General features: G+C 41.3%; 3 protein-coding genes across 4 annotated transcripts; 2 read left to right on the top strand and 1 right to left on the bottom strand.

Annotated features, from left to right (window-relative positions):
• Window positions 1–20,067: 20,067 nt before the first annotated feature.
• cyldl (cylindromatosis (turban tumor syndrome), like) lies at window positions 20,068–28,277 on the bottom strand. Of its 2 annotated transcripts, XM_038715039.1 has the most exons (16): window positions 27,971–28,277; window positions 27,282–27,749; window positions 25,912–26,190; window positions 25,229–25,307; window positions 24,969–25,138; window positions 24,590–24,755; window positions 24,256–24,309; window positions 23,974–24,115; window positions 23,572–23,682; window positions 23,361–23,452; window positions 23,209–23,272; window positions 22,982–23,114; window positions 21,996–22,104; window positions 21,791–21,909; window positions 21,125–21,338; window positions 20,068–21,045 (listed from the first exon to the last, which is right to left on the bottom strand). In XM_038715039.1, exons 2-16 carry the CDS (start codon window positions 27,717–27,719, stop codon window positions 20,861–20,863), a joined length of 2,355 nt encoding a protein of 784 aa, XP_038570967.1. In that variant the 5' UTR covers window positions 27,720–27,749; window positions 27,971–28,277; the 3' UTR covers window positions 20,068–20,860. The 2 variants fall into 2 exon arrangements, with proteins under 2 accessions (XP_038570967.1, XP_038570968.1); XM_038715040.1 differs by lacking the exon at window positions 24,256–24,309 and having other exon boundaries at window positions 27,971–28,276.
• Window positions 28,278–30,540: 2,263 nt separating this feature from the next.
• zc3h3 (zinc finger CCCH-type containing 3) lies at window positions 30,541–97,436 on the top strand. The gene is made up of 12 exons (XM_038715038.1): window positions 30,541–30,636; window positions 31,664–33,119; window positions 33,271–33,443; window positions 68,552–68,702; window positions 76,270–76,433; window positions 80,793–80,871; window positions 81,202–81,357; window positions 81,664–81,733; window positions 86,340–86,471; window positions 91,875–92,038; window positions 92,127–92,284; window positions 97,175–97,436. Exons 1-12 carry the CDS (start codon window positions 30,591–30,593, stop codon window positions 97,204–97,206), a joined length of 2,781 nt encoding a protein of 926 aa, XP_038570966.1. The 5' UTR covers window positions 30,541–30,590; the 3' UTR covers window positions 97,207–97,436.
• A 7,518-nt stretch (window positions 97,437–104,954) lies between these two features.
• Window positions 104,955–108,935, top strand: mafaa (v-maf avian musculoaponeurotic fibrosarcoma oncogene homolog Aa). The gene has a single exon (XM_038715037.1). It carries the CDS (start codon window positions 105,925–105,927, stop codon window positions 106,861–106,863), a length of 939 nt encoding a protein of 312 aa, XP_038570965.1. The 5' UTR covers window positions 104,955–105,924; the 3' UTR covers window positions 106,864–108,935.
• Window positions 108,936–112,660: the final 3,725 nt, after the last annotated feature.

Raw genomic sequence — 112,660 nt, 5'->3', positions numbered from 1 at the left:
ATGGAAATGAGAATTAGAGAGGTTAAAAGTTACAATGTGGAAGTTATCTATAATTTTAGTTTAGTTTAAAACCTAAAAAAATAACTAACACAATCAACAAAATGTAGAAGTAACAGTTCTGATGTCATGTCAAAGATGTATATGTAGTGTGTTGCAGATACATGCCATGCTGCCCGTCCTGTCTCGTAATACCACTTTTACCTCTATTGTTAGGAGTCTGGTTTTTGTGTTCATGTCTTTCCTGTTTAAGTCTGTTTTAGGGTCTGTGTTTCTCTGTGTATTCTTGTTCAGTTAGTTCCTAGTCCTGTACATTAGTTAATATCTTTTGTTTGTTTACTCCTGGTCTTGTGTTCCCGGTTTTGTCTTGTGTATTCCCTTGTTCTTTTCCTGGTTCTGTTTAGCTCTGTCGCATTCTTGGTTATTCACCCATGTCTGCTTGTCTAAGTGTTCTCTCTGTTACCCCCTGTTGTCTCTGCCTGCCTGCATCTCTGTTTTCCTGCTGTCTCTCTGCCTCCCTCGTTAGCCTCATGTCCGTCACCTGTGTTGCTCCCGCCCTGCTCGTTATCCCTGTGTGTGTGTGTGTGTGTGTGTGTGTGTGTATGTATTTATTTACCTGGTGTTTCTGTCTTGTCCTTGTCGGATCACTGTATGTTGTCACCCTGAGTTGCAGTGTGTGTTTCTTGTGTAGTCAGCCTCACTCGTCGTGTCTCCCTGTTTCCCTGCTCATTTTGGATTTCTGTTGGACAACCTTTGTTTTTTGGACTCTGTCTTCAGCCACTCAGTTTGTAAGTGTGCTCACCTTTTGTTTATATTAAAACCCCTTCACTGAACTGCACCTGCTAGCCTTCGTGTCCTGCGTTTGGGTCCTCCAACCTGCTCCACCACACCACTTACCGTGATATCTATAGCTCAGGTTTGCCCTCATACTTTCAGCTGGGATATGTGTGAGCAGCTATGTAACACAAGCTCTCTTAACTTTGTTTAGTCTAATAAATGAAAAAACTAAACTCACGAAAATGTCAAGAAAGCAAATATTCTTACATTTATTTTCCTTATCGGGCAGAAAAATTAAACCGTACACTTTCTGAATTCCAGTTTCTCTATTTCACTGAATTATTTGCCTTGTTAACTTATCGTAAAACACACTTCATTCAAACTGTCATTGTTAGTGTTTCCACTGGTCCAACAATCACCAACTCTGGTTCAGTGGAAATCAACCTTTAATTCACAGAGTTGGACGTGAAAGTATTCAGTCTCTACATGCTGTCGCTGCTCCCTCTTGCTCCTCTTCTCCTCCATCAGTCTTGGAGGCTGTGTTTGGTCCCGGTCCGACCGTGATCACTGGGAGGCTGCTGAGCCGGGTTCTGTTGCCCAGCTCTGGTTCTGGTGCCCATTCCGGTTAGCTACTAGGAACGCTAAGTTAGCTGCATGGCTAACTGAGCTAACAACAGTTAGATAAGTCTAAAGCTCACTGTAAGCATAAAGAAGTACAGTAACATAAAATTATCAGACGTGCCGTCCAGAGACATCTTTGACCTTTGACCTAAATCCCTGCTGCTGTAGTTGAACTACAGCTGACCTCTTCTCTATTTGTCCAAATCGGTTCCTTTGTGGATTGGTGCTGGCTTTAAAACTGCATTCCTCTGAACTGTGTGTGTGAGAGTGAGTTGTCATTGTTGGACACCTGCTGTTTGCAGCTGCATGTCCTCTGATGGCCCACAGAGACGCTGTGAGGCTCTGGACCCCGAACGGATATTGATGAAACAGAGTTGTCCAGATGTGTCACGTATCAGCTCCTCACCTCAGGACCTCGTCACTGATCTTATCTGAGGAAGAGATGTGTTGAGATCCATTAATCATTAGGTATAGATTTAACCTTGTGACAGCTCTCAGCTCATCACTATCCCTTACTGAATGTTAGGAGTGTGGTTTTGTGTTCACATCTTTCCCGTTTTAGTCTGTTTTTGGATTCTGTGTTTCTATAGCTTTATTTGATCTTGTCATGTGTAGGGTTTTGTAGCTAAGTCTAGTCCTTTGTTCATTCACATGTGAAACGGGCACCTTTTTTCCAGAAAAAAATGCCCAAAATTACATACCCAAAATGAATCAGGAATAACTCCAACCATTTGGCCTAGATGCAAAATTCTGGTCTCCTTTGAAAAGTCAGAAGCTAAGGAATATAAATCCATTGTATATTAATATTTATTTTACTTTTACAGACTATTTGGAGATGCCATTAAGGAAAAATCCGTTTTTTTGTCCTCGCCTGGTTTAAAAAAAAAAGCTATATTTTAATGCAATAAACCATCCTGAGGAAGCTTTTCATGCAACTGAATATCTTCTAATACACCTAGAGTGCAATTGTTTCAGTCCATACAACCAATTTCCAAATGACAAAACATTGAAATATTGATTTAAAAACAGGAGTATTCATCAACATTCCTGTCACCAAAAGCACTTGCTTTACAGGCCTGTAGATTGAGAACGGAACATCCCACAGTGATGGGGGTATCAATCGATGTCTATATATCTCCAACGGATCGGCCACAAAATGGCAAAACAGCATATGTTCTCAAGCGGCATGTTTCCTCTCCTTTCTCCTGACGTCTGGACTGTGTGACTGCAGACTGACGGACGTCTCACCGACACACGCGATAACCTTCAGACTCCCCACTGGAAATAATGAGGAGACATTTTATGAGAATGATTTAAATGATAATATGCAGAGTCATGATTCTGTAACATTTCATATTTTAAATTACTTCATATAATGACTTTACTGGCAGGCAATTCTCAATCTTAGCCTTTTTCTGATTTCATCCTTGTTGCGTTATGGCGCCCCCCAAGACCCTACACAGAAACGATTATAGATAATGTTTGTAAGCTAAAGGTGACATAAATAATCACATAAGCACAGCTTTTTGTCCTGTCTGTCAATTGCTGTTTGTCAAGTGCTTTTCTTCCCTGTTCCTGTGTACTGCAGAGGTTTTGTCCTAAAATAAAACTCAGAGAGTTTGGGCTGAATAGAGGGAAAACAGTCAACGTGAAGTCCATTCATGTCTAATTTATATTAATCTGCTGTGGGATTATGGAAATGTGAACAGTGTTTTACAAATGATTTTGAAGGTCACATTTAATTGTATCGCAGTAAAAGTGTCCAGCTGGGAGGAGCTTTTATATTTTCACATCCATCCCAGACAGTCAAAGATGTTGTGGACAGCACTGCTCGTAAAATGGTCACAAGGTTGTTTTACAGGAAGTGAGCAGCCAAAAATGTGCCCAACTGAGAAATAGCACATATTTTACCACCACGTCTAGGCATTTTTGTGAGTTAGACGAAATAGTAAATGAAATCATGATTAGTGAAATAAGTTAATCTGTATAATGTGATTACTTTTTGTTAAAGGGCTAATAAATAATAAAAAGACTCCCTCTGTACTGAGCTAAATGCTGACATAAGCATGCTAACACGTTAACCATGTTCATTAGCCCTATTTTAGCTTCATTACACTGGCTCCCAGTATGTTTTAGAATTGACTTTAAAATTCTATTGATCACTTTTAAAGCTCTTCATGGCCTCTCGCCTTGTTATATTTCTGTCTACATTTCTAGTCTTAGTTTCGCATGTTGGTATGCTAACATTTGCTAATTAACATTAAAAGCTAAAAACAACTGAGGTTGATGGGAGTCATTCATTTCGCAGGTATTTGTTCATAAACCATTGTGTCGGATGCTTAAAATCTTGACGTGCTGATGGTGCTAGCTTTTCAAACTGAGTTGAAGAGGGGCCATGGAGGAAGAGATGTGAGGCTTAGATACTGCTTGAGGTGAAACTGACAGGTGCATGGCAGTGTTTATCTTGAAAATTAAAGGTCAGGCTAAATCCCTCCTGTTTTAAAGTGAATACACATGTTGAATACGATCAGAATCCCTTTGCTCGGCTACGCTGAAAGGTTTGTATTTTTTATTGTGTATTATTAAATCCAAACTCAGTGCTGTACAGTATAATCAGTATCTGTCCTCAAAGCCCTAACCTTAACCACAATGGAGCTGCTCTCAGAACAACAGCATCATTAAAAAAGAAACACGATCAGCATTATCTTTACAAGGACCGACAACAACAGCAGAAGCAGGTCTGTCCCCACTGACTGAGAGGAATCCTTCAGAATGAAAAGTCTGTTTTCTTCCTTCTCATTAGTCCTGAGGTCACCGAGGTCAGGAGTCAGGACAAACACTGAAAGCTGACAAGCAGGTAAACAGAGTCAGCGAATCAAATTCCTGCTAGTTTAGAGAGTGGTCTATGCAGAAATCAAAGTGAAAGGCTTGTTCAGAGAGCAAACAGGGACTAGATAAATTAATTCAGTTCAATTCAATGTTTTGAATTTATGTATCTTGGCGACAGTCGCAAAGAAAAACTCCCTTATAAACAGGCAGAACCCTCGAGCAGCACCTAGACTCAGGGTGGGCGGCCAACTGCCTCGTTGGAATCTAAAAATGGTAATAATTGTGCCAGCGGGTGTTGAGCAGCTACCTTGAGGGCAGTAGGTGGCCTGCAATCATAGATCCAGACTCTACAGCTCAGCGGGCAGAAATACCTGCTGAAAGCAACAGGAGGAGAGAAAGCACTAAACTACAGGAGATGGAAGAAGAGAGAGCAGCTGCATCATGGGAGTCTGTGCATAAGTAATTGTGGTTCAGGGCTCTCCTGAGGCAGCCCTAACTATACACCATACGTTTGGCCCCTGAACCCAAACTGGGATCTGATTCCACAGCAGAGGAGCTTGATAGCTGAACGCTCTGGCTCCTAGTCTACTTTTGGAGACTCTAGGAACCACAAGTAACCCTGCATTCTGGGATCGCAGTGCTCTGGTGGCATAATAAGACACTATGAGCTCTTTAAGATAAGATGGTTCCTGACCATAAAGGGCTTTGTAGGGAAGCAGAAGGATTTTAAATTCTAATCTGGATTTTACAGGGAGCCAGTGCAGAGAAGCTAATATGTGACATACCATCTCTTTTCCTGTTTTTTTTTTTTTTTAGTACGTGTGCCGCAGCATTCTTGATCGAGTCTTAAGGTAATTAGTCCGCAGCCTGATAATGAGGAATTGCAATATTCCAGCCCAGAAGTGACAAATGCGTTTACACCTGGCATTAAAATGTGTTTTGGGTGAATGGATTGCAATCAGATAGAGCTTGACCACATGAAAGTAAAGTTGTAAATGCAGCCAAGATGCATTGAGGGCAAATTGTGATTTGATCGGCCAAACCAGCTCCGGAGGTGGTCAGGGATGCATTGTGTAAATGCGTTGTCAATCCACATTCAACAACTACGCGAGTGGGACTATATATCAGTCGCAGTCTTACAAATAAAGATGGATTAATTAATTAAATCTAAAGTTTGATGGCACATACAGTCAGTGCATCCATAATATTTTTCAATGTTCAGTATGGATGGAGAGGTGGAAATTCCAGATTCCAGCTGCATGATGCCAAAAGTAAACAAAAAGCAAGGCTGACCCTGATAAACTGATGTTTCTTTAAGTGTACACTCAGCAGTGTCCTTAATTAAAAAGACAAGTGACATGAATATACATTACTTGTAAATTGTATTCCCATCAGTAAACGTTGTACATTCCCCAATGTTTTCACATTTTGTCATTTTTAACATTTTCCTGTGAAAGGCTGTGGCGTTCCGTTGTTTGAGCTGAATCTCGTGGATCCTGGAGATTATACTTTTGTGAATCTAGTTTCCTAGTGTCCAAGTTCTTTTTTTTGATTTAGTGATCTCACATAATCACTGAATTTGTTGTTTATCCAAAAATTGTTTTCACAGATTCACAATTGCTTCCAGTAAAAAGGCCAACTGCTGTCTTCAACCTTTATGTGGTTTAGCTCGATTATTATTTATTTGACAGATGATGGTGCTTCAATCATACCAAGCTTTCTTTATCCTGTACAATTTACTTTTATTCAAAGTAAAACATTTAGGATAGTTCAATAGCTTTCCTTTTTGTTCTCCATATTCAAAGTAACTTCCAGATAAATTTTAAATTTTAAAATTATATATATATATATATATATATATTACCTTATTAAAAAAAAAACATTCCTGTTAACTTTAGCTCAAGTTATAGTACATTCTTTGATGCAACACTTCATGCATATTGTCTATGTAGCAGAGGGGAGTTACAAAACTCAATTTCACTCTGACTTGTCATATTGTGACAATAAACCTACCTACCTTATTTGTAAGGGTTAATGAACTGTATAAGCTCAGTGTACCAGACATTCTCTGGATCACAGTTTGTATTTTGTATCCCACTATAACTTTTGCTAAGAAACAACATTTCCATATTCACCCCTGTTATAAGTCCATGTGAAGTATATACAAAATTAAATACTTGATAGTAGGCCATCATCTGTGCATTATAAAGGGCAGATACATTTTATGGCAGGTTGAAAACCATCCAATACAGTCTTAAATAATATGTATCCCACTATAACTTTTGGTAGGAAAATAGAAACCTCTCCATATTCACCCCTGTTATTAGTAATGATGTGAAGTATACACAAACTTAAATACTTGATGGTAGGCCATCATCTGTGCATTATGGAGGGGGAAACATATTTTGGCAGACAGCATGTTAAGCCTGGCAGGACTACTGTTATCGCTTTTTGTGTATGAAAAGTGCTGTTTAAATGCATTGCATTATTAAATTGTTATGATTATAATTTACCCTTTAAGGAGGAGGACTCTCAGGGTGGCCGCATTCAGTTTAATTTACATTTCGAGTCAAGTAGATGTAACGTTGACGTGAACAATGTGTTAAACTGATTACAGTGATCTTGATTTTACAGTGTCGATGACGTAGATATTTGTAGGATCAGCTTACTTGAAAAAGGTGGCAGTCTGTCTGGATCTAGCTTCCAAACAGTAACATGGATGACTAAGTGATCAACTATGTGATCGTCAGGCTATCGCGAAATAAATGTTTGCTTTTTGTTTAGACATTCTCAATTCAGTGCAATGAATACGAAATTCAATAACACTTAACGTTAGCCTATAAAAGCGTTCTTATAAGCCATGTGCTAGCTTGTTCTGCAAAAACCTTGTTTTACTTTCATGAAAGTCCGCCTTTATCGTTGAATGCAAACGCCCTCCTGTGGCAGGGGGAACACTTTTTATCAGGAATAACCACCTTGGCACGACACCTGTTAGTGGCACTGAAATGTCCTAAAGGATTCGACTAGTTGAGACACGTGTTCCACCTTTCGCATAAACGTCGCAAGGAAGATATTACTATGATTATTGTGGACTTTTCGTCCAGAGGAGGGCCAAGGTCTGTGTTACAGGGGCACTGGCCCCCTGTTGGCTCCCTCCCAAAACCGCCACAGGTGTGGGCTACAGCTCAGTATGTTTCTACACTGGGGTTTTTGAGGATGTGCCCGACTAGCATTATGATGAGTGTTACAAAGTGACACAAATGGTTTATGGAGGTAAAGGCTGGAATAAGTTTTGTTTTCCCTAATACAGATGGGAACAAAATCATAGATATGAAATTGGCTTCGATGTTTCTCCTGCTGGAGAAAAGCAACACAAACTATTCCACATGTTCTGTATGCAGACAATCCAAATTAATTAAGTTTTTTCCCCATAAAGATAACTTTGTAAAAGGGACCATTTTATAATTTGACTACTTCTACTTTTGGTAATCAAGCACATTCTGCTGCTAGCTAAGCCTGTTTATCTCTGCACGAAGAGACAAAGTTGTTCATTTCAATATGAGGTCAAACGGGTGCGTTTAGGAACAGAATTCAACTGCAAATCCTTTCAGACTAATTCATCAAGAGTGGAAGAATCCATCAGGTGTGACTAAATGAGGGATGAACAGATGGATGGGATGAAGGGAAGAAGCAAAGGGTGATACAGCTCATGAGAGTGTTTGCCGTTACGAAGCTTTACAATTTTCCAATGTTACAAAAGGTACAGTAGGGGCAACCAGTGGATAAACATGGAATGTGCAGGTGTTAGATTTACACTTAGATTTGTTACAGTGCAGTACGTCTACAGCTTCTCTTTCTTCTGACTTTTTAAACCTGTAAGGTTTAAAGAGGATATCAGGTTGGAGACGGATAGCTGGCTCCTAATTATAGCCTCATCCAAAGCTTGCCTCTTGTGCCTTCTAGAGAAGCTCATTGATCTCTTCTGTTTACATGTTGTTTCTCTAAAGAATCAGGCTTTCTGTATTGTGACGGTTGCTATAGAGTTTCAGACGTCTCAGATTAATTAGATGAACAAACTAAACCATTTGCATTTCCTCCCTTTCTGATGATGTCCTCTAATTGGACACTCACAGCCTCGCATTAATCACCATTATCTCCAAAGTACATAAACACTGTTCACATTCTTTCTGCTGTTCATTAAGATTTGTGTTTAAGGTGCAGCATCAGATTAAAGACCATGTCACTACTGTATGTCAACATGTTGAACATCACAACACTACGTGTAATGCTTAATTTCAAGAAAGAAGAAAAAAAAAAGAGTTTAAAGCCCAATTCCCACCAACGGTCGGCGGGTAAAAAGACAACAAACCCCTTCAAATTTCTACCTGGATATCTTAGATCATGAGGCACTGTCAGGTTCATGTTGCCGTTTGTCTGGAGCGCATATACACAAACTGTAGAGGGCCACCCATATGAACATCTCCTAAGACAGCGGGCGTTAAATAATTTAATAAAGAAGGCATTTCATGGATGAAACTCTGCAACAGAGATCACACGATGTCGTCTTGTTTGAAAACAAAGTGGCACGACACCTGTTAGTGGCATTGAAATGTCCTAAAGGATCCGACTAGTTGAGACACGTGTTCCACCTTTCGCATAAACGTCGCAAGGAAGATATTACTATGATTATTGTGGACTTTTCGTCCAGAGGAGGGCCATAGGGGGGTCCAAGGTCTGTGTTACAGGGGCACTGGCACTGTAACCCTGTAGCCCTGTGAGTGGGCCACAGTTGCAAACTTGAAGAAAGGCATTTCATAAAAGCAGCTTATGTTTACAGAATCCATGTGTATCTCCATGAATGAATGAATGAATGAATGAATGCATGCATATATATCCCTACATGCTACATACATAAAAAGTGACCTTTCATCAAGAACATTACATATTATAACAATTAGCCCATTATTATTGTTGTAGTTTTCATACAGTATCCCTTATATATTTTGATTGTATTTTTTTTCTGTTTTTTTTCTCTCTATTCAAACTGAAAATCAGGATCAATTGAGCTTTTGCCCTTCTGCTCCATTGGAGGTTTCTGTCCTCCATGAGCTCGCCTTAGGACACCTGCGTTATTGTTTGACAGGTGTACCACCCCTACTTGGTAATAAAACATATTCTAATAAATATGAATTATTATAAATAACAACAATAGTATAATTAATGGCGCTGTAATATGAAATTCTTTTCATTGCTTTTTCAAATAACACACAACAGTATAGCTGTGATTAGTTTTTGGTGTTCAAACCAGAAATGAACAGCTCCATTGTCCACTGTTGTCAAGAGATCACTTGACAACAGTTTGTGTCCACCTCTTCAAGGATGGACCGGGGTGTGTGTGTGTGTGTGTGTGTGTTTATTATATACTGTAGATATTTCAGTCCGGACTAAAGTGGTTGCCATCCACAAAGTCACACCAGTATGTAACTAAAAACGTCGAAATTCTTTCTAGCACAATAACAACACATTTAAATTATTCCGCAGCCTTGTCAGAGGATTTTGCTCTCTGAGTTCTTTCTGAATGTGAAGTTTGCATGCAAGTCATGAGAGTCGTTTTCACACAGCACTGCATGGTAGAGATTTAAAGTGATGTTTGTGGTTGCTGTAGAGACATGAATGGAGCTTTAGGGAGGTGAATGCATCTCTATCAAAGTACCAATGTGAAGCATCCTCATGACACACAAAGTTGGAAATTAACAGAAGGCCACCAGCTGCATCAAGGACCTGCACCCTGTGGGGGATCGATCAGTGGCTTCTCACTAAAAGCCACATCTCATGGAACCATTATGGATAAACTCATCTCTGTTTATTGTGATGGATAAATCAGCTGCAGTCCCACGGGGAGCTTTTCTCTGAGCACGACAACATAGAGACTCACAATATGCTTTGTTGTTATTTATCATAATCAGCTTCATGTGGCCAACTTCTTATACCATGTTTTAATTTTTCAATTACGTGCTTCCATATTCACGTGTCAGCTTTATTTCTGTCACATGTCTTGGCTGAAGTATAAAGGAGGACATGGAAATCTAAACCGCTCTGGAAGAAATGATTTTGAAGCTCCAAACGAGACGGAGTTAACCTTTCTGGTGCTAAATTATGCAGATGTAACATTGGCCAACCGTCCCCTTTGTGAATACTTCCCACGACAGTCAGGGAGTAATATGCTCATCATGATGGATGTAGATCAGGGTCCCACAGGTGCTGATTATAAACAAATCTCAAATAATATCCAAAGATCACCGCATCCACACTGCTATGAATTAATTTCAGACTCTAGAGACAACAGCCACACAAACCATAGGCCAGCATGTGTGCTTTAATGACACACTTCTGAGTGCAAATGCTGATAAGAAATTGAAAGAACATATGGCTATGAAAGTCATAATTATTATAGGGTGGGGTAGGAGAGATGGGGGCAATAAAAGCCTCACGGGAGAAGAGGAACTTATTTATGAATATGAATTGATTAAAAGTATATAAGAAAATATAGAAGCTTCAATACATGTGAGACCTTTAAAGCAGAAGACAAAGAAAAAATGAGTTCCCATTCAGAAATAAAAGAAAATGGGTAGGAGTATGCAGAATTTAAAAAACAGTCCCAACTCAAGTCAGAATAAACTTGCAATTAAATAAAACCCTTAAATTAAAAAAATAAACCCTTTTACGCCATAAAATGGATGAAACAATGACAAAGGCCTCAACTTATCAAGCTTGTATCAACAAATTAAATGTTCACTGTCCACAGACACAGATGTTTAACTGAACAACAGAATGTTTCTTTCTGAACTCAAACTCAAACTCAGATCTGGATTGATTCATCAGAATCTGTGTTGACGAGGGGCTCAACAGAAAGACGTCATTGTGACTTCCAGTCCATCAAAATTAATCTCCTTCCTATTGGAAGCTTCCTGACTGCACACAGCGAGGATGAATGTGTTCAGATCTGAAAGGGATAACAAGGACACACAATGTATTGCAGACCCGGGACCTCATTACAGAAAAAATCCTAACTGCTTATCCTAGCTTAACTTAAGTTTCAAAGATCGGAAAAATCCTATCTTCCTGTTACAGAAGCCGCTCCTAAACCCATGGCCGTGTTCTATCTCAGACCTCTTATCTTAAGAAGAGCTAACTACAGCTAACTAGAGCTGTAAACTCAATTCTTCAATCAGCACTCTTCCTGTCATACGTGTATCTGTGTTAAGAACATACAAGAGACTGCCTGTATGAATGACAACGGCTGTCTCACAAAGTAGAATATTTTCCTAAATGCAGTTAGGAAACATGTCATCCTAAATAGAGATAAGATATTTGACTTTGGAAGTTTCTGTAATAATGAATGAATATTTTATCACGATATCTGAACAATCTTCAACAATCAAACAGTCTTTTATGAATGTACATGTTTATGATAATTGTGATGGTCTCCTCAGAATGAAACAAGAAGTAGTAATAAGTTTAAGAAACAAGTAAAGAAACACATCATGTCTGTTCATGACAATAGAGTGCCTTATATATTTCTTTTATTTTTGTATTTCTTTGTATTCTGCTGTTTTTTGTATTGATTGTGTTTCTTTAGAACCTGTTGTTTTGTGTGGAGGGGGCACAGTGGTGTACTCGCCTCTCATCCTGCTGAAAGACATTGTTGCAGCTGTCTCTGAAGCCTGGGGCGCTGTGCCCTGGGCCGTGAAACATTGGAGGGGTGTCTTTGAGAAGACGAGGGGACTGGGGGTCTCGGCGAGGCTCTCGCTGTGGAGAGCAAGCCCTTGAAGTGGGATGAAGTAATTTTTATCAACTGGTGTGTGTATATTGTGTTTGTTGTTTGTAATCATATTTTTATTCTTGCAATTTCATTCTCTTTTCTTTGTTTTAATGATACTTTTCTTATTGTTTTAAGTTGCCTTTTGCTGAGCACTTTGTAATGGCTGGTTTAAATTAGTGGGACATAAATACATTTATATTTTTCATTATTTAAGGGACAGCATAACTCCAGACTGTCTGGCTGCACACTCACTAAAAATTGTCTTTTTTTCCCCCACAGTAACGAGACTAGAAATGTCATGTTGACTTTGACGTGGAAAAGGTCCGCCGTTTCGGGCTCTGTGTGTTTTATTATGCAGACATAATCTTCTTTCAACAAAAGGAGTATTTCAACTATACTGCTCAGACAAGCACAACTCTCCCCTCTATGTAAACACACACATGCAGAATCTGTACTTTTTTTGCATAATGATGAATATGCTTGAAATTGCTGAGCAGGTTGGATTGAAGGGATGCTACTTTGTCGAGTTGCAGGGCCGTTTATTAAGACAAGGCCGCTCCGCTCGCTGTAGCCGACTGTGCCCTCGGGTATATAAAAGAACCCAACTCATCACAGAGAGCAGCACAGCACAGCACTCCTAACTAGTGTAGAGGTCATCCACAGAGCTGATCACAGCGAGAAGAGGGGGGAACACAGTGGACAGCAGGATCAAAAGCATCCGGAACGAAGACAAATATCTACTGAGGCATCGTTTGAAAAAAAGATGAGACAGAAAGAGTGAGAGCTGAGGAGACTCACACTTTAATGTAAAAAATCCTCGGTGTGTATTCACATCACGTGAAGATGTAGCGCATGCAATGTTGGACTGATCCTTGGTGTGACAACGAAGCACACTTCAAAGCCGACAAAGCAGCGTTTTGTTGTTCCCAAAGTGTAACAGACGTTTCAGATCCCATCAAGGTTATGAATCTCACTGTATGCCTTTGAAGTGGGCTAAACAGTTCATTTGCTGCATGTTTTATGTTTCACCGCTGTGTTTTCAAAAGGAAACACTAACAGCACAAACGTCTGAACCAATGGAGGCAAACCCACAGACTGCCATAATGTCAGTGTGTAGCTCTAGCTAAGGATTTAATGTGTTTCTGACACACACAGTAACAGACAAGTACTGACAAGTGTATTTTTAATTGACTGTGTGAAAGGAATTAAGAGAACACACACATTTCGCATTTCGGTCAAATTCTGAAATTTTTATCTGCCTAAAGTTTTGAGTTACAATTGCATGCACATTTGCCTGTACCAGCACAATTTGAGGCAAAGACGCACCTAAAGCTGCATTTCATGTGATGAGCCTACTAGGGGGAAATGAAAAGAGAAAGGAGGAAAATAACAAAGAGAGAGGAGAGATCTTTGTGGGTTATGAGTCTGAGCTGCCTCACAAACACACTCTGCACAAGGGGTCGATGCAAACGTTGCTAGATGGCTACAGCCTCTTTTTCTGCTCTTGTATGATTGTATTTTGATCACTTTGTCACTTCATTTAAAGCACATTGTGTTGCCCTGTGTATGAAATGTGCTAAAAAAAATAAATAAATAAGGTTTGACTTAGCTGCTCTCCTTCAGCTTCATCTGAAAGTCTCCTCCCCAATTTTGAGCTGCGCATTAAGCTGAACATTCTTCTCACCTGCCAGTGAAGAGTTATATTGAGAGGGCATCAGCATGTGAGGAGGTTCATGCTCCGTCACCCTAGTGATGCTAGTGTAGCAGTGTGATCCCTCACTGACTTCCCACCCACAAATATTGGGAAATGTAAATAGGAGGTACAGCTATTTAGGATTATTGACCCTTAGAAATGGGCATTTTGCTCATTCACAAGAGGAGAGCCTACTCCTACTTTGGCTGGCTAATAATGCATTTAAATGAAAATCTTGTGCTGTGTGGGGGGGGAATAGGCTAAAAGTTTTGGTTTCATTTTGCAACCAAGTAAGATGGACCCTTCACTCTGTGGTTTAAACCAACATGACGTTTTCCTGTCCAGCAAACTTCACACTCACATTGATCTTTCAACACCATGTGTTTCAACCTTTTTAAAATGATTGTGTTAAATGTTTTGATGTTTCATGTTCCCATCACTTTAGATATCCATTTCAGTGCTTTGATATGACCTTCTTTCCTATAAATATCCTTTTGAGACTATAACTATTTTAGACTTGATCTGATATCTGTGATATGTGTCATTGATTGGCTGAGACCATGAAAGATTTAATCACCAACTTTTATTTAACCCTTTGGACAAGCAGAAGGCTTGTTCCAGATGACATGGTCTGGCTTGTATCTGCACAGCCAGATAAACAGCGAGGTACAGTAGAGCAAGGCCACGTTAGGTTTTGTAAACAGCAAGTGAAGGAGGATTGGGAGGTTAATTTATGAACAATCTTTTATTACTTTTTAAGAAGACTTGTACTTAAGATATGTAAGTAATGAAAGTCAATGTTATTTATGCTGCCGATGACAAAGCTCTAGACATTAAAGTCACAAATACTAATAAAAAACAATGCTTTGTGACCTGTGTGGTACTTTCCAGAGTCAGAGATGCCAAATGATGACATATGTCCTAATACTGAGGCACCAATAAAAAAACTTTGTTTTGTCATTACTGAGCTGCAGGAAACGGTGAGACATCCAGTTTATTTATGTCTTTAATACAGTCAACTATTGATTTAACAGGGGACAGGAATGAATACAGCTGAGTGTCAGCAGCATATTTAATGGTAATAATGAGTCTGTGGGTACGAATTGATCCCTGGGGAAAACCACATTCCACAGTCAACCTTTATAAAACTGCACATGACTCGTGCAAATGAAGGACTTACTCACAAATACTTAACTTCAGTCCTCGGCCTTCATCAGAGCAAATTTTGTGAAAATGACAGAGAAGAGCATGCAATGTTGTAGGGAACTTTGTTGGAATATAATTGTATGTATATAATATGTTTGAAAGATGTTTAAGACAATTGGAATCGCATCTCAGCAAACCCTTTAAGGTGAGTTTCATTCCATTTGGTTCAGGTTAAAATGTAAATGAACATAACACTGACACAAAGATCCCATCCCAGTGTTACATGTTGTTCTACTCAATAATCAATAGGCAGAGTACCTCCAGCACTTGGAGAACTGAGACAGAATTTAGGCCTAGTGTAAGTGGCATGGCTGCAGCTGACAGATGCACGGAGACTTGCTGACAGTGAATGCCTAAATGAACAGTCTTTAACAATGTGTTGATTTGACGTGGTGTTATGAGTTGTATGTAAATATCAGCTTTATTCTTTCAGCTCGGCTGTGTCGGCGTTTCCACATTAAAAGACTCGTGCACAGAAGAGGTGGTCGTTCTTCCTCACTTTAAAAAAAAAACTTCTGGTTGCTTCATAAATGAGAAATTTATTTAACACACTCAAGTGTTCCAAACATTGTTACTTCATAGAGCAATGAAACAAAAAATCCATTCATGCCAAAAAATGTGCTCAAATAGTGGCTGAAACACTGAATGTCAACATTTACGCTACTGAAAACTCACCTCATTACCTGCTGCCTACATCGCAAAAGGTGGGGCGGAACATGACTAGTCTCTGTAGTAGGCCTACTAAATAGCCTACCATCATATTCAAATTTAGTATTTCAATATCCCTACCAAACTGCTCATATTATTCAGCCTCACATAAGAAATATGAAACCCATTTATTTTAACGGCTGCGACAGACTGGGAGAAATACAAAATATTAAACACATTTCAAAGCAGTAAGTAGGCTTACTGTAAAAACCTGTAGGCAACAATAGCTTAAGTCTTTTAATCAGTCTCCGTAGGATGATGTCGCTTTAGCCTACAAGAGTTACCTGGATAAGCTCAAATCCTGCTTCGTGGTACAGGCCCCTGAGGGCTGTTTCACAAAAGCAGAATTTAGAAATCCAGGATAAAGAGATAAAGCTAGGCTTGACCTAAAGTGGTCAGTGCTTCCTGGCTTTATCAGTTTCACAAAGGCCAAACCAGGCTCAGAAGGTGCGACTATGTCAAGCCAGGTGTAAGTAATTCTGATAAATGGGCATCAACAGCTTTCTTCAAGAGACCACACTGTCGATCAAAGATTCATTGATGTTGAAACCCATTAAAGACATGTGCCGCTTACTTTATTCGCTGTTACTATGTGTAAAAAAAGGCTTATGATGAAAAAATGCACATAATATTTAAAAAAAAAGCAACATGGCCGCAGTATTAAAAACTGCGAGAAAAAACGTGACCTAGAATAGAGGACAGACTTAAAAAGTAAGTAGCTAAAAGTATCACTGCTCCTAACTGAAACTGTGCTAATTACAATGTTACCATGAATGGTAATGTTATGTCAGACCTTAAAAGTGAGCAGTTGATGTTAATGTCACTCAGCAAATGTATTAATTACAACCACTAATCAACATACTATCTATTCAATAAAATTTTATTTATATAGCGGCAATTCACAACAACTATGAAAAAGTAACTTTGTGTTGCAAAGTGGTGGGGACATAAGAGCTCAGATTAGGGGTGTGACGATACACCTTTTAACCATTTAACCCAACTTTGAAGTAACATTCAATGCTGAGATACATGAGTGGGGAGTCTGAGGGTCCTCCCCCAGATGTTTTTGAACATTAAACACTTACTTTTCTGACTTCTGGAGAAATATTCTGCACCAATTTGTGGTGGAAATGTCTTTATTTTTATAAAAAGGAAACACAAAATTCAGCGGGCAGGAGACAATTCAAAATATAACAATATAATGCAGTAATCAGCAGCTTGTTCTTTTAGCTTAAGTTACTTTTTTTGGACAATGCACATGTTTCTTTATTTACATAGCATGTTTTCTTATTGTGCAAATAAACCTTTCTTAGCCTTTTTGGTTATTTACCTTTTTTTTATTGCAAGCAACATTTTTAACAAATATAGAGTAATAAATAGTGGTGTGTGTGTGTAGATAGGACAGGCTGGAGGTGTGTCAATTTTGTGTGAAAATGGTGTACTTGTTAAGTCAGTGATGTGGTGCTCATAGAAAATACTGTATGATATTTTTAACTAGACCCTGAGGCTGAAGTCCTACAGTCTGACAGCCAGTCTGGCAATGTAGTTTAAGTATAAGGACACCCACAGGTGAACAATTCCTGCTGCACACACTTGAAAAATTTACAAAATAAAAAACAGCACTTGGACCTAGATATGGAGATAAAAAGAAGCACTGAGGAAATTGGAAATCCAGCAACTACAAAGAGAGGTGATCATTGCGAAGCACACTGTAGCATAACTGTAGCACGATGTATTAATCATTGTTTTCTCTCCCAAGCTCCCAGCAGACGAGTGATCCCAGGGAGAAAAAAAAAGGTCTAAAAACATTGGGGTGTCCTTTCCGTGTTGTTTCATGAATAAACAGTGCACGATATAGTCTCCTTACTGAAGTGGAACTGTCATTTGGGAGTTTTATACAATTATGAAACCAAATGAAAATTATTTAGGCATATATATGTGTGTGTGCCATAAATTTCTTGAGTGACATAATGTCCGGTGCTCATTTTTAAGGCACGATATAACATTACAATTATGACAATGAGTTTCAGTTAAGAGCAGTGATATTTTTAGCTTCTCACACATTCAGCTGGTCCACTATTGGCTGTGCCCGAGTTAGCTTTTATTTTATTTATCATTTTTCTTTACATGTGCTTTCATTCCACGTAAACCTACTCACTGATGCTCAGTGTGTGCAAAGTATGGTGCTCGCGTCTTCTCCAATTATGAAACCTTAACCACAAACTGCTATTTTAATACAGGCTAATGAAAAATATGCAAAACAAATGCATAAGAACATGGAATAACTGGGGGAAAAAAAAACCCACTCTGATCGGCGTGACCGCTGACTGGACAGACAAGGGACCAGGATTAACTAAGACTGGCTATTAGCCTGGTCTGGAGCAGTGGCTAGCTGCACAGAATAAATCACCATGGTAACTTATGTGTTACTGCTTTCGTGAAACTGAGTCACCGCTTAATTCAGCCAGGATATCTGGAAAATCCCGGCTTAATCCGCTATCTTGGTTTTGTGAAACAGCCCTCACGTCAGTGTACTTCTGTATTTGTTGGTATTCTGGACTTGTATGTTTTGTTTAGTTTAATCTTAGTCTGTTCTTTGTTAGCTTGTAGTTTATTTATATTATTTAGTCTTCTGTCTGTGTTGGTTTGTGTTCTGTTGTTTAGTTTGCCTTTTTATGTTCAGTTTGTGTTGCTGCATTTTGGTCTGGTCCTGTCTGCTCCCCTCAATTGGTTTCACCTGCTTGCCTGTGTCTGTGTTCTGTCTAATTACCTCACGTCCTCCACCTGGTCTTGGTCTCGTCCTGCTCGTTCCCTGTTTAAGAAAGCAGGCTTAACAAACTCTGAGCTTATCCCTGAGCTCTGAGTTGATTGAGCCTGAGGTGGGAAATTCTGAATTTTCGGTTCCAGAACAGCTGATCAGAATCAGTTCAATCAGCCCTGAGTATGTTGAGCCTGACGGAAGCACATGCCATCATCAATGGAGCACCGATACTACGATTCACTCTGGCAACGGGTAAATAAAGACAGAGCCTCCATTTTAATGCGTGCCAATGCAGACTATGATGGGCTCTAAAACGCAGGAGTGGAAGAAGGATCAATGACTTAACATTATTAGGCTACTACACAGCGTTGCTCATTCATCATTTACCAGACTGGAATTTCCTTAATGAATGATAAAGTGCTACAGCCCATTACATTCGATTTTAAATTGGAAGGCTATATTTATTAAGCTGTAACCTGACGGGACTAAATGCCGGTAGTAATCGCTACCTAATTATGAAAATAGGTAGGCCTATAGATCAAATACAAGACACAGTTTCTTCGTGGACCTGTGATTGTAAAGTCATACTCATCAGGTTAGCCTATTAACTATTTTTTTGCAGTGGAAAATGTGTCTATAGATTAATGTTTGACGTCTATTTTACATTAATAAAATCTTACTCATTTCGTATTTTATTAATACTGTCAAAACACATAAAAAAAAAAACCACATTCAATCAGCAGCTAATAAAGAAACTCACTTTTAAACCTTATTTAGGCCTATTTGTTTCAGCTTCACGCATTATCCTCACTCAGAAAGTCTCATTATCTCCAGTTGATAACGACAATAGGAATGTTCCACTCTGTGCGACTAGCCTACAATATGAAAGATTACTGTTCATTGATCAGTTTGATAGGTTACATAATAAACGGTGATTACTGCAGTAATTTAGTGCACAGTGCTTTAGTGCAACTGTCCACAGAGTCACAGCGTTAAAGACAGACATAGATTTTATTCTGTGCTGAGGGTAAATCCACAATGTGCGGAGATCTGTCCATAAATGGATGACAGATTGATCATAAAGCGGTCATGTTCAAGATCATGTTGGGTGAAAAACTAATAGCCTAACTAACTGGGATTTTAAAGTTTTTAAAGTCGTAAATGCGTTCAGATATGTGCTTTGATATCGACAGAATGAATGAGGCAGCCGCCTCAGGCTCCGCGGGAGAGGAGGAGTTAAAAAGAAACTGATGGTTTTCCTACTTTTTCATCAGTTACTGATCTAGGAATTATCTGATCTCGCTCTCTGAAACGGAAAACTCAAGAGTTTCCCTCATCTCAGGCTTAACATACTCGAAATTTTCACTAATCCCGCTTTCTGAAACGCGGCCCTGTTCAGTCTTTGTGACGTCCCGGTCTAATGTTGAGTGCTCTCAAGTAAGCTTTTGTCAGTTTAGTTGTTGAGCTAATAAATATTTAGGAACTACAACCTCCTCACCTGTTGTCTGCGTTTGGGTCCACACCTAAGTCTGCACTCAGCCATCCCTCGACAGTTTTGTTTTTGCTTTTTTGTGGCGTTCCTACATGAACTGTCACTAAACGCAGTTATGCATCTACTCAAATGTATACTTTCAGTAAAAACACATGTAATGTGTATAGGATTTGGGATGTGTTTTATTACTTTATTTAAAAATTATATTCATTGCACTGTATATATTTTCCCAACTTAACAGTGTTGTTATCCCAAACATAAGTTAGGATGCTGATAGATGGAAAAAGAATTTTCATATCAAAAGCAATATATTATTTACTATTCCATCGGAACAAATTTTACCGAAATATAAAGTAATTGGTCCAGCCACAATCCTAAACCCCTTATTGGTCAGAAAACATTAAGATGCAATGGTGAGTTTTACTAAGCAATTAAACAGCATTGTATTTACATAAGTACTGTATATGGGGCATTTATTACAACAAGCCACTCTGAAATCATTAGTCTTTCTTTAGATGTCTTTGTCTGCAAAACTCTAAATATAAAAATTGTAAATATAATTATCAAACACCAAGAGTATACAGTAATCTACAAAACCCTATTATTACAGTGCAACCTGTCATTTATTTTTGCCAACACATGTCAGTGATGATCATTTTCTTGTTTTTATAGTGCAAAATCATTGAGCAAGCAATGTCAGGTTGTCCTTTTTTTTCTTCATACAATATTATAGAAACCGATGCTGTTATAAGTTATTCAACCCTGATAACACTTTACCAGCGACATAGGGCAGGCATATATGTATGTATACACACGTTTTTAGTTCGTGTGTGTACTTCTACACATTCATAAAAGAATAACAAACCAATCCAGCCAAAGGAAATTACATGAACAGCAGGGCAACTTTTTTTATGACATAGTGTGCAGTGAGTAAAGCTGTGGGGTCTTTTCCCCTCAGCGATACAGACACATGTTGGTGCTCCGATATAGGTACATGTAGGCGTCACAAAAGAGACGTTTAGCCACACCTTTCATGTCTCGAGGCACCTGATTGGCCAACTCCACTGGCGACATTTCCAGGTAGTCGCCGACCTCAGGGCAGGAGCGGACCTCGGGGATGTTGTAGCCGTCTCGCTCTCCTGAACACAACGCACAACTGAGCAAAAGAGTATGTGTATAAACGGTGCATATACTGAGACAATGAAACGGAGCACTCACCTTGTCTGTCTGCCATGCTGTCGAAGAAGATCCAGTCTTGGCTGTTTGGTCCGTATTTGATGAAGGACACGTAGTGGCTGGTTTCAATGCAGAGCACAGCGAACAGCTCCAGTTTGTCTCTGGTCAGAGGGTGAGTTATGTCGCAAGCCAAGTAAGCCTTAGGGATGTCCAGAGCAACTAGCTTATGGTCTCGGCGTTGAGGATGATTGTGTACCTAGGGGGAAAAAAACACATGCAGTTAGGGCTTCAATAAAATTTAGAATGTTTATATTTTTACTTCATTTTAATTTAATAAATTACCACATTTAATTATCAAAATGGTTGTTTATTATTTTTCTTTATTTGACAGGGTTTTAGCACTACACACACACACACACACGACACCCCGCAATCTATAAATGAAGGATATGCACAGGATGTCACTATGCTCGCTCCTAGGAATAGGTGCTATTTAAATTAAGTTTATTATGATTATGATCCATCCATCCATCGTCAACCGCTTATCCTGCGTACAGGGTCGCGGAGGGCTGGAGCCAATCCCAGCTGACATCGGGCGAAAGGCGGGGTACACCCTGGACAGGTCGCCATTATGATTATTTCGGTTGTATCACATGTCACTCCATACCTCTATATTCAACAAGCATTTAATTTAGCTAAAGACGGCACCTGAGATGAACACTTCTTGCAGAAGATTTTGAATCCCGTCTGGCTGAAAAGGGTGTCTTTGAAACAGTCGTTGCACTCTTCCTGTGCCAAGTTTCCACATATCATGCACTGCTGAGGACCTGAAACACACACCACATGTTGTATTCACTGTGTTCATTTGTGTTAAATCATGTTAGTCCGTGTGTGTGTGTGTGTGTGTCCTCACCTTCAGACAGGAGGTCTGTGACGTCCAGCTCCAGAGAGGGAATGATCTTGTCAAACATCTTAAATTTCTTCCCAAAGCGAGGCATCTGGAGGATGAGGCAGGATGGTACCTGCAATTATAAGACAATGAAATAAGAAGATCACACACTGCAGACAGAATACGCAAAAATGAGCTCATCCCAGGAGGTGAGAGGATCTGCTGAGAAAACTGTCCAACAGAGCCATCTACTGGATAACCTCTAAGAAGAAAAAGAAAGCCTCAGATAAATAGATCTCCTGACCAAACAGATGAAAACAAAATTGAATTAAGTTAAGTTGATATAGTAGCATACACACTAACAATTTGATACAACAATATTCATGGACCCTTTAACATCATGCTCTTAGGAGATCTGGGAACTGAGCCACCAACTCTATTCAATCTAGAAAGTATATCACCTGAACTGCTATTATTGTTGGACAAAAACACAAGAAACCCATATCGGAATATGTCCTACTTAATTGACAACATTAGCTGATTAACTGAACTAAATTTTTTAGTTAAGAAATTGCAATTCCTCGTGTTACTGAGCTGATTATATTGTATGTATTGCAGCTATGCCAGTAACGAATTAACGCATTAATTACATAAGTGCTGCATTTAAAAAACCCAGAGACATTCCTGAAGCATCCTGTGTTTCCTTACATTACAGCGGTTGCCTGTACAGAAGTCCTAGTTGATGTAAGCATGGACTCCCCTCTCTATTTGTAAAGCTACAACAGATTCAGCTCTTCTAGAATTGGTTTCAGTTTGTAATTATGAGCACTGAAGGCTGAAGGAGCCACAGGTAAGTACACTGGCTGAAAAGGGTGTCTTGGTGACCTGTAGCAGCCAGTACACATTATCCAGCTACTTATAGCAGGTTAGAAGCCAACACTACTGCTAATTGTTCCATCAAATAACATTAATTAGCATTGCAGTATATGAAGAGTGTAATGGGATCTCACCTCTGCCAGCTTGAGTCCTGCACTGTAGAATGAATGCTCCAGCAGCTGCTGGACTGTAGGCAGCACCAGGCTGTGGTTCTGGTCTAAGAAGATCTGATAGCAGTAACTCTCCTGCACTTTCCCACTAGCTGAGCTAAATGGCAGAGGGAGAGAAATGTGAAGCATAAATGTAGCTCAAAACTTTATTATAGTCAGGCTATTTATAAGGAAATAATAATTAGCTGTACAGTTTGAGTAGAGGATCCAGTGCAAGAATGTGGTGCATGATGACAGTAAGGAACTCCTCTGGATCTGAAAGACAATGTCCACATTAACAGTCACTTTAAACCTTCCAAACAAAAACACATCAGCTGTTTTAAAACTTCCAGATTAAACTGACCCTTCTCATCTGTGGTGAAGGAGTGACTGTAGCCATGTTTCTGCAGCTGCTGCCGGAGCTTCATGATGTGCCGCCCTTCCACAAAGCCCTTACTGCAAAGAACATAGAGAGAGCATGAAATATATTTTGTATTAATGAATTCAAATATTATTAAATATATAATAAAAATTTAAATAATTACATGTTTTGCAAAATACATAAAAGCACACACCTGCGGAGGGGATTAACAATGTCATGGAGCAGTGTTTTCTGAATGGGGGCATCTTGAGGTTCAGTTGATTTAAACAGCATGGAGTCCAACACAGAGGAGCAAGAAAACAAGCTGAGAGCACAGACAGAAACAAAACTTATGACACGGAAAACAACCACAGTACAATATGTTCTACAACAAAATGTAAGCATGTAAGTTTCTAATTTGGCTTTTTACATTGCAAGCAGCCAGTTTCGATTCCTTTCAGCTAAACGCTATAAAAAACATTAATCTGCAGAGATCTGAAACTAGCTAGTCAAGTACAGAAAAAATACAGTACGTGTGATTTGTATAATTAATGGGATAAAGTCAGCTGAACTTCCTCTGAAGATGTTAAAATGTATATAAATTATTGTCGCTGACCTGAAGAGGGCGGCATCCATGTAGCAGGAGTTGCAGTGGCCTTGGATCCCCTTCATTCGTCCAATCAAAATCTGTTTAACCTGCTCCGTGCTGATTGGAGGAACAGTTTCCAGCTTCCCTGTGCTGTGCTCTATCTCTCTCTCTAAAGTAACACAAAGAATTATGGTATGTACTCGCACAAAAACCAAGACACGTTACACAGCATGCATCCACTGCTTTTGAAATGACATGTTCAACTATTACCCGTGGGTGTAATGTGCAAATATGCAGGTATTCACGTACTTTTGGCCACATAGTGCATTTCCTTACAAATAATCTTTCTTTTCCCTTTACATTCTAAAATGGAAAAAAAAAAAAAAAAACAGGATCATTTTAATTGTTTTTCTGAGCTGGCATATTTTTCCAAAATTTTATAAATATAACCTAAAACCCAATTAAAATTGTCCAGTTAAGTGAGACTGAAAACAATACTATGTCCACAAGGGGGCACTGACTGCACACTCAAATAAAATTGTCCTCTATAAAAAACAATTAATTTTCAGCAAAGAACATTTTGTGGATTGTGGAAAAAAAAAAAAAAAAGAGTAAACAGAAATGAGATCACTCTTGTTCTGACCCATGTCGTCCTGTTTAAGCATCGTCTCGCTTTGATCGGCCGATGTGCTCTGAAATCTTGAGTCAGGACGGCAGGAGCCAAGCTTCACAAACAGACCTCTCTTGGGGGGACATTTGAAGACACGCTCACTTTTGAAGGTACCATCACTCACTCCTTTATCTTCCTCCTGGAGACATATACACAGGAAAATAATGCCAATACATCCAATATTAAATGAAAGTTAACAAAACAAATGTGCAATCGCTCAGAGCTACTATAAAGTGACCCAACAGTATTGTTTTATACTTTTTATATAAAATGATTTGTTCCTATAACTGTACATATTAGATATTTCAATTAGATTTTAATCTGCACAGTAACATGTCCGAATAAATTTTACCAGCTCGAGTCCAGCCATGATTTCCGGTCGACCAGGCAAATTGCCGATCCAGCGGATGATTCCATATAAATTGCCTGCACCCATGTTGACCTCTACCACAGAGTTCACACTCAGATCCATGTACAGATCAGTGTTTGGATCCACCAGGGTTGTATCAACGTCCATGCTGTCTGGCTCGACATGGAAGAACATATTTGAGTCAGACTTATTAAAATGTGATAACCAGCTATTCACATCATCATGTACAGAGTTGCTCAAACCTGCAGGCACCTCCCCCTTGGCAACCAACTGTAGTGGGACTTCAACTTCACCCCCTCTCTTTCCATTCTCATCTGTGTCCTGAAAACAGCAGCAAAGAAAAATTATAAATGTACTTTAAACTACTCACTTTGTGTACCAAAGGAGGTGAAAAAATTAATTTAAAATCTGAAGGTTTGGTTGTATCAGAGAACTCAAGCATTAGCAGGGGCTTACAAACTATGAGAGCATGGCGTTTGATGGCTTTGAGTTTAAAAATAAAGAAAATAGACAATGAATATAAATATATACAGAGCAGACACAGGTTGCCAGAACAGCTACTTAACAGGTACAGTGATCATGTGACCAACTAAGAAAAACAAAGTCTGTCACAACACAAAGTCACAGAAGAGGTTGTTTCAACTGCTTGTTGCTGCTTGACGTTTAAGACCTTTTAAAGTGATTTATGATTATAAAAATGATAAAATCATTGCAAACACAATGGGTCACATACTACATTTGTAACAGGGCAATAGAATTTGTTTGCATGACTAAATTAGGAGGGAAGACATTATTGCATTTTAAAACATAATTTAAAAGGAGCAAAACACCATATTTAACTTTACTGGAGCTGATTTGTGGCTGTATTTTTTTCCCCTTTTGGATTTTTTGGGTCATTTAAACAAAAAAATGAAATTTCACTTACCGTGGAGATACGAACAAAATGTTGTCCATCCTTTTCCTGCACATCCACCACCATTCCATGGCGACACTTTTCACCCGGGAAGTAAGTGACTCTGTCCCCTGGGATTAGCTTATCCATTTCTACATGTGGAGAGAGCTCAGGGATGGAGGGTGACAAGGAGCTGGGAAGTACAGGCCTGACTCTGGAGAACGGGGCAAAAATGCCACAATCTTTCGAACATGAGAAGAGGGTTTTATAATGGTAGGATCCATCAGTAGTCCCCTTCCCCTTGTCTGTATCCTGTGGGGACAGAAGCACAGCAGCATACCCCAGAATTAATCATTGTCAGTGTTAAAAAAGCATTTAACTAAAGGCTTAGTCTTTTCAAATTTAAGCACATGATATATGGTGCGTTCCAATTCAGATACTAACATACTATTTATTATGCCAGAAAAGGATTTAGTGTGTCCCATTACATAGTATGGCAAAAAAACCAGGGTGTCCTTCTGCCTTTGGTCGTATTTTGCAGTATGGGCATGCCAGCAGGCTTTTCTATATATTCTGACCCACAATTCTCTGCGCAGCATGAGTACGGTCTAGACCTGCTCTTTTATGAAAAGCGCTGTGAGGTAACTGTTGTTGTGATTTGGTGCTATATAAATAAAAGTTAATTGAATTGAATATGAGGGTCAAGTTCAGGGCTTAATGTTGTGACAAAGTAGTATGATCTAATTCTAGGCATACTACATGCAAAAGTACCTACTACTTTGTAAGGGCAGCTCCAGTATACACTAAAAGTATAAATATAAAGCTATAGTGTTATGGACAACTTATGTAATGAGTTGGACATTTTAAAGGTGACAAACTTTGCATTAAGTGTTTCTAAATTACCTCAAACATACTGTATCTTTCTTTGGTCTGTCCGTACTGCAGCTTATTGTTACTTATATTTCTGATAAGCTATTATTGACCCATATATCAGCCAGAACTGAGTTTCATTTCCTGACGACTTGAGATATCAGTTCAAAAATGCATTGCAATAAGAAAATATATCCAATGAAAACTGTTCGCAACACGCACGTAAGGATTATACACTACGAGTAATGCAGACAGTTTGCGTGCAAAAAATAGAATGCAAAAGAAATTGTTAATATACTGCATTAGGATAAAGTCGGAAGGACTAGATCTAAAATAATCACACGTAAATAAACACTTTTGAAACATAGTTAACGGCACTAAACACCTTTTTGTGTGTTCAGTTCTGGGAACACCACAAGTTCAATTTAGTCGCCTCCATTGTGTTGAGGTGGAGGCAGAAATATCAGAGGTGCGTATCTCAAAACCTGGACAAATGAAACCAAAAAGATACCAGAAGCATTTTAAAGTCCCACCTGCAGTTCAATGCCAAAGTACGTTCCTGATAAGGGACAGGGATACGAAGGGTCTGTTATTCTTCCAACGTAGCGAACGATGCCTCTAAGCTTCTCTCCTCCTTCTTCCACAGTCACTGCAGATCCAACTTTGAGTCCTAGGGCTGTTTTAAGAGCTTCTCTCTCTTTGAACCATTTCAGCCTCTCTGCATCATCAGGCAGGGCCTGCAGCAGCTCTGCTTCCTCTGGACTCAGCTCTTCCATGCTACTCACCTCAATCGCATAATCTAATGTATATCTGCTCATGGTGAAGACGCGCAACTTTTTGAGAGATTGATTTTTGCTGAGTTCTGATCTGTGATTGCTTTCACTGATGTAACAGATGCAGCCAGCATTGATGTGTCGTGGGGCTTCAAGTTTTCTTGTTATGATGAAGTACAGGTATTTTGTCGACGTCATGTTGCTGAGGCCAGGAGTAGTAGCAGGATACTGTACAGAAACACACAAACAGTTATAGTAAGTCATACACACAGGTGCTACTGCAACAACAACAATAAACTCAAGCTAGCTCGCTAACTAAGCTAACAACAACACTGAACACACAGTTAGTGAACAACGTCAAACAAAATTCACAAGTTAGCCAAGATGAGTGGAACAACTTTATCTGGAATAGTTGTTTCCTTAAATATCTGTAACAAAGTTTGCGGTACCTTCACTTGTTAAGCAACTTTAAAGTTTGCTTTCTGTTTTATCTTCGCTCTTTTGGGTTTAACGTTATGTCCAAACCAGCTGCGTTAAGTTTCACTTCCTCTTTCATTTCATTTCAGAGCAGCGTCACCGGCATTTCACGCTCACGACGGAAAAGACAGTCCGAATTTGTGAACCACGTTAAAACAGCTAATCGGCAACGATGTACTTCTTCGACCGAGGCTGTTAATGTTATGAAGCGAAGAACAGGGATGTTTTTGTGACGCTGTTGTTTTCAAATCAGTTGACAGTCAACAGGAAGTCAGTCGACCGCTTACTGGGACAATTAAGCCCCTCAGCACCGACTTACAGGCAACCGCCACCCAGAATTCTGTTTGTTCTGCGCCCCTTTAGGCATTTATTCTGGCAAAACTTCATCATCATTGACCAATATTGATAGAGATTGATGTGGGAGAATGTGGTATATTGCTTTTTAATAAAACTCAAAGATAAGAAATAAGTACTTTAACACATTAATTTCTTCGAATTGCAAAATCTCTCGTTCATAAATGTAAATTCAGCAGTAAAAAACCTATTTTTTTTACTTTTCCTCCATGAGGTTGTGTATCATATACATTTAATATCTAAATCCAATGACAAAAAGACTTTTGTACTTGTATACTGTTCTGTATACTTCCATCTGTTCCTTATACACTATATTACTTTTCTTGCAATAAAATAAAAAAACAACAACACAGGCAGCCAACAAGTCAGTTAAATCTGGATAATCTCCCTATTTGCTATCTTTGCAGTTTATAATTGCATTGATAAGCTTTTTTGAGACAGTTTGCATCACAACAGACATTATTACAACAGCCTTTTAAAATAAAATAAAATAAAATCTTTGTTACACATACAGTAGGCTATTTACTGAAACACAACAGGAATTTATCTTCTCAGAAACAGTTGCCCCAATTACTCAGAATAATTTACAAACTGAAATGACAACTGTCATTTCACTGGAATTATTTAAGAGCTGAAAGAAATGGCTGTGTGTTAGCTTAAAGGAGACTGTTTCCAGAAAGATACTTTACTACTGAGCACATCATATTCAAGCAAAACACTCTCTGTAAAACTTCCATCCGTCGTCAACCGCTTATCCTGCGTACAGGGTCACGGCGGGGCTGGAGCCAATCCCAGCTTACATTGGGGCGAACGGCGGGGTACACCCTGGACAGGTCGCCAGTCCATCGCAGGGCCACACAAACAAACAACAAACAACCGCTCACACTCACATCCACTCTCTGTAAAACTTTCAGTTGATAACTAAAGGAAATGCCAAAACCAAACAGAGTGTCTTGAAGGTGTTGGCTATATTTAGAAAGCTTCTGCAGATGTTGGTTATTGATGATTTATTTCACAGTGCCTTATGTATACTAATATGTCTCTTATTATTTAAGATTTGTCACTTTTGTCATTCAATACTGTTAATGTTGTATATATTGTGTCTCTATCATATCCATCTGAGATTGTACAGAATAAAACAAAAATATTTATTCCATCATGCTTTGCACTATGCCCTCACTTAACTTTTGTCTTGCTGCCTTCAAACGTTGTTGTTTATAGTGTATGTGTGTTCTGCACACTGTGTCTGCTCCTTGCTGAGCTTTTCGTTTACGCTTGTCCTGTTTGTCTGCATCAAAGTAACGTACAATCCAAAGTCAAATTCCTAGTATGCGTCCGCATACATGGTCATTTAAGCTGATTCTGATAGCTAACAACACTTTGAGTCTCCATAAAATCCTACCCATTATTCCTGTCAAATAAAATCAAGGAAATTGCCTCTTCGGCCTGTGATACAAGATTTTTTTTAAATAAGTCAACTTTATTGCAAAAAAAAGGATATAAATTACAAGTGACTTACCAAAATATAACACATAACAGACAGAATACAATACAGTTTTGCCAGGGGAAGCCTACAGGTCATTACAAAGAGAAAGAGGACCATATGTTGACAGTTTTAACTGCCTTTCTGTTGTTAGAGCCAGAAATCAGATTAATATAATGGACAACTTCATGGAAAAAAAGTATAAAATTAGTTTTTTTAGCGCCGAATTTGCATTTATGAATGTGAAATTTTGCCAAAAGAATTAATAAATGTATGATGAAGTACAACTTTTCTTTACTTTGACTTCCATAAAAGCAAAATACAACATTCTTCCACAGTAAGGCAAAGTCTTTATAAATATGGTCAATGATGAATCTGCTGAGGTTTTGCCAAAATGTTCTGGCAGTTTCTGGGTGGTCTTCACAAAAAGAACAGTTTGTATTGATGTCTCTTTTAAATGTAAGCATGTAATGATTAGCAGGGTAATATCTGTGAATTATTCTGAACGACACTTCTTTCACCTTGTTTACTATCAAGTATCTGTGTCATTTACAAATCGGTTCCAGTAAACTGTAACATTTGGAACAGAAACAATTTCTTTTTCCCGAAATAAAGCACGAAAGTTCTTATTATTTCGAGGAAGTTGGGAAAAGGCCTGTGATACAAGACTGAGGGCTGAAACAGCTGAGGCGACCGTCATCATCCAAGGGCCTATTTTAGTCGCTCTTTGATGACGCGTGGATTCAAGCGTAAACATGGAGGAGAGAGAAGCGCTGAAGAGGCAAATTGAACTTCTACAAAGTAAAGCTCCCTTGTTTGACATAAAATTTGTCTTTGGTAGCAGCTTGGTTAGAAAGCGGTGTTTAATTGTTGTACCTTTTTAAACTGAGAGCTGTCGTTTGGACGTGGCGGCTGCGTTTTTAAGGATTTCCTAAACTAACGTTAACCGTTAGCTTTGCCTTCAGCTCAGACCAACTTAACGTTAACTGGCCTTCATAATATAATTCTGCATGGATATCAAACAACAAAACATCCTTCCCGAAAGATATTCCCTCATTTGATGATGATGATGATGAAGGAGGCAACATGTCCCATAGGTGTAGAGTAGAACAGTAGTGTCTGTGAGGGGCAGTTTTGCTTAGAGAATGATAAATAAAAAGTTATGGCATGAATCAAAACAATAGTAACTACAGACAAGGATAGATAGCCTACATCTACAGGCTAGAATACATCCTCTATCTTTTAATGCATCCTCTGAAAAGCTCCGACCTGATGGAAGCTAATTAAATTAGCTGTGAGTTAATTTGCTACCATTAGGCTTTGAGTGTGGAGGTGGAGTTTTTCTTACTGTGAAGTTCAAAATGTACGATTTCATTTATTTTATTCTTATAAACGCTTTCAGTGAGTCACTGGGCCCTCTGTGGAAGTGTATGAATTTTGCTGTCTTACTCTGGTTTCTACCTGTCATCAATACGGCGATTTGAAAATCGCAGGAGATGCAATATTTGTTAAAGAGATTTTAAATGCTGCCGTGCTGCAGAGACATCCTGGCCTACACACCACAAGTTAATATAGAGACTGAAGAAAACATCTGAATAATGATGTAAAAAATATCATTCGCGATTAGATATTTTTTTTATTCTTCAACAACAAACTGTTGACAGCATACTGAGTGGATTATACAGAGAAACGGGGACACTGATCCTAAAAAAGGTGTTCCTGTTGAGTGTTTTATGTTTTATTTTCTATGTTTTAAGCATTGCATTTCATCTTCATAGTAACTAATGTGACTGTACAACTAAATAACTCCCTGTTTTTGAATTACCAGATCTAATCAATGAACATAAGAGCATCCATGGCGACACCCCGTTTGGAAGAGTTGAGGAGAGGCGTCCAGAAGCCCCAACATCAGGCAGAGGCAGAGGTCTCAGCACGTCTGTCATCGGTCCCCATAGCTCCAGAGGGAGAATATATGCTCCTCAAAGCCGTGGAAGCTGGAGGAAAACATACTCACTGAAAAACAAGAACCCCCTGTCCTCTGCTGGACATCCCTCAGCCTCTACCCCCTCTGCTGTTCATCAGTCTAGCTCCTATAGTAAATCTCACAGCACCTCACTGCCCATCCACTGCAGAGGAGATGAGAGAGATAGAGGCACAACTGCCACTTCATCATCAGGGATCCCTCAACAAAAGAGTGAGGGACATATAAAGAGCATCACAGGGGTTAGGGGGGTGACAGAGACAGCTGTGTCTCAGCATGGACATGAAAAAGGAGAGTCAAGCTCAACAGGCACTAGTATACAACGTGAAACGCTTCGCAGACAGATCCAGCAGAGGGCTGAAAGCAGGCATGTAGTCCTGCCAGAAAAGCAAGTTGGTGGCTCTTCAGAAGCGCCTTCTTCAGTCAAGTCCAACACCTCAGGCCCTCGAGTGCAGCGCAAACCGGCCCTGACAAGTAAAACCAGCACTGAGCCTAAACAAGCCATTACGATGACAACTCCAGCTATAATCGCAACTGGTAAAACCGTACCACCTCTCTCTGCTCTGTCGAAAGTGTCAAAGCAACCTTCCATTAACCCCACACCTCACACCAGCCAGGGCCAAGTCAGCGCGTCTTTTTCGAAAAAATCCAAGTTCACTTGGGTGAAGAGCTACAACATGGGGGGAGTGGAGCCTAGACAAGGTAGCTCCATGTCCTCACCCACAGGCAAAGCTGCGACCGTTGCCCCGTCAGTCTCAAAAGCTGGAGCTGCCAGTGGAAGCCCCCTCTTATTCTCAATCAGTAAGAGAACCCCTGCCAAGAAGTTACCTCGAAAGCTAAGCCCAGTCACTGTTGCCCCTAAGACCTCCAAGTACACATGGGTGTCCTCGTCTGCTGGAGCCCAAGTTAGAATATCTCGAAAATCTCTGTCGCCCAAAGCCCTGACTTTTTCACAGAGAGCTCTGGAGAAGGGAGATTCCACCAAGAAACCCAGAGCAGCCTGCTCTCCGTCTGCTAAGATAAAAAGGGGATTTGCGGGTTCCTCTACCAACTCCTCACTGAGTAGTCATTACCGCTGGAAGGCTGGAGGTCAGAATACCTCTGCAGCAGTGACAGGAGGGGCGACGGCGGCCCGACGTAGGTCTGCCTTCCACTGGACGTCAGAAAAAAGCACCAAAGGAGCGAGAGGAGGCTTTGTTGCTTCCCCATCTGTAACCCAGCGGATCTCCCTTCCTCCCTCCTCCTCCCCTGGTGGGTTCAAGCTCCGCAGCAGGATGAAAATCATTAGGAAGTCTGCTAGTAGGTAAGTAAAGGAAGCATGCGGTAGGTCTGTTTTACTTCAAGGTTATTTGCTCTGAGAACTTCTCTCATTATGTTCTTTCTTTTATGGCGGGTTGATGTTTGTATGTACATGAATTTGACCCCCCCCCCTTCTCTCTCTCTTGTGACCGCAGTGGAGGTGGGTCAGAGAAAGGGACCAGCCCATCAGCGGTAAAGTACTCACCGTGGAACCGGATCCACGGCTCCACCAGGTCTCCCGCAGGAATTAGGAGGACGCCCTCCAGGGAGCTTGTGTCTTTTGGTCGACACAAATTGAGGCGTCTGTCCCCCACCTTATCAAGGACAAGTAAGGAGCACACACTTAACACTAGGGATGGGTCACGATTTTCGAATCTTCAAATAATCATAAAATAAAAATAAAAAATGTTATTGTTATTGTCTATAAAAATATTTTTTCCTTGGCTTTTATTTGCGCCTGGTAGCAACACGTCACTACTGGTATTCTTTGTCTTTGTGTGCGTGTGTGCTGTCTTTGAAGAATAGTCAAATACTTCCCAGTTTTTGCTTGAAACTTCTGTCCTTACTACATACTGCAGTTCAAGTATTGTTCCTTTCAATTTCATTAAGAGCATTTATTCTACACAGCTTTCCTGTCATGAATTTACCTTGTCTAATTAGTCCAGTGAGCTGTCAACCAAATACTGAGCCATGGGAAAACAAGATTACACGGGTAAGACGGAACATATCTAATCTGGTTATGGTACAGCTGTCTTGTATCTGTGGTCTTGAAACGCTGGAACCATGTCGTTATTTTTGATCTTTTTAATATTCCTTGTGGAGTACCCGGCATCCGTTTGGTGGCGCTATGACAATGTTGATCTAGCCAGTAGCTTACCAACTGTCCATCAAGCACAAAAAACCTTACATCGCCGTACAGTTCTCAAGTCCTGCAGGATCTCGTGACATTTCCACCAGCGTGCGACCAAATGAGTCACAATTAGTCTAGTGAGTCACAATTAGTCTAGTGATTAACAGATTGGTAATTAGTATTAGTAATATTCTTTAGAATTTTACTGATAATGATGATAATGATGATTCTGCAAAACTGGCAGGTCTCTACTTTCTGAAGTTGCACAAGATTATGAAAGTGCTTTCAATTATCCTTTGTATGCTGCTATTTACATCTTGTAAATATGGCACAAATTCAATCAAAGTGATCCTGTCTTCTGTTACTTTATGCTCCAGAAACATAAGCTCTGGCTAGAGTTTGTTTTGTACTGTGTTGTGCTCATTTAAAACAATCTGTTTGTGTGCGATTTAGCCCTTATAAACAAAAGAAAACAGATTCACTGATCAATTCTTCATATACAGTATAGAAGTCACCCTCAGAGGGCATAGTATCGCTGTATGGGAGATTAGCCTCTTCCAAGCTCTTCCGCTTTTTAGATTGACGATACATTTCTTTGCTGAAACACTTCTCATATCTTCCAGCCTCACCCCAAAACATCACCACGTCTCACTGTTTTTTATTTGTCATATAAGTCACCACAAGATTTCAAACACGCAGTTAGTGGTTGATATTCCATCAGAGATCTTTGGGTCAATCAGAGAGACTTTGAGCAATACTTTCATCTTGAGTATGGTTTTACTTCCTGCGAATTAAACATGCTCAGAGATTTTCTGTGAAATCTAATTTGCTTCTGAGTTTATTTCTTATTGTTGAATTGTTGAACACACGATATACTGAAAACGTGCTTATAATTGGTATGTAGTATGGAATTGGCCCTTCAGTTGTGGCTCTGCCTGCAGCTATTACAACTATCTCCAGCAGAGGGCAGCAGCTCGCATCCATGTAGTCCTTGTAGGGGCTTTGTGTTGCTGGCTGTCACTAGAGAGGCTTACAGGCAGACTATAAGAGGAGAAGGGGGGAGGTTAATTGATTGCCCAATTCAGCCGTGATGGCGAACAAGTGCCGATAGCGGGTAATTTGCAGAGGTGGAGGCAGGCAGCGCCACTGCTATCAAGTCCTGGCAACGCTCTCCCTCCAGTAGATAAAAAGGAGCTAATGCATAATTATCCTTTTGCAAATTGGATTGTTTTAACGAACTGTAGAATATAGGGCTAACCTGATGGAAAGCAATCATTGTTTTTACAGCCCCCTCCCTCCTCTTGCCCCTCCAACCCTCCGGTCATTCAGCGTGTACCCTACACGCCTCATGCCCATCTTGGTGTAATCTCCCATACTCAATGGAGTCAGAAGACATTAGAAAAGCCATCACTATTAACATTAGGCTTTATTCGTCCCTATGGCTCTGCGTCTATCAGTCTGCTTCTGTTTTTCTGATTCTTTAACTTTTATGTGTCCTCCTTTCTCACATCTCCATCCTTTCCCACTTCATCTTCATCATTACTTCATGTACCTTATGCCATGTGGACAGCCTGAGTGGCCTACAGCAGTAACGCATGCATCTCAAATTAAAGGTGGGGATTCAGATTCCGAGACACAGGAAAGGTGGGGCAGGGGTGAGCGCAGAGGAAGATGGAGTGAGGAAGGCTGCTCGTAGCCGTCTGTGCCTCCGATAAGAGCTGCTAATAAAGAGCAAATTGAATTACTAATGATGGGAAGAGTCCCTATAGATGAGCCCGTTAAAAAACAACCTTATGACCACTCGCACATGCGTGATAATACACTCACAAACAATGTGTCTTAATTTCCTCCTCAATGGCCAGCTTTAGCCTCTCTGCGTGTTAAGGGTGGGTGTTTTCTGAGCTGCTCGGATGTCGCTGGATTAATTTAAAGAGGGTATAAACCTAAGTAAGCAGTTGGGGCTGTAATGAATCGAGAGGTGTGTGTGTGTGTGCGCCTGTATGTGCCCGGAGACAGCCATGTAGCCCAGATAATCTAATAAAGCAGATAAATGTCAGCAACGGACAGAACACAGAGAGGGAGAGTGCTGAGCCATGCGGCTTCGAGCCCCATGTGACAGGCTTCCTGAGCGCTTTAGGTCTCTATCTCACTGTGGTTTCTTTCCTCCCTCACCATCTCTCATCCAGTCTTGCTCAGTCTTTTTCTCTCTGTAGCTGTCTCCACTGCTCTGCTAATATGCCTTGTGACTTTTTTTTTTAAAGCCCAGTATTGTATATCAATTTGCAGACTGCAGGCATTTTCTGTATAATCTCATTCTAGGCCTGAACTGTAATGTCATGAGAGTTCATCTGAATTTGTAAATCACATTCTGAAAAATACAACCTAAAGAGCTAATTAGCATCCAATCATCAGCAAATTATCGGCTTAAAAAAAAAAAGAAAAGATATTGACATGTCACACTTCGGCATTTTATAACTCTTGGCTGCAAATAACTAATAACAATTATTTTCATTATTGATTGGTCTGCTGATTACTTTCCCACCAGTGAAAATGACTTCTACAATTTCCTAACGCTCAAGATAACTTCACATGTCTTGTTTTGTTTGACCAACAGTCGAAAGCATAAAGAGATTGAGTTGACCATCACATAAGACAAAGAAAAACAGCAAATCCTCACATTTGAAGAACTAGGGTAGTTTGGCTCAGTTTATATGTACTGGAAGTGCAGTATGTGTGTATGTATGTATAGTTGCTGATTCATTATTTGTCGATTTAGTAAACTAATCACGTCAACTCTGTACATCTGATATCTACAGAGATGTCAGAAGAACACATGCATGTAGATTAAATACTCTTTAGTTGGTTAGTTGAACCAGGAAGTGGCTCTGCAATTTTTTAAGGGGAAATACTTATTAATTTTGTCTTTGATTTCACATCCCCATAGGTGGCGTGTGTTAATGATGGTAGTGCTGTTAATTTTAATTAATCAAATATGTGTGCACTTTCGTGGTAGATCACTTTGTAACATGGACGTTGTAATTAAGCTGTTCACATTGCGGCTGTCAGGTCATCTAGTTTTTTAATGCAAGGCCTAACTCTCTCTTATTACTATGAGTTAGTATTTAGAAGTGTGTTTATCCGTTGGCTACTCAAGTTTTACTTCTCAGCTGGTCCCCAGCCCTGTGGATGTAAATCATAAAACACACACACACACACACAGGGTCATATTGTTGACTTGCTTGTGTGTTGTAGTAGGAGTGGCTCTCTTACAGTGGCAGTGCTGCCACCTTTTCCCTCTCAGCATCAGCTTACCAACATGCTGCCCACGCCCCCCTCCAGATACCATGGAGCCCAGTACCACCACAAAAGATTCCTCCCTCCTCACCCCTTGCTTCAGAGATCCTGTAACTGGTTCTACAGTGATCTCTTTTATTTTGCTCAGAAATCATATGTGCTGCTCTGCATAGGGGCCCTGCTCTCGCTGACATTTTACACTTTAGCCAGTGAGATGCACTCACACAACACTGTATGTATGGACACATGCAAACTATACTATAGTCCATCATCTAGTTCTTGATAAGGTAGATTGGCCTGTGCTGAGTACTGATTAAAGCACTTGATGATCTGAATTAATTTGTGCATTATGTTTCTATCACACAGCAGCAAAAGCTCATTCTGACTGATGTGTATTAGATTAGATTCAACTTTGTCATTGCGCATGTCACCCGTACAAAGCAACGAAATGCAGATAGCATCTAACCAGAAGTGCTTAAGCAGTAATTAAATAGAATTTGATACATTATTATACAAAGTGCAAGGTATGAATGATAGATAAATATGTCTACATGAATGTCTATTGAAACAGGTAGGTACAGGCAATGAACAGGTTTTGACAGTATATACAGAATGTACAGTAGTGCAATGATATGCTTAGATGAAAAGTGCAGTAGTGTAAAAGTCCATGATGGCAGTGCAGTTGAGGTAAGTGTAGCCGGTTCAGTCCAGGGGAAAATGGTGAGTGTGAATGTTAAGTAGGAATGTATGACAAAGATTCATTTTGTCTATTTGTATTCTTTATTTTGAATGCGAAACACGTTCATCACTACTACATTACTATTATGATTTATTTTATTCATGAACGAAAATGATTATTTCTTGCACATATCAATGTCTTGATGTTCGTCATTGCTGGTCGTAGTGCATCAACTCATCAGGATATGCCACTGCTTTAAATGTCAGCATCGATGCATGTCAACTCTTCAGAAATACTGCAATTTTGACTTTTGCGCCCCAGGCTGGGGATAGTGACGCGTAGTAATTGATAACGCAGTGCAGCACGCTGCAGCCTGTATATGCCGTACATGCTAACATCAGATGGGGCTGCTCTTGGATGTTTGTCATTGGATTACAGCAGAAGTTTCCTAACCTTGTATTGATTATTACGTCAATAAAATTTACATCTGCCGATTTTCTACATGCGTTGCTGACTTAAATGTGGTTTTAGGCCCACCCTTCGATTGATGCATTATTAAATATTGAGGGAAGTTTACTACAGCCTTTTTCATTTTAAGACATTCATACGTGAAATAATTTTAATGAACAGTTAACAAAGTGTATTTAAATTAACATTTGTTTTTAATAATAATAATAATAATAATTTTTATTTGTAGAGCACTTTTCAAAAATAAGTTACAAAGTGCTTTCACAAGTGTAAAGACAATGATACCCAAAAGACAATAATACAAAAACAATACAAGATAAAAGCAAGAAAACATTGAAAAGACTAAAATACACATTTAAGATAAATAAAATTAGTAAAATAGAATAAAATAAAAGGGATAAAATAAAGTCAAATAAGATCGGGAAAGGCTCTCCTATAAAAGTTTGTTTTAAGAAGGGATTTAAAAGAGTTCACTGACTCAGCCGACCTGATTTCCTCGGGCAGGCTGTTCCAGAGCCTCGGGCCCTGACAGCAAACGCTCTGTCCCCTTTAGTTTTCAGTCGAGACTCTGGAACAGACAACAGACCTCTGCCCGAGGATCTCAAGGTGCGTGCTGGTGCGTATGGGACTAAACGTTCAGAAATATAACAAGGCGAGAGGCCATGAAGAGCTTTAAAAGTGATCAATAGAATTTTAAAGTCAATTCTAAAACATACTGGGAGCCAGTGTAATGAAGCTAAAATAGGAGTAATGTGGTCATATTTCTTTGTTCTGGTTAAAAGCCTGGCAGCTGAGTTCTGGACAGTCTGGAGTCGATCAATAGATTTTTGGGTTAAACAGGTGAAAAGGCTGTTGCAATAATCCCGGCGTGATGAGATGAAGGCGTGTAAAATGGTCTCGGTGTCCTTAAAAGTTAACATAGATCGAATTTTTGCTATATTTCTAAGTTGATAAAAACATGATTGAACAAGTTTTGTCGTGTGTTGCTCAAAATTTAAATTACTATCAAACCAAACACCAAGGTTCTTTGCCACAGGCTTAATGTGATTTACTAGGGCCATCTGCTGGGACCCGATGACCAGGATTTCTGTTTTGTCTGAGTTCAGCTGGAGGAAATTATTTGACATCCATTTAAGTCACAAAGGCGTTAAGTGAACTCAGCATTCCAGGGTCTGTGGATCTGACGGGCAAGTGTATTTGTGTGTCATCAGCATAAATATGAAAAGAAATGCCATGTTTATGGACAATATGTCCAAGGGGAAGCAGATACAAGGAAAACAAAATAGGTCCTAAGACCGACCCCTGAGGCACACCATATTTAACTGGACAGAATGAGGAGACATGGTTGTTTACAGACATGCAAAACTTCCTATTTGACAGGTAGGATGAAAACCATTCTAGGGCAGTACCAGAGATCCCCACCCAGTGCCTCAGTCTGTCTAACATGATGTTGTGATCAATGGTGTCAAAAGCAGCGCTAAGGTCCAGGAGTACCAGGACTGAGCACATGCCTTTGTAGCGGAGTTAATGATTCCACTTGCCATCACTGTGTGTGGTATTATTAAATGTAATCTTAATTTTATACTGTTAACTAGTTTTATTATACTGTTTATTTTATTATGTACGTTGTGAGTGTGATGGATATTGTTGCCATGGAGACCTTTGGGTGTGGTGTGGATGCCCTCTACTGCGCCCCTGCAGATTTGAGCGGTGCACCCCAAAATTTAACAGTCTACATGTGCTGTCTCTGTGAAACGTGCTGGAGTTTTAAGACTGACTGTGATGGAGGATTAATCTTTATCCTGTGTTACCAGATAAACGGCGAATTGAAGCCAAAGATCCGTGTGTGTGTGTGTGTGTGTTTCACTTTCTACACAACGCAACCGCTGCACCTTCATCAGCAGACATTAAAAGGTCATTGGTGACTTTAAGCAGGGCAGTCTCGGTGCTGTGGTACTTCCTGAAACCAGATTGTAACTTTTCAAATATTTTGTTATTTTCCAGTACAGTGAGCAGCTGTTTGGACACAATTCTTTCTAGAATCTTTGCAATAAAAGGCAGTTTTGAAATTGGTCTAAAATTATGTGGGACGGAGGGATCTAAACCAGGTTTCTTTAAAAGTGGGTTCACGCAAGCCGTTTTAAAATAATCAGGGACACAACCAGTAGATAGGGAGCTGTTGAAAACAGAGATCAAATGGGGCCCAACAGAATCCATTACTTTCAGTAAAAACTTTGTAGTTATTACATCAAGTGGGCTGGAGGACACTCTCATTTGTGATACTGTTTTTAAAAGCTCAGACAAGTCGATGGGATAAAACTGGTTGCTGGTGAGGAACCGCTGAGTAAGAGGCCGCGGGGGTAATAGAGGCTCTGATTGACACCACCTTATTGGTAAAATAAGATAAAAACAATTCAGTCATCATTACTTCCAGCTGGGGTACAAGGAGGGGTTGTGTTTACCAGCTGATCCACAGTCTTAAACAGAAACCTGGGATTGTGTTTATGTGTAGTAATGAGTTCAGAAAAATAGTGTGTTCTCGCATCCTTAACCATGTTATTGTAGTTAATTAATAAATCCTTCAGACTGAGGTAATGGACTTGGAGACTGGATTTTTTCCATCTGCGCTCTGCTTTCCTGCATTCCCTTTTTAGGCTGCGAATGCTGTCATTTATCCAGGGTTGCTTACTAGCTTTAGACGTAGGGGGTCATCAACATGAATATTAAAATCGCCACAAAGAACAATTCTGTCATAATTTAAAACCAGAGTAGATAAAAATTCAGGAAGTTCTGATAAAAATCCTCCAGGCGGTTTTGGGGGGCGATAAATTATAACAAATATGATAGGTTGCAGCCCTCCAACTTTAAGAGTGAGAACTTCAAAGAAGTTAAATTCATCACAGCGTACTTGATTTTAAATTTAAAAAAATCATATTGAGGCGGACACAGTTCAGCTAGCTGGCTATAGTCATTCATTTGCAGCCAAGATTCGGTTAAAAACATAAAATCTAGATTTGCAGACAAGAGAAAATCATTTTAAGGTAAAAGTCTTACTTGAAAGTGATCTCGCATTGAAATGATTGATTTTAAATGAGTTTGTTCTGGGTGCTGGAGTTGGTGCAGTTGTCCTAATCCTTAAGAGATTACTAATATTTCTGTGTGGGATGTGCACATTTCGGTTTACTGGTCTATGCGTGATGATGACAGGAATAGAAGTCTTTGGAACAGCGCTGGGAGCAGACGGCTTTACATGCCAGCAGGTGGAGACAGTTATTTGTGGCAGTGAGGCAGAGATCTGTTCAGTGAGCGGTGGTGCGTCCAGGTGTGCTGCATGAATGATTAGTCATTCACGTCCTCTGATTTACCTGCTGCACATGAAACTGGACGTCAACAGTACATTGCACAAAGAGGAAACCTTTTTTGTAACTCTGGCGGTACACAAAATGGCATCCTTACATAAATTGTAAGTTGTCTCGATGCTCTCTTTGTCTTGTCTTGGTCTTCTCTGTCTTGATTACAGCACTGCTAATCTGATTCTTACAGTATTTTTGATACTATATATTAGTGTTGTAGTACTCGAGACCGGTCTTAAGACCACCTTTTGATGGTCTTGGTCTTGTCTCAGACTCGACCGCCTTTGTACTCGGTCTTGTCTCGATTTTATTTCAAGACCATAACTTTGGTGGGAATATCAATCAATTGCTTTTGAATTGTCTGATTTGTTAACATTCTACCTTTGATTGGAAGTAAAACTTCAAATGCAAACAGTAACCCTAAAACATGTGTTGTTACCGTTAACGGCTGTCACCCCTCCCTGAGATGCTTGCGTCGATTTCAGCTCTTAGTGTTTTTAATAGGAAAGTAGATCTTTCAGATCACTTTGAGAAGTACCTATGATCTCGTTGCACATTTTATTGCGTCTCGTCTGTAGTTTTCTTGACTCCAGCTTGGTGCGGCACACATTTGTTTATTTTTGCTTGTTTATTTGCATCACTCTCTGGTTCACACTTGCTCCAGTTTCTCCCACTTTTCCTTCACACCGCAGCCACTTGTGCTGCACTGCCACCTCTCTGACTCACTCCCCCACACACATAGAGGCAGCTTACAGAGGACACTAAGTCACTGTTTGTTTGGACATTACAGCACACAGCTGGTGTTGCTATGTGCATACTGGAAGCGTCTATATCTAATGTATTTGTATTCTGATTTATTTTAATTTTTTTTTTTTTCAGAACTTTTTTTAATGATCAAATGATTTTAATAAGTTTGTGTGTGTGTTGGTGTGTATGATTCTCCCATCAGCTGCTTTTCTACATACCGTTCTTTGAATGCCATTCCCCAGTGCTCCCATAGTATTATCAGTTGGACTATACACACACACACACACACACACACACACAGACACAGACACAGACAGACATTTGCACCATGTGAACCTCAACCTTATGCACACACACACAAACACACACACAGAGACACACACAGAGACACACACACACACACTTCACACACACTGGCATTCTGCTCATTCCCCTGCACTTTCTCAGGCTCTCTGTGTCAAACAGGTGGACCTCTGTCTTCTCTTTCGGTCTGTGGCTTTCTCTCTCTCTCCCTTTATTTTTATACCTGTCACCATTTGTCTCACACACACGCTCGCGCGCCCTACGAGACATGTGTGACCACACACATGCAAACAAAACACACATCCAGAATTGTTGCGCTGCCATAATGATTTAGGCAGAAACTCTGTCTGTTGCAGAGAAGGAGAGGAACAAAGGTTTTTTGTTTTTTCCATATACATTTTAGTATTTAGGAGGGGGAAAGTAACTTGAGCCTCATCATGCATTTATATTTCTGCCTATATATAAACAGTATAGCTATTCAGTTGCATGAATGTTTCAGTTTACATTACATTACGCTTTTATCCAAAGCAACTTACTATTGCCATTTATGTCAGAGGTCACATGCCTCTGGAGCAACGAGGGATTCGAACCCTGGTCTCCCTCACCAAAGGCATGTGTCTTATCCACTGCTCCATCGCCACCCCTGCACAAGTTTCTCGTGTAGGATGGTGTCTTATGCTCGTTATAGCTCTCTGCTACAGTGCACAGTAACATTTGGCATTTTGATTAACCTCTGGACCCAGAGAGCTGTGCATGTCTGTAATCAGACCAATGTACCTACAGTATGTCCACATGAGTAACTCCTCCCCATCTATGTTGTAAGACCCCTACTCCTTCCACGGACTCTCATCAAACTGTCAACTAGCCATAATTAAAGTTCTGACTCATTTGAGATCAACGTGCAGATGGACCTCACTGGCCTTGAGGACACACAGAGAAGTGAACGCTTGTAATACTAAGCCTGATCAAATGACTGAATTATGTTTGCTGAAATGGTTTCAAATTGCTCAACAGGTTTTCTGTATTTTATTTGAAAGATTTGTTTTGAAGGCAGGTTGTTTCTTCGGTGTTTCTTTGACTGGGCTCCAGGATTAGCTCCGATTGCTGTTTGCCGTCATGAGGGAGGTGCTTTTATCCTACGTATCTACAAGGGGGGGATGAGCGGCATGTGTTGAAATGTGTAATCAATACTATCGAGTCCAGAAACTTTAGCCTGAGATGACTGTGACTCCTTCCCAGTTAAGGAGGTAAATGTTTTCTTGGTATCCAGAGGAGTGGCCCATGTGCCAGGCTGTCTGAATAAATCAGAAACCTAACAGGACGCAGGCAGATCCCTACTAATTATTTGAGAACACATGGCAGGGAATGTCTGTGTCACTTATTGGTATATGGCTTGGCCGAAGTAGGGGGTGGAGCTGTCTTTAGCTATAGTGGTCTTAATCCTGACGATAATCATTAATTCACTTTGAGTAAAGATTTAATGATTTCTCTCTTTTAAACTCTTTTTCAACAAAAAAACAAAAATAATGTATGCATTATATTACAATTTTTTTCAGTAATAGAGCCAGTACCTCAACTGTGGTACAAACACCGAACAATAGCTGTTCAATACCTTTAAATAATTTCAAGTTTCAATAATCTGCCTTTTGATTTTAATACAGTACTAAAATGAATGGAAACCAGTGGTTGCCTGAAAGGTAGGAAAATAATGACAAATCTGAAAAACTGCAGCATAGTCAGCGGCATCAATGTAAACTGTTCATTTATTGTAGTAAATGGGCAAAAACCTGCAAAACCTTTGGCAACATGTCTCCAATGTTAAAAATACACTGAACTCAACAGTCACTGAGCAGAATCTAAACTCTTATTGTTTTACATAAGCGCGTGTGTTCTGGTAACAGGAGGCAAAAGTCGGGGGCCGTTGGGGGCTGCACTATAAATCTTCACCTTTTGTCAGCTGGAGTGCATGCTGGTATAGCTGCCCAGCACCTCACCCTGCTGTATCCCCGACCCTATGACAGTAACCCTATCCCCCCCCCCCCCCCAGTTCTCGTCCATATGTCTGCGCACACTGACGTGTTATAATCATTGGGGGTTTGCTGTTTGCGTGGGAAGACGAGCAAAGAGTCTGAGGAGCGTTCGGCATGTAATTATCTCCTCCGATGCACGCGCGCACAAACGCACGCACACATACATGCACACGCGCATGGACACATGGTACAGCAGGGATTGTGTGACTGACGGGGAGGGGGGATGGTATGGTCAGGGCAGGGTTATCTGGGCACCGGGCATGGCTGTTGACATGATGGGTGGTTTATGACTTCAGGGTCTTGTTGGGGATTTCTGGGAGGATTATAAATTGTACTGTACTATTTAATCATGTAATGCTATATCCAGACTACTCCTTGTTTTCCCTTTTTGGTAGGTGGTTTCATTCTATCTGTCTAACCAGGGACAATTTTAGACTCATGGTAGATAACTGAAAGGCTCCGAAAAGCAATCAATTAACTAACTAATTTTTGGTTGTTTGACATGTTTTGTTTATAACTATTTTGGTCTATGGTTGTCCACCTGTTTTTCCCCCAACTCAGCCCTGCCCACTTCAAACCATTTCTGTGCACCACTAAAAGTTGAGCAAGATTTACATCAAAATGACAAATGTGTAAACTTAATTGATTGGTTGACTGTCAATCATGTCTTATCAAACCACACCTACACGATCCTGATGAGCAGATGAGCTTATTTATTTGAGAGTTTCAAGAATGTATTTTGATTATTTTGTTATGACTATTTAATCTTATGGAGAAATACTCAAGCTCTCAAACCACTTTTTCAGAGGCTTTTTAAAATAAAACATTTTACTTTTTCACAACAGGTCTGTTGGAATAAAGTTTCTCCTGTTTTCAGTTGGGCAAATAAAGAGCCTTTTGCAATCAAGCAGTGCATCAAAACTCTTATAAGCTAGCATTCACTTTTGAGCTGGCCAATACAGACCAAATCTAATGGCACTATATTTTTGGCCATGTTGATAATAACGGGATATACAGTTCTTTAAAAGATGTCTGTGAAGGTTCTCGGTCATCCAGCTCATAGTTATCCAAAGAAACGTAAAGTCAAGGGCAACTGGACTTGGTTAAAGATACTAGAAAATGTTTCGTCCCTCATCCAAGAGACTTCTTCAGTTCTGAAATGACTAGTAGGGTTGGTGTAGACCCCCACAGTGAAATTCTGAATGGGTGAGTTGAGGCTACTGGCTTTAACTGGAGAATGTCCAGTGTTTTTCTATGACTGCTCCTCTCTTTTCCACCGTTGTTTGCAAACCAGTAAATCACAATCAACAGACACACAAACAACATGTCTCGCCGATGTCCGCCTGAGATGTAGCTACGTCGGCATTAAATGTATTGCTTGGGAAAAAGCTGGCCGAGTGAAATGGAGAGGATTTGAGGACATCTACAGTCAAGTATCAACAAGGATGTTTGTTTGCGTTCAGCTGCCCGTTCCACACCTGCGTAGCGTGTACCACAGTCGCTCTTGCACATCAGTGGTAACGTGTTGGGCAGTAGGCTACTGTAATATTACTTTTCCTATAAAGAGTAATTAACAGATTGATATTTCCAGTTACATTATTAGTTACTAATCCAAGCAACGCTGCGCTACTGAACGCACCATTCCTAACGTGAATGCGCGACCGCACTGCAGGTCAGCGGCACCGGACCTTATGTTGATATAGTCAGCTATTGGCCTAAAACCTAAAGGAAGACAGGAGAACAGATGGGAGAGAGGGATTTCCGACAGCTGTAACGTTATTGCCATTATCGTGTCACGGTCTAAGATGCAAAGAACATTGTTGTCCGTTGTTATCTTTGTGCGACCAGCAAAAAGCTTTCAACCGTGAACAATTCTACATCTATACTTAATTAAGTCACCAGCTAATGTGAAACTCAGAAAGAAACTCCCGCCGCTACTGCCAGTGATGCTTGGACTCGTCGGGAGAGAGTGGCGTTACATCACCCAGTAGTAGGGTAGAGAAGCTAATATTACTTTTTAAAGGAGTATATGCTAAGTAACTAGTAGGTAATACCTATAGGCCTATTTCTGAGTAACCTGCCCAACACTGAGTTGACAATAAGGATCGGATAAATAGGATATGTTTTGATTATTGTTTGTTATAGACTATCAAATGTTAATAATTTGACGTTGTTTTCGATTGATCACTCATATAGCCTATATACACTTTGCTGTATAATGGTTGCTTTTTAAGTCCTTATGTTAAAGGTTTTGGCAAGTTATAAATTCATTTCTTGTGAATGGTTGTTGTGACCGGGTTAATATAAGGCCTTTTCAGGTGGCTTGTATCCGCGGGGTCGCTCTGCGCTCCTCATCAACAGACAGGCAAACAAGCGCTCTGCGAGGGAACCATGGCAATGGCTTCTGTGAAACTCGTCTCACGCACACGCTCGCCTGTCGAAATGTCAAACCAGACTGGTCTGGCTGTTTGATCAGTTTCCTGAAGAATAACTTTTTCTTTAACAGTTAGGCCACCAGGGTCTCAAACAGGCAGTGACCTTTGCTGCTGTCTCTTATTTATTAAAAATAATCTATTAACTTCTACCAAACTAATTTGAAAGTTAGTAGCTATATTATTTAATTATAAACTCAATTATTTCATGTTGCGTGTTGCACATTTAGCTGTTTTAGTTGTCTTATCTCAGCTATAACAGTCCAAAAAGTTCACAACTGTGTAGCACTATACAGAAGCCTTTAAGGCCAGAAGAGAACATTTAAATTATAACATAAAATCACAGTGACAGAAGTCTAGACGGTGTGTAACACGATACAGTGCTGTGTAAATACGTCACCCAGCTGTACTTTCCCTGCCGAAACTGCATCTAGAGTGATTGCTCTCCTACTTTGTTGACCACATTTTTAAAGGGATCAGGGATGTCCAGGCTTTAGATGTATGTTGTTGTGCCATCACTGCAGGGTATAATTTATTTTCAATACTTTCTCTTTCAACTGTTCCTATTTTTGGTCTTCAATCTGCAGCCACATTGTGTAATTGCTCGCCCATACCATCACTCAATTTCTCTACTTCCTCCCTATCCACAGGGATTACACGTATTCCCCTAATTAATGTTTCTGAAAGTTTCTGTAGGTTTGTGGAGTCAAGTTGGAGCCAAGACCCCATATTCCTGTAATGTTAGTGAATTTTGTATGACTCTTATCTTTTTCATCTGTGTCATTCTGTCCCCCTTTCAGTAATGTGCCCTACCCATCCCACCCAACTTACACTCCATCCAAACCCTTGAGCCAGGCTCCAGGTTGAGGAGGAAACCTGACCCCTTCTTGACATATTTTTTTTCAGCCATTCTAACTTTCCATTTCAGTCATACCGGCCTAGAAACCCGAACCCCCTCAGTCTATTCTGGTCTTGTTAAGGTATTCAGAGACCCTCTGCCATCTCTCCCACCAGTCCCTACTACTTGTTTTTCCTCTCTAAGTACCTCCTTTCCTCTCTAGATCACCACTTGTCCCCTCCTGCGTCTTTGTCTCTCCCATGGGGAAACATACATTTCGTCCACTCTCTCAGGCCCCCCTGGGTATTTGACCGTGTGCTTCCAGCCATGATTGGCATGCAGACCTGAATGCCTGACTTTCCCTTGCATCCCTGATGTCCCTGCTCCCTGGCAGAGGGTAGGCTTCTTAAGCCCACCATAACCTCCCTACAGGTGTCCCCCAGATTTAACCATTAGGAACATTGTTGTCGGTGTTGGCAACAAATGTGGAGTAGGTTATTCAGCAGAGACATGATGGACAGGTGTAAACTGACTGATATGTTGCTCCTGTCATCTACTCTTAGAAGTAATAATTCCACTTGGGTCTTATTTTAATAGTTTGTAGCCAACAACTTTTAAATAATGTTTTGTTGCAACAAGCACAGACATACATTTTATTGTTGTAGGACAAACATAATGCAGTTTTTTATGTAATATAAAAATATAATCAATATTTTTTAAAATACATATTAATAAACTCTCACAGCAGGATGTATTCTGTCTTTGGTCTAATTTGCAGAGGGGAAACTGTAACTGGCTCATGTATAAAACTGAATTTCTAATCAGCTAATAGGAATGAGCAGACACAGCCAGGAAGATTGACAGAACCGCAGGATAAAGGGCAATCAACAAGTACTTGTTGTTTTTGGGATTGATGCTAGTCGTATTGATTGTTGTAGTAGAGCTTCTCTTCTGAATATATTTGTATTTATTGTGCTTTGACCCTTTTGTAACATGTTTATCCATGCTACTGCTGCAACTAAATATTTTCGTTATTGATTCATCTGGCAGTTATTTCCTCTATGAAATAGATCAATTGTTTGGTCTGAAAAATATTTGAAAGTAGTGATGCCCATGTAAATCTCCTAAAGCCAACTATGATGGCATCAAATTGCTCTGTTTGTGTAACCAACAGTCCAACACAAATATATAAGACAAAGAGAAGCTGCAAATCCTCACAAATGTGAAGTTGGAATCCAGATAAGATTTGGTAGTGTAGCTTGAAAAATAACGTAAACCATTAAATTATCAAAATTGTTCAAGTTATATAATTCAAACCAAAATTGATCCTTTCAACTCTATGCTATTGCAATAGTCATGTCTTGATAATGTGTAAACTTAGTTGTTGTTTTTTTCTACAATTTTGTTAAAGAAGGTGATTAATACCCTCAGACGGTCATCACTAGTTCATTGAAAAAGCAGTTTTTCATTCAGACCACGGAAAGTTCTAATCTTTATTAATTAGGGAAAATTTGCCTCATGGCAAGAATTTGTCTGGCAGCCTTAAAAAATCTCTTTTCAGAATCTACTTTTCCCATCTTGCTAGCTGCTGAGAAATTTAAGGACCTCCCTGCATGAGCAATCAGGTGATCACACAGGTTTTAAGCTAATTGCCAGGTTAACCAAACTTACTTAAAAGGGAAAACAAAAATGGCATCAACAGTGAAATTATCTCCTAAACTTTCCTTTGTCCATTTGCACTTTGCAAAGTTCTGCAAACACAAGTTTCCAGCCCAATGAAGGATTGTTACCCATGGGCGGCTGTGGCCCTTGAGGTAGAGCGGGTTGCCTGTTAATCGGTCGGCGGTTCAATCCCCGGCTCCTCCAGGCTGTACGTCGAAGTGTCCTTGGGCAAGATTCTGAACCCCGATACTGCCCCTGGTGGCTGTTCCTCTAGTGAATGAATGTGTGTGAATGGTAAATGTGATGTAGTGTAAAAATGCTAGTGGTCTTTGAGTGGTCGAAGACTAGAAAGGTGCTATACAAATACGGAGCCTTTACCCACCTTTTGGGTGTGTTTAGTTTGAGTTTTGCCTTCAAATAATGTGTTTGGATAATGTGGATAAACTGAATGCTTGTACACAAACTCTCATATGTTTGGCTGCTTATGTTTCTTGTCCCACTTAATATGTGCAGTAATAAAATAGAATAATCCTTTTATTCGTCCATTATCCATTTCATCCATCCGTTTCTTCCTGTTCCTCAATCTCAGCTGACTCCCCCTCTATTCAGTCTCCCACCCCCATACCACTTCTCCTCCACTCCTCAGTGTTTCCACGTGTCTTCCACCTTCTTGCAGTTGTGTTTTGGTATTTAATAATGGATGATTGTTTGTGTTTGTCAGTCTGCACGCTCTTGTTAAAGGGCTTTAAGATAACTGCTAATTCCAGCAGGGCTGTATTGATTAGCCGCGCTGGTGTGGATTGTTTTATAGCTCGAGAAGAACGATGCATTCCCCTCCATCACCCCCTTCCCATACTTTTCCACTTCCTCGCCTCCCCCCCCCCGTCAAGGGTCTCTCTCTGTGGTTGAATAATTAATGCTTAACCTATTTAATTAGTGAGATTTGCTCTGAACAGAAGCAGAGTAATTGAGTCCTTAACTCTGTGTGGGTTTGGGGGAGGTGTGTTTGTGTTTATCTGTGTGTCTCTTTCTCGCACACCGTGATCGCAGCCTTAAGTGGCTCACTTCCTCCTGCAATCTCAGTTGAAACAGCTCGTATGATTTACGGTAGCACCGTGGCTTCGACCTGACTGTCAGTGAGTTGCCGTTAGTGCCGTTGACATTTGCGATAGCAGAGGTGTAACCGTTTTGGTATGGCCACTCCGGCGCTGGAAGCTGTGGTTGTTTTCGGCAGCCGTCGTGCCAGCAGGGTTGGCATGGACGGCAGAGGGGGGTTAACAGATGAGATGAGAGCTCCGACTATGAGCTCTGGTTGCGATATTAATAACTGGTGCTACAGGCCAAAACAATGAAGGATTTGTCGATCATCTTTGGTGTTGTAATTGAGGCTCAACACTTTAAGCCTGCATTCTGATCGCATGGATGCTGAATCTAATCCCTTTTTATTAAGTTTCTAACTGAAGCAAATACCTCAGCATGCACCAAAATTTCTATTAATTATAATTCCAAAATTATTGTTTTCTAATAAATGTGGAAATTCAAAGTTTTGACTATGAAAAGTAAAATAATGGTGAAAAATGCCCTTTTATAATTACCCAGTATCCAAGGGGACGTCTTCAACTTACTTTTTTCTCTGACCAACTGTTCAAAACTCAAAGATATTGAATTTACAATGAGATAGGTGAGAGAAAAGCAGCCTATTCTAACACTTTACAAACCGGAAACAATAATATAACTCTAATTTTAACAATTACAATTTTTTTTTTTACAATTAAACTGTTATTGAAGTTGTTGGCGATTTATTATCTGATGATTGATTTCTACTATAATCAGGTAATTTCAGAACTGCATAGTTGAAAAAGTAAAAATGAATGTCAGTGAATGTAATAGTTTGACAATGTCTAGATGATTAGTTGGTCTGTTCCTAATTTAAAGCCTGGCTGGTGGTTGGTTATCAGCAGTGGTTAGAGTCTTCTGGCAGTGAGAATGGTTTGACTGTGATCCCACATTGGCTGTCGGTAGACTGCAGTATGCAGCAGCACTGATTGGTCAGAGAGGGCAACTTGTCCCTATTCCATCACGTCTTCTTGGGCCAGCAGAGACTTGGCAGGAAAACCCAGAACCAGGGATCAGTACTATTTATACTCACCTGTGAGTGGGTCAGAGTGTACAGCCAGATTCAGGCCTCACACACACACACTTAAACATGCACATGTGTGTGTGAACCAGCAGATCTTACTGCTGCGTTCCTGCCAGTGAGCTGCAGAGGGGGCTCAGCAACCACAGCAACTGGTGAACTCCTGCCACAGTTCAACAACCTGACACACAAAACACAAAATTCAGTCTGAGGTTTATTTGACACACATGCATGTGCATTTTTCCAACAGTCTGCTATTTAATTAAATTTTACTTATTTAGCGATAATTCATAATAGAAGTTATGTTATTGCACTTTTCATATAGAGCAGGTCTAAATCGTAGTCTTTGTCGAACTGTTCCCTCGACGAGCGAGCACTTGAGCAGAACCTAAACTCAGGGTGGGCAGCCAACTGCCTCGACCCTCTGTTTGCACCTAAAACCATTGGCATTTTTTTTTTTCTCAAAAAATTCTGTGTGATACTTAACTTTAATAATTGTTGGAAGACGATGACGGAGACGATGTAAATGCAGACTTTTGCCAGCAGTTAAAGCTGAGGCTTTCCAGCCTTTCTGCTGGTTCTCTTTCTAGCAGTAATTTTTACTCACTGATTTTGTTTGTTTTTTGGGGTTTTTTTTTAGATGGAAACAGAACTCACTGCCCATCTCCAACCAAAAATGTGATTTTATTATAAAGACTCTCAGCTAAGCATTCTTGGTTACGTGATTGTGGGTCGTTACAGATCACACAGGTTGACTTCATACAAATTTTCAGTAAATTACTGTAGCAAGGGAACATATTACCCTTTTGTCATGAACAATGCACATTAATTGATGTGTTAAAAAGTGAAGTGATAAAAAGATACTAGCAAGAAGAACAAAAACAGCGTAAACAAGTAAAATATACAGCAGGCACACAAACATTACATCATTACAACAGAATTACAGAACATATTTGAAGGCAAATACAGTTACTAGTTATCACTCCTTAAAGTATTACTTAAGTTATTACTAGTAATTCCCCCTTCTCCCCCCCCAAACAAAGTCTCCCGACTTTTTAGCTAATATCATATTCATAACAGCAGTAGGAATAAGGTTTTTACCAAAAAAAATAGTTTCTTAGCACCACCGGATGAAATAAAACAATAAAGCAAGTAAATCCTGCCTTTTGAACTAGCCTCCTGTTTTACTGCACATGTATTTATAAGAGCAGTGTTCAGTATTTATACAAAACGTTACGTTGCTGAGCATCACTGGCAGTAGCGGCTGGAGTTTCTTTCTGTAAGTTGCACAGTGCTGTGCTGCTTTAGCTGATGCTTCAATAAATCAAAGGCAGAATTGTTTGCGGTTGAAAGCGTTTTGCTGGTCGCTCAAAGTTTACAATGGACAACCATGTTCTTTGCATCTTTAGACTGTGACACTTTCTCGGTCTCCATTCTTCCTTAAGCTTTTTGGCTACCAGCCGACTTGAAAAGCATAGGTAAGGTCTGGTGCCGCTGACCTGTTGAGCAGTCGCGCATTCACGCCAACGATGCTGCGTTCAGTAACGCAATAACGCAGCGTCACTTGGATTAGTAACTGTAATAATATTACTGTTTGGGAAACGTAATCCGTTACACTACTAGTTAATGAGAAAACTGCATTGAACACTGCATTGAAATATACAGCAGACAAGGGAAAGCAACACACAAGACAAGAACATGTTGTTTATACAGAAGCTTATATATAACTGGCAAATTTCAAAAAATAATAGATGGACAGAATAAGATGTAGATATTAAGTTTTGTCTGTGTTAACAAAAACGTGTTGAGGAGCAGCACTGTGTATAAGTACAGGATCATTATTCATCATCCCCTGTGTTGAAGTCAGGCACTGCTGCTCAGAGATGACTCTGTAGCTGATGGCTGCAGCATTTTTGTACATCTATAGTTGGGTGGATCTTTTTTCTTTTGCAGGCATGTTGCTCCAGGTAAATTGGTTTATTCATGGAAGCAGTGATATTGAGTTGCAGTGTATTAAAGCTGTATGTAAGCAGGTTGACCTTAACCAGAGTATGACAAATAGCCAGGCTGCATCATGAACGTAAACATACCGAAATAATCTTACATGGGATACCTGCATCTTCATCAGTGTCCAAGATAGTCCCTGGTGGTCTGAAATATTTGCACACGTGCACCTTATTCATTTAACACTTTGCATGCAAAGATAATTCATGCAAACACACTAATCCTTATTTTCTTTTCTGAAATTCTGACTTAAACCTTAAGGGGTCTTTGTCCTGGGGGCCACCCTTTGCTCTATAAGGGAGAGCAGAGAGTGACCGTGAGAGAGAGTACAATATTGATTCGGGGCAGTTCATTTTCTGCTGTCCCCGGTGAGTTGCTCTGGGGGAAATAGCTAGTTTGTCTCCTGTCATTGTAGCTTCAGAGTTAAAGAGGAGTAATAAAAAAAAAAAAAAAGGGGGGGGGGGGGGTGAAAGCCACTTGTTCAAAGGGGACAAGAGCATCACAACCACAAAGACTTCACACAGAAACACTGGAATCAAACTGTCCTCATTTGGGCCTTTATGCACAGAATTGAAATACTGTCCCCTGGACACGTTAGTGCATGTTTATGTGTTTGCACTTGTGTTAAATGTATCTACGTGTGGGGCTAATATTGTGTGGGCGCTCCTGAAGAAAGCGATATTGATCATTTGCCGTTTACTGTCCCCTGCTCCCTTGTGAATTGCTCTGTGGGAAGTGGTTAATTTGTCTCCTGTCCAGGGGGCTTGCGTGTGTGTGTGTGTGTGTGTGGTGTGGTTCATTCGTGTCCTGTCTTTGGGGGGCTTAGCTGTTAAACACTTTACTCTGTCTCTGTGGAGACGCACACACTGATATCATTGACCCTCATGTTTGATGACAGTAAAGCTGGACTGATTGCCAAATAGCCGCCGTAAACAATATAAACACTAATTTAAATACAGGAAATTCAAAGTCACCTATGTTTGATTTCATCATTGTCATCTCATAATCCCTGTTGTATGTCCCATAAAAAGACCTTTCACAAAAAGAGCGTATTTACAGAGATGTCCGGAGATGGAAAATATCTCATCTGATAAGACCTTTTAGAGAAATTTTAAATTTCACTAATTTAATGAATGAATTCAAGGTTTTAAGATAGGAGGGTGGAGGCACTGGAGATGTCCAGGGATGCAAGTGATGCAAAAGCTATCAAGTCTCAGGTTTCTCTGTGGGGTTATACGCCATGACTATAACATAATACTATGGTTAAACTGAAAGGTCAGGTCACATACTTCCATCCTGTTTCTGTCTCCTGTTCTTGCACAGAAACATTAGATCCCTGCCTCCTACTAACACCTCCGGTTTACGGCAGCCCCTGCTATCCCTGCATGTATGCATCTGTGCATGCGATACTTTATAGCTTATCTGCTCTCTTACAGTTTAGCTTGTGTACTTGAGGTTCATGACCCCTGGTGTATTTTTGAGAGGATTACCATACTGCTATTTTCTCACATATCGCTCTCACATTGAGGCTTGTCTTTCAGTGCATTCTGGCTTTAATTAGTTGTACATATAAATTACTGGTTAGGAGCGGTATGTGTTGAACTACCACAATGATGCGGATCTGAGCGACCAACAGAACCTGTCTTGTCAGGACAGCTTTTTTATTTTTTCAGCTTACTGAAAATAGAGGTGGGCATCTTTGGGAATCCTACATTTCGAGTTGATTCTGATTCTCAGCGTCACAGTTTGATTCCAAATTGATTCTCAATCCAAAACCCAATCCTCAATTCATAGTTTTCACTTGACGTCACATTCCAATGTCATTTTGACATTTGGATGCAAAAATGCTGGATGGTTGTTGTGCTTTCGGACGCACTCATTGACGAGGAGACAAGCCTTAGCGGTGTTAGGTGAGGGATTCCCTACAAGGTAAAGGTAGACATTACCGCAGTCGAGCGCTGGCAGGGACCTGCTGATTTTTAACGGCGGAAATACAGCAGCGGGTACTGTACATGGATCGCAAGTGCCCAACACTAGCAGTTTGTGTCCATATCTATATATTTTATTTTTTTGAGTTGAGGTGATCCAAATAAAATTAAACAGCTTTTGCTGCGTCTCTACGAGAGAGTCCGGTGTGAACCGCTTGTTTTGTCCTCCAGGTCATTGCGCATGTTACCTGCGTGAAAACTATGAATTGAATACGTGCTGTTTGTTAACGCTGGAGTTCGGTGCTCCACTCTACCACTGTTTGTAGCTGGTCTCTGTGTGGTGGGGTACAAAGTATCCACAAAGTACTTCAGTTTTGTTATGCTAAGCTAATTATTAAGTTATTAAATCTAAAATGTGTTCAAAAGCTTGCTTTTTTTGAAGATACTGCAAGGTAATCCAGTGTGTGCAAATTAAACATCCTGGTGCTGCACACACCTTTATTTTTCTTTTTTAAAATTTTTTCCAGGTCCGTCAACATAACTTTACAGTTTAGAAAAACAACCATTTTTGATGAGAATCGGTTCCCTTCCCTCCTACACCTAGTTTAAAAGCTGATTGATCCATAGGTTTTCTGATTGTTGTTGTTGAGGGGAGCAGTTCGGTATGCTTAAACAGCAACACACTGCGTCATATGATTCTTTCAGACTACCTGTTATCCAGTGTTTTGACAATAAAAACAGGTGCTGATTTATTTAACTATGTTTAGAGAATTACTGATGAAAACATTAGATAAGAATCTACAAGCAGAAATCAGAGTGAACAGCTATTTCTGTTCAAACTTCAAATTTTTTGGGGTCTCTTTAGTCAATTCATGTTATGACTTCAAGCATTAAGTAGTTTCAGGAAGTAATGTTTTCCCTCTACTTTTTTGCTTCAGTAATCTGCACTTTTACCTAGAACTGACATATAATACAATAAATATGGCATTACAGTGACTTTATGTAATAAATGACTTGACTGTTATTAGTATAATCCAAACGTTATTGAACTGAGGCTTTCGGCTGCTGTGACTTTGAAGGACCTTTTATTAGTACATATGCCTCTGTGAATGTTTTTGCGAGCGAACTATGCCAGCGGTTCAGCAGTGGTGTCCGCTCTGAGCAGATGCCCGTTACTCCTGGTTGTGATCAGCATTTTAGCGGGCTGCTGCCAGCTCTTCCCCGGCCCAAAGGGACCAATTAGGCCCTGGCAGCTGCACCCAGAATGCCACCACTGAATGGGGGGGGGGGCTGTGGGCGGGTGAGGATGCTGCACAAGAGAAGGGCAGATTAAGCTAAGGACACGCATGTTACATGTAGGGAAACAACTCTGAGTTATTACAGAAAGGGTCCACTCCTGAGTCTAAAGAATCGATAGTGTGGTGTGAGCAAAAAGCGACCAATTACTGGAGAGCAGTTGATGAATAAGAGAAAGGTGGGAAGTAGTTGGTGGGGCAGTTTGTTTATCTGGAGCCTGCCGTCTTCAGAGCATCTGCCGGTCTTCTTAAAGGATCAGAAAGGAGCGGAAGCCCCGTGGCCCCCTGCCTTCACCAAATTAACGCCCAAGCCAACAAGAGACTTGACTTTCCCTCATCACGCCGTCATCCCCTTTTCTCCCTCCTGACCTTTAGCCCCTGAACCCCTCACTTTTCCCCCTGTTAAATCCAGAGCCATGCCAAGCGCTGGGACCCCGTTACTGAGCTGACCATGGCCCCAGGCCAGAGTGATCCTTCAGACACAAGTTCTGTAGTTATTCCAGCAGGCCCTCTTAATTACATAGAGACTCAAAGGTCAAATGTCAGTGTCATTGCCAAGGGTCATCTGGAAATATATACTCTACATTTACTGGACACTTAAACCTTTACAGTTACTCATGGAGGCTGCGTTCTTATCCTAATGTTGTCATTATGTATGTCTCAATATAGGAGCGATTGAAGTCTTAAAGGATCAGTATGACACATTTTTAACTGCTTAGTGACTATTTAATGAAAAAAGAAACAAATGTATTGTTGAAATATATTAGGATAAATCCCTTTTTAGAAATGTCTCACTTTCAAAGGGATCTAATTAAAAACAGGCAAAAAAAGGAAAAACACAACACTGCCAATAAGAATAGTACAACCAGCAATCAACACAAAATCAATCAAACTGCATAAAACTAAGACTAAACAATTACAATCACAAGATGGTCACAAAAAAACACAAGAAATTAAATTGATTGGGTTTTAGATAAGAAAACAAAGCATTATTAAATAAACCAAATGCGGACAGTGATCGGCTATGTGGCTACGAATAGGCTTTAGGGACCAATAAAATGGAGCTGATCAGAGCGCCTCAATGAGAAATGTGAGGCACAAGAGAATACAGACTGTACAGAATATAATATGCAAGGAAGAAAGAAACTGCAACCATCATGTTAAGTTTAGATTTGTTTGAAAAATTACTTTTTTAATTACGAATAATTGATAATCAAAATAGTGGAACGGTTCATTTTCTGGTGATCGTCTTTCGCTTAATTGATCTTTCGTTTCAGCTGCTCTATATGAAAGGAAAACGTGAGAGAAAGGGAAATGACAGTGTAAGAGCCAAATGGTGAATGGTTGTCAGTGTTTTTCTTCCCTGCGTTGAACAAATACAGCTGTATTTAAGCCTAACCTTTATCCTCTGAAAGATGTTCGTCTGCTTTACAGTCCACTTTGAAGACCACCTTAATACTCTTATGAGCAGTGCCGTCCTATACCGTCTGCGTGGTTCTCTTTTCAACCTCTCCTCGACACCTGGCCTACCTTCTCTCTTAACACTCTGACACATTTGTGATGTTTGCGCGTCTCCCGCCGGGCTTGTACATCCCACCCTTGTCTCTCACTCAGTGGCTGAAACAGAAGTTGAGGGCTGCATGGTGTCCGACCGGCTGACTGCGGTCCATCACTCACTGGCCCAAAAGAATCAGCAGCATGATGGATGTGCACCACCCTGGCATCTGCAACCAGAACCTCAGGCCTGGTTTAAATCTACACCACTGAGCCTCTTCTGCTCCGTGTGTGTGTGGTGACTGACAAACAGTACTTTAGGACCCTGCATGTGTCTTCAACCCATCACTCAGTATGATGAAACAAAGTCAACCAACATACTGTCTGTCCACACACAGCTCTTCTGTCTCAATATTACTTTATTCCATTACAAGAATGTTGTCAGCCAAGACATCCAAGGCACAAACTATTTCTGGGTGCAAAAAACAGTAACACAGTTACTGTTTGATAGCAGGTGGGACCAGGACACACACCAGAGCTCGACCGAAACTGAATTTTTAAGGCTGATGCTGATTTTGATATTTTAGAAAAGAAATATGATCACAATATACTGGATTAGCCAGTATTTTTTACTTACTTGCTTGGGGGTCTTGACATGTATCGTTCGGGGCAGAGGTTCACTTCCCTTGGGGAATCTTATTTTGCCCTTTCGGGATGCACTCACTTAACCTTCAAGTGGCCCAGTCACACTTGGAAAAGGTTTTATGAGACGCGCTTACCCCCCAAGCTTTTCACTCTCTCACAAACACACACATCTACGCATTCTATACTCACAAACGGATGGACATATAACGTATGTAGTAATGGCAGTCCTTAAGTGGGCAAAGCTTCAGGCTCTTCCTCTCGAAGCGTCTAATGGGATCTGCTGATTGACAGCCACAGTTATCCCTTTGGCCGAACACAACGCTCTGTGTGTGACAAACACATCACGGGGCGCACATGAAACGTTCATAGCGAATCACAACCTGACACAAAAGAATATGTCAGCTCTCAGGGTTGGGGTCAGGGTTAAGGTTGAGTTCACAGGAAATGCATGTTTTGATCATGTCTTATTTACATTATTGATGTACTTTATGGCTGCAGAAGCATATGCCTACTCTGGAAAAGCACACATAGGCTTTATTATGATTTAATTATTCATCAAGGATATTGTCAATTCTCCGATCACATTCATGCAACAATTGGAATTTCCACACATTATCTTTTGATTAAGATTATATAGTTGAAACTATATAAATCCATAATCTATTGATAAAAGTTTAATGTTATTTAGCATTAAGGTCAAAAAATGGTTAATTTCATTATTGTTAAAGAATGGTTGTGTGTGTACCTAAGCTAAATTAAGCATTATAAACCTAACCCCATACCCCTCCTATTCTAACCATTGAATTATTTTTGTTTGTGATCTTTGCATTTTTAATAGTGTGGTTAAAAAGCTATACAAATCATTAACACTTTATAACATAGCCATAGCAACAACCTACCAGCATGTGATTGTGGTTGCATTTGCTGGTGTGAGGCTGAGTGGAAGAATTCCCTCTCCCTGGGTCAGCCTTAGGTTCCCTGGGTCAGCTGGTATGTGGTTACAGCCGATGACTCCACTGCGTTGATGGACGAGGCCACAAGCCAGTAGACACCCCCCCCTCCCCGCCTCCCATCAGCACCACCACCCTCCCTCACTCCCAAAACACACTCTTCCTCCTGAACACGCCTCTCTGTGGTGACATCATTGGCCGACAGCTGATGGCACGGACCAGGGGCCGCCTCCTGTGTCAGTATGTGGCCTCACACAGCCGTCAGCCCGTGTCAGCTCTGTATCCACCTACACACTAATGGAACCCCGAGTACTCCTCTGCAAGAGTGTAACAGGACTATCGTACAGGAATACTTTATTAAATATAATACTGTTTAATCTCTGGTGGCAAGTGTTAATTTGGTCATGACACAGTACAGAACTGAAGAGCAATAGATTGTCAAGCCATCTGTCTGTCATCACACTTACAGTAACACCGGTTCTCTGAAGGCAGTTCTGTTTTTAGTCTGCAGGAATTAATCAAGGTCATGTGGAAAATTACTTAATGGATTTAAAGAAATAGAACATGTCCTGTAACTTAAAGGTCTGCTGCTCGTTTTAAATATTAAAATCAAATGACTGTGTTATGTTAGAAGGTGTCACTTGTAGAGCCCGACCAATATGGGTTTTTGGGGGCCGATGCCGACATTAAAGTGAAAAAGAGCTGATTTATGAGCCGATATTTTGATTTTAAGAATGATTGAAAGCTGGTATGTGTCTATCTATCTACAAAACCTTTTTCTAAATGGATTATCTTAATAAAATCGATTTACAGACTCAAAGTGAACATATAACAAACATTTGCTACTGGAATGGGCAAATTTTTCTCTGTAAACAGAGAGAGTGAGACAGAATAAGCATGTGTATTTCACTTTCCATATAATCTGCCATAATTTCAATGGAGCACATTCACATCTAGTTCATCCCTTTACCAGCACTCTTCTAACCAAGGCTATGTGAAACCATTTAACCACCATCGGTATAAATCATGCCGTCTATGATACAGCGAGCTGCTGTTGAATGCATCTAATACCACAGGATCGTCTACAACGAGGACCTGCGACTTTGAGATTTCATTTAACTAAAGTTAGAACTACAACCAGAGCTGTTACGGCTCAGACTACCACGTTTCACATCTACAACGTCACACAAAGAGGAGCTACAGGAAGACGTGTTATTTTTGTGTTCTGCGCTCACGTTTATTTACATGTCCGTGTTTATTTAATAATGTGCCAACATTATTAATGCCGACTAACTGCAGACAGGCAGCTCACAGATATATTTACAATACGTACGTCAGAAACTATAGTGTAACGGCTCGTTAATGTTAGCGCTCCTCCGCTGATAATCACGGCATTAGCTTTGTGGCTAACCTAGCAACGGGCAGCGTTAGCTGTTGTAATGTTACGTGATTTTAGAGAATATTTAGAAGTGATGAATTGGGGACAAATGTGGACCGTTCACTAGAACTGCCCATGACACGAGTGAAGGATCTGACTCGAGAGCTGTTTCTCAATCTGCGTTTATGTCTGTACTTGTGTTCTTGTGGACTTGTGAAGCCTCATCAGCCGCAGTCAAAGTACTGTTCCAATTCAGAAGTCCGCATCTAGCCAAGTACAGTCAAATACCCGGATGTGTTCTCGCTCTACCCATTTTACCGAGCCTGCATCGGTGGTGACTTGTGTGGACTTCGGATAGCCAGATATCCCAGAATACATTTCGCCACCAAAAAGCGGAAATGTCGGAGGGGAAAACTCACAACTGTAACTTATAATACTGCTGTTCTTGTGTCACATATAGTAGTTTTAAGAGTTTTTTTTATGCGGGAATATAGTTGTTTAAACTCCGCCCGCTAACGGGTCCGGCCGTCATCAAGTCCGCTGCTGTTCCAATTGCTGAATGGCTGACTGCGTGACTCCCATTCCTGGAACTTGCCAAGTCCGAGCTTTAAAGTACAGGCAATAACTGCAGTGGCTTCATAGAGAAATGCTAGAAAATGCTGGGATGCATGAATCCCAGTGTGTATGGCAAAGGACATTTAACTTCACATCTTAAATGGGTTTGAAGTTTTTGATTAAGGCATGAAAAAAGCATACAAATACATACAAAAGTTACCTACTACCACATGTAGATCTTTGTCTGTTTTGTGCTGCTTATCGATCAACACAGACACTGAAACCAATATATCTGAGCTAAATTCGGCTGATATAAATGTTCAATGTAAGTGTTCATTTATTTCATCAGTGCAGGGTTAAATGTCTGTAACAAAGACGAACTGAACTTGGACCCGGTTCCACTTCCTAGCAATGTAATTCTGACCAAATGGTCCGTATATACATTAGGTGCATTTCTATCAAGCAAATACATGACACTTTAAACACAAATCTGGAATTATAAAGGGATCCACATCCTGTCATGAGCTTTTTAGAAAAAAAAAGTAGTGTGCACTATGAGACTTTACAGACTGAGATGGTTCTAGCTTTGAGCAGTGGTATATGGAAGTGTATGAGCATTTTATGATCTCCTCTGTTCAACTTAATTTACCTACAACATGTTCCAAAACTCGTTCACATGCAACACCTGCAAAGCTCACAGTCTAGGAGTACATGATACCCTCAGATGAGTTACAGGATGCAGTATTTTTAAGATGATGGAACGCAGTTCTGTTGGCAGGGTGGGGCATCAAACTCTGTTGACATCTCTGGGTAGTCTGTCAGAAAGTATCGCTGGTTGTCAGACACGCAGAGATCATATTATCATAACCACGCTGACTTACAGCGGGTTATTAAATTGCGGTAACTCTCTTGTTAAGTCTGATGTTAGCTTGGCGCCGCTGTCTTCTGTAAGAGCTCTGGAGCAGTGGGAGTCAGAAGATGAGCCCCAGGGGACGGGAACATGGGATGGCAGGGGGAACAGGCACTGTCAATAATAAGATTAATTATCCATCAGGTCGTTCCAGGGAGGGGACAGACGGAGGCCGCTGCTGCCTGGAATTAGCAGTCAGGTAGGGAGGGTGGATCACTGGGGGGATCCCTAAGAGGATGGAGGAGGGGGGGGTCGGGTGCAGTGGCCTGTCAGTAGCCCCAGTCAGAGGGCTGAGGATAGAGATAGAGAGTATGGAAGTATTATAGTAGCAGACAACTTTGCTCAAACTCTAGTCCACGATTAGATGAGGCTCAGGCATCTTAGGGCTGTGACTCTACTTCAACACGCCCAGATCCACTTACGTGATGATACATCTGCCACTTTATTTTGATAAAGCTGGATCTACATAAGTGATTTGTCATGAATTTTGAGTGGATTCTTCAGTTGGACTAACAGAAGAGGATCAGACCTGTTATGTCATAGAAAGGATAAACGAGGAAAAGCTTTGCCTTTGGTTTTGTTTTGAAGGTTCGGTTCATCCAAAATACATTTAGTGGTTTTTGGCTATGCCGATTGTTGTGGGTTTTGCCCAGAGTTTGAGATATGTCAGATTTTTGCCTCCATCCTTTCACAATGGAAATAAATCAAATTGCATTTAGAAAATTGCCTTTAAAGGATAATTCCGGTTTATTTAAACTTGGGCCTTATTTTCATTGCTTTAGTCATCGTTTTTAAAAGCTCTGATAATGATGTACTCACAAACGTGATCACTGAGATCTGGGAATATCGCAAGAAACACAAACAATTCAACAGTTTATCCAGATTATCTAAACCAAAACCAAACGTGAGTACACCTGAAATGTCTGTAAAGATCCCTTTTGCACAGGAAAATTGTGTGCGCTCACAACTCCAGGGAGTGTTTCATGCCACATTTCACTTATTTATAGCAAAGTCACTGCGTTTCCAGATTCCAGCAATTAACCTTTTTGACAAACACACATGATTGCCGTACCTAAAGAATTAAAATACAAGTTGTCAGTTTCCATAGTTTAATGTAGTTCTGATGATGTCTGTTTGCATTGAGTTGTGAGAATGATCCAGAACAAGGACACACATTTTAGAAATAGATTTCTTGCTGCTGTGCTATGGATGCATCAGTCCAGCCTTTTCTCTTCTCATCCAATACCAGTGCTCTTTTTATAAAAATGTGTAGATAACCTCGTTGTGTGGAAATCTGTGTGACTGAATGAATGTAAGTGATAGCAGATATGTCCGATTTTGTTACAACATTGAGAGATAAACTGGTAGTGACAAAAGGAACTTGAGTTGAAACAATTACTCGATTGATGGGAAGATTGGTTGATATAATCGAGAAGTAAATTGTTTAAGCCATTTTTTAAAAGCAAAAATGCCACAATTCACTGGTTTGTGGTGATCTGGCACATTGGAGCAGGTGCATCCCATACGTGTGAGACGTGTAATATTGGGGTAGAGTCACAAATCTCAAACGAATATCTCAAAACCTGAGCCAATAAAGCCCAAACTATCTATACTGATAGATTCCACTTGAGTGAGAAAATATGTTGGACCAACCCTTTAATGTGGCTCTGTGGCTGGGAGGCAAACTACTTGTGGAGGGAGGGATGTGTGTAGCCTGTGGTGACTAGAGTAGATTATCTGTGGATTCACAGCAGCGAGTCAGCGAGAGATGGATGGACGGCGTGCGAGCTGCATGCGTCTGCAAACGGTGTCACAGCACAGGGCGCCACTTTGCTTGCTCCCCCCACATAGCATGGCAGGCCACTGTCAAAGGTCTATTAGGGGAAGATTGAGACCCCAGGGTGTATATGTGTGTGTTTGTGTGTGTATGTGTGTGTTCACATGCTCATTGGTCATGGTCCCATAGTGGAAGATTGAGACCCCATTGCTCCCAGAGCCACTCAACCAACACCACCTGCAGTGGTTTACAATCAAGGGAACACTGTCCATCCATCCCTGCTGACACACACACACACACACACACACAAACTGAGAAATACACACCAACAGTACTGCTCACTATAGATGTCATTAAACAGTAGCCAAGGTGGAACAGCTGTGTGACAGCGTCATGGACACGGCGGGTGTCATGATGTTGGAACGAGCGTTTAGAGGCAGATTGAGGTGCAGGTCGGGATGCTGGGGGAGGGTGTGGCGGGAGGTGTACGAGGCTGCAGGGTGGGAATCGTGGCAGCACCTTTGACAGGCCCTATTTGTCATCTGCCAGGACACCCAAATAGCTCTGACTGCAATACGGATGGATTGTGGGAGAAAAAGTGACTACTAGCCAGGCAACTAATCCTGTACAAACCACCTCTCCAGTGCCACATATATACTCTCTTGCTCTCTCTCCTGCTCTCTTTTTTTCCCCCCAGGTCTCTGTTTCATAAGCCTACACCTTTTTCCCCCACAGAACTAGGAAGAAATCAGTATCACTATATTAATAAGTACTATTTTTATTTTTGAAATTACTTTTGGCCACTTTACTCCGGTGCTTAAGGCTCTTCATTGGCTTCTGATTGGTTTTAGAGTGCATAATAATTACTTACAGAGCCTTCTATGGTCATGCTCCCTCTTCCATCCAGGATCTAGTGCATGCACACACCTCTGGTCGCTTTCTGAGGTCTTCAGGCCAAGACCTTTCAAGTGTCCCCAGAACACGTTTTAAGACAGAAGGTCATCGTGCTTTCTGCATAGTGGCTCCAAGGCTCTGGAGTTCTCTCCCTTTAGACTTGAGTGCCTTGGATTCTGTGTAAACCTTTAGAAATCACTTAAAGACACATCTTTTTAGACCAGCTTCTATTTAGCAATACAGTTTTGTATTTTATGGTGTGTGTATATATACTGTTGTTATTTTGTTTTTATTGTAAAGCACTTTGTGACCCCTTTTGTCTGTGAAAGATTACTTACTTATTAACATTAAAGGTTAATTCCAGTTTATAAAAAGAAGTCAAACGGCATAATAAACATGAGCAGGAAGACGATCATACATGCTTTAAACAAGCAAAAAGTTTAGCCAGATTATACAGAATATTTATGATATAAAATAATAAACCTTCGTTGCACAGGAGACCTGTGTGTGTGTGTGTGTGCATAGGTCAAAGTGGAACCTGAAGGACGTCTTGTAAACTGCGGTGGCTGTTTAAAACAAGTTTTACCATTTGCCTTTATTTTCTCTTCCAAGTAAGTGTAGTTAACCTGGGGTTTGTTCAAAACACACCAGACCATCTGACTGCTCGTGTTTCTTGCCATGTCAGACTCCTCGACTCCAAAGTAATGCAACATAAAAATGTTTTAAACACTAACACAATGATCATATCATGAATAAATGGAAAAAGGGATAATACAAGATGAGGTGTCCTGTGATAGAAAAACCGTGAACGAGGCGAAGGCAAAGAACTCCAAGACTCAAAGTAGCAATTTGTTGTTATACAGAAATGTGTAACGTAGAATTATAACACTTTATAGAACCTATTATGTACATGTGATGTGTGCATCTGCCTGAGCTTATGTGTGCACAGTGTGTGTGTTTCAGCTCGCAGTGATTTGTTCAACAGTAAATGTTTGTCTGAGATGAATTCTCCAGCTGATCCAGAGCTGCATCCCAGTTGACAAATGAAACCAGCGCCTGGGGGGAGGAAGAATGAGGGGGAGGAGTAGAGAGAGAGAGAGAAGCTGGAACGTGAGAAGTGGAAATCGAATCATTTTATTGTTTGTCACCGTGGCCCTCGTGGTCACAGTTTGTTATTGGACGCTAATTAAAACAGCAACAATCCTGACAATTGGCAATTAAAGACTTGTGAAAGAGGTGATAGGAAATGAGCTCCTCGCCGGGTGTATAAACTCATTTGTTATCCCTCTTTCACACCTCTCTTCACTCTGTCTTTTTTACTCGTTAGGAAGACAGAGTGCTGTCACTGACCACCACAGTAAATGATTGGTAGAAGGAGGAAGAGGTAGTGCAGATAATGACATGCAAGAGAGTTTTTTTGGGGGGGAATAATTTAAATGAATATGGTGTGCAGCCGATTGATGTTGCATTAAATCTTGCTTTTCAGGCTGTAGCAATGGAAGGTTTGTACCTTCACGTAGGACCATGCAGCTTGTGGCAAATTCATTTATGAAAGGCTTTTGAAGCAGTGTCTATGAAAGCTTGCTGATAAGGATATTTTCAGTTTACCACATCTCACATGTTAGTTCTGTCAGTTTGGCCACTATGTATATCAGTAATTGATAATATTGTACACACCAAATGAATTTTCTGAGATCTGAAAACATGATGACATCCCTATAAAGAAGTCAGAAGGGTCAAGAAACACGAGCAGCCGATGAGTTGCAGTCAAACCTTAAAGACTTATTAAAATAATTTATTAGATATATGAGTGATATTTGGATACGTTAGGGGTCTTTGGCCCTTAGTCTTTGTCGTGATCAAAAGTGTGAATGCGAATTTAGTGGGATTGAACTTTTTCTCAACTTCATTTGCAAGAGAGAGACTAAGGTGAACCGTAAAATTGTTACCTTGACATTAAGAGACTTCTGCTTCTGCTTGTTGCCTCCGAATGAACGTTTTGAGGAAATCCGGCTTGTTTTTTGCTGGGTTTACATCCTGCTGATCATTGACTGCTCGTGTTTTTTGCCATGTTGGATTTCTTTTAGCGATGCGTCTGTGATCCCAGATCAGGATTTGTTTTTCATTTGATCTCACAGAGTTGTATTTGCCACAAACCTCCAAACAGCTATTCACAATGTTCCAACATCTCTGACGTAAGCAGAGTGACTCCTCGCCCGTGTAGTCTTTGATCTTTGTAAACTGATGTGAACCACGACCCGCAATGCAAATTCTAGTCTTTGTGCAAGTAAGTCAGCCGGCATAGACCATCATAAAACAACATGATGGATACACAGTCAAATAAATAAATAAATAAAAACACTTAGTCCTCTTTTTTTTTTTTCTCTCTACTCTTACGCCTCTTGTCTGATGGATCTGTAAAATGATATAACGAATGAGACTTAAAGTGAGAAGGAGGGAGGGAGACCAGGCAGGAGGGATGAAGGCAGTGAGGAAAGAGACAGAGGATTTGATTTATTAGGCTCATAAAAATTCTGCCTTTGTTATTCCCTCTCATTTTTATATGTGAAGCTTATTAAAGAGCACACCTGCCAGAGTCCTCAGACAAACACGTGTGTGTGTGTGTTGGTGTGTGTGTTGGTGTGTGTTGGTGTGTGTGCTTAGTTTTATACATTAAAATGCAGAAAATGTATGTTTGTATGTAGATTTGTTCACAGACAGGCTGTATGTGTAACAGTTGCTTCTGTATCTGTGTGTGATCAGACGTTCATGTGCAGATGTTCATACTGATCTGTCAGTTTCGCTGTCCACAGGTACCGCCTCCTCCTCCCATCGCAGCCCCACCTCTCAGCGGGTGTTCAGGTCACGCTACAAGATGGTGACCCGCCCGGGCACGAGCGCCACAAACACTCTCCACTACAACCCCGCCCTCTCTTGGAGAGCCAAGAGGATCCAGTCTGCCAGGTAATCCACTTTAACAAAGACAAATACACACACCTCGGCAGGTCTGGGTTAAATGTGTCTCATCGGGTAATATCCCTCAGTACAGAGCAGCGCCCTTTCTTTTATGTCACCGTCACGCGCAGCATGAGTAGAAGAGGTTGGAAATTTATGGTGCTCATTTTTAAACCGTAGATAACCCAGAGAATAAACCATTAAACACCACTGTGCTCCTCACATTAATTTACACCAGCAGGGAACGCTTCACACCCAGGGCAGATACAAAGAGAGAGGAAGGGTGGGTGCGTCGTTTTCTTAATGTCGGTACATCTTCCATCTCTTCTCCCCCCTGCCCCTCCATTTATCTAACTTTTGTCCCCTCTGTCTCAGCACTCATTTCTCTATCATTCTCACATTTTCACTTGAGGTTTCATCGACCAGTGAGTAACAGGGCTGCAACTAATGATGAATTTCATTAATGGTTAATCTCTAAATGTGCTCTTTAAATTGTAATGAATTAGTGAATAGTCCGTCGCAATTTCCAAAAGCCAAAATAGAGATCTTCAGATTGCTTGTTTAGTGTGACAGTTAACGGATAATCTAAATAAATTCGCTTTACAATGATATAGAACATTTGAAAAGCTGGAACCAGATAATGCTCAGCCTTTTGCTTAATGACTGAAATGATTAGTTAGTTTTCTGTGATGAACTATCAATCGACAAATCATTTCAGCATCAGTCTATAAATAAAGCAATCTGGAATATTAAAATATGACTGACTTGTGCTAAAAATATACATATTTAGGTCTGTAATGTGCAGAGCTGAGAAGATATGTTTTGTGTAATATGACTGCTTGTGGTGGTGAGGTCAAATCTGAGGCTAGAGAGAGTTAATTAATGTTTATGAGGAGGTCATAATTGGGTTACTGACATTAAGTTAATGCCTTATTCATGGCTTTATCACTACGGAAAACACACTACAATGACGTTTATTAACCAAGTGGTGGTGACCTTTTTTCCCCCTGAAGGGTCTGAACAGGTTGTTGTGGTTGGTTTTGATGATCTGCTAATGTGTAGAGAATTAACAGGGTGCTCTTGCAGGAAACTGACACAGACGCACCACACTACACAGGGTTGAAAGTTTGAAAGATTCATTACAGAGTAAGGACCGTTGAACTTTTAACTCAAATAAAAATAAAAATTTTCTCTGCTTTTTGTGTTCGGTCAGACATTGATCTTCAAGGGCAGTTAGCTGAACTGCGACTCATGTTTCATATTTCGTTCAGTGGACTTGAAATATTTCTCATGGTTTGGCACACCAGGCACTGGAGTAAGAGCCTGAAAACGATGCCCCCCCTTCTCTATCGTGACACCCAGAAATCTAAATAAAATCGAATCGTAAGCACCACAAGCAAAATTCCAACTGAGCATATAATAATGAGTTTATCTGCAGTGTTGAGTGTAGAAAAAAAGGAAGTACTCTTTAAGTTGTCTTTTGGTTGGGTACATTTGGGTAGCCCAGTATAACTAAAGCATTTTTTAGCATATTTGTGTTTTGCGTGCATGTGTTGGTGACGGGAAGTTCATTTGTGTAATCCAGATTGGGTGAGACAGAGGGGCCTGGACTGTGGCTGGGCTCAGCCTCTGGTGACTTATTACTATTCATTTAGCTGCTGCAGTAAATATTGATTCATCAAGGGATTTTCAATTTGAGCCCTGTGACATCTTGTGAAATATCACCAAGTGTGTAGAAGTGAGGAAAGAGATAGGGAGGGAGGGGGACAGGTCGGGTCCCCAGGGATAGTGGATCAACCCCCCTTTCCTCAATCGCCCATGCGCTCCTTTCTCATGCTTATCTGTCTGTTTAACTCCAAAGACCCTCCACTTTTATCAGTTTGAAGCTATTGAGTGGAGCATGAGCTCATATTCTCTGCTCTTAACTACTGAGTGCTGCTCTTCATCTTTGGCCTATCAGACCCACTGATCCCTGTCCTCATACGTTCTCTGCTCTTATCTCTGTGCCTGCTCATAGCTGAACCACTCACTCAGGGCAATGCATCTAAAAAGCTAAATCCCAGGGCCAGCTTTGCAAAGTGACTCAGAGGTTTCCTAATGTCTTCAAGCCAGGTAGCCTGTATGGATTCTATCTAACATTGTTAGAGTGTTGAAAGTAGAAATCAAGCTTTTAAGATGATTAAAGTCAACTCAGATGCTCTGGTGGGCATTTTTATCCTGCTCTGGTGGGCATTTTTATCCTTTTTTAATTTCTTCATTCAGTCAACTTATTTAGATAGTCATTCATTAGAGAAAGAAATCCTTTGTGTGGACACCCACACAGGGCGGGAAAACTTGGAGATATGGCTTCAGCCAATATCATGATACTGATATGAATATTTTCTTTGCATATTAACATTAGGGGTGTGACGAGATCTCGTGCAACTAGATCTTTCTCGTCAAGGTGAAAAGCTGCCTCACTAATGTCAGCGTGATTGAGCGTGAGGGTGATGTTAGCCCAGAAGATGCCCCCACCACTTCTAAATTGTTGGTATGGCAGCATTTTGGGTACCCGGTGGAAACAATAAATAGCAACAGAATGACAGGAAAGACACGAACAAAATGTAAGCAACATTTCCAAATGCACTTGCATTTTGTCATTGAAGATTTCTTAAAAATAGTAATAAAACATCGTCTTGTCTCGTGAGCTGAGCGTATCGTCACACAACTATTTAACATATATCACAAAATGGCAAATATATGTAAGGTTATATTTAAAATATGCTGATTGGTGTCTGGCACGATGAACTGTTCCACTGCCATGCCTTAAATCAGGAGAAAGTCTTGCCTCGTGTAAAACAGAAACCTCAATAAGTCATTAAGTAATTTTTAAGTAAACATAATTCATTTGTTTAATTAATAATTATTCCAGACCTGACTACACATGATAAAGATTTAAAACATTTATAGATGTTTTGAGACAGTCTTGAGATCTTCACTAAGCTTTTTTTTCTTACTATAGAAATCAGAAGAGATCCTGTTATGTTGCATCAGTTGTTTTGTTTTTTGTTTGTCTAGTAACTATTGAATAGACCTTTTTTTTAGTTGCAGGTGAATGGAGTACTAATCCAAAACCCCTCTTCAGGGCAAAGCTTGAGCACACAGGGCCTTAACATTCTCTACACACCAATGGACACCATACATGTCTGATTAGGACAGGCAATTTGAACAGCGCCTTTTCGAACAAAATTTTAAAGTTAAAGATTTGATACAACTAAATTAAATGTACATTTTCACACTACACTTACTAATTTCACTGTCTAAACCCTTTCCAACAGCTAGTCCCAGACCTTTCCTACTCCCGGGCACCCGGGAAGGCACGAAGAGAGCTTCCCCCTTACCCAACATGCCGTGCTCTTACCTGTTTTCAGCCATAACGAGTGTGCAGGGTGATTTAGTGCTGGGCGGCAGTTTGAAGGGGCGGGAGAATCAGCTGCAGTATTTCAACCCCCGCCACCAGAAAATAGATATAATCTCAACATTAACTCCATTAATAGTAGCAGGAGTTGAATTAAGAAAGCCGTAAAGCATGCACACTGGAGGATAAATTACAGCCCAACCCTCCCTTCATCTCGCTCACACCCTCCTATTTTTCTCTCCACTCTCCTTTTTTTAATTTTCTAAATCCATGCGTTTGTTCTGTTGCTGTTATTTCTTTATTTTCTCTTTCTCTTTAATAATTTTATATACTATATATAAATAAAAGCCATATATTATAAATATATTTTTAAAAAATAATCCTAATAATTGGGTTCTACTTGCATCTATCTCTGTTTAACTTATGTCTGACATAAATGTTAAAGCCTCTAATATAGCAGGACCCAAATAAGTATTAACTATTTCTGAGTGTATACATCTACACACACACATAGACACACGCACACACTCTGTCCAGGCGCTCATCTCCTTTAGTGCTTCAGTATCGATCAGTACAGGATGTAAGAGACTGGGCAATAAAGTGAAGCAGCGCTCCCTCTTCTTCACTTCTCTACTCTTTTTCCCGCATTCACTCCCCCATTCATTGCCTTTTATACCCCGATTCATTCATTTACTCATTACTTATCACATTAGTCATCTACATGTCACCTACAGTTGTGTCTTATGATCCTCTTCTGTTGCTGTTCACACACACACATACTCTCTGCGGCGCTTCCTAATGTTATTTTCTAACCTAAAAGAGGATTTTGTTCATTACAGTCGTTTCCCTTTTTAAGTTGGATTTGATGGGCTCGTGATGCGTAATGACACTGCTTTGGTTTCCTTTAAGTGCCTAAAGAAGAGCAGCAGTCCTTACTGTTGGAATTAGCGCAGTGCTCGGTTTCAAGGGTAACTGTTTCCCAATATGAGCTTACTAATGCTTGGGTTGCAGACAAATAGACAAGGGCAGCATTATTCTGAGCAGTCGCGCGACCCTCCAAATTCTTCCCTGTCACTAAAACAAAAGTCGGATCATTCATCAACAGCGCCGGTAGTGCTGAATCGCGCTCTCCTTTTATCTGTGCATCGCATGGTCAGAACAGTGCACACACGCATACACTTGCCTGTGTGTATATAAACACACACACACACACACGTATGTGCATACGCATGCAGACTATTCACAGGGGAGTTTGTGCATGCCCTTGCCACCTCCTTCATTTCTTACTTTTCTGAACATATTTCTACCTTTCTTTTTGGGGAGTTAAAGTTATTTTTCTGTGACCTCCAGTCTTTGTCTTTATGCTTTACAACTCCATCGATGGATGGATGGCTTTACAACACAACTAAATGAATATAAAGTACAGAAATTGTACTCCACAACAAGAACCTGGAAAAACACATCTAAAATATTATTACAATTTGTTAATGCTATCTTGCTCAATATATTCTCTCTCCTTTAAGCTCTGGTTTGGTCTCCATCAACTCTTGAGAACAATATCTGGCTCATTAGCTGCTAGATTTTCCGCTAGTTACTTTTTAATATTCTCTAATAATTTATAATAGTCTGTCTGCCGTTTGGTGCTGGGCAGGTTGTGTAGAGTAGGTTTATCAAGCTTCTTATGCCCTGATTTGAAGAACAGAACCAATAAGCACATTAAGAGTAAGTGAATCACACAGTAAATGTACCTTTAAAACCAAAACAATGCGCTAAAAGAGGCTAAAAACTGGAGACATGGGTTTGTCACTATGTTTGACCAATTTTGCATTACATTTTGTCATTTTATCCATTGTTTAATATGGAAAATATTGATTAGTACAGCAGTAGATATTTCAGCAGTTTGTATGATGTGTGTGGATGTGTCCCTTAGGTCTTGTAGCAGAAAAGAAGGCAGTGGGGTACAATATCTATGCGATGTTCAACCCTGAAAGTGCTTCGCCCCCCTGAAACAATTTGGTTGTCCAGCAGGGGAGGATTTGTGCATCACATGGACCTGGAGGGTCTCTGATAACAGATATCCCTCTGGAGGTCAAGGCCATTACTGGAAACGGGCCAAGGAGAGCCTGTAGACAAAAAACACCCGCTCCTTTTTAAAGAGGTCGTGTTATGCTTTTTGGCTTTTTCCCTCTCCTTTATTGAGTTGTATATCTTTTTTGTGCTCGCCAAGCGGCTAGTCCGACACGCCCTCAAAACAACGGTGGAAAAACACTCAGCTGCTGCAGCACACAGTGACGAGAAGTCCGCCTGCTGCCTCTCTCCCTTCCAAACACTAGCTATCCTCCTGCCTGGAGGCGATGGACGCAAAGTTGTTACTGTGATGTAGAGACAGAGCTCAGTTAAAACTTTATGGATGAAAGACACTTTTGTTACAGATTAATAACTCACCACTCTGAAACTCTTGCTCCAGTCCATGTTACTAAGCTGGTAAGGCCATATACAGCTGAACCAAAGCCGTGTTTACCGGCTTCTCGCGACCCGCCCTACTCTGCCTCTAATTGGCTAGTAGTCCTTAACTAGGAACTGTGCATGTGCAACCCCCAACAAAGATCATGTAGAGACAAGATGTATCACTCCATAGCTAAAAGGAAGCGTTCAACACACAGGGTGAAAAGAGGGGCTGCAGCAATATGCTGTTTGACTAAAAATATGGTGTGTTTTGAAAACCATGTAAACCTGTTCTGGTACAACCCATAAATAAGATTTTGAACCTGAAAATGAGCAGAATATGACCTCTTTAAAGAGGTGGTATTGTGCTCATTTTCAACATACGAACCCCTTGAGAAAAGCCTTTCAGCATGACAGTCACTGAGGTTTGGACGCAACTAGTTAAGAAAACCTCTTACCAGACTGGGCGTTACACCCCCAGTCACCCCCCTGACTGCAGCCCTGTGTCAGGGTTAACTGCCGTCTGTGTTAACTGTTCATGTCATATCCCCATTAACCTCCATTGTGGCTCCCCAGACCGCCCAGTCCTTGTTTAAGCCTCCCCGGGTGGCAGTCAGCGCTCCAACATTAGCCTCCATTACAGCTCCCCTGGCTGCAGTTGCCCTGTGTAGGGCAGCCACTGATCTTGTATCAGTGAAACTGAGTGTCTGTGCTGCTGAGTTATGGCGTGCAGTCAGGTATACCGTGTACGTGAACGCAGCTGATGACTGATATTTACTCAGTTTTTTTCTTATTTGCAGCAGTGCTGCAGCTCTCCGCCGGCCGCAGCGTGTTAGGCGTCCGTGTCAGTTTTTTTGTGTGCGCCGTGCATTTGGGGTAACCCTCTCTTTTCTCTGTAATGGGAGGCATGAACTCTCGCTCTAAACCCATTTCCAGCCCATCTGAAATACGGCAGCAAATTACCTCCAGCGGAACCCTGCACACCAGCCCCAATCCGCCCCAAATAGAAGTGACAGGACAGCGCAATTTATCGCCATAACCCCTGCACCTCCCCACCACCACCCAGCAACCCCATACACACTGCAGGCTCGCACATACAGACGCCGCACACATACACAATTGTACTGAGTGACTTCTGAATGGTGAGCGTGTGTAGAGGCCTGTGATTGTGTGTACTGTACATACTGTAGCAGGAGTGTGTTGTGATACCGTGTGTGTGTGTGTGTATGTGTGTGGTCTCTACGCTCCAGTGTAGGGGCCAACCTCGCTGCCCTGGCCCCCTGCCCTGCCTATTATCTCATTGATTTCCTCCTCTCCTCTTTTCAATTCTCTCCATTTCCACACTGCCGTCCTTTCCATTAGAGGAGCAATTTAACAGAGTGCTGTGACATGGGAGGGAGGGAGAGGGGGGGTGGGGGTAGTAGAGGATGGGAAACATAAAGTGAGGAGGGGAGATATAGTGGAAGAGCTTAAGGGAAGACAGGCAAAAGAGGGATGGAACTGAGGAAGGGATGAGCAGATAATTTCATTCCATCTCAAAGAATGGCATTAATGAAAATTACAAAACTGTTTGTAAACACAGCTTAACGGATAATTATAATTATTAAAAGTTGTAATAAACCAGTGTGTATATGTGTATATATATATATATATATATATATATATATATCTATATATATATATATATCTATATATCTCTGACTGTTTTTCTTTTTCTGTCCCTCTTCCTCTTAGGAATTTCCTTCAGAGCCGTCTGCGAGCTCCCCACGACAGACACCCGTCATCCACTCAGCACTGGAGGGGAAGCAGCATGTGCTGGATTGGTGGTTCCTTGTACCGGGTGTCGGCCAACAAGCTGTCCCGAACCATGGGGTCCAACATGTCAATCAACCGAACAGGTACTCTGACGGTGACTCTGACACACTAACAACTCTAACAATACCGTAAGTTGTGGCAATTTAACATTTAAATACTTCAAGAGAAAATTTAGTTAATGAGTTTGCACAATAAGTTTGTACGGAGCTCCCAAAAGGTCTTTTTTTCCCCAATTCTTTTGTTATCTCGCAATACTTTTGCATTCCCTCTGATTCATAGAGAAAGACTGTATTATCATATAGTAGTAGTCACTGTTATAGTGGCTGTAGACATGGCTGTGCTTTGGTCAGAAAATAAGAGGCCGTAGTTATTTTCTTTAACTTCCCACATTTTTTAGATGAATGTAACTGACTGACTGTGAAGATAATGATTCTCTTGATTATTTATTTCTTCAGTTGCAGTTCACAAGTGTATGGGAGTGTTGAAACCATTGTGACTGAATTTGAATCTGGCAATATATGGCCATCAAATTAATTGTTGTTGGTTAATGCACATGGGGTGTTGCACACACATAGATTACACGTTTGTACATCCAAGACTGTTAACATTTTTTGGTACTTTTGCCAATATGATACCTGGTACGATACCAAAACTTTTTCTTTTTTCAATCCTTATTTCAAAAGACAACACGTGTTGTTGTCTACACACAAGCAGCTGATGAACATGCCAAGATAAAACATTGAATGTATAGTTTAACAATTATTATACCCTATATAGTCCACGCAAAGTGTCCCAGATCAGTGTGTTTCCCCTAGGATGGAGTTGTAGCAGCGGAGGTGAAGCGAAATTGTTTATGTGGGCGTAGTGCGTAGTATGTCTGAATATAAAACCCCAACACAACATATCTCAGCAGTATTGCTTTTGTGTCCATGAGCATGTTTTTCCATAGGTTAATATAACCTCAGAATCATTAAAGATAGCCTACGATTTTTCATGTTTACAGCTTTTGACATTCATCTGTATAGACAGTAATAGTAAAAAATAGGCAACATGAGAAACCACCTCCCTTCTGAGGTGCATTTTATTTGCACGTTTAAAATACAAAAAGAAATGTCTCCTTATTAGCTTAAAAGGACTAGTTTGCATCACTAATTTGCTTTACTAACCTCATCTCCTCCAGTCACCTCTGTCCTTTCTTTTCCAAACAACCACTTTTTCAGGCTCATCTGAAAACTGAAAATTAATTTAGGATTAGATCCTGTCTGTAGGCTACAGGACGGAGCTGTAGGCTACACCAGTTTAGTCTAAGTTTGTACCTGATGTTCTCAACATTGGACGAGTATGTGGTAATAAAACACAGCTACCGGTTACTTTCTATAAATTGAGCTAATGTTAAGTTACATAGCAGCAAAAAGACGTAGCCTGCTGTATAGCTTTTCTGCTTAGCTTCAATTTTCTAGTAGTTGGGGAAACAGGCGGACTTTTCTTGGTCTTGATAAGTTACCACACCATAAGCAACACCATGCATTTACTGCCAGAATATTTTCCTCCGCTCGCGATCACCGTCACTTCCTGCCACTCGGATAATCGAATATGGAGTTACGCTGCTCTTAGAACAGCACCTGTCTCGTAGACTTGAAGAATGAGGAGCGGACCGAGCGAAGCGATGTGTGAGTGAAAATTTGTAGCACATTGATATCATTGTATTGTAGTATTATTGTATCTTTTTATACTTTTTGTATACTTTTTTCTGATCTCCTTACTTTTTATATATTTGTATTACTATTTATGTTATGTGTACTATAAGCACCGATTCATACCAAGGCAAATTCCTCATATGTGAAAATGTACCTGGCAATAAACCCGATTCTGATAATGAGTGCGAAATTTTAGTAGCCGTGGTCACAATTCAACAGCTTCTGAAGGCATATAGGGGAAAAGCTGAAGACTGCATTTTGAAAGGTAGTGTACAACCGATGGTCATTAACCAATAGGGGTGGGGGGGATCGATACACCATAGTACAAATTTTTCCGTGGCAATATTGTATCGATACACGGAAGTCAACTATTGATCATTTATTATATAAATTGTACATGAGAATTTCACTTTTTGGTACTATAATAATAAAATCAATTGCTTTTTTAGTCCACGAGAAAAAGAGTTTTTCTTTGGGGGCACAATTTGAAGTTGGGGAAAAATTGCAATATATCACAATATGTTTAGAATAAAAACAATATTGTATCGTGACATAAGAATTGTGATTATATCGTATCGTGGGGCCTCCGGTGAATTCCCACCCCTACTAACCAAGCCGTGTATACCATCATGCATTGCGCTGATAGAAAAAACAGTCCACCAACCGACTGTCCGACAGCAATGATGTAATTAACAGCCCTGAGATAATGATCGGAGTAGTGTCCAAAAGTGTTTTTGTGGGTGAGCTCACTATATAGTCCACTACATAAAACTCACTAAATAGGGAATAGTAAGTAGTGAATGAGTGTTGATATCGGAGAAAGCCATGGTCTCAAATAGGTAAAATTTCAGTCTAAATGTGGTTCTGTGAAGAAATAAGAATCTGACCAGTCATTTAATACTAGCATTTCATACTTAATAGTGCTCTATAGTCAGTGCTACAGACACATTTCAGTTGGTATCAAAAATCTACAGAGGTTCGATACGTAGCCCTATTCAGCACATGGGTTGCGAGTACAGGGCTGTAAAGTCTGTGTGCACCCCGAAGTGATAAAGGAGTGTTTATTCATGTTTGTGGCTGCAGCTCTGTCCACATGCTCTCTAATAGACTTACGGGAGCTGGCTGGATTTGCCATCTGAAATAATAAAGTTGTCATCTGTCAGAGCAGCGAGGGGGAGGGTCTGGAGAACTGGACGGTGCAGATTAAAGCCCGGATCTGCTTCTACCTCCTTCACACTTAGCTCTTATACACATTCTGTAGCAACTACACCTGCAGGTGAAATTGAAGAGCTCCACTCTGTAAAACTCGTGACCGGCATCCCAACACACACACATTCCTGCATCCCCCAGAAACACGGCCCAGGTGTATTCCCAGCAGGAGTTGTGATTTCACACCTTTTCAAGCGTCACATTTGATCTTGGTCTGGAGCCACCGGCTTGTAATTCTGCTCTGCTTAAATCACACTTGATGCACACACAAGTGCACACTTGATGAGAGCCTGTAGTTTCAAAAGTAGAGGTCCAAATAAGATCAACTGCTATGTGTAACCCCAACCTCCTTGCGCTCCACTCCTCTCACTCTCCACTGTTTGTGGAGTGCATTGGGTACATAGTGTTTATGATGTTCTCAGACAGAGCTGGATGTCACGTTTGGCTTTGGCACCAATGTGTCAAACTACCACAGTATAAATAGCCAGGCACATATCAGGTTGTTATTGCATCTGGCTGCACAAACAGACACTCAGATGTTTTCAGTTCTGTCATATCTGAGGTGAATAGTTATAAAAGTATGTTTCAAATGTCAGGACAATACAAGATGAGTACATTTATAATGGTGAATAAACCAAAATATTGACAAAAAAGCGACCTCCACTCTCATTTCAAATATGCATCCATGTCTTCATCACCATGTAAAACTAATTGCTTTTAATAGTGTGGTAACATCTCACCGCATAGGTCAGTTAGGAGGACTTAAATCATTGTTAAACTGTATACATTTTTGATTTATATTTAAAATACTTCATTTTCTACTTCCGTCTCCTCTGCGCACACACTTGCAGTCCACAAATGTTAGTCAGTTCTTGAACGCTAATTAGCACATGAAGCTTATATGTATTCGAAATTCTGTTTACAGGGTTATGTTTTTATATTGAAAAACTCCTACATAGTCATAATACTTATTTGCAGTCTATGCTTCAGTAACCACCCCCTAACAGATATTTGATTCAACAAGTGATAATAAGCGTATTACTGTGAACCAATGCTACTCCAATAACAGTATTTATTATATATTTGTACTATGTCAAAAAACCAAACAAGAACACAGGTCAGTCATTATTAAAATTAATCTATCAAGGAAAAAATGGAAATTTGGAATTTAGGAATTCTATGAAATCCACAGTTTGGTAAAAACTACATCTGTAGGAGCAGATAACACAAGGGCAGCTTTACCACAAGTACCTCCCCATCACCTCCTGTTGACATGTCAATGGTCAGATAAGCGCATTGCACTGTAGACCGCTGCCATCGGTATGAGTGTGTGCTTGAATGAGAAGCTAATACAGCGCTTTGCCTAGAAGCGCTTTATAAATGTAGCTATTTTTAGTAATAAAGTATAACAACACCATTTTTGACCTTTGTGTCTCAAAAGCAGTATTGAAAAACAAACCATGTGGATTTTACTGAACACAGGATGCCTTTAATTTTCATTTAGATTGCTCATATGTCCCTTTTCTCCACATTTAGGACGGTCTTTCAGCAATGCCCAGGTCCCATCCATGAATCCTGCTTTCAGCCGACCTTCCAGTACTCGTCATTTAGCCAGGTGAGCTTTTTACACCACCAACCTGTTTTGTGTCTCCTCATTCTGCCAGCTCGCTTCATACAACTACACTATCATGAAATCAAATGCAGCCAAGACTTTTACATATGATACTCTGCACTCTCGCCCCGAAATATTAACTGCCTTTCATCACTGACAACTGAGGGCTGTAAAGCCAGGAGTAATCTCTCTAAATTAAAATTAGCAGATGGCGGATACAATTACAGGAGTTGAAACTTTAATCTTGGCACCGTTTTTCCTCTTTAGTTACCACAAGTTGCGTATCATTGATTTGTGGGTACCTGTGGTTTATCTGTGTTTTCTGTAAACAAGCCGTGCGGTCCAGCGGAGCCTTGCCATAATCAGACACGCTCGTCAGAAGAAGCAGCAGAAGCAGTACTGCATGTACTACAACCGCTTTGGCAAGTGCAACCGTGGCAACAGCTGCCCCTACATCCACGACCCAGACAAGGTTGCCGTTTGCACCAGGTAATCTAAACACACAGGAACGTCCCATTTAGTCATATGTGATAGATAATCCACTGCACCCAGTGAGGAGTTAAAAGACGAGTCTTGTTTTAGGAACAATATCAAGGCAATAACATAAACCTACAGTTGCATTATACATAGGTATCCTAAGATTTTGTGCTTAGGTACATTGAGGATATCATGAAAGAAAACTTTCAAAGGGCCCGTCACTATGGGCTACAACACTCCCAGAACCAGCTTCTCATCCCCCTTCGCAGCTCTGTTAGCTTCTGCATTCTCAGGCTTGTTCCTGTTGTTTATGTGCAGGTTTCTGCGAGGGACATGTAAGCAGGCAGACGGGACATGCCCTTTCTCTCATAAGGTGGCTAAGGAGAAGGTAACAGACCCACACACACTCATACACGACCTAGTTTTCAGACAACGTAGTGTTTTATAGGTTTTCATTGCAAAGGCCAGGATTTGGCTCAGTGTGTAGGTATAAGATGACCCACTATTGGGTCATAGTGGATCATATTTGCCTTCTTGGCACGGCTCCTGTTTCCATGACACAGGAGTGATTGAGGAAGGCTGGACCTGACGGGGGTACAGGGAGGGGCTTACGGCGAAACGAGCAGCCTTAAAGTTTGAACTTGTGGCAAAGGGTGACCCATTTGATCTGTTGACCAAGCAGGCCGAATCTGGGTGTGTCATGCTTTCTCCTCCCTCATCATCTCCTTCTTTGTTAATGTGTGTAACTGTGTGAGTGTACACAGCTGAAAAGGAAAACTTTATTATGATAGATTTTTATTTATTAATTTCAAATATCTGAGTTTAACATGATCTTCGCCTCAGAAATATGATTACACACATTATTCTGCTTGGTAGCAATGTGAACTCAGTCAATCTAGGACTAGGTTATATGGCTGAAATTAATATCACAATATTTAGTCAGTGGACAGAAAACAACAGTTGCTTAAATGTTGCAACTGCAATGTTGGCTGCAGAAAATAATTTTCAGATTGAGTGAGTGGGTCTGTTCAACAAACCATATACTTGTTGTACATTCAATCTGACAAAGGTGTTCACATGTGCAAAACAAAAACCCAGCTTATCGAATGACAAACAGTATGACTCTCTGAACTAATAAACTCAAATAGCCACAACAACCAGTCACATACCAGTTAGCCAGCAACCTAGTACCTTTTAACTAGATTTACACTAATTAAACATTATATGCACTGATGTACAAAAAACATATTGTTCTCAATGTTAATCTGATTATTTTCCACTACACAGATTCAGGGAAAATGTTCCTTCATGTAGCTTAAAAAACTTGGCTTCCAAAGTCAAATAGATAATCTGCATGTATTAGCCCAGATTTGTAATTTTAACTCCTGTCACATCACGTGTTAGCTGTATCCACATTTGCCTCCAGCTGGTCCTGTCCTGTACTCCTGCCCGTCTAGGGGAAAGTGTAGCCGCTCAAAAAGGGAGAGTTGGGTTTTTTTTTTTTTTTTTCTTGAGACAAACAACCCTAGAACAGGTGCCCTGCCTCACCCTCCAAACACACACAATGCTGTGCACCTGTGTTGGTTGTCACACTGCTGCCTGTAAGTGCTGAGAGCCCAGCTGTCTGTTTGTAATGCCACCTCTCTAACAGCCCCCCCTCGCCCCCAAACCTTTGGCCCATCCCTCCACAGGATACTCCCGCTCTTATTTCATGCGGACCCCTTGAACAGGACTTTATGGGGGTCTTCACGAGAAGTGGGGATGATTTGAGGGGGGTGCAGTGTTATGCACCCAGCAGCAGCCCTCCGAACCTAATCTGGGCTCTAGTGTGGATAGGCGAGCCCCAATCCTGAATCCTGCACCCCACCCCCCTGTCCTCACACTACCACAAATACCGCGAAACCAGACACCCCAGTGTCTACTCCCATGGCATCTCCCCCCCCACCACACACACACACACTTGGGAACATCACCCTCCTTCTCCCTCCTCCCTCCACCACTGGCCCAGTCTGTACAGTGTGCACACATCCAGAGTGCATAAACACATCCTGAGAGCTGGACGAGCTGCAGCCTGGATAAATATTTCTGTAACAGTTAATTAGGTAGAACTGATCCCATCCCAACAAGGAGGAGTCCCTCTCACACTCCGCCTCCCCCGACCTCCCCCTTATCCCTCTCCATTAAACCTCTTAGAGGTATATTTAGACCGGCCTCCACCAGGCTCGCCCACGTGTACCAAACAGCGCATCTCTGCACATGCACACCCTGCACACACACTGTCAAGACACACATTCACTCTGCTGCTATCAACTGCAATTAAGGTAATTTAGCTGCTCAGCGTGACCGATTGCATGGCACATGGGACATGTCTGGCGTGACAGCGACTTGTCATTCACAAGGTAGCCACACCCTAAAGCATCCCCAGCTTTATCATCTGTTTTTATCTAAATGGGACCATCATTTTCAAAAATCATGCTCTGACCATAAACTCATTTGGTTCCCGCTTGGTCTGAACTGCCTGTTGACAAATTCATATAATCTCATGTAATCACGTTCCCTCATCACCTGTGCTCTCTGAGTGTTGTTTCCATATTTGTATTTTTAAACTCTCGGGGAGATGATCTTGGCAGATAACAGAAAAATAATAGAAAATAAAATTTGTAAGGGAAACAAAACGGCAACAATATTTATTGTTGACGTCATTTTTTCCAGGACCATTTTAACCCTTTCTTCTCCTTGCCCAATATTTGGAGGCTGCAGTTTTAACAAGGAAACCTTTACTTTTACTCAGATCTTTAATACAGTACCCTCCAAAAGTATTGGAACGGTAAGGCAAATTCCTTTGTTTTTGTTGTTCACTGAAGACATTTGGGTTTAAAATCAAAATATGAGTCTGAGACAAGAGTTCAGAATTTCAGCTCTCATTTCCTGGTATTCACATCTAGATGTGTTAAACAACTCAGGACATACCACGCTTTGTTTGAACCCCCCCATTTTTCAAGTGAGCAAAACTATTGGAACATGTGACTGCCAGATGTTTCTTGTTGCCCAGGTGTTGCCTTTTAGGCTGATTGTCCAAACATTAAATAGCTCTGCATGACTAGTCCAAGTTTTCATCCTTGGTTCAAACCTATAAAGACTGCATTTCCTGTTAATGAGGATAAACCAACATGAAGACCAGAGAGCTGTCTATGGGAGAAAAGCAAGCCACTGTCAAGCTGAGAAAAGAAGGAAAATTGACCAGAGCCATTGGACAAACATTGGGCACAGCAAGCACAACAATTTGGAATGTCCTGAAAAAGAAAGAAACTACTGGTGTACTGAGCAACAGACGCCCAACAGGTCGGCCAAGGAAAACAACAGTAGTTGATGACAGAAATATGGTGAGAGCTGTGAAGAAAACCCCCAAAACATCAGGAAGTGACATCAGCAACGACCTCCACAGTGCAGGGTGAAGGTATCACAATCCACTGTTGGAAGAAGACTCAGAGAGCAGAAATATAGAGGCCACACCACAAGATGCAAACCACTCATCAGCAGGAAGAATCGCAAGGACGGACTGAAATTTTACAAAGAAGTAGAGAGATGAGCCGCAAAAGTTCTGGAACACAATCTTATGGACTGATGAGACCAACCCTTTTCCTCATTACCGAGTTTGCCAAGTTGGGACTTCTGTACTTTAAAGTTCGGACTTGGCAAGTTCGGCTCGGGAGTACAAACTCCCAGGAACGGGAGCACGCAGTCAGTCATTCAGCAATTGGAAGAGCAGCCCGTCTTGATGACGGTCTTGAGAAATCAACCACATATTTGGAGTTTAAACAACTATATTCCTGCATAAAAAAAACTCTTAAAAAAAACTCTTAAAACTACTATGTGACACAAGAACAGCAGTATTAAAAGTTACAGTTCACGAACATTCTTATTATTGTTTTTAAGTATGCTTTGCACACTCACACACACCTACACTTCAGGTAAACGCCCCGTCTTGCCCCGCCTCGCTCTCCCCCCGTCTGCTCCATTTTCTCCATCAGCGGTACGTTTTATAAAGTCGCCTAAAAGACTGAGAACTCGTCTTTTTTTCGTACATTTCCATCCGCGATCCATTATCACGGCAGCAGGACCCTGTGTGTTCACTGTTGCTTGACCTGGTCCGTCCGTAAAATATCCACCGTGACTTGTAACGTAACTTAATAGTCTACCAATTTATTAGACAGAAACATTTTGTCTGCCAATTTACGGAGAAATGCGTTGAAACTAATGGGGAGGAAGTTTATCATGCAGCAGGACAATGACCCAAAGCACACTGCCAACAAAACAAAGGACTTCATCAGGGGGAAAAAGTGGAAGGTTTTAGACTGGCCAAGTAAATCACCTGAACTTAACCCAATAGAGCTGCGTTTCACCTCCTTAAGAGGAGACTGAAGGGAGAAACACCACGAAACAAACAAGAACTGAAAGGAGCTGCACTAAAAACCTGGAATAGCATCACAAATGAAGAATGCAACAGTTTGGTGATGTCGATGGGTCGCAGGCTTGAGGCAGTTATTGCAAGCAATTATTATGCCACCAAATATTAAATGTTATTTATTTGAACAACAAAAACAAAGGAATTTGCCTCACCGTTCCAATACTTTTGGAGGGGACTGTAGATGCCTCAATGTATTGTCTGATATGCTTTCAGGGGAATGCCAAGGATCCAAAGTGCTTGATTCTGTCGGAGTCAGATTGAAACAAAGTCAATTCTCTTTTTGGACATTTAATGTGTGGCCAATAATGTGGGAGTTTTGGGCAGTCCCAGAATATATGAAGAATGTCTGCTCAGCTTCAACTCCTTCAACACAACTCAGATGAATAATGCTAATTCAACACAACCAATGGAGATTCTATTGTGAAGTTCTATGAAAAATTTCTCAGGTCCAGATGGCCAATGAAAAATTTCTCAGGTTCAGATGGCTTACATTTCTCTCTCTCTCTCACTCTCTCTCTCACTCTAGATGCCGGTGTGTTCCTACTTCCTGAAGGGAATCTGTAACAACAGCAACTGTCCCTACAGTCATGTCTACGTGTCACGCAAAGCTGAAGTGTGTGAGGACTTTGTCAAAGGCTACTGTCCTGAGGGAGAGAAGGTACCACACCAAAGAATTAAACGCTTCAATGTCTTTGTGTCAGAGACTCCATATGACTATTCTGTATGAGCACTTATTTATCCAGCCAAAACAATCAACATAAACAGAAAATGCTTTTGTTGGCTCAAGATAACTTTAGCTCTCCGGCTAATCCCGAGCAGTTGCTAACAGCATCTGGTGCAAATACTACAGTTTTATCGCTTTCCACACTTCACCAGCTAACAAGATCCATATTTATATCCTGTGTACCACCGGTGTTATGTCAGTGTTGATTTTGGCCTGCAACAAACGATTTAAAGGTAAAAAGCATTTGAGGAGCGATTTGTTTCTACTAGCCTATAGTGATGTAAGGCAGGAGCAGCCAGCTCTCGTTAGTACAGATCTGCCGCTGTTTGTTTCGTAACGTTCAATTTAGATTTATTTATATTTTACCGATAGCTGTAACTTACGTGACCCACTTAATATACAATGATAAATATGCTGGACAACACCACAGTACATTTAGCTGTGCTGATGTTGCTGAGCCTCTGCTGAAAGAGACTCAAATAGTAATGTTTACTGTAAAGCAGCAGGCGAGCCAACGCAGTCAATGTAACGTCATGCAACGATTATGGATTAGTTCAACGTCAAGCTGATAAAAAATATTACTCTAACGTTGCTGTGGGAGTTTCCAGCATGTTGTGTGAAGCTGTCTTCCAGTGTTTAGGTCTCTGCTCGTCCGATCCTGCTCGCTCATGTGTTAAAGCATGCATATGAGCACACACATGGTTGCAATCTGATTATAGATCTAGAAGCTGCGCTGCTAAAATACAGAATTACAAAGAATGACAAAGCACCAAGTAACGCCAGATTTCACTTTCACTTCCCTCTGCTTCCCAGCTGTTTTGTGCTCGCCCATGGTCATGTTGTCTCTCTCTTTGGGGAGTCTGTTAAGTTCTATCTATGCCAACTTACCAACACCTATTAACCAAAGCCAGAGAGAATCTGACCGGTGTTCAGCCCAGTTTCAGACAAGGGTCATGGACGCTGGTCAGCTAATGTGTTGACCCTTTCAGATGGCCATCAAAACAGATTTCACCTGTGTCGCGGTGTCAGCTTGAATGCAATAATTAACAATAGATGTCACTGTTTTCACTCTCTTAATACACTGTCAGCGTTTTTTGGACTTCATATTGGTTTAATCTCACTATATCTTTATTAAGCATTGCAATGATGCATTGGATTGTACAGTTCTTTGTTTAAGCTGCGTTCTTCATTTCAATGTATAATTATACTGTACAGCATGTATACAGTTCCACTGAAGTTAAACTGAGTCTTAGGTAAACAAGTAGTTTGGTAACCATTCCCCCCTGCACACACACGCGTATACACACACACACGTATACACACACACACGTACACACACACACACACGTACACAGTGACACACAAGCAGGAACAGCTGCAGGGTCCATAATGGCATAACTGTAGTGTCTGAGTGACACATTGCGGGTCGGACGGGTAACAGAGAGCCGCCTACACATGACACCCGAGTCCCCCCACATACACACTGTCCCTACGTCCACCTCAAACACATCCTCCACTCCTCCTCCTCACCCCCTCTTGTGTTTTTGCCTCCCTTTGTCTCCCCCTCTCCTCCTCCTCTCTCTGCTTGTTTTTGAGCGTTGAGTGTGAAACAGATGCTTTTTCACACTGTCAGACCTCATTTAAATGGCGCATGGGGAAATGAGGATATAGAAAACAAAAGGGATATTAATATTTATTCTATTAGCTGAAGTGCTTAGGTCTGTGATTTTCCTTGTGTGCGTGCGTGTTTGTGTGTGTGTTTATTGTGCACTGCGCTGTGAGGCTCTGGTGGCTCTATGATGGATAGCAGGCAGTAATTATAGATGGGAAAACTGCTGAGGATGGCACTATGGGCCAGGCAGGCAGACACTCCAGCAGCTCAGGGGTTAAGTCCGCTCCTCGCCTCCATCCTCCTCCTTCTCGCAGACTTGCCACCATCCTGGCTTTGTCTCACACACACCCTCTACCTCACAGGATCTGTCTGTGCCTTCCTAATCGCCCCTCTCCTTTCTTTCCACCACAGCATCAAATTTGAGCTGTTTTTGATTGTTTCCCTTTTTTTCCCCGTTACCTCAAATGTGGCTTCTGCATCAGGTGTGAGGTTTCCTATTGTCATCTGTTATCGGCTGTTGTCAGTGGCCAATCTGCTGATTCAGCATGTTGTAACAATGTAAACAGTATGTAACTGTTTGGCTATTTAACTCAATTAATCTGTGATTTCACTGTTTTTATGCAGTCTCTCTTTATTTTTTGACCTCTGCCTTTACCTTTGTTCTTCTGCTGCAAAGCAAAACTTTACAGTGCCATCTCCTTTGTAAGATAATTTCTCAATTTCTTTTCCAATCTCATGACGAGTTTAAAGAAATTCACCGTTGTGGTAGTGGTTAGCTAGTTTGCACTCATGTACACATACACATGAGAGCTACTCCTGCCTTGCGGATAAAAAAATATGTGCATGTGGGAATTTGTTCTTGAACTTCAAAAAGCTTTGAAACTACATCTGAAAAGATTAACTTTTTAACTTATTCTGCTTGTATTTTAAAATCCCGCACTTTTCTGTCTTCTAATTCTTTTGATATTAACTGTCGTAGCAAGCCTCTTGCTATCTTAGGGGCATTGACATGCTCACAGCGACGAGCTGGGCTCTTTGCTGTGCCTTGTCCTCCGTCAGGACCATTGGTAAACAGTTTGCCGTTCATGTTGCTTCATCGAGTTTTTTGATTAGGCCACTATAGTGCCTTCCCCATTGATCTAGACTTGCATTGCAGCACATGTTGAGCAACAGTTGCTGGACAATGTTGCATCTATTCAAAGTAGCCATCTGTGACCCGTCTGCAATGCATCAGCACAGTGGGTCTCATTGAAACAAATGAGGATGCTACATTTTTTTGATACAGTGCTAATTTAATTTTGAACATACTTTACACTTTCATCTTCTTAATATTACCCTCTCTGTTAATACTCAGTAACCTGAGTTCATTTATTGTTCCGTTCTACTCGCTGTAAGTTGCTCTGACAAGTGTCTGCTTAATGCCCAAGATGTAAATGCATGCAATGTCCCTTTTTTATTTTACTGTCTCTTCTATCTCCTGCCCTCCCTCTCTCTCGCTTTCTTGCTTCTTTTGCTCATTCTCTCAGTCTCTGGGTAAATGTGCTGACTCCTCCTGGTTTTGGCCCAGCAGAGAGCTCTCTAATAGGCCCCAGAGACATCCCAGCATTCCTTAAATCAAGTGGAAAATTGTTAACTTGGTGTGGGATAAAGATGTTCTGTCCACTTTAGCTTTTTCCTCCTATTTCCCATCTCTCTCTCTGTCTGTCTCTCTCTGTCTCTCTCTCTCTGTCTTTTTATGAAAATGAGGATGTATGGAGCTATGAGGAGTGGACTCAGCTTTTACAGTCAATTTCTCCGACACGTTCAGTTTCTTACACTGAAAGTGCTTCAGCTTTGTTAACTCCTGTTGTCCCGTCACACTTGTCTCTGGATCAGAACTCTGTGCACATTTTAATTTTACATTAAAGTAAACATTTTAGGTTCGCACATAGCAGTAGGTTCAGAGGTAGTCTTGAGCAATATAAGAGACCATAAATATGATAAGCAATCCTGATGTTTTTAAACTGTATATTACAATGTTTAGGCTTGCGAAGTTACATGTAACATTTTGTAGTTACATATCACATTGGACTGCTGGTCATTTTGGCCGCACAGTTGTGGCTAAAATGGTAATCGTGATAATTTCACCCTACACTGAGATCACAGTTGTCTTTGAAAGGATGCAATCAAACATTTTAAATGAACAGAAAAAACATGTTTAACATCAAATCAATGTATCTTCTTAAAGTCATGCAAAAGTAAAAGTGTGATTTGAAGAAGAAGAAGAAAAAGAACACCACTTAGCTTGCAATCTAAATAAGGACAGGATTTATCTCTTAATGCAGTAACATTTGCAGGTTGTCTTTGAAATAAAATAATGAGGTCTGCAGTCACAACTATGTAATCAGAAAGTGCATGAAATGTTAGTGATTGGTCAGGCCTGCAATAGGAAATGCTCTGTTTGATGCACCACTGTAGCTCCAAAACTTTCCACAACACAATTACAACAATAAATTATAAATATTAATGTATTTCTCAGCCGTATCTGGACCTGACGGCTTAGCAGTGATGTCAGACACCAAATATAAAACGATGAACATCACTGACACCAGCAGCAGACCTGATTTGTTGACCGAAACGTGGTGTCAAAACCGCAGCCCTATAAGATGATCCAGAGAAACATTTGACAGCAAGCTGACCCCCGGACTACCCTGGCACCAAGGGGCACAGGAACATGGCTGTGAGGGCGGTGAGAGGGCCTCTGACGACAGTGAGTCAGGGCTGCTGGGCTCCAGAGAGAGTTGAGCAAGAGACCATAGGGTTCCTGGAAAATCGATCTCAAGACCCCCTTTCCATGCGCGTGCACACACACACACACCCCCGATACACACACCCCGATACACACTCTATTTCTGGACCAATGTGCTTCCCAGTCCCTGCACTCCTCACCCCTTCACACACACAGACACACACTCACACACTCCTCACCGCCTGCACCCCAGAGTGAATATAATTAGCTTTTCTGACAGGTGGGAGGGATCGGATCTCGTGGAGAATGAAGCTACCAATTTACACCCGTATTACACTGTCATACGCACTCACTTGCAAACACGCATGTGAAAGCGCTCTCTCTCTCGTGCACTATAACAAATGACGATAACTGTGACCCACTTGCTCAACTTGCATGTTAAAAGAGAGGGTGACAGAAAGATTGTCTCTCAAAAGTAGTATTTTACGAAAGAATGGATGGGGTAACAGAGATTCCTAATCAGCATATAACCTTACTTGAAATGTCTTTAACTTTGTGTGGTGAGATCATTGGAGCACTACTCAAGACAGAAAACTTTATTCTCTGTAAGAGAATGGCCTTTCTGTGTGGGTTTTCCTCCCACAGTTTAAAGATATGCAGGTTAGGTCAATTGGTGTGGATGGTTCTGTCTCTGTGTCCCTTTACACCTTGGCATTCCAGTCCATTGCGGATCCAGACTGTATCTGGATGTGATTTTGACATGATTACATTTACACATCAAAATACATACCTGGTGGGCTAGAGGTTAAGACATGTACCACGTCTGTATCTCAGTCACAATCTAATGAAGGCAAAAGGTCTTCCAAAAAATAAAACCCATAACGCAGATTTTTAAAGGCCAGATCTAAATCCACACATAGATTTTTGTAGCAGTGTTGAATGTCTTCGTATTATCTGTCACTGGTAAAACTGGGTTTGTGTTTTTATTTCGCCGTAGTGTAAGAAGAAACACACCCTGGTGTGTCCAGACTTCTCTAAGACAGGATCATGCCCTCGAGGAGCCCGCTGTAAGCTGCAGCATCGCCAACGAGCCAAACGAAACACCAGCACTACATCCACCACTCCAGCGAAGAGAGCCCGATCCAAGGAGCCCTCCAAGAGGTCAGGGAGGCAGATTGTACAGAGCTCATTTGGAATTATACACAATTATTAACCTTTTATGTTCTGTTTAATGTTTTTTCTCTTTTAGACCCCGCCTGTCTGTTGTCATGCCACAGGGCTCTCAGGCAGCTCCAGAGACACCCACCAAAGGTCCTCTGGCACTGCCGTCCTTTATCTCCCTCTCCAGCTCCCCAGAGGAGGCAGACACCCCAGACACACTGCTGGCTGAGACCTCACAGGTTAAAGGTATGAAAATATACTACCGTACAAACCTAGCAAACAAAACAATATGACTTAGAAATAAGTCATATGTATACATATATGCCCTTGTTGTCTCCAGATTTGGCAATTAAAATGTCTAAATTCATAGGAGTTATGGTAAAAACTTGTATCCAAGTTGAAGAAAATAGAATGTTCCCTTAGGGGATTAGGTGTGTACTTACTTAGTAAAAGCTAGAGTAAAAGTGCTGACTGTTGGGCATATTGTCCAGAGATGTTTTGTGAAAGGATCATGTTTGTCATGAAAGCCACAAGATCATTCCTGAGTTCATGAGAATGGGGAGTGGTGGTTCGCCTGAGCTGCAGACCGATAATGATGATCAGAGCTGGTCTGTAGAGTGAGTGTGATGATGCTCAGGGGAGGAGTAATAATGCTCAGAGGACAGAGGTAATAATATTTAGCTTTTGGGCTGGACGGAGGCACAGCTGAGCTCTCTGTTGACAGAGTTGACAGATAGAGGATTAGGAGAGGCTGCCTTCCCCCTCCAGCCTCCTCCCCCATCCAGGCCTGATCATCCACCTGCCCCTGCCTTCTGGACACACACACACACACGCGCATGCTGACTGGCACTGCAAAGCAACATTTAACCCATTTGACCTGGGTTCAACCTGATTTACCTCGCACCACATTAACTAACATTAATTCCCCCCCTCCCCCGACTGAATAAAAAAAAAATGTTATTAGTCACTAAACTAAAAAAGTGCGAGGGCCCTAATTAGTTAAGTTCTGTCTAAAGTTAATAGGTTTTGTCCTCAAGTGCAGTCCTGGGCTCATGTTACTCTTTAAAGTTTGTTTTCAATGAAAATAAGATTGCAATTTATCTTGGCTAAAGAAATGACAGAGGTGTTTTTCATTGACGAACAAAATGAAAATCTCCCAAGAGATGGCTGCTACTGAGAGACAACATATTTGTATCTGCTATATCTGCTTTGGTGGAAAAGCTGGACACAGATCATCCAACTCATTTTGACTACTTATTCTTAGAAGAACTGCAGTTATTGATAGTTAGATATTTGATTATTTACTTAACATATCTAAGACTTCCTAAACCTTATCATCTTCTGAATAAATACAGGCAAAAGACAAAATCATTTTCACTACTGTATTTTTGTACTTTCCCCCCTTTCTTTTTAGTAAGGTTTTCCATCCATTTTCTGCCTCCTTTATGAACAAGAACCCGAGATAGAACTCCTTTACTTGGGGCAACAACTTACTCCCAACTCAGAGGGAGCAATCCACCGTTTTGTGGCTGAGAACAATTGCCTCAGACCTGGAGGTGCTATGGTCTGATAAAATCAACAGAACCACAATATCTGCAAAGAGCAGAGTAGGAATTGAGATCCCCAAACCAGACACTCTCCTTCCCCTGGCTGTGCCTGGAGAATCCTGTCCATGAATGTCACAAACAGAATTGGTAAAAAGGGACAAACCCTAGTGGAGTCCAACACCCACTGAAGTTGTTTGTCTTCATGCTGAGAATAAGGACAGCCCTCACTCCAGTTATAGGACCGGGTGGCTTGTAGCAACCTCCCCGGCATCCCATGGGACAGGGTTGTAAGCCTTCTCCAAGTCCTTAAAGCACACATAGACCGGATGGGCAAACTCCCAGGACCCCTCTAGTAACCTTTTTAGAATAAAGAACTGGACCACTGTTCTATGACCAGATGGAATTCGCTTTGCTCTTTCTGGATCTGAGGTTCAACATTTGGTTGGAGTCTCCTTTTCAGCACCCTGCCATAAGCTTTACCAGGGAGGCTGAGCAGTGTGATACCTCCAATAACTGGAGCTCACTCTGCAGTCCTCCTTTTTAAAAATGGGAACCACCACCCCTGTCTGCCACTCCACAGACACTGTCCCTGACCTCCATGCAACATCGGAGAGGTGTGTCTGCCAAGACAGCCCGCACTGGAGGGTTTGAACATGGCCCATTTGGATTCCTTGTCCCCATCCTCCCCCGGGATGCATGAAAAATGAAAAAGTTAAAGATATCACTGACAAGCGCCTCAACCAGGTCTGCTTCATTACACATTTGGGTTTACCTGGTCGGACAGTCTCCCATGCCATTTGATCCAACTCGCCACTAGTTGATGAGTTGACAGCTCGTCTCCTCTCTTTACCCGAGTGTCCAGGACGTGCAACCGCATGGGGCTGAAACGACTTATCAATTAATTCAATTACTAAAAAGCACACAAATTCTTTGCATCGATGCTTTGTTTAATCCATATAATTATATGGCGCTTCGGACGGACAATTATTACTGTTACAATTATTGATGTTGTGCACATCGCACTTACACTGTGAACACGATGTGATTATGATGCCGCTGTTTGCAAAGTGGAGGAAGAGAGAAAATAGAGAGGGACGAACAAGAAAGTGTTCAAAGTATGGGATTATTTCAAGCTAAAAGAAAACAACAAGTCTGTAATGTTACAGTCTGTCCACCGTAAAACAAAACTACCGTAGTTCACCGCAACAGCGCGACAGAAATGCTTCAGCATCCGCTCAGAAAGCTCCCGGTCTGGCATCAAGTCCACAGAGTGGACCACAAACAAGGTGCCAACTTTAGCATTTAACTGAAATCATGAGTTGAAGGCTAAACAAAGTAAGCTGCAATTCTCAGCTGTATATGTATAAACGTGCGTTTGTTGTTAATGTTCTCCACCTGGTTGGGCCGTGAGTTTGTGTTGTAACGTCACAGTCATGAGTTGCACAACTGGTACCGTAACAATCTGTAAAATACTCGATTACTAAAGTAATCGTTAGCTGCAGCCTTACAACCGCAGATCTGATGATAACCACCACAAAGTCGATCATCAAACGTTGGCGCAAGGTGTTCTGGTATAAAGTTTACTTATAAATCACCAGATGCTCGAACATGGTGTTTGTAGTTTGTTTATGGCCAGTCCATGGCTAGGACAGAAGTCTAGAAGCAGAGCAGTAGAGATTTGTAGCCCGATTTGCCGCTCGGCGACCATCAGGCTGTGATCGGGAGTAAATCAGCGGGTGATCGGCGGTCGGCAGTCGTTATGTGTGAACTACACAACGACTCATCAAAACGGCTCCCAGACGCATTTCTGACTCATCGCCGACGTCTGCCAGATATCTATCATGCCAAATATCTGGAGGAGCCGGCCGACTCGACATCCACATCCAGCCAATGAGAGCAGGCAGCTACTTTTTCACCGCAAAACACTTTTTACTCACCTCCAGCTCTCTCTGTAGCTCAGACAATCCCAGCTACCTGCCTGTGCCAATTCATTCTTTCACCCAGAATCTTTGTCTTTATAATTGCTATCTTGACAATAACAAAACGCTGTTTTGTCTGTAGGTTCGCTTCCCGTTTCACATTTCAGGTGTGTTTTCTTGACAAAACGTGATTTAAAGACCTGCGTCGGGTGACAGAGCCGCTGTCAGCTCGTGTAGTGTGTGATCCCCTGTCACCGAGTCACGTAGTATGAACAGTTTCAAGACCCCCATCACAAGACGGCAAGTTGTTTAGTGAGAACGGCACGTCCATCGCCCGATGCTGAAAGTCGTGTAGTTTGCACGAGCCTTAAGAAGCCTGGATACACATGCATAGACATAAACAACAGTCAGTGCCTTTCTCTCAGCGAATCGTTGTCCCATGGAGGTGACTCTCTCGTTCTCTGGGGATAACTCCAACGCAGCAGCACTCAACTGGGGGTCCATGAATATCCCCATACCAGCCCAGCTCCTTTCACCCTGGGCTACATCTAGTTGGTCTGAAGAAGAGCGGTACCTTTAAACACAACTGCTGAATCTGCTGATAAATTACACTTAAGAGAGCTACAGCGTGCGGACCCTTTTTCATCTACATTAAGTTGCCCTACAAATTCACTTAACCTGAGATGGAACTATGTTATCATGGCAGCTTCATCGTATTCCTGCTAGTGAGAAATCTCTCAGTTGAAAAGATCAGGGATGAGAAACTGACAAACTGTTAGGTAATCCTCCTTCTCTTTCATTGTTTATATTTAGTCTCCCCATCTTGGAAAAAAGTGGGACCTTTGACCTGACCTCAGCCTTCTCCTCTCACATACAGTACACACAGTCCCAAGTTTCTAATAATATTGTTGCAGTGGATGTTTTCATGTGTCCACATATGTTTCTGGGTTGTTTTTGCATGTAAGTGTAAGTGCATTTATGTATGCTTAAGCTTGCTTTGTATACAGTAAGTATGGATGGATTACTCACATCAAGGAACTCTGAACTAATTTTTGTTTTTTGTTTTTTAAACTAGCAATTTATAGATGTGACGTTGGGTTCTGTGAACTTGTAATGGAAAGGTTTCACTATTTTCTGACAACGTAAGATGCAACCCTAGAACTGAGCTCGTCTAATGTTTTACAGAGACATACTCGCAAACACATGTGAACCAGTGATCATGTCGTCGCCCCTCCACCCACTCTGTCCGGTTGGTTTGTGCTCTTAAGTAATACTAATGACTCTCTGGTCCCTCACTAACACACTGCACCACCAAAAGCCTCATTAAAGGTGGAACTCAGCCAAACAAGCTCCTCTTCACTTTGCATAAATTAGCTCAGACGCAATGTATCACTGCCAGACTGCGACCTCACACACACACACACACACACACACACACACACACACTCTGTAGACGCACCTTCATCCATCCCTGTTGTCCCGTTCTCTTCCTCATTTACTCATCAGCTGAGATGTCATCACTCAGCGTTTCAGCAGGATACAACACACACTAGATCAGTCAGTTGCACATGAGTGAGCACACGCTCACACATTGTCTTTGCATCATTTCGTTTCTGCCAATACTCTTCTTTCATTATAATTCCCTGTTTTGTTTTTTTTTCCCCCCACAGAGAAAAAAATGCAGATCAAGCCTCGGCTGTGAGACTACAGAAACCAGCAGCACTGGAGGTGAAAACACTTATCAATGATTTTCTGTCCCGACAGGTGTGTCTGTGTCTCTTCCCTCTGAATTTCTTGACTCAGGGCCAGAAAGTTTTATCTTCTATATCTAGAAATCCGTTTTACATATCAATTTGGGTGTTTACAATACAGATTTTCTCATCAGGTTTTGTACATTTTAAAAAGACAAATAAAACATCAACTCTTACTGTGTTTTGTTTCACAGACTCTTTTTGACATGTGATGTCAGTGCTGTGAGAGTGTTTATTGGCTGTGAGTGTGTTTTCTGTTTGAGAGCAGCGGTGTTGTCACATGACCCGGGCGTGTTTGCGAGAGTTTTCATTGGGAAGGTGGTGACAGAAGCAGCAGTGCCCCTCACTTTAAGGCCTGGAGACGAGACACATGAGTGGACAGTGACTTCATCATCACCATGCTGTGAGCGTGTGGTGTGTGGAGATTTCCCAAATAGGCCTGCATGTTTGTATTAACATGTCTCCGTCTATTAGATTAGTAAAAACATTTGTGACTCCCTCAATTGTCACACACAAATCAAATTTCACACTGAGCTGTTTTTAAAAAAAGACAAGGACAAGCAGCTCTTCATTCGGGGGGGGGGGGACTGAGATCACACATCACTCTGGACGGGATTTAAATTACAGGAGGACCAGTGAGTTTCCCAAAAAACAGTGGGTAATTGCGGATTATGGGTGACAAATGATCAACATTAAAATCACTGAACAGTGCAAGTAATGTGTTAAAATCACCTCACCTCCCCTAGAGAAAAAACCCAGTGCGAGCTGGGCTTGAGACGTCATTTGACTTCCTAAAACTGATGCTTTTTTTTTTTAACACTCTTCAGTGTGTGAGTGTATTGAGATAAAAAAAAAAAAAACAGGGACAACCATCCCTTGTTAGGCCACATCCCTGTTAAAGACATGAGTTTCAGATGTTAATGTGGTGTAAACCAAGACGAAAGCGGGAATCCACAATTTTCTTTTTGCCAACCTAAAAAGGAGGTAATATTATAGATTTTACTGTTTTCATAATTTTATGACCTTGGAAATTGTTGTTTGACAAAATAATCAGAACTCAAGGTCAGTGTACTGGATTTTCTATTGTTTTGGGGTTTTACTGTAGAGAGTAAACTTATCAGTTGAACCGTATGAGATGTAAAAGTGTCTTTTTAAAAGATTAATCACATCATGGCTTTAGAACTTTATCTTCAATCCTCTCCACGATTTACCTCGATCCTCCTTTTGTCTTTATTACTTTCCTGCCATTAATTGCTCATTTTTGTTTGTAAGTGATGTAAATGGTTGTCTGGCAACACATTGGGACAGAGAGGATGCTGGGACAAGTAACTCCTCTACAGACTTCTGCTAATTAAACGTGTGTGTGTGTGAGAGAGAGAGTACGGAACCACATATGTACAATATTACCACTATCTAATTGAGGCGTTGTCATGGCAATAAGCAGCGTGACAGTCGCTGGAGCAAAATGACATCAATACACGGCTAGGAGGACACAATTCACACAAAAACAAATCACTGTGTGCTGGAGCTATTTCTTCAACCAGTTCGTCTGCTTTTCAGCGGTATTGCCAAATGCGTTCGGTGAAGTTTTGGTCTTTGTATCGCCAACAGTACCTGGCAACTTCACAATGACCACATGACTATACACAGCTGATTTTTGTCCTGTTTCCCCACTCCCCCTGAAACTGCAGATTATTGGTGGTCAGGGTAAATTTTCTGACTTTTTACAGAGCCAGGCTACATGCTTGCCCAGTCTTTATACTGAGCTAGATTACTCATGCCCTGACCACAGCTCTGTACTAAATGCACAGACATCAGATTGATATACAGTATTCTACAAAAGTGGGTACACCCCTCACATTTGTGTTTAATATCTTTTCATTTGACAGCACTGAAGAAATGACACTTTGCTAGTGAGTGTATATCTGTGTAACAGTGTAAATTTGCTGTCCCCTCAAAATAACACATCACACAGCCATTAATGTGTAAACCACTGGTTTGGACATTTTCACTTAGGGGTGTCCTCACTTTTGTTGCCAGCGGTTTAGACATTAATGGTTGTGTGATGTGTCATTTTGAGGGGACAGCAGATTTACACTGTTCTACAAGTTGTACACTCACTATACTGCACATCTTATGTCTGTGCTGCATGATCACCTACACTGACACAAGATAAGCGATCACATAGGCAGAGGTGATAAAGCTGACTAATAGACTGAACTGACAGCCCCCCCCCCCCCCAAAAAACCCAGTTTCCTAATTCACACTACAGTATGGAACAGATGATTTTGGAAGTAGTACCTTGTACAGCAACTTGGAAAACTTGAGTTCATGTACAGATTCTCACATACTGCCGTTTAAACTGTGGTGAATACATTTTGTCAAGATAGATATTTGAAGTGTGTGTGTGTGTGTGTGTTCAACTCGATTTTCTCTCCGATGTATTGACAGCAGCGAGCGGAGATGGAGAGCTCGACATGTTTCTCAGAAAAGGCAGGAGACAGGGAGCCATCACTCTTCTCCTCTCACCGCACGTTTTTTTTTCCCCCCTTCCTCCTCCTCCTCCTCCTCACCCACGTTGCTTCTCTCCTGCGTTGAAGGCGTAAGTGCCTTAGACAGATGTCTGCTGCCTCTTGTCTAAAAACCCTCAACGCGAGCTGCTGAGCTCGGCAAACTCTAATTAAGATCAATATTTCAATTTTTAGTAAAAGCGCAGAAGACGGAGAGAAGACACGGAGAGAAATTATCTGTCCACGTAGACTGAGAGACAAAAAGAAAGGTCAACTGTGATTCTTCATCGTGTGTGTGTGAGGATGTGAGTGTTGGAGAGACTTGATAAGCACTGGTTTGTGAAAGTGTGTGGGGTACATCTGTTCAAAAGGCTTCTCCATTTATGCTTTACTTCCAGTTATTTCCAAAGTTTTGGTCATCATTCTTATTGGGTTTAACATATGTACTGTCTGTCTGTCTGTCTGTCTGTGAATGCGGAAAGCTGTCCATGGCTGGCAATGCAAACTAAAGAGAAACAAGTCCAACAGATGTTAGATAACATGCAAGACAAACAAACACATATTGCAAGAATACATTAGAGTAGCTTAGAACCAGCCTAGCTACTAAGACTAAAACTAATTAATAAATACAACTGATCACTTAATAAAAATAGATTCATAAGCAGTGCCCTGAGGAATAAGCCCAATAAAACAATTAATACATATAAAGCAAAACCTTTACTGTTCTTATGTGTGCATAAAAAGTCCTAAAATGTTTTGTGGAGCTTCTAAACATCTGAGACCAGTCACTTTTAAAACTACTAAAGACACAATACAGTTTGAACTTTCCTCCTGGCTCTTTCCCCTATGTATTTATCCTTTTCCTCTCATTTACATGTGCGTGAAACAATCCACTGGCCACAGATCTGTGATAGAAAACCTCTTTTTTACTGAAGCTTAAGGATTTCAGTCTTTTGAGGAAAAACGACACGGGTTGTGGCTTTTTAAACAGCATTAGCATTTTCTGACCAGACCAATGTCAATAACCTTGCACCAGCAGCCAATTGTAGCTGAGATCTGAGGACATTGTGACGTCACAAGAGTCTGTCAGAAGATATGGGACAGATCGTAAACAAGCCTCCAAAGAAAAAGATGGTGAGTTGTAAAATGATTACACAAACTGTTATCTTTTATATAATCTATCTCGCTATACAGACTGACTGAGTGGTTCAACTTTGGCCTAATGTGCTTGCTGTAAATGTGTGCACACCGGGTTTCTAGCTGCAAACCATACGGCTGGCTTTTTTTATAACCTGTGATCGTCTGACTTCTAATGTTTCTTCCCCCCATCTGACTTCAGCAAGACCGCAACACCTTATGAATGATGGCCTGATAGTAGTTATGAGTTGAGCGTGACAACTCATCTGACAGAGTTTTTTTTTTTTTCCAGTCTGGGTCAGTTGGTGTTGACTGTCGGGAGATGAAATCATACAGTGTTGAAGGATTCTGCTTGTTTGTCTTCTCATCGGGGGCAGAGCGAGACTCACTTCAGGCCCGGCAGTCAAACAAAGTACAGCAGCCAGTGGGAGACATTACACAATGAACTGATAAGTGACGATTAAAAGAATGATTTCTAGTTTCTGAAAAATTAACTGTGAACTTGTAACTGATCTTTAACGTCAGTGGCTTTATCCTTAAGACAGTCTTGACGAATAGCAAGTTATTTTTCCATTTTGAATCTATTTTCTTTCTTCTCTTATTATCTATTTTATTTTTATTGGTGCTGCTGGTTCCCTTCCATATTTTCCCTTCATCTTCAACACAGCGTTAGTTCTGTTAACATCGGCCTGTAATTGTACCGGCCCACCAACATTTCTCTTGAACCTCCTGATTACCACACCACCCATTAAGGCTAGGGGAGGCCTGAAGGGAGGGGGTGTGATTTATTTTGTTTGATACGCTCAAAATCTAGCTGTCTCTTCTCCAACGTTGCCTACTCCAGCTTTAACATTACTTTGAACATGTTTGATATTTATGACTAGAATTAAGACCTTTAACATCGCATATAAAACCAAAACTGACCAACGGGTTAGCAAATGGTAAAAATGCTGCACTGCAGGTGAGAGAGGGGAGGATTATTGTATAACTTTCACTTTCAGTTCAGAACCACAGTTCACACTGCGTCCTCTCTGCTCAAGCTCTCTGCAGTTTTCCTCTCCATCCACCATCTCATCTAAATTTAGCATGTTTCCTCTGTGTCGTTCCCGTTTCTGAGTGGACTGCAGGATAAATGAGCAGTTCTTTTGATGATTGATCTCTTTTGTTTCTGTGTTCTCGCAGTTTGAAGGGTCATCACCTATGAAACACCCAGAGTGTTGTTTTGTCTTTACTCAGTTGTTAAGTGCGAGTTCCTTTCTGACAGTCAAGACTAAAAAAAATGTGTCTATGATGGTGGAAACAGTCATCATGTGTGGTTTGTCCTGCATTTGAAGTTTTCATTTAGCGATGTCGCCCCGTTCCCAGATCTCAGCAGTTCCTTTGGTGAGTACGGTTTTATCACCAAAAGAAATGACTGTCAAAACTTCAGAAGTAACACCAATGGTGTGATAAGTTATCCTTTCATTTCTAATTTACCTCCTTTCAGCGCAGATTCTGTGTTGTCACGTGTGGTGCCTCTTTGAGACCACAAACCTTTCATCACTCTTGTGAACAAACATGATTTCTATACAAGCGAGGCCTCCTACATGTGGTGAAACTCCTGATTTCTAAAGTAAGCCCCCCCCCCTGTTAACTTCACTGCCCGTGCACATGCGTGCGTGTCACATCCCTGCACAATTAAAGCTGATTCCTCCACAGGGGCATTAGTGACTTAACGGCAGTGACAAAAACCTCCAGGCCTCAGATAACCCCCGAGCCCCTCTCCCGGAGCCGCTCTTTTTGGTGTGGATACTGGCTACCTTGCCTCAAAGCTCGCCTCACGGACGGCTCAAAGACCACCGTCGATCCTCCACCTTGCTGATGTCCATTTTGCTTAAATCGGTAGAACTGCACTTGCAGCGAAGTCCCAATATGCAAAGGCACAATGAAAACCCTGACTTCAAAAATTTATGTCTCAAGCCCTCGGCCACAGACACTCCCTTTCTCCTGACAATGAATGGACCACAGCAGATCTTCTTAAATGTTCCATTTCAATACATACTGCTTAGCTTGGCGTTTGAGGGCCAGCTCCTGCTTATTTGATAAAAAAAAAAAAAACCTCTCCTAATGACATAGCCCACCTAAACTTAAAATACCTTGATATGATTTCCATCCCTTCATCTCATACTCTTCTTTTCATCCGTGCCAGCAGATTTGAGGCAGGGGAGGAGGGTGTGGGGGGCACGTATTTCATGGCCATTTCGGACTGGAAGTTAAGCTCAGCAGCTGTGCAAGGTTTTCCTGTTCACATCTGACCAAGTTAAACTTACTGCCACCTGTTTTCCGCAGATAGGCACTTTATTACGCAGATATATCACTCGCATATATCATATCACATATCGCTGGGTAGATGGGGGGGTGCTGCTGAAAAGGCTAAACGGGTCAGGTGCAGCGGTGTTCTGGTTTAAGTCCTGCTCCCATGATACTATCGACATCCTGCTCAACCTTCCGGTCTGATTTGCTTTTGCCCCACCCCGCCTCCGAAAGCCTCTCCAGGAAAAAAAAAAAAAAAGACGTATGTGTCCAGAGTGGAGACGCACGCGGCGGGGCTTAATTGTCCGTCGATCCGCGGAGATGAGACGGGATGCAATTTGTGGTTAATTGCGAATGAAAGCCCAGTAGACCGCCCGCAGGACTATCCAATCATACTTAAGCCGCGCGCAGCCACAGCGCGGCCTCCTCACAGCCTCGCGGAAATGCGGATTGATTTTTGGCAGAGGGGCGCGCGGCCTTAAATCGATCAGTATTGATAGATTTGGTAGTTTGTGGTGTCAGAATCATCTTCAGGCTTCAGTTGAGATACCTAAATGAGTAAAGCAGACCCATTAAGCTGTTTTTAATAAAGCTAATACGGCATAATGTGTGTTATTTCCTGCCATATTTGAACTTACTATTAGTAAGAATTCTACTTTTAATTTAGACTACAGATGACAGTTACCACCCAGTCACACTTCTGCACATAGAGCAGTTTAACCTCTTACTGTATTCATGCTTTGGTTCGCTTTCTGTATTGTTGGTTTTAACAACTTTTAGAAATTAAATTTTTTTTCCTGTTTGCTGTATCAAAAACTTTCAGCTTTTTTTAGTCTTTATTATCTGTGTAGGCTATTGCTTTACTCCTGTTTTTCCTACTGCACATTAGTTTTTCTCGTTTTTGTGCCAGCTACCAGAATCATATTCCTTTAATGTGTCAGCATATTTGGTCAATTAACTTGTTTCTGATTTAATTTAACTATAATGGTTTGCCTTTTATGCGTCAAAGGTGATGGTCAACATGTACTGCAAACCCCGCCCTGCATTTAAATAACTCAATTTTCTCTTTGTACAGAAAATACATATTGCACGAGCTTATAGGCTACCATGGGTGTTGCAAAGAAAAGTTGGACCACTAAAACACAGGCTATATGGGCCTACTTTATATGAATTTTGTGGTGATTACAACGTTTAAATAACGTTTCAAAACGTTAACGTTTTCATATTGCATCATTATAACTGTTATAAGAGTCTAAACTGTATTCACATTGAAGTCCAGATATGCAATGCATAGTACATATAGTGATAAATTGATAAAAAAAACATGAATTAACTGGAAGCAGCCTAATTATCTTCTCTTCTGAAATCTAAACTATTGGTCACAGCTTTCTTACACAACTGACACACAGGTTTGATAAGTGAAAACTCTTTCTCTGGTCCGAGTAAACATTTTTTTTTCTCTGAGAAATTACCAGAGCTCTCATCTTACTCCGCGCTCCGCCGTGCAGTAGCATCTGCTCGGTCACTAGAGGGGGGATCTGCTGCACCTGTTCTCCCTGCGCGCTCCACTCACTTCGGCTCTGCTCGGCTCTGCTCGGCTCTGCTCGGCCGGTCTCTTCTAGAGAGGAGGCTTTGCTATAGGAGAATGCAAATATACTGCTGTGATCTCCTCCCATTGGCCCGTCACACCTCGGTGTGGGAGGGTCGGGGGCCACGCTGTCTTTATAAGAGCAGATTGCCTTCCAGCAGTGTCAGTGACACTGCGTGGTTGCACCGTGAAGCTCAGAAACAATTTGAGGGCCGTTAGACAGAAAACCCAATTGGAATTTATCACCTCTTGCATAATAATATACACACAGTCAACACTAAGGTCAACGCGAGCCCCAGTGAGGGGGGACAGGACCGTGGGGACCGAATTATGCCGCTGCTCGAATAAAATATCTGGACTGACCACAACAACACCGGAGACCACGGACCAGACTCTCCTGTCCCTCCAAGTAGGAGCTCTGCCTGCAACTTCAGATTAATCTCAGATGCATATGAACTTTTTGCATATGCCATTCCATTTTGGAGTCCCGGGACTTTTTGGTACACTTTCCCACTCGCCTGCGCTGCGCCCTGTGAATGTCACACACTGCCTCTTCTGATTGTGTGAGAAACTTTCTATCCGGGCCATGCTGCAGTGACTTCAGCCCGCTGCCTGGGACCTCATGATCAAGTTGTAAGCAGCCGGAGGCAAAGAAGGATGCTTGGAAAATATTTATAACACAAGGAGGATACGAAACTTTCGTGTTACTTCATCGAGCAGCAGTAAATCACAAGGAGGCAAGTGGGCTGCAGAGGTGAAGCGAGGACAAGACAGGTTGGTGGCTCCAAATTCACCGTGCTCGAGTTTCAGACGCCCTGGGGGCTCCTGGTATTAACGCGTGCATTTGACCTGGGATAAGTTGTCAACAAGAGCAGCGAGCAGAGGCAAACTGGCAGGTGTACAAGTTCATTTACATGCAGACGTATATTCACGCCACTATATATAGAAGTTGTCTTAGGGACGAGCAGCCTTAAAAAGTTTCCCCACCCACCCTCCGGCCTTGCAGCAGCTCCACGCACCGGGCGTGTGCGTGTGTTTATATATACACCACACAGGCTTTTATTGCTCTTCACAATCTGTATTCGAGAGGGCTGCCCGCCGTCGGTTTGGCTGTCAGGGCAGGAGTCGTCGCATGGACTGAAATGGCCACCGACCTCGCCATGAGCGCAGAGCTGCCCAACAGCCCTCTGGCCATCGAGTACGTCAATGACTTTGACCTGATGAAGTTTGAGGTGAAGAAGGAGCCGCCGGAGGCCGACCGCTACTGCCACCGCCTCCCGTCGGGCTCTCTGTCCTCCACCCCGATCAGCACCCCTTGCTCCTCTGTGCCTTCCTCGCCGAGCTTCTGCGCCCCGAGCCCGGGCGCGCAGCCCAACCAGAGCCTGACCAGCGGGGTCAACAGCAGCGGCAACAGCAGCGGCAGCAGCGGCAACAACAACAATCACAGCAACGCGGGCAAGCCTCAGCTGGAGGACCTGTACTGGATCCCCAGTTACCAGCACCACATCAACCCCGAGGCACTCAACCTGACCCCGGAAGACGCGGTGGAGGCCCTCATCGGTAACGCGCACCATCATCACCACCACCACCAGGCCTACGAGGGCTTCCGCGGGCAGCAGTACGTCGGAGAGGACCTGTCCACGGCCTCGGCGGGCCACCACCACCAGGCCCATCACCACCACCATCACCACCACCACGGCCACCACGCCCGCCTGGAGGACCGCTTCTCGGACGAGCAGCTGGTCAGCATGACGGTGCGGGAGCTGAACCGGCAGCTGCGGGGCTTCAGCAAGGAGGAGGTGATCCGCCTGAAGCAGAAGAGACGCACCCTGAAGAACCGTGGCTACGCGCAGTCCTGCCGCTTCAAACGCGTCCAGCAGAGGCACATGCTGGAGACCGAGAAGTGCACCCTGCAGAGCCAGGTGGAGCAGCTGAAGCAGGACGTGGCGCGCCTTGCCAAGGAGAGGGATCTTTACAAGGAGAAGTACGAGAAGCTGGCCAGCCGGACCTACAATGCCGGTGGACCCGCGAACACGAGAGATCCGTCCGGGAAACAGGCCAACACCGACTTCTTCATGTGAGAGACTGACGATTTGTAGCATAGACTCTGAATTACACCCACCTAAACATCCTTGTTACATTAATTTATATTTTTCTGCGTTTGTATTTTGTTTACACTTATTCCCTCGACAGAAAAGACTTCAAACACAACAACTAAACAAAGAAGCATTAGATGCGCATTTTTGAGTCTTAAAGATGTTTCGGCAAAACTTCTGTAAGCTCACTGCAACCTGTCAGGTGAGCACATGGGATCACTTAGCCTGTAGACATTTCTGTGATGCAACAGGACCTGGTCAGAAGTCTTACTGAACCAATCTGATATTTAACATGACTGTCTTAAATCAGAGAAAGATGATTTGTCTTAAAACTGGAGGAAAGAATGATCTTTTTTTTTTTGGAAAAGTCAGATTGGACTGAAAAAGAAGCAGAAAAAGCAATACACCGCCTCTCCTTTGGCTCCAGAAAGCTCAAAAGACTGTTTGTGTGAGAGTGAGGCGGTCTGTGATTCAGAGAAGAGACCTTTCAATATTGCAAGTCTATAGTTTCCCATCCCTAGTTGCAACCCTGCATGCAGGACATGTATGGTAACCTCCAGTCATCTCCCAGAATCCTTCCACATGTATGGAAAGCATGGCCCATGGTTCTCTCCTCCTCTAATGCTTCTTCTCCCTCATCCTCTGCCACCAATAAGGCCTGGGTATGCAAAAAGCCACAAAAATGTTTCCCCCATAAACCCCCGAGAGGTGCAAGGACTGCAACAATCTGCTACTGCGAAACATGGATGCGTCTTTAACTGCTATTTTCAATCAAATTTTCTATTGTTTTAAAAAGAAAAGAAAAACGACAAAAAGAGATTAACTGAGCCAGATTTTAGACTGTATTTATTTCCACCTGTACATAATGTGTAGAGAAAAACAGTTACCTGTGTTATTTTACCTTTTCTCTTTTTAAAGAAAACTGCTTTTGTTGCTTGGATTATTCGAAATGTCTTAATACAAATGTTTGTATGTTACAGCATGCAAATCGTCTATGGTATCCTCCTCCTACTGAACATGTGTAATGTCAAAGGCAAGCCTATACTGCACTAAGAAGAGATCAAACTGGACAAGCGTTTTGTTTTCTAATAATAGGACCTTTGATCTGTTACTCTCTGATAACCTGGATATAAATTCGATGAGGTGAAAACATTTATTAGATGGACAAGGACTGCATTCGCTGCTAAAACTCTATGCACCAACCTGATGATTAAAAAGACTTAGTTTAAGGGGGGTGGGGGTGGGTTGTTTTGTTTTTTTACTTTAAATATTTGTAGACGAAAATGTCTAGGGCCTGTAGGTTTATTCTGCAGCCCGGTGTCTTACAAAGGTCTTGTGTCCGATAGGAGGATGCTTGATTGTTTGAAAAGACGAGACTTTGCCTGGTGGAAGAGCTTGCTGTTCATGGAGTAACTCCATGCATTATTCTGTCAACAAGAAATCCCTGGTTCGTGTGTTTTCTGCTGCCTAGATATATGTGCAATATTGTGCAGAAGTGTCCGATGCTCAGCCTACCTGTTGGATGGCGAAAGCTTGCAGGAAGAGAGACCGGAATTATTACGTTTAAATCAAAATGCCACAAACAACTAGACGAGCATAATAGATGTGAGAATAATATTTTTTATTTCTCTTCAAGTATCAGGTCTTTTATGTGAGTCAAGAGTCAAAAGAATAAAAAAAGAGATCAAAAATAAATCTTACAACAAATCTGAAAAATTATTCTTGTTTTTTTTGCATTTTAGCACCAACAATTTCCCACCAGTAACTTTCTTTGTTTTAATTAGATTTGTTTAGGGTTCAATATAACCTCAAATTTTAATAAAAATCCTGATTTTGATTTGAATGATTTTAAAGAAAACTGCGATGAAGAAAAAGGAAAGCAAACTTCTGCACAGTGCTGTTAATGTATATCTGTACATATAATTTCTATATTTATTCAATGAACGTGTCCTAACGTGTCAACAAGTGAAAAACCTACCAAGTGGAACATTGTTGAGAATCTTGTTTTCATAATGTTTAATAAAAAGTTCTGTCCCAAAATCTGTCAGACTGCTGCCGTCATTGTTACAGAAAAGGTTTTATTTTGAAACAAACAAAAAGGCTTCCCGCCTCTAAATTATTGAAGCTCTGAGTTTATGTAAGAATGTCATCAATTTGGGAGAGATGTGTTTCTTATTTTAGGGCAGATGTGTTGCGTTGCGGCTTTTATGAATGCGGTTAAAAACAAAAACACTTTAAATAGATTCAAATGTATCGGATAAATTATTATTATTATTATTATAGACTATGAAAAGAATGATGTTCATATTTTTACAAGAATAAATCAAATATCAAAAGAAGTTTGACGCAGTTAATGGAGTTTAACCTGCAACCAGCAAACGTGTTTTCACGGTTTGTCGAATATTTTTGTGTTTAATGTTAAAATATAATAAAATTAAAAATAATAAACATGCAAATTAATTTGACTGAATAACGACACTTGATAGTAAATAATAAGCTCTAGCTGTTTGTTGACGAGTGTCAAAAATGTATGTTGACAGAGAAGGATATTATTATTATTAACGGTTCAAAAATAGAACTTAATTTCAATAATCATTTGACCCTAATTTGTGTTTTCCCTAGATTGTTTTCGGTTTCCTTGCTGCGAGTTTTTATTCTCTGATATCTTTGTGAGAAACGCCGCTGGGCTCTAATTTGTCCTCTGCTGTCAGAGGCGATGACACAAGTTAAACTTCCAGTTTGTCTGGATTTTTTGGACCGGGCTCAGCCGGCGTGGAGTGCAGGATGTTGGGGGAGAGGATGCTCAGATCTCCCGGAACATCGCGTCCGGATCTGTATCTGTGTGTGAGAGGCACCAGCGGATGCGGACACAGCTCCGCTGCCCCGGCTTTGGCCGCCTGTCAGCGGGCCTCTTTGCGCCCCATCAGCCGGTGATGGATGGATGAGGCGGCTCTGCTCTCCACCTCCTCCTGCCACCACCGAACAGCGAGGTACTCGAGCTGAACTCTCTTTCTCGCTCGCTGTATGTTTTGATTGTGTCCATAGGGCAGCTTTGCATGATACCCTCGATGTCCACGGTGTGCACGCGCCCGTGTACGCGCCCTAAGCTGCATTAAGTGGTCTGTCCTCCTTTTTCTCCCGGTGGAAGCAGCGTGCGTTGAGACAGATGCCACCCCGCGTCGGTGCTGATGTGACACCGCTGTCTGGCAAGTGGCGGCTCATTTTGAACACACATCATGACTGACCGTGAATGAGTGTGTGACTGAGAGAGTGTGTTTGTTTTGCGGGGCCACGCGGTGAAGGCCAGTAGATGGTTAGACGCTTGCACAGCATTGCAGCTTCTGCAGATGCATCTTTATGTATAAATGTCTTTTTAAACCCGTTTATGAGTTTGTAGCTGTGTGTAAACTATTCGTTTCAACATCATCAAGGCTCTCACAAAAATGTGTTAAACTGAGATATCAACAATAATATATGTTCTTGCAGGCTGTCAGTTAAGCTCAAAATAGACACTCCCAAACTGGCACATCTGATAGTTGTAAAGTCTTGCTCTGAATATTAGTTATTAGGTGTGTGTGTGTGTCTGAGAGGGAGAGTGGGAAAAAAATGGAGTTGTTTAAATGTTCCATCTTCATCATTTGTGTCCTTGCAACACACACTTGAAACATTTCTGTCCCATAGAACAATTTGTCAGTACAGATATTAAACCTTTATCCACACATTCTGTCCCTACCCTCGTTTTTTTTTTGGGGGGGGGGGGGCGACAAACACAGCTGTCACTTCAGTTCAATTTTTAATTTTCTCTTAATATTTCTCTACTCCCCCTCTCTCTTTCTCTCCATCATTTCAGCCTCTCCATCACTCCCCTCCTTTTCCTGTTTTTGCTGACTCAGAGTAAACGTTGAGCAGTGTGACAGCCATCACCTCACTGAGAGTCAGAGTGTGTTTGCTTATAACACACACACACACACACACATAGATTGAGATGGTATGCAGTGGAATGAAGGAACAGGCATGTGCTGTGTATGTGTGTGTGGTTGTGTAAGAGAGAGATCACCATGACTACACTGGTCTTTTCTTTCCATAAATCAGAGTCCATCCGAGCTGCATCTGAGAAACAAAGCAAGTGAAGCGGTGAGAAGGATGGAGAGAGAGAGAGAGAGAGAGAGAGGTGCAGTGTGTCTCTGGCGTCTGGAGCTGCTGCTGCTGAGATTCAACACAGTCAGCGTCTCTTCGGCTCAGCTTACCTACAGTATACCCACCTACACACACACACACACACACACACACACACACACACACACACACACCATAAGCAGTGAGTCCAGACGAACTCTGTGGAAGCAGCCCACAGCTGATAGATTCACATCCTTTTAATAAGACTGATAATAACCTCAGCTTCCAGTTCTTTTACCTGTTGTTGTTGTTGTCAAGGCTGGATCATCAACCGGGCAACTAACTGACCTTGGGCCCATTTCCTCAGGTACCCTGAAAACCTCAGGTTCAATATGTGACAATTAGGGAATTTGATCCTATATTATTACTTATATTACGACAACGGCAGTTTAGGATATTAATTATCTTATTTCATATTGTGTGCACAAGGAGCATATTCCTTCATAAAGTTGTGTTTAATCACTACAAACTGACATAAAGAAAACGGCGTTGAAAGCATTCCAGCATAGACATACTGGTTAGCATCTGGGAACTAAATTTATAGATTAACTCGGCATTGAATTCACTTTTTTTTAGTCAGAAAATGATCAGTACGGCCACTTTGGTCTCAACTGATTCCTCTTCCAGTCTACGGGGTTAACCACTTTAACAGTTATTTGCCTGTTTCCAGAGAAAAACATGCAATGCTGCCACCCAGCAGACCAAAAAGGAAACTTGTGAACAATGATGTTGTCTTACACTCCACCACCACCCTGTTGAAAAAAAAAAAGAATGAAGGTAGTCAGCAGAGTTTGAAGATCAGTAATCAACAATGTAAAGATATTGAGAGCACTGAGAGTAGTAGTCATGTGCTAATAGTTTACAGTGTGGGGCCAAATGTACGTCCTCCCCATGCCACTGATTCACATCTCCTCCGTTACACAGCCAGCATACAGATTAAAATGATGAGTTAGTACAGTTCTGTGAATGTTGCATGACCACCAGATGTAAACCTGGGTGTTATCACTTTTGAAAGGTACCCAGGTTAATGGGGCTTTGGAAGCAACAAGGTACTTACACGATGCACAGAGGGTGAAATTATAACTGTAACTACATCTGTTATTTGCTGCATATAGTGTTGTGTCTTACGGCATTTTATCTCTTTTGTCAGGACCCTTTTGAAAACCAGATGGTACATCTCAAGGGGTTAAATCCTGAAATTTAATTTGTTCAAAGGGTGGGAGGTGGAGGTGTTCAATAGACGCTCAACAGCAGGTTCCTCTGGGTCCCCTAGCAGGTTAATCCACCCGCTTTTATTGTGAGAAGTCAAAATTCAGATCATCAAAACTGTAAATTCTCATTTAGCAGCAGTAGGTGAAACTAATGGACGATTTTTATTTGGAAGAATTGGTCGCTGTATAAGTGCCGTTCAAGCCTTTTCATTTAGCAGAAACCCACATGGCTCCAAACAGTAGAAGCGTTCTCGTGCTCCAGTTAGACCGTGACTCCCAGGGGAGGTTGTTCAGCTTTAAAAGTTGTCACCCTGCACAAAATGTAATCGACATTTTTGATAAATCACCTGCGTGCTGTTAACGCTCACGGGGTATTAATAATTATTACTCCTGAT

The sequence above is a fragment of the Micropterus salmoides genome, unplaced genomic scaffold (assembly GCF_014851395.1).
Source record: "Micropterus salmoides isolate LMB-PRFRI ecotype aquatic unplaced genomic scaffold, ASM1485139v1 Ms_hic_scaffold_13, whole genome shotgun sequence".
NCBI lineage: Eukaryota > Metazoa > Chordata > Actinopteri > Centrarchiformes > Centrarchidae > Micropterus > Micropterus salmoides.
Note: the sequence above shows the minus strand (reverse complement) of the source record. Positions and strands in the feature narration are given on the sequence as shown.

Bases quoted from the DNA above. Each gene is read 5' to 3' on its own strand.
- cyldl (XM_038715039.1), bottom strand. From the start codon at position 27,719: ATGACGTCGACAAAATACCTGTACTTCATCATAACAAGAAAACTTGAA. The intron at 23,273-23,360 runs GTCAGTTTAATC...ATTGTCTTTCAG, and splicing joins CTTCACCACAGATGAGAAGG to ATCCAGAGGAGTTCCTTACT. The intron at 21,046-21,124 runs GTGAGTGCTCCG...CGTTGTGTTCAG, and splicing joins CAGCATGGCAGACAGACAAG to GAGAGCGAGACGGCTACAAC.
- zc3h3 (XM_038715038.1), top strand. From the start codon at position 30,591: ATGGAGGAGAGAGAAGCGCTGAAGAGGCAAATTGAACTTCTACAAA. The intron at 30,637-31,663 runs GTAAAGCTCCCT...TTGAATTACCAG, and splicing joins GCAAATTGAACTTCTACAAA to ATCTAATCAATGAACATAAG. The intron at 68,703-76,269 runs GTAATCCACTTT...TCTTCCTCTTAG, and splicing joins AAGAGGATCCAGTCTGCCAG to GAATTTCCTTCAGAGCCGTC.
- mafaa (XM_038715037.1), top strand. From the start codon at position 105,925: ATGGCCACCGACCTCGCCATGAGCGCAGAGCTGCCCAACAGCCCTCTG.